At 40.0% G+C, this 110,958-nt stretch overlaps 2 protein-coding genes, 1 long non-coding RNA gene, 1 other non-coding gene and 1 pseudogene across 9 annotated transcripts; 3 read left to right on the forward strand and 2 right to left on the reverse strand.

Moving 5' to 3' along the window:
• Nucleotides 1–494: 494 nt before the first annotated feature.
• On the reverse strand, nucleotides 495–19,238 carry LOC118890013. Its single transcript, XR_005018661.1, has 4 exons — nucleotides 19,099–19,238; nucleotides 17,532–17,612; nucleotides 10,495–10,561; nucleotides 495–8,222 (listed from the first exon to the last, which is right to left on the reverse strand). It is a non-coding gene; the product is annotated as an uncharacterized LOC118890013 (long non-coding RNA).
• On the forward strand, nucleotides 11,518–11,625 carry LOC118891369. Its single transcript, XR_005018953.1, has one exon. It is a non-coding gene; the product is annotated as a U6 spliceosomal RNA (small nuclear RNA).
• A 5,175-nt stretch (nucleotides 19,239–24,413) lies between the features above and the next one.
• Nucleotides 24,414–25,670, forward strand: LOC118890424 (annotated as a pseudogene).
• Nucleotides 25,671–31,320: 5,650 nt separating this feature from the next.
• CHP1 (calcineurin like EF-hand protein 1) lies at nucleotides 31,321–69,378 on the reverse strand. Its single transcript, XM_036842758.1, has 7 exons — nucleotides 69,022–69,378; nucleotides 61,612–61,684; nucleotides 50,850–50,930; nucleotides 47,104–47,231; nucleotides 38,306–38,367; nucleotides 33,441–33,563; nucleotides 31,321–33,295 (listed from the first exon to the last, which is right to left on the reverse strand). The coding sequence occupies exons 1-7, from the start codon at nucleotides 69,086–69,088 to the stop codon at nucleotides 33,242–33,244; spliced, it is 588 nt and encodes a 195-aa protein (XP_036698653.1). The 5' UTR covers nucleotides 69,089–69,378; the 3' UTR covers nucleotides 31,321–33,241.
• Nucleotides 69,379–69,749: 371 nt separating this feature from the next.
• Nucleotides 69,750–108,302, forward strand: EXD1 (exonuclease 3'-5' domain containing 1). 6 transcript variants are annotated; one of them, XM_036842982.1, is made up of 13 exons: nucleotides 69,750–70,510; nucleotides 71,717–71,767; nucleotides 72,199–72,380; nucleotides 75,497–75,565; nucleotides 78,057–78,114; nucleotides 78,385–78,512; nucleotides 81,962–82,020; nucleotides 85,839–85,925; nucleotides 99,195–99,299; nucleotides 99,382–99,462; nucleotides 101,399–101,542; nucleotides 102,599–102,790; nucleotides 107,195–108,302. In XM_036842982.1, exons 3-13 carry the CDS (start codon nucleotides 72,248–72,250, stop codon nucleotides 107,852–107,854), a joined length of 1,716 nt encoding a protein of 571 aa, XP_036698877.1. In that variant the 5' UTR covers nucleotides 69,750–70,510; nucleotides 71,717–71,767; nucleotides 72,199–72,247; the 3' UTR covers nucleotides 107,855–108,302. The 6 variants fall into 6 exon arrangements, with proteins under 6 accessions (XP_036698877.1, XP_036698876.1, XP_036698875.1 ...); XM_036842981.1 differs by lacking the exon at nucleotides 71,717–71,767 and having other exon boundaries at nucleotides 69,750–70,015; nucleotides 70,409–70,510; XM_036842980.1 differs by lacking the exon at nucleotides 71,717–71,767.
• The last annotated feature ends 2,656 nt before the right edge of the window (nucleotides 108,303–110,958 follow it).

The raw sequence follows: 110,958 nt of genomic DNA on the forward strand, positions 1-110,958 counted from the left end.
GCAGATTCTCAACCACTGCGCCACCAGGGAAGCCCTGTAACAGCTTTCTTAAAACTGAAAAAACTCCTTTCCTTTCCCCTGAATCTAGGAGGATCTCTTCTTAATTAGTGTTAAAATGTCTTTAGTTAACTTTTTAAAATTAAATATAAAAGCTTCTTAATTATCGGCAATAATTGTATCATTATTTCCTTACCAGAAACTAAACATTTGCTCCTAGACCTAGCATAAGGTTGGCCCTAAAGGTAAAACGGGATGGCATAAGGGCATAGTTTAAATAAGGTGCCTCTTTATTCATATGGTTGCCTGTTTTTCCCTTGAACTACAACAGAAACTGCCACAACTTGGCATCAAGAAACCCAGGTCTTTTGTCTTCTTTATTTGACATCTGGCACCTACCTAAGCACAGGTCTGTGGATAGGCTCCTTCTTCCATCTCCATAATTTACTGCATTATTAGAATTACCCATTCCAAGTAACAACACAGTGAAATTTCAGTGCATTCTCAGCCCATGCTGCTTTATTGCCAAAATATATATGTACACAGGCGCAGAGTTTCCAACTTTTACAGCAGTTCCTTTTTACAGCAAAGAATATTTCTTCTAAAATCCCAAAGATGCATAGATTAGAAAGCAAGCTGCCTTTTGTAAAACTTCAAACATTCAATGAAATTCTTTTAACATTATCTTATATACCAATGAGGCAATGAAGATCTGAACAGCAAGTAAAAACAAAAGCTACTGAAATAAAACTCTATGCAAAGGTTATTCTAACATAAATCTTTTAAATTACCAGTGATTGATAGGTGGTTTTAAGGTAAGCGCCAAGACTATTACTGTTGCTTACGGACTGATGATAATGTATTGCCAGAATATTTATCCCTGGGAGAAAATTATATTTTAATCTATGGCATGGCATACCATCACCAAGGGAGACAAAATCTTTTGAAAATTCTAACCTTAAGATATCTAAGGTTCTTGTTAGGAGTATGGGTTCCTGGAGAAATCTGTGATGCCTGGGATTCTAATATTAACATTTTAATATGGTCTAGTGGAAATAACAGGAACAGAGATTAGAGAAACACTGTCCTTAAATCTTTACTGGTTTCATTGTTTGGCAGACATGTTACTGATAAGTACCAAGCAGAAACTTTACATATGGGATATGACATTTCACTTCCTGAAATGGGTAAAAGGACTATAAGTTATTCAATTAGGAACTACTGGAAAGTTACCATTCCACTTAAACATTCCTAAAGGTATTCAGAGTGAAATCCCACAGCGAAGATTAAAATGAGGTTGAAATAATTTTGGAAAAATTATTTTTCAGTCATAGAACATGAAACCTGGAAGGGGCCTAGTGAAAATCATCCAGTCTAATCTTGAATTCTCTTCTACTTAGGTCTCTTTCAGATATAATGAATCACATTCGTACATTATTTGTCATGATCACATGTACTTACATGGGTTATTTCAAAGTCAGGAATCATCTCAAAAAATTTTAAGCTATTACAATGAATTGATCTATTTTCTGCATCAAGTAAGAAAATAAACAGCAAGGTTCTTCTTTTTTTCAAAACGGGAAAACTTGCTCCCATCTACCTGGCATCAAAAGCTTTAGGCCAACAAATTATCAAGTCTAACCAAAACATCAAGGATAAAACTCCGGCTATAAAAAAAATTTTTTAAAAACTTAAATACAGTAACAACAGAAAAACCAAACCACAGATGTGTCTATATTTTAAGGACTATTTGCATAAAATGGAATGGGCTCCTTTGCTGGAAGGATCTTTTATGGCTGCGTAATACCAGTACCATCCAAAAAGTCACCTAGTTACCTGAAAATCCTGGAACATCTGAAATATGTCCATGTTGCCTCTATTCACTTCCAAGATTCTAGTCTTAAGAGATCCAAACTTAAGCCACATAAAACTGTTATCAGACAAACCCCATCCCTAGTTACTCTACATCTTCCACACTGGTTGGTATTCCATACTCCTGAAACTCTGCACCTTTCTGATTATTATAGCCATAGCAGCTTCTTTATTTATTTGAACATGCTTAGTTTGTGCCTTTTGTTTTTAAACATGCTTGGGGACTAATGGAACCAGGCAAGAGGTCAGAGGGTGAGCAATGTTTTGCTCTATTCCTGACAGTTTGAATGTCTTATGGTTGCCCCTGTTTATCTTCTAGCTTCCATTTTCAATGGAAGTAAGATAATCTTAGAAAATGAAAACTAATAATCCAAACAATAAATTCAAGCTAGTGGTTTAAGTCTATATTGCTTCATTGTTGATAAATGCATATATCTAATTACTAGTAGCCACATAACACTGGACATTTTCAACCATGCATTAGAATATTATACTCTAAAATAAGAGTTATGGGCCTGCCACTATTGCTTGCACTTCCATCCAGACCCACTTTTAATAAACATGCAGAGTAAACCCCTTGACTCAGAGGAAGTAGGGGAAATTACAAGGATACATGCAAAGTTTCAACTGAAAATGTGGGTTAATAAAGTGATTGCTTAGAAATGCAGGCAGGTGCTCCACATCTATCGCAATGCTGCTTCAGAACAGAGGTACAAAAGTCACACACAAAAAGGTTAAAATTAGGACCACTATTCAGTTATAAAAGGATTAATTGCAAATTCTGGTCCTTTTGGGTAGAGAATGATGTAAAAATTTGGGGAAATAGAGTACTGAGAGATGTCCTCTGGAGCAGTGAGTTTTCTTGGCCATTTACTGACAGTGACGGCATAGAAGAGCATAGGTGGTATAGAGATGATGAAGATGCTCTTAGGCAGAATAGTTTGATTCACATTAATGAGCATTACCTGCACAGCTCCCTGGGGAAAAGGAGTTCATGAACAGCAGAGCTAATACAATGTAAACTCAAAAATCAATGCCCTGAAGTTTAGCATAGCCCTCTGCTTTTGAAAACTACTGGCCAAGGAATCCTTCCAAACATGGTATAATTAACAGCCAAGCAATGTTCTGAATAAACCAGAAGCAATTTGCTTGCACCAGCAGCACCATGAGAATGTAAACTCCTGGAGGCCAAGGGTCTCTTCATATTTTGCATATCACAGGTACACAAAGAGTAAACATGAGACCAAAACAACATTGAAAAGTATCAACCATACTTTGAGACTACAAAAACTTGTAGCACATTTGAGCATTTAAAACTATGAATGTGGCTATTAAGGGTAATCTTTAATTGTTCTAAGTAATTAAACTGTTACTGACATCACTGTAATATGCAGTGGTGTCCTCATGATCGTGCAGATGTTTGAATATTGCTTGGTTATTCCAATGTCTCTAACACAAAACTGAAGACATAGGACATTTAAAGAGGAGCTATAATCAATTTAATATAGCCTTCTCTCTATCCTTTGGAGTTGCCATTTAAGAATTTAATATTCAAGAGGCACTATTTTCTTAGATCCACTCATCTTTCAGTTTTTCCCCCTGGGAAAACAAAGGAACACAGACACAATCTTTTCAGGGATCTTCAAGGTGCTAAATGGCCAAGATGAACATGAGGTAAAAGGGAGTAAGAAGTCACCCTTGTTCCACTATTACATCCTGATGTGAGAGCTGTGTGATTCTTCAGATCAAGAAACTAGTTTGCTGGGTTCTTGTTAAAATAAGCAGTCACAGGCCTTGGCACATCTACATTAGACAGTGTACTGTCTTTGGCCATTCCCTTCAATCCTTTTGCTTCATACCTTTAAATCCTAACGCCCCTACACTACCAGGCATGAGGAAAAGCCAGCTATCCAAGTTCTTGGTCTGTTTTTTTAAACTCTAAATATACACACACAACAAACTTTTCTCTCTCTTTAAAAAATGTACCCAGGAAACTAATGGAGAAAGATGAGGTGACAAAGCAAAAAGGATGCCATTTTATAAATGCCTGTTGTTAAAAGAAACATCATAAGCAAAATCCCCACACGATGAGCTTCAGTGGGGTTACTCAGTAGGAGTACGTTTGTTTCCAGGTTAAGCATTAGAAAAGCTTAAATAAATGGCTCTAACCCTCTGCTCTAGCAAACAAGTAGGGTCTTTAACCTTTAACTTGCACAAAAGTTGCTATTTCTCACATAATGATATATTCATATACATTCATAGTTTTTTTTTTTTAAAAAGTACCTTTTATATACTCTTTACCTACAACATCTTTTTCCTTTCATGGAATTCTGTTATCACAGAGCCTCAAACTCAAGTAGTATTCTACTGTACAACCCTGCTAACGCAACTTAGTATACATGCAAAACTGTTATTGCTACTGAAATTCTACCTCTTGAAAATTATGTTTGTTTTATGGCTTTTTTTTTTTTTGCAATAGGAAATATTCTTTCCTATATACTGTGCTATTTTGCATTCATTACCTTTTCAGAGGTATTTTTTTAAATGTTTAAATGCTTTTCAGAAGTGGATTCTCCCAGGCGCTAAACTACTTGAACCAAGAGTACAACTACTTTAAGTACACTATAAGAATCTAAACCTGGGTCCCTCGAGATTTGCTGCCCAAGAGTCAATTTCTTTAAGCCTGCTTCTGCACACGAGACACACCACATTAAAAAAGTTTTGCATTTCCTATCATACTAACTATAGAATCTGTGGCAATAAATCCTGGACTCTCCTAATACTGAGATTTAAAAATCACCCCAGAAAACTGCCATTTCCAAGTTCTCAAGAAAGCTTTTAGAGGTAGGAATTTCTTTTCTACAGAAAGCTATGCTTTCAGAACAAAACAACTTTTATTTCTACAAGGAAAAGAGAAAAGAGTGAAAGCTGTCTGAGGCAATTTACTATAACCAAGCAGGGGTTAATATTAATACATGGCAACCTAGGTAGCCTCCATTTAGCTACATTGCCAATTCTCATGAAAAGGTCTGGAATCTCATCAATACACAATTCAGCAAATTTGGAAACAGGAAAAGCCCATGAGAAATTAATCTAGGACACTCTGAACTACTGACCAGTGCTCTTCTGTTAACATGTAGCATACTGCAGATAGGAAACATAAATGGTCTTCAGATTAGAAAAGCACTCACTTGAGCAATTAACAAAGCATCTCAGTAAGACATGCAAAATGTAAAATAATCTGATGCAAAAAGAGTGGGAAAACAATAAACCTACAAGACATACAATGTGAAAACAGTGTAAGAACAGTCTCACCTCAAAGAGAGCAAAGCAGAATCATGAAATGGGGCCTCATTTTGATATAAGGTTTCATAACACACAAAGGCAACTGGTTTCCTACCTCATGGAAAACTTAAAAATCCTCAAAGACAGTATCTCACCTTGTGACCCCATATTTCTATTCATAAATGAGTCTTTTTGGCCTTAATCTCTTTTCCCCAGGGAGAATATCACAGATTCAGATATTTATGAGAAAAGAAAAGGTATAGATTTTCCACTCTTTTTACACTATTAGTTATTATCAATAATTCATCCTGAAGTTTAAATTATTACTAGGCTCATGCACTAACCCCTAACATGGCACTACAATATGCTACCAAGCACTAATGCTTACAAAACTATACACATCTCAAAATGGAAGACATTGGTGATTTTGTTGTTCTTAAACAACTTGTAACATTTGTCCACAAGTATTAAAATATACATATATATATTTCTATTGCACATATCCCATTTTTGTTCAACTTTTTAAAAGAAAAACTGCCAGCTAACATGGATGAGCAAAGGAAGCAGGCACAGCTACAGACTGAGGCATAGTCCTGCCTAAAATTATAGCTTTTGCCATCATGAAGTGGACCAAAATAGACCAGGAAAAACAACGTAGATGTATTAAGTAAACACTGGGCAAATACAACTGGAATATACCCATTTTGTTAAATGCCATCTGGTGAAAATCATGGAAGATGCAGAAACAACTTGAAAGCATTAAACAGTGGTTCTCTTAGCTTTGAAATGAAAATATGTAAAGCAATTGGAGAAGATGAGTCTGATACACACATAATTATTCAAACAAGTGGGCCAGAGATGGTTTCACTGGTGCTGACAGTAGAGGGTCTCTATCCCCTGTCAAACAATCCTACCCAAAAAGTTGCCCCAAAAAACATGGGGAGGATCGGTAACAGACAACTGAAGATACAAATTCTCCATGATATGATATTCCCAACATACCAATGGGACTCATGTATGTAGGTTCCATTCTGTCTTTATCAATTCCAAAATACTGATAGAAAACATCAGGAAGTGGCTGAGAAGTTACTTAGAGAAAAATTTAAGTTACCTTTATCCAAGTTACTTACACTATGCTTTACCACTCAGTAATTGCCCCCAATTAAAGGAAATTATATTTTATCTATATTATGTAATTATTTTACTAAAACGCTTCCGTATGCCAATTCAAACTGGTTGACCAATTTAACTAATCATTAAGAGTGCTCAATATTTCCAATTTTTGCCTATTTCTATCACTCTCAAATTCTGGTAAATCTGCCCCAAGATTTCAACAGCACAACATGTATGGCCCTGGGCAAACATTCCCTGTATCACAGAGATGATCTAAGATGATTCGTTCTTAATTTCATCTAACCAGCTTTAAATTCTTTCTCTACTCACAAAAACTTATAAAGGTTTCATTCTTCTTATGTAAACACCTGGCAATTCATACAATGGTCCTCTGTTGATTTGGAAGCAAGGACGGCTTTACCCTGTAGTCTGTTCATCAGATAGTTGTTAAGTTTTAACAGAAAGAAAGGAAATTCATTATTTCTTACTGGAACTATTTTTCTTGTTTGAGTTTTTTCAGACCCTGGATTTCTTCTAAATCTACATTGACCCAACCACAGTCTGGGAACATTTCTTCTGAGGCCCATTCTCTGATGAGAAAGTTCGGTTCCAACTGGGGAAAGTTACCTCAGTCCCAGCCTTTTCAGCCGAACATACACCTATTGCCTAGAAAAATAAATCAAATACCCAAGAACCCATCTTGGATCAAAGGAAAAAAAGTTACTTAACCTTTTACAAAAAACAGAGCTATAGAATGTGAAACGCCATAAAGTCAGATGGAGCTGCATAAAGCATTTTCCTTCTTTTTCTTAGGAGAAAGGAGTAATATGGAAACTTTCCACATTTTTTTCTCCACTCCTGTATGTCCAAAGGTGAAGGCAGGTCATACTGCAGGGTCCATCCCTAGATCTTCTGAACAGAAAAACCACTTTTGCCACTTTTCTTCCAGCCTTAGCAGCATGTAAAACCAAGTCTCAAGTGCTATATAAATAAGACTGCACGAAAAAGAATGAACTAATTTGTAATACAGTAGCTTCTCATCCTAGGGTGGTGAAGAGGGTTCCATCCCTGGACTCAAAACTGTTTAGTTTCCTTTTACCAAAGCATTCACTAAACCCAAGCATGCATTCATAGGGTTAGCATCTGCACAATGTGGTTATTCCTTAGAAGAATGAAAAAACATAAAAAAATACCATATATCCAAAGACTTCTGAGAAAGAAGTCCACCACAGCTTCCTTCTCCAGGAGAAATATCCCTCTTATCATCCAAAAATGTGTACTTACACATGTAAAAATGTGTATTTATAGAGTTGTGATGATGTACTCACATATGCAACTAACCTTGTGATATCCTGTCTTTATGCTTCTTTATCACATCAAAGGTTTTATTGCAAAACTGGACCTTTGTTCTTATCCAGTAAATCTATGCCAAAGGATGAGTCAGGTATTAGATATATATGTAATTTTTTAAGCATCTCTTTCACTTCAAATTAGAACACATATTTGGAATTTACTGCTGCAAGTCTCAACTGTGCTTATCACAACAGTGGCTAAAACTGGAAGACGTTAAAAAAAAACACCCTGATGTCACGCATGCTTGCTATTTCGTCTTCTTGTCTGGAACAAAAGGTAAAGAATTCACAAATATCGCCATCTAAGCACCTGTTTCAAATGATATCAGCTTTCAGCTTGTAAAATTATTTGTGATTAAGCAAATTGCAGCAGAAGATGCATGTCAGTTGCTTCTTTCTTCCTAGAGAAGTTAGCAGGATGACTGCATCCCAGGGGCTTCTCTTCTTTGAATCTGAGAGGTGGAACAAAAAGAAAAGCAGCCTTTTCCAGTCCAAATCATGGAGGTAAAGTGTAGAGAAGACATATCCACATTTCAAGAATAGGGAAGGTGGCCCGATAAAAGCAGCAGGACAACCCCACTCCAGGAGACAACATAGAAATACCTGGAAATACAAAATAAATTGAAAACAGGAAGATTAAGATAGGTACTTCTATATGAGCTTACTTTTTAAAAATAGTATTTAAAACACACAGAGATAATTTTTTTGGATTACATATTGTTTAAAAGAAAATGTCCAACCACACCACCAAATTCAGTATTATCACTGGAAAAGCAGAAGCAGGGGAGCTTCCCGGGTGGCGCAGTGGTTAAGAATCCGCCTGCCAATGCAAGGGACACAGGTTCAAGACCTGGTCCGGGAAGACCCCACATGCCGTGGAGCAACTAAGCCTGTGCGCCACAACTACTGAGCCTGAGCTCTAGAGCCCGCAAGCCACAACTACTGAACCTAGAGCCCATGCTCCACAAGAGAAGCCACCGCAATGAGAAGCCCGTGCACTGCAACGAAGAGTAGCCCCTGCTCACCGCAACTAGAGAAAGCCCGTGCGCAGCAACGAAGACCCAACACAGCCAAAAATAAAAAAAAAAAAAGATTTATTAAAAAAAAAAAAAAAAAAAAGAAAGAAAGAAAGAAAGAAAAAAAGAAGCAGGGACTTCCCCAGTGGTCCAGTGGTTAAGATTCCACCTTTCAATGCAGGGGGCATGGGTTCGATCCCTAGTCGGGGAACTAAGATCCCACACGCATAAGTGTGCAGCCAAAAAAATAAATAAATAAAAAATAAGAACAAACTAACAAATAAATAAATAAAAAGAAAGAAAGAAAAGCAGAAGCAGTAGCCAGGAAACTTATGTAAGTATGATACAAAAAGCTAGAATTATATAAAATGAGATACACATGTTAATTTCCTCTTATGCAAATAGAGTCATACAGTCCATGAAATGATTCTATATAAAACATTTATGTTGGGACTTCCCTGGTGGCACAGTGGTTAAGAATCTGCCTGCCAATGCAGAGGATATGGGTTCGAGCCCTGGTACAGGAAGATCCCACATGCCGTGGAGCAACTAAGCCCGCGAGCCACAACTACTGAGCCCACGTGCCACAACTACTGAAGCCCATGCCCCTAGAGCCTGTGCTCCGCAACAAAAGAAGCCACCGCAATGAGAAGCCCATGCACTGCAACAAAGAGTAGCCCCTGCTCACCACAACTAGAGAAAGCCCACATGCAGCAACAAAGACCCAACACAGTCAAAAATAAATAAATATTTAAAAATTTAAAAATTAAAAAAAATAAAACATTTGTGTTTAAAAGCAGTATTGCAGGACTTCCCTGGTGGTGCAGTGGTTAAGAATCCACCTGCCAATGCAGGGGACACAGGTTCGAGCCCTCATCCGGGAAGATCCCACGTGCCATTGAGCAACTAAGCCCATGCACCACAACTACTGAGCCTGTGCTCTAGAGCCCATGAGCCACAACTACTGAGCCCATGTGCCACAGCTACTGAAGCCCGCATGCTTAGAGCCCATGCTCCACAACAAGAGAAGCCACTGCAGTGAGAAGCCCGCGCACCACAACTAAGAGTAGCCCCCGCTCGCCACACCTAGAGAAAGCCAGCGTGCAGCAATGAAGACCCAACACAGCCATAAATAAATAAATAAATAAATTTATAAATAAATTTATAGAGTAAATAAATAAATAAAACCAGTACTGTACTCCAAAGTTGATGCTTAAATACTTAATACTCAAAACCATATGTGTCATCTTACTCGGAATTATCTTCAACTACCTAATACCAAGAGTGAACAATAAAAATTTTGTGAACTATAAACACAGGTAAAACAATATGTACTGTAGCATGATCACCAAATGCAAGCATGTAAAAACATTAGCAGTTCACTGCTGTTAAACACCACACTTGTTAAATTGCAAATATCTGCAAAAGTAAATCAGACAAAAAAAGGACAAATATTGTGTAAGTCCTCTTACATGAGGTAACTAGACTAGGCAAATTCACAGAGAAAGAAAGTGGAATAGAGGTAACTAGGAACTGGGGCAGGGGGTGGGGGGGCGGTGCGGGGCAGGGAAGTGCAGAGTTACTGCTTAATGGGTATTGAGTTTGTTTGGGATGATGAATAAGTTCTGGAAATAGCGGTAATGGTTGCAGAACAATGTGAATATACTTAATGCCACTAAACTATACATTTAAATATAGTTAAAATGATAAATTTTATGTATGATAATAAATAAATAAATCACAGGTACATACCAAAAGCTTAAATAAATTATTTAAGCTTACAAAAATGGCCAATGGTGACTGGCTAACTAGTCTTCCTAGCCCTCCATTTTTAGTACGTCACAGAGATTCAAAAATACCTCTCAACTCCAAACTGAGCTTGAATAACCTCTTCTGGTTGAAGACGAGACAGTTCTGATTCAAAGCCTACAAAAGGAAAATGTAAATTAATTCAGAAGGTAAAGAACTACAGAATTTGCATTTGTTATAAAAGCAGCAGAGGAAGTGAGAGAAAAAACTGAGAATATCCACATACAGGCCTTTAGAACCCTATGGAGAACAGAGCTGTTTCATTATATAAGCTTACTCAGGCTAGTTCAAAGCTTGCACCAGCCACTAGACTGTTCTGTAGCTCAATTCTAATGGCCAGATAACTGGCAGTAATGTTGAGGGGGAAAGAAGATACAAGCTAGTTCTTTCCACAAATAAATATGCTGAAAGAATTCTATATAAACCAAATAAGTACCAAAGAAGTCTTTTAAAAATGCACCTTTTTGGGACTTCCCTGGAGGTCCAGTGGTTAAGACTCCGTGCTCCCAGCGCAGGAGGCACAGGTTCGATCCCTGATCAGAGAGCTAAGATCCCGCATGCCATGCGGCTTGGCCCAAAAAAAAGAAAGAAAAAGAAAAAAAGCACCTTTTCCTTAATGTCATTTGCTGCAACATGAATGGATGTAGAAATTATCATATTAAGTGAAGTTAAGTCAGAGACAGAAGGACAAATACCATATGATATCATTTATATGTGGAACCTAAAAAAAAATGATACAAATGAACTTATTTACAAAACAGAAACAGACTCACAGACATAAAAAACTTATGGTTACCAAAGGGGATGGCGGCTAAATTAGGAGTCTGGGATTAACATATACACACTACTATGTATATAATAGGCAAACAAAGACCTACCATATAGCACAGGGAACTATACTCAATATCTTGGAATAACCTATAATGGAAAAGAATCTGAAAAAGAATACATATGTATGTGTGTATGTATATATATACACACATATATATATAAAACTGAATCACTCTGCTGTACACCTGAAACACAACATTGTAAATTAACTATACTTCAATTTTAAAAATGCACCTTTTCTTGTGCTTGCTTCAGCAGCACATATACTAAAATTGGGAATGATACAGAGAAGATTAGCATGGTCCCTGCACAAGGATGACACATAAATTCGTGAAGCGTTCCATATTTTAAATTTATTTATTTATTCATTCATTCCTTCATTTATGGCTGCGTTGGGTATTCACTGCTGTGCACAGGCTTTCTCTAGCTGCGGCGAGCGGGGGCTACTCTTCGTTGTGGTGCGCGGGCTTCTCATTGCAGTGGCCTCTCTTGTTGTGGAGCACGGGCTCTAGGCGCGTGGGCTTCAGTAGTTGTGGCTCGTGGGCTCTAGAGCGCAGGCTCAGTAGTTGTGGCGCTCGGGCTTAGTTGCTCCGCAGCATGTGGGATCTTCCTGGACCAGGGCTCGACTGTGTCCCCTGCATTGGCAGGCAGATTCTCAACCACTGCGCCACCAGGGAAGTCCCAAAAACACACCTTTTCTTAATAGGGAAACTGTCTAGACTCTTTTAAAGACAAATTCCTTTAGCAATATCAACTAATAAAAATGCATACATTCATCATATATAAACCTTATCCCCCAATCTACATCTTAATATTAGGCAATAATGATAGAATATCATAAGCTTGTATTCTCTTCATAATACCCAGTTTCACATCTCAAACATGACTATTCAACTCTAAACTCACGTGTTTGAATCACAAACTGTAGGTCCCATTTGAAAACTGAATGAATAGTAGCTTAGTATAAAAGCCAAAGTTTTGACCATTACCCAAAATTCCGCATAAGATCCCCACTGTATCTCTTTTGATGCCAATTCTATCTCCCCCTTCATCATGGGCTCCAACCATACTGGACTCTGCTCTTCCTGGAATGTCAGACACGCTACATTATAGCCTGTGTACTGGCTGTTCTCTTTGTGAGAAGACTCTTTCACCAGGTACCCACAGAGCTAATCCCCTCACCTTGAAGTTTTTATTCAACTGTCATTTTCTCAAAGAGGCCTACTCTGAGCCCTGATTTAAGATTACATTGTTCCCCCCATCCTATCCACAGATGTATCCCCACCATTCCCCTTTACGTTTTTCTACTTTTCCTTTTAATCCATGCATGAAACACTACATAAGGTACTTATATAAGGTACAATACTTATTATGTTTCTCATGTGTCCTGTCTAAAATGTAACCTCCACCAGGAAGGAACCTGTTTTGTGCACTGGTGAATCCCAGGCACCTAGCATAGCATGTGACCCATAATAAGCACTTAATAAAAATTTGTTGAATAACTGAATAGCAGGGCTCTTAAATATACTTAGCCAACATGAGCTAAAATTTAAATAGACAGGTTCTAGAGTTAGGTGAAGAAAGTACAACTATACACTCTGATCTACAAAACTTACAAATACATTCCTGTAAAGCTGGTGCCTTACTATGCATTTCTGGGTCTCTGAACTCACTTGTTTAGTGCTGTTGATTATACAAAAAATGTAACTTTATATTAGAAAATCTGACTTATTGAGAGGATGAAAAGGGAAAATAGGAATTTTCAATGAAGCTCTTGGGCTAGCCAGATATGAGTCAAATGACTTTATGTAGTAGTCAGCTTCTATGGTGGTCCCCCCTTACTGCTGCCTCCTGGTATTCACACCCTTTAATAATCCCTTCTAAAAATGAATCAGGGTTCATCTATGTGACTACTGTATAATAAAAAATTTGACTGGCCTTTGTCCCTAGAGGGAGACTACAAATCGTTGGAATTTACAGTAAATGAACCAGTGGAAATTAAACAACACACTCCTAAACAACCAATGGGTCAAAGAAGAAATCACAAGGGAAATTTGAAAATATCTTGAGACAAATGAAAACAAAAACACAGCATACCAAAACTCACAGGATGCAGCAAAAGCAGTGCTAAGAGTAATATACAGCTGTAAATGCTTAAATTAAAAATGAAGAAGAATATCCAATCAACAACCTAACTTTATACCTTAAGGAACTAGAAAAAGAATAAACTAAACCCAAAGCAGCCAGAAGGAAGGAAAAAATAAATAAATATGAAACCAAAGATTGGTTCAGACAGGGTCATGGGAACCCTTGAATCTGCAGTCAGTTGGTCAGAAGTGCAGGTGGCCTGGGGATCCTCCAAAGTGCTGCTGGCATCTAAAGAGAGGGCAGTCTTCTTGGGGGATCATGCCCTTTTGACTTGTGGGGTCTGCATTAATTCCAGATGGTTAGTGTCAGAATTGTATTGCAGTATGCTAGTTGGTGTCTAAACAACGACCAACAGAATGAGGAAGAAGTGACAGTGAGTGACTTTTGAGGCAAGGTCATAGATGGGATTGTGGCTTCTGCCTTGCTCTCCTGAATTGCCTGTTCTGGTAAAAGCCAGCTGCTGTATCATGACACTCAAGCAGCCCTGGAAGAGGCTGACAGTGGTAGGAATGAGGCTTTCCACAACCAGCATGAATTTGCTAGCCATGTGAATGAGCCACCATGGAATCAGATGACTGCCACCCCAGCTAGTATCTTGACTGTAACCCCGTAAGAGACTCCAAACCAGAAACCCTAACTCCTGACCCACACAAACTGTGCAAGATAATAAATGTTTACTGTTGTTTTAATCCACTAAATTTTAGGTAATTTGTTACACATCAATAAATAGCTCAAACATTTCACTTCCTTTAAGGACAGGAAGAATGATATACCATGGGAGTTAAATACTTTCTTACTTTGCTATGTAAATTCAGAACACATTTCATAAAACACAATGGACAGCACTGTCATTCAAATTAAATTTTATAGTGTCTTATTAAAAACAGGGCTTCCCTGGTGGCGCAGTGGTCGGGAATCTGCCTGCCAATGCAGGGGACACGGGTTCGAGCCCTGGTCTGGGAAGATCCCACATGCCGCGGAGCGACTAGGCCCATGAGCCACAATTGCTGAGCCTGCGCGCCTGGAGCCTGTGCTCCGCAACAAGACAGGCCGCGATAGTGAGAGGCCCGTGCACCGTGATGAAGAGTGGCCCCCGCTTGCCGCAACTAGAGAAGGCCCTCGCACAGAAACGAAGACCCAACACAGCCAAAAATAAATAAATAAATAAAATTTAAAAAAAAAAACACAAAACAAACAAATGCTGGGGGCTTCCCTGGTGGCGCAGTGGTTGGGAATCCGCCTGCCAATGCAGGGGACACGGGTTCGAGCCCTGGTCTGGGAAGATCCCACATGCCGCGGAGCAACTAAGCCCGTGCGCCATAACTACTGAACCTGCACTCTAGAGCCCGTGAGCCACAGCTACTGAAGCCCACACGCCTAGAGCCCGTGCTCCACAAGAGAAGCCACCACAATGAGAAGCCCGCGCACCACAACGAAGAGTAGCCCCCGCTCGCCGCAACTAGAGAAAGCCCACGTGCAGCAACAAAGACCCAACTCAGCCAAAAATAAAAAATAAATTAATTTTTTAAAAAATTATAAAAAAACAACAACAAACAAACAAATGCTGGGACTTCCCTGGCGGTCCTGTGGTTAAGACTCTGTGCTCCCAATGCAGGGGGCATGGGTTCGATCCTTGGTCAGGAAACTAAGATCCCCCATGCCACATGGCCAAAAAAAGAAAAAGAAAAACAAATGCTGGGTTTGTTGGACAGTTTCTGCCCCCAGATGTGGGATAGACTATACTAATATAGATGTGCTTAAGTGGATTTATTTCCTCCCCATAAATGAAAGCACACTATACACCTTGTTCTGCACCTTGCTTTCTTCCCTTTCATGTATATTAGAGATAATTCTGTATCAGAACTTAAAGCTACCTTGTAAGTACAGAAGCAGCTACATTTATTTACATCAGTTCCCTATAGATGGATAGATTGCTAGGAATATTGTGCTATACCAATGTCAAGTTTCTATTACTCAGGCCCAAAATGGAGTCCCTTGTGTTAAACCCACATCACCTAACCAAGACTTAATACCTAACCTAACTGCAGTTCAATCTCCTCCAGAAATGTAACCTTTAACCAGTCAGTCTGGAATTACCTGGTCAGCAGAATCCTTCCATTCCTCTTAGGAGGATGACCTTTCCTGAAATAACGCATTCTTTGCTAATAATTTCCTTTTTCTGCCCCCTTTTCACCTTTCTTTCCTTTTCTACAGCTCAGCAGAGCTCCTTTCTATTTGTTAGATGGGAGGCTACCTGATTGATGAATCATTTAATGAAGGCAATCAGATCTTTAAATTTACTCAATGGATATAATTCAAAAAGACATCTGCACCCCTATGTTCATAGCAGCACTATTCACAATAGCAAGACATGGAAACAACCTAAATGTCCATCAACAGATGAATGGATAAAGAAGATGTGGTACATATATATACAATGGAATACTACTCAGCCATAAAAAAGAACAAAATAATGCCATTTGCAGCAACATGGATGCAACTAGAGATTATCATACTAAGTGAAGTCAGAAAGAGAAAGACAAACACCATATAATATCACTTATATGTATGTGGAATCTAAAATATGACATAAAGGAACCTATCTAAGAAGCAGAAACAGACTCACAGACATAGAGAACAGACTTGTGGTTGCCAAGGGGGCGGGGGGTGGGGGAGGGATGGATGGACCGGGTGTTTGGGTTAGTAGATGCAAACTATTACATACAGAATGGATGGACAACAAGGTCTTACAGTATAGCACAGGGACTCTGTGCTCCCAATGCAGGGGGCATGGGTTCGATCCTTGGTCAGGAAACTAAGATCCCCCATGCCACATGGCCAAAAAAAGAAAAAGAAAAGCAAATTCTGGGTTTGTTGGATAGTTTCTGCCCCCAGATGTGGGATAGACTATACTAATATAGATGTGCTTAAGTGGATTTATTTCCTCCCCATAAATGAAAGCACGCTATACAATATCCTGGGATTCAATGTCCTGGGATAAACCAAAATGGAAAAGAATATAAAAAGAATATAGATATATGTATAACTGAGTCACTTTACTGTACAGCAGAAATTAACACAACATTGTAAATCAACTATACTTCAATTTAAATAAATAAATAAATAAATAAATTTACTCAGTTGAATTTGTGTTATTTAACAGTCTGCCTGGACTTAATTAAGGTTACAATCCAAGCAACAAAGCCTTGGCTCTAAAAGCATATGATAAAGACTCTACCAGCTGAAGGGTATTTATTCCTTTTTCCCTCTTCTTATTCCTTTTCTTAATATTGAAATACATATAGTTGGAGTTTTTCACTCATCTTTCTTCAATTTTTTTTTATTGTAAAATACACAGAACATACAATTTATCATCTTAACCCCTTTTAAGTGTTCAGTTCAGTGGTAAGAAGTACATTCACATTATCGTGCAACCATCACCACCATCCATCTCCAGAACTCTTTTCATATTACAAATCTGAAACTCTGTACCAATTAAATAATAAACCTCCATTTCCCCTCCCTGCAGCCCCTGGCAACCACCATTCTACTGTCTGTCTCTATGATTTTGACTACTCTAAGTCCCTTATACAAGTGGTATACAAGATTTTAATCCTTAAAGCAGTCCAACATTGAATGTTTTTCATATAATACAATCAAGGTATATGACTAAGTAGATATTATGGTTTGAACTGTGTCCTCCCCAAATTCCTATGTTGTCATATGAATACCTCAAAATATGACCTTATTTAGAAACAGAGTCACTGCAGATGTAATTAATTAAGATGAGGTCATACTGGAGCCAAGTGGGCCCCTAATCTGACTGGTGTCCTTATAAAAGGGAGAATTTAGGACATAGACACACACAGGGAGAATGCCTTGTGAAGACTGGAGTTATGCTGCCACAAGCCAAAGAACTACCCAAAGCTAGAAGAAAAGCATGGAACAAATCCTTCCCTAGTGCCTTCAGGGAGAGATTATACCAATAACTTATAGTCACTTTTGACGTTCATCCTCTGTTGAAGCTAATGATTTCTTGTTCTACTTCTATCTAGCTATTTCCAATCTGCTTAAACAGTATTTGAAAGCATTAGCCACTATTACTCACTTGCCAAATCCTGAGTTCAGAATTTTGTTTTCTTTTCGAGATGAATATAAAAGCACCTACAAGTCAAGGAAAATGTTCTTCCTGTGGTAAGGAAAAATAAAAAGAACATTACAGTAAGGATACAGCCCTCACTTTTGCTGTATGTATTTATGTGCAAAATTATTCAAATGAACCAAACTAGTCTTAAAAACATCACTATCAAAAACTATTCAGAAGGAACAATCAAAAAGAATTCACTCTCTACCTGCACTGGCATTAATTTTATAAAGATGTCAAAACTCCTGGAGCAGTGGTTCTCGAGTTTTTAAACACTGTCCCCTTTGAGAATCTGATGATGCTATGGACACTCTTCTCCCTCAAAAGACCTTTGCTTTAGTATAAATGATCACTCCCCTGCTTGTGAGGCAGGAAGGAAGAATGTTCTGTTCCTTTCCTCTGCCCAGTATCTTCTTTCTTCTCCTAGATGAAATGAAAAAACTACTCTGGACAAAAGCAACAGTAAGGTCTTATTTAGAAGTATTTCTTTACCTGGTATTTTCAGCTCTGCTAAATCCAGGGCCAGCAAAAAGCATACCAGACACATTCATTTGTATTAGGACATGTCATTCGAACTGGGCCTAACTAATGTGCCAGTTTTAAACAGGCTTCACCAACTCAGAAACCTTTCCCACAATTTAAGTGAAAGACCGAATGAGGGGTCATAACAACCCAAATTACAAAAAAAGATACCCCATAAAATTACACAAGAACCGAATACAAATGCCTGACAGTAGTATACTTTGTAACCCCACCCCATTACACAAATTACTTTATAATAATAATTCCCCAAACTCTTTCTCATTCTCTCTATAAATATATATATAAATAAAAATTGTACACTGATTCCTTTAGTTCTGGAAAACTACGGTTAATTCTACCTAGAGTCAGCAGAGATTAATGCGCCATTAGGCAACTATCAGGTCATACAAGGACAAAGCTGCTTTCGCAGATCTTAAAAAAGTTTGAGAGATGGGAGTGGGAACGAATGCTTATAATAAAGGTAAGCAAGAAAACGTACACGATACACAGCCTCAAATTAAATCCCAGGAAGTGGGGGAAACCTGTTACACCAAATCTCAAGGTCAACAGGACAGGGACACAAAATACTCAGAGCCGCAACAGGCCTCGATTGAGACCCGAGCCTCAGGCAAAACAGTGGACACGAAGTTCGTGAGGCGAGGAGCATAAATAAATCAATAAAACAAAGATATTCTTCAAAGATAAACCGATGGGCGACGCAGAGAATGCCACATATACAGAAGCGTGGATGCAATCATCGGGCAACAAGCCGAAAGCACAAAGGCAGCCAAAGGCAAGGCACTGAGAAGGTCAGTGGCAGGTCGGGTCTGAGTAGTGGTGCAACACACGCGCAAAAGTCGGGGCTGCCGCCCTGGGGCCGCTCGGAAGGAAACCCGCGCCTGGCCAAGGCCCGTGCCAGCTGCTGGCAGGCTCCGCGCACTCCGTTCTTCGGACGGCTTGGGCCGCGCCACCTCCTGCTAGTTCCCCTGTCTTGGCCTTCTCGGCTTACCTCGCACGAGCCAGCAGAAGCACTCGAGCGCCCGGGGGCCAGCCCTCCCCCTGGCCCAAAGGCCAGGTGGCCTCGACGCACCTCACTCCGCCATCTTTGCTCCTTCTCAAGTCCGCCAACCCTGCGGCGGCCGTTTCCACAGCCCCCGCCTCTTCCGCTAACACTAGTACGGATTGGATAACGTCTTGCGCAGGCGCGCTCTTCTTCCGTTGTAGGTTGGTTGGAATGTACGTCAATCAATAGCGCCAGCATCACTTTTTCGGTCCGTTTTTGCGTCTGATTGGATCTCACGGTTGAGGTAATAGGGAAAAATGTTCTCGTAATTCATTTCTTAGGGGTGTAAAATTATTTCCGCGTAGAAGCAGTGGTTAGGTAGTCTGGCTAGGCCGCATGGCAGTTTTAAGCCATCGTTAGATTAAGCTATAGATTATTCCTTTATTTTTTTTATTTTTATTTATTTATTTATTTATTTATGACTGTGTTGGATCTTAGTTGCTGTGCGAGGGCTTTCTCTAGTTGCGGCAAGTGGGGGCCACTCTTCATCGCGGTGCGCGGGCCTCTCACTATCGCGGCCTCTCTTGTTGCGGAGCACAGGCTCCAGATGCGCAGGCTCAGTAGTTGTGGCTCACGGGCCTAGTTGCTCCGCGGCATGTGGGATCTTCCCAGACCAGGGCTCGAACCCGTGTCCCCTGCATTGGCAGGCAGATTCTCAACCACTGCGCCACCAGGGAAGCCCTAAGCTATAGATTAAACTAATAATTTCATTCTCAAGGCCTAGGAGCTTTTAATACTGGGCATAACACGACACCTAGGCAACAAATTTAATAGCTCAAGTTTGCCTCTTGAGTTTGACCCATTTCCACTCCTAAAGAGCCCAAACGCCAGACTGCTGTTTATAGTTCTGGTCAATGCGCGAGAGCAGATTCGTCACTTTTCTTTGAGGGCCATTCTGCAGAATGTCAAACTGTTATAACTGACAGTCTTGTTGCTTACCACACCCAACTGTAGGAGTATTGAGATTCTTTCTTCAGTGATTCTTCCAGGAAAGGCAGGGAGTGTAATTGGGAGCTCCACTAACGGCGCGCGACAAGCGATGGGCAGTATAGGTCCTCAAACACCATCAAGGCTGTCATCTGAGCTGCTTCCTAGAAGTACAGATTCCCTATGGCTGCAGCTCTCCGAGATACACTTCCCTAAGTCTAAAGATGAGGCCAAGGAATCTTATTTTTACAGAAGCTTATGATAAAGGACATCTAAACCTACAGCTAATATCACATTTAATAGTGAGACAATACTTTGCCTTTAAGATCAGAAACAAGGTAAGGACGCAGTCTCCCACCACCTCTACTCTACATTGTACTGGAGGTTGTAGCCAGTGTGAAAAGGCAAATAAACAAAAGGCATCCAGATTGGAAGAAATAAAACTGCTTTCCTTGGCAGATGACATGATCCTTTGTAGAAAGTCATAAGGAAAACACAGACGCACACAGACACAGCAAAAACAAAAACAAAACAAACTACTAGAACTTACATGTTTAGCAAGGTTGTAAGATACAAGATCAGTATACAAAAAATCAACTTTATACTCTATACTAATAACAAAAATGAAATTAAGAAAACAACTGTGTTGGGGGACTTCCCTGGTGGTGCAGTGGATGGGACTCCACGCTCCCAATGCAGGGGGCCTGGGTTCGATCCCTGGACAGGGAACTAGATCCCACATGCACGCCGCAACTAAGAGTTTGAATACCGCAACTAAGGAGCCCGCCTGCCGCAACTAAGACCCAGCGCAACCAAATAAATAAATATTAAAAAAGAAAACAAGAAAAAAAACCTGCATTCATGATAGCATCAAAAACGATAAAATTCTTAGGAAAAATTTAATAAGTCCTTTGTAGATATTTAAGTCCTTTGCAGATATTCTTATGTGTATTCCTAAAAACAAAAACAAATACAAAGGGGCTTCCCTGGTGGTGCAGCAGTTAAGAATCTGCCTGCCAATGCAGGGGACACGGGTTCGATGCCTGATCCGGGAAGATCCCACATGCCGCAGAGCAACTAAGCCCGTGCACCACAGCTACTGAGCCTGTGCTCTAGAGCCCACGAGCCACAACTACTGAGCCCGCGTGCCACAACTACTGAAGCCCGCAAGCCTAGAGCCCATGCTCTGCAACAAGAGAAGCCACTGCAATAAGCCTGCGTGCCGCAACGAAGAGTAGCCCCTGCTCGCCGCAACTGGAGAAAGCCCGTGCACAACAACAAAGACCCAATGCAGCCAAAAATAAATAAATAAATAAATAAATTTATTTAACAAATACAAAACATTTTTTGTAAAATACTGTTATAGCTACTTAGAGAACCTAGTAATCATATTATGAATTAACACGCAGGAATTCTAGATCATCTAGGTAAACCTGTATTGTAATTTAGGGATTCTGCAAGATTGCTGACAGAAGTGTTCATTCAAGATTTTGCTTAAGCAATTATAGCAACTAAGGGCTAGGGAATGCACTAGTTTGAGGAACATCCTGTTCCTCATTTGAACAGTTATAATTATTAGGAAATTCTTCCTTAGAATAAGCTGGAATCTATCAACCTATCACTTCCACTCGTTAATAAAACTGATATAATGCTTAGCATGTGTCAGGCACTCATTTAATCCTCACAGCAACCTATGATGTTGGTAGTGTTATCATTATCATCATAATCCCCATTTTACAGTTAAGGAAGAAGACACAGAAGAATTACCCAAGTTCGTGTGCCTGGTTAAGTGGTAATACCAGGATCTGAACCCATCCAATCTGTTTCCAAAGTCCATGCTTTCAAATTCTACATTAAACCACCTAATTCTGTCCTCTGGAAAAAACAAAATAGAGCCTTTCAAGGACAGGTCCTTAGCTATATGAATAATATAGATACTAAATATTTTAATATAACTACTTTCTTTTCTTTTCTCTAGATTAAAGCCTTAATTCCTATACTTGCCCAAGGTAGTAAGTTGCCCTGAACCCTTCACCATTTTGCTTCTTGGGGATACATCATTTTGACAATGTCCTTAAAAGGTGATGGTCTTCAAATTTTTGATATCTTAAAATACACAGGTGTCTCTTGCTTGCCATTTCTTCTTTTTAGTCTAAATACAGGAATTTACATCTATCTTTGTTAAAAATAAAGGTTGTTGGAGAGTGAAATGATTAAGAGCATGGACTGTGCAGAGTTCCTGGGCTTGAATCCAGGCTCTACCACTAACTAGCTGTGTGACTTTGATCTTGGGAGAAAAAGTCATTTAGCCTCTCTGGGGCTGAATACCCTCACCTGTAAAATGGTGATAATAACTGTACCTGCCTCCTAAGGTTGCTGTGAGGATTAGAATTAATATCTGTCAAGCACACAAAACAGTGCCTTGCATATAGTAAATGCCACATAAATGTTAGCTATTATTGGGCTTCCCTGGTGACACAATGGTTAAGAGTCTGCCTGCCAATGCAAGGGACACGGGTTCAAGCCCTGGCCTGGGAAGATCCCACATGCCTCAGAGCAGCTAAGCCTGTGCACCACAACTACTGAGCCTGAGCTCTAGAGCTCGCAAGCCACAACTACTAAGCCCACGTGCCACAACTACGGAAGCCTGTGTGCCTACAGCCCGAGCTCCGCAACAAGAGAAGCCATGACAATGAGAAGCCCGCGCACCGCAACGAAGAGTAGCCCCCACTCACCGCAACTAAAGAAAGCCCGTGCACAGCAATGAAGACCCAACACAGCCAAAAATAAATAAATAAATAAAATTATTTTATTTTAAATGTTAGCTATTATTGATTGAACGCAAACTATTAAGATAATTTAGCCTTTATTCTCCCATGGAGGGACTGTATTAACTACTTTTATGGCATTATGTTACTTTAAAAAATTAATAAACACTACTTTTATGCTTTGTCTTTGGATGTTGAAAAGGACTAAATACTGACAGTAAATCCCATGGCATGGCATGGAAGGTTTTCCTTAAGTCTGACACTGGTCTTTTATTTTTTTAATTTTAATTTATTTTTATTTTTTATTTTTTGGCCACACTGCACACCTGGCAGGATCTTAGTTCCCCCGACCAGGGATTGAACCCACACCCTCAGCAGTGAAAGTGTGGAGTCCTAACCACTGGACCGCCAGGGGATTCCCACTGATCTTTTATTTAAAGTTATATTGAGGGACTTCCCTGGTGGTCCAGTGGTTAAGAATCTGCCTTCCCATGCAGGGCACTCAGGTTCAATCCCTGGTGGGGGACCTAAGATCCCAACGTGCTGCGGGGCAATTAAGCCCTTGGGCCACACACAACTAGAGAGCCTGCGTTCTGCAGCTACAGAGCCCACACGCTCTGGAGCCGGCTGCCACAACTAGAGAGAAGCCAGCGCTCCGCAACGAAGAGCCCATGCGCCGCAACAAAAAAAGATCCCGCATGCCACAGCTAAGACCTGACCCAGCGAAAGATTTAAATAAATAAATAAATAAATAAATAAATAGTTATACTGAGGTATAATTCAAATGTCATATATAATTCCTCCATTTGATATGTACCATTCAATGGCTTTTAGTATAGTCACAAATTTATATATCCATCAACACGATTTTAGAACATTTCATTAATACAAAAAAAGAAACCTCACACCTCTTAGCTATCACTCCCTAATCTCCCATTCCTCCAGGCCCTGGAATCATACAGTATTTGTCCTTTTGTGATTGGCTTTTTTTTTTTTTTTTTTTTTTTTTTTTATGGCTGTGTTGGGTCTTCGTTTCTGTGCGAGGGCTTTCTCTAGTTGCGGCGAGCCGGGGCCACTCTTCATCGCGGTGCGCGGGCCTCTCACTGTCGAGGCCTCTTGTTGCGGAGCACAGGCTCCAGAGGCGCAGGCTCAGTAATTGTAGCTCACGGGCCTAGTTGCTCCGCGGCATGTGGGATCCTCCCAGACACGGGCTCGAACCCGTGTCCCCTGCATTGGCAGGCAGATTCTCAACCACTGCGCCACCAGGGAAGCCTGTGATTGGCTTCTTTTACTTAGCGTAATATCTTTAGGGTTCATCCATGTTGTAGCATGTGTCAAAATTTCCTTCCATCTTAAGGCTGAATGATATATCACTGTATGTATATACCACATTTTGGTTTTCCATTCATGTGTCAGTGGACGTTTAGGTTGCTTCCACCTTTGGCTATTGTGAACAGTGCTGCTATGAACATAGGTATACAAATACCTCTTTAAGACCCTACTCTCCCAGACCAGCTGAGGCAGCAGCCAGAGCACGCCCCTCCTCCCCCTCCTCCTCCTCCTCCTCCTCCTCCTCCCCCCCCCCTCCGGAGGTGCCCCCTTGCCTTCCCGCCAGCCCCTATTGTTCCGCCCCGGCCTCCCGCCCTTCCCCTTCCCGCCGGCTCCTTTTTTCCCCTCAGTCGTCTCTCGCCTGCAGTTTTTGGCTTTCACCCCCACCAGTGACCAAAGACTTGACCACTTAGAGTCCAGCTCCTCAGAACACTGCTCGACATGGACACCGGTGTGAATGAAGGTGAATTAAATGTCACTCTCACCATCCGACTACTTATGCATGGAAAGGAAGTTGGCAGTATCATCGGGAAAGAAAGAAGAATCAGTTAGGAAGATGCACGAGGAGAGTGGTGCACGTATCAACAACTCAGGAGGGAATTGTCCTGAGAGGATTATCACTTTGGCTGGACCCACTAATGCCATCTTCAAAGCCTTTGTTATGATCATTGACAAACTGGAAGAGGACATCAGCAGCTCTATGACCAATAGCACAGCTGCCAGTAGACCCCCAGTCACCCTGAGGCTGGTGGTCCCTGCTGGTCAGTGTAGCTCTCATTGGGAAAGGTGGTTGCAAGATCAAGGAAATAGGAGAGAGTACAGGGGTTCAGGTCCAGGTGGCAGGGGAAATGCTCCCCAGCTCGACTGAGCAGGCCATCACTCTTGCTGGCATTCCACAATCCATCACTGAGGGTGTAAAACAGATCTGCGTGGTCATGTTGGAGACTCTCTCCCAGCCCCGCCCCCCCCCCCCCCCCGCAAAGGTTGTGACCATCCCATACTGGCCCAAGCCTCCAGTTCTCCAGTGCGAGCTCCCCACACCATCCCGTTCATGTGCCTCAACGCAGACCTAGAGGGACCGCCTCTAGAGGCCTATACCATTCAAGGACAATATGCCATTCCACAGCCAGATGTGACCAAGCTCCACCAGTTGGCAATGCAACAGTCTCATTTTCCCATGATGCATGCAACACCGGATTCAGTGGTTTGGATGCATCTGCTCACACTACTTTTCATGAACTCACAGTTCCCAACGATTTGATTAGCTGCATAATCGGGCATCAAGGCGCCAAAATCAATGAGATCTGTCAGATATCTGGGGTGCAGATCAAAATTGGGAACCCAGTGGAAGGATCTACTGATAAGCAGGTTACCATCACTGGATCTGCTGCTAGCATTAGCCTGGCTCAATATCTAATAAATGTCAGGCTTTCCTTGGAGACAGATGGCATGGGGAGCATCTAGAACAAAGCAGATTCATCCATAATCCCTTTCTGCTGTGCACCACTACCCATGATCCATCTGAGTAGTTTCTGAACAGTCAGCAATTCCAGGTTTTAAATAGTTTGTAAATTTTCAGTTTCTATACACTTTATCATCCACTTGTGATTTTTTAATTAAAGCATTTTAATTCCTTTCTCTGTTCAGCTGCTAATGCTGAGATCCATATTTAGTTTTATAAGCTTCTCCTTGTTTTTTGTTTTTTGTGTTTTTTTGGCTCATGAACTTTTTGTTTGTCACGAAAATGTGAGTGGAATATTAATACATTTCAGTTTAGTTCTGTAATGACAGGAATTTTTCAAAAAAAGTTAAAAGATGGACTGGAGCTTTTTCTTTGTGAATAGAAACTGGACGCTACAGTGATTAAAAAAAAAAAAAAAGACCCTGCTTTCAATTCTTTTGGGTGTATACTCAAAAGTGGAATTTCTGGATCATATGGTAATTCTATTTTTAATTTTTTGAGGAACAGCCGTACTGTTTTCCACAGTGGCTCTACCATCTTACATTCCCAGCAACAGTGCCCAAGCGTTGCATAATTGGGTTGTCTTTTTATTGTTGAGATGTAATTTATAAAATGTAGGTACAAGTCCCTTATCAGGATATGATTTGCAAGTATTTTCTCCCACTCTATAGATTATCTTTTCACTTTCTTGAACAACAAAAGTTAAAAAAATTTTTTTCATGCCACGTGGCACGTGGGATCTTTGTTCTCTGACCATGGATCGAACCCATGCCCCCTGCAGTGGAAGTGCAGAGTCTTAACCACTGGACCACCAGGGAAGTCCCAAAAGTTTTAAATTTTGATGATGTCCAGTTTACCTATTTTTTATTTTGTTGATTGTGCTTTTGGTATCATATTTAAGAAACGACTGCCTAACCCAAGGTCATGAAGATTTATGCCTATGTTTTCTTCTATAAGTTTTGTAACTTTAGCTCTTACATTTAAGTCCTTCATACATTTTTTAAAGTCGTTTGATGTTTGTTGTTGTTGTTGTTTGCATATGGTGTGAGGTAGGGGTCCAACTTCATTCATTTGCATAAGGATATCCAATTGTCCCAGTTGTATCAAAAGACTACTGTTTTCCCCCACCAGTTTGCTTTGGCATCCTTGTCAAAGTTCAGCTGACCATAATTGTGAGGATTTATTTCTAGACTCATGATTCTAGTCCATTGCTCTATGGACTAGAGCATGAGGCGGTCTATCCTCATGCCTTGATTACTGTAGCTTTGTAGTAAGTAAATTTTGAAATTGGGAAGTGTGATTCCAATTCTGTCCCTCTTTTTCAAGACTGCTGATACTGATCTTTTAGCTTTTTGGTGTATGGTTATTCAACTACCATCCTCAAACACATCAACTGTAATCCAACCCAATTTTCTCCATCTTAACCGTATGAATACTATGAGAGACCCAGTCATATGTTTTGCTGAAAACAACACTCTAGGGAACTTCCCTGGTGGTGCAGTGGTTAAGAATCTGCCTGCCAATGCAGGGGACACGGGTTCAAGCCCTGGTCCAGGAAGATCCCACCTGCCGCGGAGCAACTAAGCCCGTGTGCCACAACTACTGAGCCTGTGCTCTAGAGCCCGTGCGCCACAACTACTGAAGCCCACGTGCTTAGAGCCCATGCTCTGCAACAAGAGAAGCCACCGCAATGAGAAGCCCGCGCACTGCAATGAAGAGTAGCCCCCGCTCGCCACAACTAGAGAAAGATTGTGCACAGCAAGAGAGACCCAACACAGCCAAAAATAAATAAATAAATTTATTTTTAAAAAAAAGCTGGACTTCCCTGGTGGTGCAGTGGTTAAGAATCCGCCTGCCAGTGCAGGGGACATGGGTTCAAGGCCTGGTCCAGGAAGATCCCATATGCCGCGGAACAAATAAGCCTGTGCACCACAACTACTGAGCCCGTGTGCCACAACTACTGAAGCCCGTGTGCCTAGAGCCTGTGCTCTGCAACAAGAGAAGCCACTGCAATGAGAAGCCCGTGCACCGCAAGGAAGAGTAGCCCCCACTCGCTGCAACTAGAGAAAGCCCGCGCTCAGCAACAGAGACCCAATGCAGCCAAAAATAAGTAAATGAATAAATAAATTTTTAAAAAAGCAACACTCAACACTCTGCCTATTTCATTGATCTGACACACAAATTTAATAAAACTTTGAAATAAGTGAGAGGAATTTTGCGTACTTAACTCTTTGCCAAAAACATCAGCATCCTGGTGATCATCAAATTCTTTTCCATGTCTTCACAACCATGTAATGACTCATTCTAAGATTCTGCTGGGGAATAATGTCAAACAAATGAGTGGATCATTTCTGAAATCTGCCCTTTTCCCCTTTTGCAAACTTTGCTAGTATCTGCCTCTTTCTGTTCTCTAACCATCTCGCAATATCTATGATGTCTCTGTGATTACGAAGCTACCAGAATTGCCCCTAATTTCATGGGCACAGAGGAGGAGCTCACAGAATGCAGAGTCATGTTTTACAAACACGGATTGTATGCTATCCCAGGTTTGTGATTCGGCTCCACATCTGCCAGGAGGTAGGAGGCAGCACAAAATCATTTAAAGTACAGCATGTGCATTCTGCTAAAGTTGAAAGTTTTTATACAGAGATTGAGTCTGTTCTGAGAAAATGTTTCATCAAATAATGAGGGTCTCCATGGCAGCCTTCTCCCCAGAGATATCCTGCAGAGGATAATTTAATAACAGCTAGAAATCTGCTATTCCCAAGTTGACAGAGAAAAGATAACACCTACCCCCAAGAAATATAGTGTCATAGAGAATAATGCTTTTTCTCTCCACAGCCCATAAGGTTGTTTGCAGATATGTCTCTAAGCCATGCCACCACTTGAAGTCACTATCAACCATTTCTTTTTACAAAATGACAAGGAAAAAGATGTGGAAAAGGAAAAGGAAAAACCAGGCAGGAATTACTGAGATCGACCAGGACAAATAGTATTGAGTTACACAGATCTAGGTGCAGCCTGAATTACATGTAATAACATTTAATTTTTTAGTATTATCAGGGATGTTTCACTTAACTAAACTTCTATTTTATTGAAGCTTAAACTTATAAGCACCAGCACATTTTAGACCTTTTCTTGATGACTTGAGGTCTTTTCTATAAACACATGTTGTTGAAATGCCATCAGGTTTAATGAACTGCTTAGGATTATCTGGTCTACACTAGAATGCCTACTGAGTTACTTGGTTTTTCATATTGTCTCCTCCTTTGTCAGCTGCCCTTCTTGGTTATCAGCATACCAGTTTCTAGTAGTGCCTGTTAATTTAACTACTTCCAATTTGTTATGGGCTGGATGACCATATCACCAGGTTTATTAGAATTTATCAGATTTGTTTCTAAAGAATATCTGTGTGTGTGTGTGTGTTTTAGGGAATACGAGATTTTCTTGTGAATAAAACACAAACTCTGGTTAATGGTGCTTGATATCTACTGTGGTAGCCCAGAGACCTTCTTTGATCAATTCTTATTTCTCCAGCCACATTCAGGTACTAGATATAACAATTCACCTACCTGCTTCAGTTCTTGAATAGACTGCAAAGTGTGGTGGGAAGTGTCAGGACCATGCCTCCAAACAAACAGCCTTCCTAGTTCTGATGAGAGATCAGAACCTAGTGCTTAGAGACTTAAGAGCTTAGAGAAGAAAACTGAGTCTTGGCATCTCAAGACAATGTCCTTGATCAGCTTATACCTTAGGTAAAGATGTCAGGCCAGTTACTTACTCCAACAGCACTGAGTCCTAACCACTGGACTGCCAGGGAATTCCCTACTTACTCCATCTTAAAAGACACGAGACTCTTCATTGCTATCTGCTCCCTCTCAGACCTGTGAGGAAACAGCCTGCAGTACCTCACAAACTTACCGGGTAAATCTCTCATCACTGCTTGGCATAGAGGAAAAGAAAATGAAAATCTCTAAACTGGAGTTTCTATTAAACTAGATGTTAAATGGTCTGTACTGGCAAATACCAGCCATCTTCAGTTTGAATCACTTGTTGACTCAAAGCTCAGCCAAAGGAATGTGAATTTAGGGAATTTCAGTCCGGTAATGATGACTTCCTTCCAAGCAATTCTGCTTTCAGTGTTTGGGGAACAGGATAAATACCTGGCTTGTAGCATAAGAAATCCAGTATGTAAAGACAGTCCTCCATGAGGTGTCTCTACAGTAAATACCTGCTCTAAATCCCAATCAAGACAACCTATTCTAATAGTGTTTTAAATACAAAATTTGACAAGATTCTATAATCAATTTGAAAAAATAGGTGACCATGAAGAACATTCTAAAAAGAATACTGAAGGTAAAAGAGAGTAATTTGATTGCTTCCGGCATTCTCTTGAAGCCTATCAAAAGCTGTGAGTAAATGCCTAAAGTTTGCTCTAGTAATCCCACTCCCACAAAATTTTTTCAAAGAAAAAAGTTATATGCAAAAAGGCATTCATTGTACCATTATTTTATAACATAAAATTGGAAACAATAAGCAAATAAGGTAATGGGACTTCCCTGGTGGTCCAGTGGTTAAGACTCTGTGCTTCCACCGCAGGGGGACGTGGGTTTGATCTCTGGTCGGGGAAGATCCCGCATGCCACATAAGGTAATGGTTAAGTAAATATTACATCAAGTTGGTAAAATATTATGTAACCGTTGATACAAACAAGGAAGAACAGTTAACATGGGGAAATATTACAATATGTTCATTTCTAAAAGCTGTTATCATCTCATGTTATGTTTCATTTACTTTAGAAATATGTAATGCATGGGTAGACCAGAAGGGAGCAAGGGAAATAAAATTAGTTAAGGGGATTCTCTTCAAACTGCAGGTAATGTTGTAATGTTCTTAAAATTTTTTTTTTACAGTATCAATGAATGTCTTATTTTAGTCACAGACTGGTATACCTATGGCCATGGTCAGTAACATTAAGCTTTCTCCAAAACTGACAGCATGGTCACTCCATCTATTTGTCACTTTCTCCAAATCCTAAAATTACGCTCAAAATGAAGCAAAGCTGAAACAGTGCAAGTCATTTTGAATGGACTTCTGAGGCAGAGGGACTGGAAAAGAAGAGGGTATTGTGTTAGAATTTATAGGATGACTCTAGCTATTACTCTTTTGAGTCTTGTGGCGTGACACTAAACCTTAAAATAAGAAGAGATATTCATACCCTACATAGCAGACTGAAACTTGAAGATGTGAAAAGCCATGTAACAATAGCTGGGTACAATATGTCACTGAGACTGTACGTACATGAGGGGGTAGACAACTTATTAACAAGCAATAGACAGATACCCTATTTTAGACCTCTTCTACATTTAAGGAGTCAGAGTCAAGAACAGAAATGGAATCCTACCTGGAGCAAGTGGGCAGTGGCTAAGGCTGTCAAAGCCATGCCCAGAGCCAAATAGTGCTGGCCCCTAGATGAACGCTCCCACCTCTTATGTCCAGGCAGCAGCAGATATAAAAGCCGATAGAAGCTCATGTCATGTTCCAATTACGTTCAAATAAAGGCATTTGATAGCACAGACATAAACCCGAGTAAGGGAGACACACTGTGATTTCAAACTTGAAGAAGGGGACTGAGTTATGTAAAATTCTTGTAAAACACAGGGACAAAAATCACCCAAGTTATTTTGTTTTAACCACAAGTATTTATCGATGGATCAAAGAATACAATTTTAATGGAACAATAAGGCACAACTGTGGATTAAAACAGTTTGCTATACAGCCAAAAGGAGCAAAAAGCCATAATCTTAGGAACTTTAAATATGCAGGTCAAGGAGCCTCTGAAGTACCTCTCTAACAGACTAGTGTCAGACAATTCTTCCCTTTTATACAATTCCTATATTACATCACTTGATCACAAAGTCAGACTGATACTTCACCAAGAATTCCTCAGTCATTTATACTTGAGTCATCCAGCCTGGCCACTCTTCTCTTTCTTCTCCACTCTTCCTAATCCCTTTGCAGTGTTTTTTTTTTTTTTTTTTTTTTAAAGTAATTCCCTTCCTAAAGTATTGTGTATACATCTTGGATAGCCTTCCAAAGCAAGGAAACAGCAAGCAAGCAATGAGTCAGAGAAAATCAGCCAAGGACAGATGTATGGATGAAGAGACTCATAAAGACAGATGTTAGGATAATAACAGCCTGATTCAATGAGGTCTATACTAAGCTGACTTAGGCAGAGAAGTTGCTCTGGTTCATGCAAAGGCCTATAATGCCACCTCAGGTCGTGCCACCAGTGCCAGAGCCCTTGTTCCTAAGGGATTAGCAGTGGTCTAAGAGAGGAGCTAGGATGTCATTGTAACCAGGCAGCTAATGATACGATACATTCAATGCTTTGGACCTGTAGTAGGAGCTGACTATGGCTTCCAGCAGTAACATGTGCCAGGTGTAAAATTCATAGAGAATTTTGTGCAAAACCTCAAGACACTGAGGACAATCTTTAAATCTTGTGGACTGGGATAAGTTAGGCACTTATCTTTCTACTTGGAAATGTGAAGTGAAAAACATTCCAGGGCACACAGCACTGAGGCATAAACCATGCTGCAGAGGTGGGAATACTTTTAGGGTGCCCAGTCTCCTTGTTCAAGCAGCCATGAGAAAACACCGCTGACAAGCATATTGTCAGAGCGGCTATTCTGGTGGTGACAGCATCCTCAAACTAAGCAAGCCTGCAGGCATATGGCTAATTTGTGGAGAGTCAACACTGTACTGACAGGAGCAGCCACGTAGGTATGTATGTTGAGAATCGGAGGCCAGAGGTAGAGCGACCTGGGCAAGCCACCCAGAAGACTTGTCTCTATAACCCTTATCTTTCAAGAACATCTCCAACAAACAGCCCTTTGGTGACAGAGCAGAGGGGACCAAGAGACGGTCAAGACATTCTTCTGAGAGAAGTATTGACTGAAAAGCTCCTGAAGAGGCAACACCCCAAAGACCCATTTAAGAGTAAAAGTAGATTAAAAACTGCCAGACCACTGAACTATACTGCCAAGTCAGAAATACATTTAACAGGCATAGCTTGGGGTGCCAAGTAGAACAGAGGGGACTGAAGCTTAATAAAAAGCAGGGACCCTGAAAGATTAAGTGAATGGTAGATTGGGTGAAAGAGAAGTAGGAAGCAAAGGACGTATAAAAAAAGGATGAAGGAGCATGCCAGAGCCAAGCTGGGGGGAAGGCAGCATGGCTACGGTCCACATCCAGTCAGAGAGCTTTGCTGGCTGGTTCTTGGCATGAATCCCTCTCACTTCTCAGACTGGATGGACACGTGGCATTCAGCAGCAGAACAGGGGGAGATGATATTTAGAAATGGAGATATCCAGCGAATGATACTGAACAGAATTAGACGGGGTGTACCATTCTGTAATGCCCTGTTTATACACCAAAGGCAGGTTTGTGTTGATGGAACATATTTGGGGTTGTCATGCAACAGCAGTAGTACTTTGGGAGAAGGGGAATGATGGGATGGAGGTGGGGCTGGTGGACAGGAGGACTTTCAAGTTCCAGTTCTTAAATACTAGAAAGCAAGGAACAGTTTGGTCTCAGTCCTTTAGTGAAGAAATCGGATGCTCATTTTTTGTTCTACGTCCACCTTCTCCAAAACCTGTTAAAAAAAAACAAAACCCAACGACAGTTATGAAGGTCACAACAGGAGATACTGTCTCAAGCTCTTATGTGAATAATGTTTTTCTCCCTCCCTCCTGTGTAGTAGGATTTAACTTTTTCAAACCAAGAGGTAAGTGACTGACCTTAACAAATTCTGTGAAAGATATGGCGCTGTCCCCATCCTGATCAGCCTCCTGGATGGTCCTGTCTGCGATGCTGCCCAGCTGCTCATCTGAGATATTCACTCCGACCATCATGCGTAGCACCTGCAGGACCAAGAGCCAGGAATTACTGGAGACTTGGGGGTGAGGAGGGCTCTTTTACTAAAATTAAAGATAAGAGCCACCCCCACCCTCTTTTCCTTTGATGTCCTAAAATATAACAGCCAAAAAGCTGAAACCCTTATCTTCTCATCTAGGCCATTCTAGACAATGATGTGAACAGAACTCTCTGGCAAGGTCACTGAATAGGAAGGCAAAGCCTCACTTCAGGGAGAGTCCTTTGCATTTTGGTCCTCTCCATTCTTCCTGCCCAGAATGTAGATATGATGCTTAGTGGTACAGCAGCCATCCTGGGACCGTGAGGTGAAAGTCAAATGTGCTACGGATGCCAGAGCAAGAAGAAGCCTGGCTCCTGGAAATCATTTAGGTACTGTACCAACCTGGACAATCTATCCTCAGGCTTCTTGTTGCATGAGGCAAACTAGTCCCTTATAGGTTTAAGTCAGTTTGGTAGGGCTTTCTGGAATCTCACTCGAATGCAGTCCTCTTTGAGGCAGTGCATTAGCCCAGCTATTCCTAAAGTATGGTCAAGAAACATAAAGATCCTTGAAGAGTTAAATACTAAATCCCCCCTTTTAGAAAAATGACAAGCACATTTAAAGGGTTGCGAGAACTGTGGAAAAAAAGAGAATTAAACACTGTTTCTCCAAATTTGTTCTCAGACGTAACAAAGAGATTGCCTGCTCCCCACTTATTCTGCTAACATCTTTAGGGTGTGAATATACATTGAAAACTGCTACCTTAAGCAAAACAAGCAACTCTAATGACATGGCTCTTAGACAATATGAAATGGGGAACAGGGTGCTTTTATGATGCCTTGCGTTGCCCTAGTCAACCAGCTCTGTCTTCAACAGGTTAAGAGCTGAGCTTTACCCCAGGAAAGCAAGGCCTTCTAGCCCAGCTGTTCACAGGACTCCCTTTCCCCTATTCCTTTACATCCTTCCCCACTCTCTTGAAATAGATTTTTCAAAGTATATTATAGGATTTTCTGAAAAGAAAAAAAGAGCTGAAATATTGATTTGTATCAAGATTGTTCCCTCCACCCCCGACCCACAAATCAATTCTTGAAAATCAGAAGTTGTACATTTGGGTAGAAATGTATACAAATTGAAGGATAAATAAAAAGTGGCAATGCTAACAAAAATATTAAACGGCCAAGTCATTTGCCATCTTCCCTGACTGTGTGTGGCCAACTAGACGAATCCGTCCTCAAACAGCAGCTTCTTCAGGTCCCAGTCTAATTATTCTCTGAAGTGTTTTATTTTTAGAATTATAGAACTGAATTGTGCGTGTGTGCTGTGTGTATACAGTGGGGTGGAGACAGGAGTGGTGGTGTCTTAAAAATCACTCATCCAGTCTGTCAATGAGGACATAAAGGTCCAAAAGTGCCTGGACACAGGTCCCAAAAGCCAGTGGCCTGAGCCCCCTGCCCAGGCCTCCACACCCTGCCAATGCTCTTTCCACCTCTCCATGGTGTCACTTTTGGTTCCAGTCAGAAGTTTATTAGCAAATGGAACTTTTATTATTACTATTTTTTTAATGTGTGGTGAGGTTTTTTTGTATATACCCTTTATCAGTTTAAGAAAGCTCCCGTCTCTATTTTTCTAAGACTTTTAAAAAAAATCATGAATCGGTGGGGGTGATAAATTGGGAGATTGGGATTGACATATACACACTACTATATATAAAATAGATAACTAATAAGGACCTACTGTACAGCACAGGGAACTCTAGTCAATACTCCATAATGACCTATACGGGAAAAGAGTCTAAAAAAGAGTGGGCCTATGTGTATGTATAACTGATTCACTTTGCTGTACAGCAGAAACTAACACAACATTGCAAATCAACTGTACTCCAATAAAAATTTAAAAATTAAAAAAAAAAGTCAACATTGCTACCTTAAAAAAAATCATGAATGGATGATGAATTTTATTAAAATTCTATGGAAAAGATCATTCAACTTTTCTTCTTTAATCTGTTAACGTGGAGAAATACTACTGATTGGTTTTCTAATTTGAATTCTTTGAATTCCTGGTATAAAGCCACCTTGGCTATAATATAGTATCCTTTTTATATATTGCTGGATTCAACGTATTGATATTTTGTTTTGGATTTTTACATCTATGTGAGTGAAAGAGACTGCGCTGTAATTTTCTTACTACAGTCCTTACAAGGTTTTCACGTCCAAGTTATGCTAGCCTCATAAAATGAGTATAGCAACTATCTTTATTGAAGTATAATTGATATACAGTAAAATGTACGCATTTAAAATGTACAATCTGATAAGTTCTGACATATGTTCACACTTGTAAAACCATCACCCCAATCAAGATAATAAACATATCCATCACCCCCAAAAGTTCAACCAGAAATTTTATTTTCTTATCTTATCCTATCTTATCTTATCTTATGCTGTGCCTCGAAGCGTGTGGGAGGGATCTTAGTTCCCCGACCAGGGATTGAACCCAGGCCCTCAGCAATGACAGCTTGGAGTCCTAACCACTGGACCGCCAGGGAATTCCCCAACCAAAACTTTTTATAAAAATCATAATAGGGAAATATGACCACTCAGCCTTTCCTTATGACAAACTTAGCACAAACTTTTTTTTTGCTGCACAGAGCGGCATGCGGGATCTTAGTTCCCTGACCAGGGATTGAACCTGAGCCCCCTACAGTGGAAGTGCAGAATCTTAACCACTGGACCGCCAGGGAAGTCCCAAGAACAAACTTTTTAATATCCACTGAATAATTAAGAACTACATATTACCAAATGTTTTAGAAATGCCAGTGTCTAGAAAAGTAAACTTTGGTAAAATGTTCAAATCCTCTTCTTGGTAGGATAAAATTAGTTCTCTGACACCTCAACAATCCTTGAGCACATTTGTCCTAAAGTCATTTCAGGCCTGAGGAACACTCTAGTCACTGACTGGCACTCTGGCCACATGATCTCCTCCTCACTCCCTGCCGCAGGCTTTTTTATCCTAATAATAGAAAACAAATCAACCTTCCACTCCAAAAAATATCTTTCTGGCAGCTAGATTTGGGCCAGAGGATAAAAACATGCAACTATAGAGCGATTGCCTCTATTTTTTCTCTTCAGAACTCAGAAGCCCAGATGTAGCAATTTTAAATAAATTAAATTCTTCTTGCTGAAGAAAGATGTCCCCGGGGCTTCCCTGGTGGCACAGTGGTTAAGAATCCGCCTGCCAATGCAGAGGACACGGGTTCCAGCCCTGGTCTGGGAAGATCCCACATGCCACGGAGCAGCTGAGCCCGTGCGCCACAACTACTGAAGCCCGCGCACCTAGAGAAGCCATCGCAGTGAGGAGCCCACGCACCACAACAAAGAGTAGCCCCCGCTCGCTGCAACTAGAGAAAACCCACGCACAGCAACAAAGACCCAACACAGCCAAAAATAAATAAATAAATTTATAAAAAAAAAAAAAAGAAAGATGTCCCCAGTTCAAAACCAAAGGACACTATCATTGACCTGCAGACTGTTTTGGTTTTTACTCAGACACAGAAATGTAGGAGTACCCTGGGTTGGTCCTTAACCTCAACTTAGAAGACTTCTCAAGGCAATGAGTTGAGACTTACTTCAGGGTGAGTAGAAACCACTTTACTTTTTAGTTTTATCTTGAAATAGAGAAATCTCCCCATGGAAATTCCTGAATGTGTTAGTCCCCTAGGGTCCTCAAGATTCATAAATATTTTTTAAAATACCTTTAATTAATTAATTAGTTAACTTATTTATTTATTTCCGCACCGCGCAGCATGCAGGATCTTAGTTCCCTGATGAGGGATTGAACCTGTGTCCCTGCAGTGGAAGTGTGGATTCATTCATTCATTCATTCATTCATTCATTTATTTATTGCTGGCTGTGTTGGGTCTTCGTTTCTGTGCGAGGGCTTTCTCTAGTTGTGGCAAGTGGGGGCCACTCTTCATCACGGTGCGCGGGCCTCTCACTATTGCGGCCTCTCTTGTTGCGGAGCACAGGCTCCAGACGTGCAGGCTCAGCAATTGTGGCTCACGGGCCTAGTCGCTCCGCGGCATGTGGGATCTTCTCCGACCAGGGCTCGAACCTGTGTCCCCTGCATTGGCAGGCAGATTCTCAACCACTGTGCCACCAGGGAAGCCCTGGAAGTGTGGATTCTTAACCACTGGACCACCAGAAGTCCCTAAAGATTCATAAATATTAAAAAAAGAAAAGAAAAAAGGAGAATTTTCTCCCCACCTAAACTTGTATTTAGGGAAGGGGGAGCGGGGAGAAAGAGAACGGCAATGCTAATAGGATGAAATGCCAGTCACTGCTATTAGAACAGGGAATTATCTACGGGGAGCAACAAAGGCGAGTGAGTAGTGGCTCAGCTACATTGTCCCAGCAGCAGTTCCTTGACTCTTACATCAGGCCTAAGGACATACGAAACAGCAGCATTTACCTTCGTGTCATCAGAATTACCAATAAGCTGACAATAAATGAACTATCTGATCTAAACCATCTCACATAGTTTAGTGCCAGTCTGCACTTAGTTAGCTTTAGAATAGTGGAGACATCTGTGAGAACTCAAGGAGCCATTTCAAGTTTCCTCAGGTCATCCGCTCTGCTTTATATCTAGGACAGGACTCTGCATACAGCAGGTGTTAAATAAATGCTTACTCAAGGAAAGAACAATTCCTGCCCACGAGAATAAGTTATCCGTGTGCATGGGAGCTCTCCCACATACCTGTAACAGTTCATCACGGGATATCTTGTCATCTTTATCCAAGTCATACAGTCGAAAAGCAACTGGTAGGAAAAAACAAAAATTTAGTGGAAATTCAATAGTGTTTTGCCCCTTCTCAAGGAACTAAAATATATAAGGGACACCTGACAGAAAACTGACAATGAATTAATAGTTTTTCCAAGAGCAACTGCAATTACCTGTAGAGCTTTTAAAGACATTGTAACATTTAAGAAACTGGGATGCATCTCATAATTGATGGCATCTTAGCTTGGATGAAGTATGGCCCTTCATTGCACAAATCAAAAACTTAATAAGTCTAATGTCCTTTTTCTTAACTTAGAATGTTTAAAAAAAAAAAATCCAAAACCCGTAAGTGGCTCTGTCAGTTAGGCCGTCTCACACAGCCCAAGTCTACCGTGCCCCGCACTCAGGGGGAGCCAACAATAGGAGCCACAGAGGCAACCAAACGGCTGACTACACAAAGTATTACTCTGGAAAAATGACCACTTCGGCAAATTCATGTCAGATTTCAAATAATCCTCAACTACTTGGGAATCCTGAAGGTAAAGAACTTCAGTGTCAAATAGAAATGCCAAGAATTTGATGGTGTCCTGGCCTTCTCATGCTTCTCCCTCTTTAACAATAGATAAGTCTTTTAGAAACTAGGATATCTGACAGAGAGAATTCAGAAGAGCAAAAATCATTCAGAGAGTGCCATTTTCCTGAAGGGCCACCAAGTGAAAAGTGTGGTAACACTGGATGATTTTATAGGCACTGTGACAAATCACACTGAGGAAGTGACTACCTTATAATTATAGCTGAATATACTGTAGTTTTGAGGCTTTGAATCACTTCAAGTATGCCACTAAGATTTTTGGTTTTTAGTAGGTACTGCCAATATTAAAAGGCCCAAATCCAGCTTTAGAGTTATTAAGATATACAGATTTGGATCTGGTCCTTGGAACCCACAGCCTAGTAGAGGAAAGCAACACACACTATGCACTTTAATACAGTCCAAGTGCTATCATACATATGAAATACCAGGGAACAAAGCATATAGCAGATGTGCCTTTCTGGTTCAAGTAACATTTGAACAAGGTCTTGAAAGACAAACAGAAATCTGATGAAGGGTGGCATTCCAGGCAGAGCTAATTCTAGGTACAAGGGCAAGAGAACATGGATGAATATCTAAAAGTTTAAACATCACTCCTTGCCTCCACCGAAAGAAAAAAAAAGGAGGGGGGGGACGTGCTGAGTCCACTAAAAGTCTAAGTAAAACTTTTAGAAAAATCGAATTTACTTTTTGTAAGGCACAATATTAAAATTCTGGAAGGGGGAGTAACTAGGAGAGACTTGCTCTGATGTTTGTCTGTTTTCTTTAATTTGGTTAGTTGAGTAACTAACTTTATCAAATTTGAGACTTTATATGCTTAGGAGGTTTGGATTCCAAGGGGAAGGAGACAAGGATCATAAGTGTTCCTAAAGGAATGTGTGTTTAATATATTCCCAATTTGAAAAAGAATAGGTATATGTATATGTATAACTGAATCACTTTGCTGTACACCTGTACACTAACACAACATTGTAAATCAGCTATAGTCCAATATAAAATAAAAACAGATGAATGAAAAAATATATATATATTCCCCAAATTAAACACACATACACACATACACACACTCTTCTGCATATGCTGTCATCTTTCTAAAATACCATAAAATGTGTTATTTACTAAAGATTTTGCGATGGAAATCTGTTTGCTATATAACCCATAAATATCTGTTTCTGAATTTCTTAATTGGGGGGTAACTGTAATAAACACTTACATCCCTTTCTGCCAAAGTATTTACAAAAAGCTGAAAAGCTAATTTTTGAAACCTAACTGCCATGAACTGAATGTTTGTGTCTCCCCCAGAATTCCTATGTTGGAACCATAACTTATCCACAATGTGCTATTAGGAGGTGGAATCTTTGGGAAGTAATTAGGGTTAGATTAGGTCATGAGGGCAAGGCCCTCATGATAGGATTAATGCCCTTATAAAAAGAGGAGACAGGAGATCTCTTTATCCTTCTCTCTTTCCATTTCCACCTCCCTCCCCATGTGAGAATACAGCAAGAAGACTGTGAACCAGAAGGGGGGCCCCCACCAAGAACCCGACCATGTTGGCACCCTGATCTCAGAGTCCAGTCTCCGGAACTGTGAGAAATGTCTGCTTAAGTCACCCAGTCTATGGTATTCTGTTATAGCAGCCTGAGCAGACTAAGACACCAGCAGAGGGGTAACTAGAGCGATCACACGATAGGATCTTTTAGAAAAAACTACAGCAACAGTAGTTATTTCTTAACTGACTTGGATTCCTGTCACTCAGCTCTGGTCCTGAACCAGCAGAACCAGCATTTTCCCCGAGATAATGAATGGTCAGATGCCAAATGACTGAGCCATTCTGTTAGCTTCTCTCTCTTTCCTCTCCTCCTCTCCCTTTCCCCCCCGTGCTTAATCCAGGAGACTTGGACTCTCCTGTCTCCAGAGCTGTCATCTCTCATCTCCAGTCCCAGGGCTTTAAATGCCATCTAATGTTGATAACTCCCAAATGTGCATCTCAAGCTTGGACCCCTCATCTGAGCTCCTGATGTTGACGGCAGAGCAATACAGTACAGTGGTTAAGACTCTAACTCTAGTGAAGTAAGTCAGAAAGAGAAAAACAAATACCGTATGCTAACACATATATATGGAATCTAAGAAAAAAAAAAGAAGGTCATGAAGAACCTAGGGGTAAGATGGGAATAAAGACACAGACCTACTAGAGAATGGACTTGAGGATATGGGGAGGGGGAAGGGTAAGCTGAGAGGAAGTGAGAGAGTGGCATGGACATATATACACTACCAAACGTAAAATAGATAGCTAGTGGGAAGCAGCCGCATAGCACAGGGAGATCAGCTCGGTGCTTTGTGACCACCTAGAAGGGTGGGATAGGGAGGGCGGGAGGGAGGGAGATGCAAGAGGGAAGAGATATGGGAACATATGTATATGTGTAACTGATTCACTTTGTTATAAAGCAGAAACTAACACACCATTGTAAAGCAATTATACTCCAATAAAGATGTTAAAATAAATAAATAAAGACTCTAACTCTGCCGAGTCCTGCCTGACAGCTTACTAGCTATGTCTACGTGAGCAAGCTGCTTAATCTCTCTGTGCCTCAGTTGCCCAAGAGGTGCAAAATGAGAGTAACAGAATCCACCTCATAGGGTTGTGAGGACTGAATGAGTTAGTACACAAAAGGCACTTTAAACAGTGCCTGGCACACAGGAAGAGCTCAATCAGTGTCATCTACCTGCCGTCACCTCTCTGCCATCCTCTCCTACCACTCACTCCTTTCTTGATAATGCTTCTTTGTTCTCTGAACACCAAGCACTCATTTCTATCCAAGGACCTTTACACCAGTTGTCCCCTCTGCCTAGAGCGCTCTTCTGCTATTCTTGGCATGGTTGGCTCATTAGGTTTCAACTCCTCAGAGAGGCTTCCCTGACCACTCATTCTAAAGCCGTGACACCCTCCCCCATCACTTTCTCATCTTACCTTATTCATTTCCTTCACAGAACTTGCCACGATCATAAATCCTGTTTATTCACTTGTCTTTTTCCATGTAGTCTATCTCCCTTATTACATTGTAAGATCTCTGAAAGCAAAGACCTTATCTGGTTTATGCACCATTGTATCCTGGGCCTAAAATAGTGCCTGGCATACAGGAGTTGCTCAAACATTTGCTTAATGAAAGACCAAATGAATGATCTCAGTCAAACCTTTACATTTTAATCACGGTTACTTCTTTAAAAAAAAACAAAAAAACACTACAGTAAAATAAACATAAAATTTAAGTGTACAGTTGAGTACTTTCACACTGCTGTGTAACCATCACCACCATCCATCTCCAGAACTTCTTCATCTTCCCCAGTTGAAATTTTGACCCATTGATAACTCCCCATTTCCCCCTGCCTCTAGGCCCTGGCAACTTTCTATGAATTTGACTACTCTAGGAACCTCATAGAGGAGGAATCAAATAATATTCACCCTTTTGTGTCTGGCTCATTGTTATTTAGCATAAGTAAATTTTTCTATGTTGTAGCATGTGACAGAATTTCCTTTTTTAAGGCCGAATAATATTTCATTGTATGTATATACCACATTTTGTTTATCCATTCATGTTGACGGGCACTTGGGTTGCTCCCACCTTTTGGCTGTTGTGAATAATGCTGCTCAGTTTTTTCTTGGCTACTCTCCCAAACTCCACTTCAACAATATTCCTCATCGTCCAGATAAAATATCTTCATGCAGACTCCTTTCCCACATTACTCATTATGTGTTATAAAAAACTTAAACTATTTAAGAGGACAATTAGAACATCAAAAAGGAAGCTTACCATGCCCTGGAGCATTCTAAGATGGGTTGTACCTTCCACATCAGACTTTATAACCTCACTGACCTGAAGAGGAGAACAATAAGGGAACCATTCCTGGGAGACAAACAGAGCAGTAGTACTATGTGTGCTTGGGCCTGTGCCTACATAGGTACAGTTCAGCCTTGCTGATTGTCCTTGACATTCTTCCACTGCGGCATAAAAAAGAAATAGGACAAAGCATGTTCTCAGAGTCCTCGAAGAGACTATTCTCTGAGGAAGATGGACTATAAACAAATTTGCCTTAGCAGCAAATGTGTTGCTAGGTGTACGATGTTCAGTTGCTCTCAGTCTACAACAAGAAGCGCCGTCTTGCTGCTTCCACAGCTCTGTGGGAAATTCAGAGAAAACCAAAAACAGACAGAGAAGAAGACATCCAGGACTCCTCTGTAGCTCTGGTTTCACTGGTCTACTTACATGAATGTGATCCTAACATATAGGATGCAACAGAATTCTAATTCATGTTCAGCTTCCTATAAAAGTTGATCTGAAAGCCAAGACTAAAGTAATGGTAAAAACCATGCATAACTTGCACAGCACTTACTATTCTATCTCACCCTAAAGTCTGCCATTTCGGTGGCATTCAGGCCTTCTTCCTTCCTAAAAGAAGCTCATCCATGGCTTCAGGGGGCATTCTGTCTCTCTGTCTCTGTCTTTCTTTCCCCACTGTCAGATATGAATAGGGAAGCACATAGCCCAGCTGCCACTGAAAGCCACCATGTGACCATGAGGAGCCATGCCTTTGGATGAAACAGACCCGAAGGATGGCAGAGCAGAGCAATAGGAAAAACCTGGGTCCTTGACATCACAATCAACCCTGATGCTTGCCCCACCTCACTCGTAAAGTGAGATAATACATCTCCTTACTGTTGAAGTCAGCTGAGTCAGCTAAAGGCATCCTCACTGATACACTAAGTAACTACCAAATCCCCTAATGCTACCTGGAATATTTTCTTTAGGGTCAATGTGAATTAATGAATTTGCTTATCCATTCACTCATTGATGAACACTTGGGTTACTTTCTTGTTTTAGCTATTGTGAATAATGCCACCACGAATGTGGGTGTACAAATATCTCAAGACTTTGCATATACCCTTCACCCCAGCCTCTCCTTATGGTAGCATCTTGCATAACTATAACACACCATCAAAACCAGGAAACTGACAGTGGTACAATCCACAGAGTTTATTTGGATTTCACCATGTGTGTATGTGCATGTGTGTGTAGTTCTATGCAATTTTATCACCTATGTAGTTTCATGTAACCACCACCACATTCAAGATACAGAGCTGCTCCATAGCCACAGGGCTCCAATGTCACATCCTGTTATTTAGTGTATAATAAAGAAACACCTTTATTACTGTATCACAAAGTTGTTTTAACATTTTGTTAATTGTATTTCAATATAATTGGTTTCCTTTATAATCCTATGTATTTCATTTTATGCATTCACAAACATTGCGAGATGGGGTCGACAGGATTCACCAGACTGCCAAGGGAATTCGTGACTTGAAAAAAGTAGAGCCCAGGCTGTAGAGGGAATTCAGGTAACAGGTCTGTGTTACACCTGATAACCTTTAAAGCCTCCTCTAATCCTGGATTAGAAAAGCAAGCATAGTTTTGTAGAGCACAGAATGTTGTTTTTTTAATAAATTTATTTATTTATTTTTGGCCGCGTTGGGTCTTCGTTGCTGCACACAGGCTTTCTCTAGTTGTGGCGAGAGGGGGCTACTCTTCGTTGCGGTGTGCGGGCTCTAGGCACGCGGGCTCAGTAGTTGTGGCGCACGGGCTTAGTTGCTCTGCGGCATGTGGGATTTTCCCGGACCAGGGATCGAACCCATGTCCTGTGCATTAGCAGGCGGATTCTTAACCACTGCGCCACCAGGGAAGTCCCTAGCACAGAATGTTTCTTAAATGTCTTCTTAACCAACTCACTGGATTCACAGATGCTCCCCCTCCCCTCTGCAAATCGGTCCAGCTGATATGGCAGCACACTGCATAGTTGTAGCCAATGGGCGACTCTGGAGTGTCTACTCCACCTGCTGAGTTGGATGCTTACCGAGAGTCAGTTGTGTCAACTGTGCTAGAACTGTGCTATTTGTATTTTTCATAAAACTATATAATTTTATAAGAAATGAAATGTGTGAAAAGAAAGTTATTTTTTAAATGAATATTAGATTGACTGCTTTTGAAAGACTCAATATTAAGGCACTGAAGAAAAAGAACCCCACCAAACTGTTGCTAAAGTATGTGTGGAAGGACAACTGCAAAAGATCAAGGAAAAAAATGTAAACAGCAGGATGATTCTATTCTCAGAATGCTTTATAAGTACCTTTAAGTTCTCTTTCCACTGAAAAGAAACTGCAACCAGAAACCTTAGAGTATACATTATAGATGTGTTCTACACAAAAACGTCACACACCTCCCATCAGCAGAACTTTACCAAAACAAAACAAAACAAAACAAAACAACTCTTGGTCCTACATCTAAAGACTGGCCAGTGAATGTGTTTTTAAATAATTTAAGGTAAATTAAAATGTTAAACCATGTATTCTTTTCTATGATTCTATGCTTTAGCTGACTTTTTCAATTACTGATCAACTCCTGATCTGACAACATTTTAAATAAGAAAATTTCTACTATACTAATGCCAGCATCAGGCAAACATGTAATAAATATATACTAAAACTCATAAAACATTAAGACACAAGGCTTTGTCTCAAACAGTATTTAGTCTTGAAAGAAGAAAGTGAAATTCACTAATAAACATAAAGTATCCAATAAATTTGAGAACAATTCATTAGAATTCTATTTTCTTTTATATTTAGTTTTCTTTGTACTTAAGTTTTCCACTCTTCATTAAGGTATATGACACTGTGGTAAAGAAAAGCAGTGTTTTATTATTTTGGTTCAAAAATCTTCCCTGTCTTATACAACAAAAGTTATTTCAGTACTTCTCAAACTCTTTACCTGAAATACTAACAGAGGAGTGAACTCACACTCCTATAAGCAAGGGAGATCTGGGGATACGGCCCAAGCGCTACAAATTAAAAGTTTAAGTTTCATGTACTATCTTTCAAATGTATGTAATGTATTATCTATATTTCAAATGTATGTAATGTATTATCTATATTTGTTTCAGTATTAAAAAGCCTTTTCATTTTTCTTTAAATTGTTCAGTAAAAACTTGATGGGCCCCATTTACTCTGTGGCTTCATAGACTTCACTGTGCACCCAAGCAAGAGAAGCTCGGGCTCAATCAATTCAATACAATTTTTTTTTTGGCTGCGCCACGCGGAATACAGAATCTTAGTTCCCTGACCAGGGATCGAACCCATGCCCCCTGCAGTGGAAATGCAGAGGGAGTCTTAACCACTGGACCACCAGGGAATTCCCCAGTTCAATACAATTTCAGTTTCAACTTGTGTTGAATGAAAAGAGAAATTTAATTTTAATTTCTTGGAGAAGTATTGTAAGGGATTAGGGAATATCATACATGAATCAACAAAGGGCAGAGGGAAATCTAACAAGTATCCAAGGAAAGGTGACAAGAGGCATGGGGACAAAAATTAAGTCTTGCACTAACCTAGCTGTCCACCCCTACTTAAGTCACATCCCAGTATCTATCAAATTCTAGGGTGGGATGGGTCTTTCTCACTGTTGTCACTCTAGCACTTATCACAGTGCCTGGCACACAGGATATATTAGCAGCTAACTCTTATTGCCAGGCACTGTTTGAAGTACTTGACATTTAAGTCATTAAATCTTCACAACCTTCCTGTTTGAAACCCCTTAATATCTCATTTTACAGAAAAGGAAACTGAGGCCCAAAGATTTTAAGTAACTTGCCCAAAGACACAGGGCCAAAAAGTGGCAGAGCTGGGATTCAAATCCAGCCAGTTGGGACTTCCCTGGTGGCGCAGTGGTTAAGAATCCACCTGCCAATGCAGAGAACATGGGTTCGGTCCCTGGTCCGGGAAGATCCCACACGCTGTGGAGCAACTAAGCCCGTGCGTCACAGCTACTGAGCCTGCGCACCTAGAGCCCGTGCTCCACAACAAGAGAAGCCACGGCAACGAGAAGCCCATGCACTGCAACGAAGAGTAGCCCCTGCTCGCCGCAACTAGAGAAAGCCTGTGAATGGCAATGAAGACCCAACGCAGCCAAAAATACATAGATAAATTAATTAATTAAAACAAATCCAGCCAGTTTAGCTCCAGGGTCTGAGCTCTTAACCACTATGTTTGAATAAATGCTTGTTCAGTGAATGAATGAGTAAATAAATGATTTGGGAGAAATGAAAAGCAAATATTTTAAGCCAGAAGACTTTATCTCCTTACAGTGCAGTTTGTTGCTTCGGCTGTTGAGTGGTTCTGGTCCATTCACATCTTTGCTCTTTTCATTATCCTCAATGGGTCGGAAATGAGCCAAGGTCCTCATGAATCCTCGGAAGTTTACCTGGTCCTCTCTGATCAGGAAAGATAACAAAAAGAACACCTTGTCAGTCAAGGCAAGGTGATTATTTCTTATGAATTCAATACATTAACAGGTTTAGCTAGAGTGGCCTGAAAGTCCATTTAATGAGGTCTCTTTCCATACGCATGGTACTTTAGGGCTCATAAAATATCTGCAGTTAAGTCTTGCCACAAGCTTGTGAGGTTTTATTCTTACTTTACAAATTATTAACCAGACTTAGAGAGGTAACAGGACTTACCAGAGTCAGTTACCTATTGAATTTACTTCTCTTTTCCCAGAGAGGATTTTAAGTAGCAGCAGGGCTGTGCTATCAGACAAGTCAGAACTTGAACTCACTGGCTTCAGACTCTGCAGCAAACAGCAAGTTAAGTCATTTCAACCCAGTGTCTCCCTAACCACCTCTCATGTCTCCCCTGCAGTCACATGTACCTAGTGATATTTTAACGTTAAGGCATATTATGTAAAAGCTGCTTTTGAAGTAAAGTTTATTTAGTTATAGAAGCAATAAATACATTTTTGGAAATTTGATAAAAAGTAAAAAGAAAAATACCACTTCTAGTTCTACCAATCAATCACAATCATTGTTAATATATCTCCCAGTAATTTTTCTATGTTTTTTGGATAATTGTGAACATACTGCATAATTTTGTAGCTTGCTTTTTTTAAACTTTTAGGCATGTCTACAATCAGTATAAACACTTTGAAACATTTTAACCATCTGCATAATAATTGTGTGGCTGTATCATGATTTTATTATTCCCTCATAATTGGATAGATATTTTCCTCATAATGTTTTGAAAGACCTCTTTGTGTATAAAGCTTTTTGGGTACTTAAGATTAGAGAAAATCTTTTTATCACGCCACAGGCTAATCAGTAACCCTATAAGAAATAATTCTAAAACTTGAATGAATAAAGAATGTTTTTAACATTAAAAAGGAATGTCCCATGTGACATAGTTATTTATCTAAGACAGTCATGGAAAGAACAGGTTGCCTGGTTCCTGTGGCTACCTAAAAATACATCTGAGTCTTTGCCCCCATTGAACAGATGTGGTATGTTGGGTCTCCTAAGTGCCAGCAAACACAGAGATTAGAGACCTTCTAAAGGTAGAGTTCAAAGGCTAGCTTGTGAGCCGCTTGAACTCAAACGAATGACCTTTCATTCTTTAAGGTAGCTATACTTCTAATGGAGCGTTATCTCTAAAAAATGTGAGTAAGAGCTGAGGAATCAAGGAATGTGTAATAAGATCTGAGTCACATGCCAGAACAAACAGATAAATGAGTACATATATCACTGGCATGTCTCTCAGTAAAAGGGAACTAAATACCAATGTCCTACTTTCAAATCTCATTCTTTAAAAACAAATTGAACCTAAATATGACCAGAGAAAAACAAAAAACCCAGAAGCCAAATATCTGTATCTGATTAGAGCAAGAAGCAGAGGTGCAGCGTGCTAAGAGCCGAGCAGTGTAGCCCAGCGCCATGCTCAGCCTCCTCATATGTACCTCAAGTACATCAGCACACATTGTGCCCTTAGCAAGAAAGAGATCAGTGAAAAGGATGACAGGCAACACTATAGTCACAACAAAGGTGGTCTGGCCTTTATAAAACAGCTTTCCACAAGCTGCTTCTTCAAATAATCAATGGTGACTAGGGAACACTAAAAAAAAAAGCTGGCAAAATGACTCTACGGGGTTTACTTTTCAATGCAAAAGGTTTGGATACAAAACAGCAGTGAAAGTTATCTCTGGACAGTTCTCTGAAAGGGCTAAAAAAAGGAAGTGAAAAAAGGCAAGAATTCAGCACTAAAACCACACCTGGAACAAACAGGGCATTTCAGGGAGAGAAAAAAAAAATCAGAAAATGAGGAAGTGTAGATGATTACTCATGGTCAATATGAATCTGAAAAGGGCAGGGTCTACGGCCATACCACCCTGAACAGGGCAGGTCTCAGTCTGATTGAGTCCTGTCTTCACATGAACTGGCTGCTAGTCTTCCCCTTTGACTGTCACTCAAATTTACTGAGTGACCATCTTCTCAACTTGCAAATTCCTTTGCTCTCAATTCAGAGTTCTAAAATTTCCTCTCCACGTATTTTATCTGATGGTGTACTCACTGACACTTAGTCTCATTATTAAGAACTGGCAACCATATAACATTTTAAAGTCCTCTGGGTCATATAAACAAGTCACAAGGAACCAGGAAGACATTGTTAAAGAGATTACTTAAAACAAGATTATATGATAAGCTTTATTCAGGAAAAGGTACCTAATTGAATCAGTAAATATTGACTCAGCACTTTGAAGGCAGTGTATTAGGTTAGTGAAGCATATCAAAAGCCTAGTTTTACATTACACAAACCTAAATCTGTTTGAGAAAGCGTGTGTGTGGTAGGGGAACTATATCCATAGTCGATGTCATAAAAGAAAAGTAAAGTAATGTTCTGGATTAAAGGAGGCTAAAGAGATATGAAAACTGAGCCAGACTGGGATCCTATACTGGAGGAAGGGAACATGCTAAAAAGATTGTTGGATAAACTGATAAAATTGGAATATCAGTAATATATTAGAATACAATAGGTAATGAGGGAAATAGATGAAGGTGGTCAAAGGGTACAAACCTCTAGTTATAAGATGAATACCTTCTGGGGATGAAATGTACAGCAAAGTGACTATAGTTAACAACACTGAATTGTATCTTTGAAAGTTGCTAAGAGAGGTAAAAGTTCTCATCACAAGAAAAAAGTAACTAAAAAATAAAAAAGAGAAAAAAAAGAAAAAAGTAACTATGTGAGGTGATGAATGTGTTAATTAATATTATTGTGGCTATCATTTTTCAATATATACATATATAAAATCACTATGTTGTACAGCTTAAACTTATACAGTGTTATATGTCAGTCACATCTCAATAAAGCTGGAAAAAAAGAATACATAATATTTTATATTAATATTATTACAGCACTTGATAGGTGTGGTAAGTATAAATTACATACTAGATTTCAAAGACTTAATATGAAAAAGAATATACAATGTAATAATAATTTTAAAATATTGATAACATTGAATAATATTTTGGATATATCAGGTTAAATAAAATATATATCGCCAAAGTTAATTTAACTTGTTTATCCAAAATTAATTTAACGTGTTTATTTTTACTTTTTAAATGTGACTACTAGAAAATTTGTAGTGATTATGTATGTGGCCTGAATGATGTTTTTATTAGCTAGGACTGAGACAGAGAGCATACACAAATGAGGCAAAATGTTAACAATACAACAGATGCTTCTGGGTAAAAGACATACAGGTGTTCCTCAGACTGTTTGCAAATTTTGCAACTTTTCTGTAAATATGAAATTATTTCCAAATAAAAGTTTTAAAAATGTTTAGTTTTACATCAAAGATAAACAGAAATTAAAGACAACTTTGAAGATGGGCTAATGACCTCTCTGAAGTTTAAAACAAGGATGAGTGTAGAGATATTTTAGATATGATTGAGTTAGAGAGGCCTAATATAATCAGGAGGATCATGGTCTGAGATGACCCAACCGATAGCAACATTCCAGATTAGCCTCAGAAAGGAAGCCCAATAAATGCAGGGACTCACCCCTCTGGAAAGAAGGCATTGATGATCCGGTCCCCCAGTGGGTTGATGGCAAGTTCTGGAATCCGCTGAAAGTCTTCCCGGCTGCCAAGAGAATCACCTTGGGTTAGAGACCATTGGCCCTTAGCATGAACTCCTTCAGTCATGCTAGAGTACAACCTAGCAAGGATATTACCTCCTGGAATTTACTTCTGTGGCAAATTATACCAAATAACTGCAAAGAATAGCACTTTAATAGCTGCCAAGTGTTTCTTGCACCAACTCTGGAGTGGAAGAAGCCAGGTTTGACTATGCCACATTCTAGTGAATTCAGCACACAGGTTATGTCAGTAAACCAACTGACAAACAAATACTAAGCTGTCCCTGTAAATGATTCCTTGAACATTACTATTTTGTACTTAGTAAGTTTGGAGGATGAAGAGCAACTGCAAAGTATCAAACACTGTAGAGCTTGAATATGGGAGGAAAAATTCAGAGGGGCTTCCGTACCCTTGATAAGAAGATATACAGCACTTACGAAATGCAAGGAATTCTTAGGTGATATTTACATCTAAGTAGAGAATAAAACATGACAGGGACTTCCCTGGTGATCCAGTGGTTGAGATTCCATGCTCCCAATGCAGGGGGCCTGGGTTCAATCTCTGGTCAGGGAACTAGATCCTGTATGCCGCAACTAAAAGATCCCACATGCCGCAACTAAAGATCCCATGTGCCACAACTAAGGTCCAGTGCAGCTAAAAAAAAAAAAAAAAAAGAAAAGAAAAGAATAAAATGTGACAACTAACTGACTGGCCTTTTCTCCATTGCCTTCTACAGACTAGAAGTATTTAACAATGGAATATGGCAAGAGCAGTCATCCTCTCAGAACTTGAAGTCTGTTGAAGTGAATATTGTTAGTTACCATTCACTGTATATACATTATGTGCCATTCTAACTCTGTTTATATGCTTCATCGCATTTCTTTATGTCACCACTTTATCTGTACCCTTTTAGAGCTGAGGAAATTGATTTTTTTTTTTTTTGGCCGTGCCATGTGGCATGCGAGATCTTAGTTCCCTGACCAGGGATAGAACCCATGCCCCCTGCAATGGGAGCATGGTGTCTTAACCACTGGACTGCCAGGGAAGACCCAGAGCTGAGGAAGTCGAGAGTCAGTGAGATAAAGTAACTCGTCCAGCGCTGCAGAGGTAAAAAGTGGCAGAACTGCAATTTAAATCTAAGTCTGTAAGTCAAAGCACATGTTCTTTTTCCTAAAAAACCACACTTCTTTCCCATAGTACATAAACTTTTTGAAAGAAAGGTGCTCTCCCAAAAAACGTTCAGTAACTGTTTTTTTAAAAATTCTTTGGTTGATATTCTGTGCCAAAAATATAAAGCTACCTACAACATAGACAACATATGTACAAAATATCAATGTCATAAAGGACAGAGAAAGGCAGAGGGTTGTTCTAGATCAAAGAGGACTTAAGAGACATACAGCTGAACTCAACGCATGATCCTAGACTAGGAAAAAAAACTGTTATGAAGGACAATACTGAGCCAATAGGTAAAAATGGAATATGGACCATATAGAATATGGAATATTATATAATAGTACTGTATCAAAATGCTAAATTTCTTGATTTTGATATGAGAATGTCCTTGTTATAGGGAATACACACTGAAGTAGGTGGCAAAATGTTAACAAGTGGTAAATGTGGGTATCGAGTATATGAAGTTCTTTGCATTATTCTTGCAACTTTTCTGTAAGTTTGAAATTATTTCCAGATAAAAAGGGGGAGAAAAGGAATACAAACTCAAAAGGTGATTCCTGCCTTCAAGACGTTTACTAACAGAAGAGATAAAACTTATTCCTTCACCTTCTTTGCACTAGAAGCTAATGAAATGTTCGTATTTTACCCAGGAGCCTTCAACTCTCTGGTCCTCTTGTGGTTTAACATTTACAGGTTGCTTAATTAATTCAACAAGCTCGTCTCCACCACATCTGGTGGTGACACAGGTAGAAAATGACCCAGGGGACTAAGCACAAAGTTCTGGTACAATAACTCCCGATTCTAATCTTCTTTCATCATTTAGGGTAATAATTTTTATATCAGTTAATGAATTAGAAGAAGCCATTCATAAGATAACTAGGTTGCTTAAAATGATGAAAGAAAGAAAATTACTGAGGTCCTGATTATTTAATTCTACAAACATGTACTAAGCTCTTATTATATAATGTGTTCTATGATACAAAGTCTACATTATCAACACAATGTAGCTCCTCTTGTTTGACAGAGGTTAAGAAACAATAATTACTCCCTTTTAAATGAAGATTAAAGCTGATTTGAATTGCAAGGCCACATACCTCAGTTTAATGTCTAAGGAGCTTAAGTAATTTTAGCTGCAAAAAGATACAGTTTAAATACCAGACCTAGTACCAGGTGCTGAGTCCACAACCTAGCCTAACCCCTTCGGTCTCAATGAAGAATCTAGTCGTGGACTTCCAATGTCAATAAGGACCTAAACCTTGTCTTATGACACTTTTAAACTTTACTCTTAGAATTTAGATTGTATATAAAATGGGGTCTATAAGATCAAGGGGAATACAGTTGAAAATATAAATATAAAAATGAAAGAGTATAAAAAATAGTTTATAAACTGTTAAACAATATACAGTTTATTATTGTTGGTTGTTCTATAGTGGAATGGAGATCATCTGGACAGTATCTCTAAAACTCAGCTTCTCAAATTTGTCTGCCAACACAAATCTAATGGAGAAAAAGAAATACTCCAAGCAGCTCACATACCACAAGTGTTATAATTCATTCAAAATGCAAATTTTTGTGTGCTCATTAAAAAACATACCAATATTATATTCTATCTCATAGTATACCTAGGAAAATCTTCCTTGAGGATTAAGACATTATTACTGGTAGTAGGCAAATCCAAGAGCAGAACCATGTCTAATGGCATTTTTTATGGCCAAAAAATTCACAATGAAGAATTGTTTTCCAGATATGCACAAGCACAGAGATGCTCTGGGAAACCAGTTTTAGAGACCTCAGTAACCAGAAATGCCATCCCTCTACACTGATCTTCACTGTTCAAGTTCTTTCTCTTACACAGAGATGTAGCCTCACAGTTAACTTCTTATATTTTAAGGACCCAGGGTAGATGCTTAGATAACTTATACATAATGAGGACATTAAAGTCTGCTAGTTGGACATACCTGTGGAAACACACGTTCAATTAAGAAAACAGTTTTGGGGCTTCCCTGGTGGCGCAGTGGTTGAGAGTCTGCCTGACAATGCAGGGGACACGGGTTCGAGCCCTGGTCTGGGAGGATCCCACATGCCACGGAGCAACTAGGCCCGTGAGCCACAATTACTGAGCCTGCGCGTCTGGAGCCTGTGCTCCGCAACAAGAGAGGCCGCGATAGCGAGAGGCCCGCGCACCGCGATGAAGAGTGGCCCCCGCTTGCCACAACTGGAGAAAGCCCTCGCACAGAAACGAAGACCCAACACAGCCATAAATAAATAAATAAATAAATAAATAAAATTAAACTTTAAAAAAAAAAAAAAGAAAACAGTTTTCTGGGGACTTCCCTGGTGGCGCAGTGGATAAGACTCCACGCTCCCAATGCAGGGGGCCCGGGTTCGATCCCTGGTCAGGGAACTAGATCCTACACGCATGCTGCAACTAAGAGTTTGCATGCCACAACTAAGGAGGCCGCCTGCTGCAACTAAGGAGGCCTGGAGCCGCAACTGGGACCTGGCGCAACCAAATAAATAAAATAATTAATTAATTTTTTAAAAAAAGAAGTTTTCCACATTTTAGTATAATAGAGATAAATCATTTACTATTTATATTTATTATGTAATTATTTGTATTTATTAACATTGAAATGACAATAATTTCCGTTATCTAAAACATTTAATATTTTAAATAAAATTGATAAAAATGATTTTTTTTGTCTTGGTAATACAATTTTTTTTCAGATTTGCCAGGTGAGGGAAGTAGCAGTTAGAAAAACTAATTAAAGGAACTCTTAAAGAATGGGTCGGCTGCCCACTGTTGCCAGGACCCATCCCAAGAATAGAAAACCATTTGTCCCCAGGATAAAAATGGAGAACTGCTATGGAAAGAAACTGAAAGATCCACCTGGGCAGGGTTTCGGCCAAGTGTGGGAGGCTGGCTCCCCAGGAACACAGTCCTTTTATTTGGGGAAGAGAGTTGCAAATTTTTCCCCTTGCTCCCTGACCGTATGCCCTAAAGTGAGGTCTAGCAACTTACTGGCCCTGCTCAGAGTATAGAGGGCTTGAAGTCAGTCCTTCCATCCAGGCAAAGACCTGTGGAGAAAGCAACCACAAACAAGCCCATGCCAGTTTTCTACAGTAATCTATCCACACTTTTTCATAAATATGAATGGACAACCAACACTTACCGGCATTTTGGGAAAATCAATAACATAAAAAAGTAGGATCAAGATGAACAGAGGTAATCATAATTCAGGGAACAAAAAGGAGTTCTGAAAGATTCTAGTAAGTAACGCAATAGATATTTGATAAGTTCTTGCATCTGTAAAACAAAAATAAGCTACTATGATAGAGCAGAGGTCAGAGAACAAGATAGTTTCTTGGAAATTAAAAATGTGATTGTGGACAAGTTCATCAGAAGGTCTACAAAATAAATTTAAGGACATCTTTCAGAAAGCAATGGAAAAAAATCAGAAAATATGAGAGAAAATTGAGTCATGGTGGTCCAATAGCCAACCAACAGAAATGCCATAAAAATCAATAAAGAAATAAGAGGGGGAGGAAATAAAGAAATAGCAGAAGAAAACTTTCCAGCTAAAGGACATTTCTTAACTTTTTTTTTGGCCGTGCTGCATAGCATGTGGGATCTTAGTTCCCCAACCAGGGATTGAACCCTCACCCCCTGCATTGGAAGCGTGGAGTCTTAACCACTGGACTGCCAGGGACATCCCTCAAGGATGTATTTTTAGATTGAGAAGGTTCACCTGATACTGAGCAATGAATAATGAAAAATAACCCACAAAAAGGTACAACTTTGTGAAATTTCAGAACATCAGGAGGAGATATTTGAAGGTTTCAGAGAGGAAAAAAAAAGATTATCTACCAAAAGAATGAGAATTAGACTGGCATCGTGGTTCTGTGAAACTCCATTCTGGAATGACTGATACCATTGTGTACAAAGCAAGTGCTTATCCAGGATATTGTAATCATCTGCCCTCTTGGATAAAGTCAAAGAAGAAAATGAGTCTCAAAAGCACTTAGTTCTTAAGCAGATAAATGGCTACCATGCAGGACACAATCTCTTAGAATTTATAGGTAATCTTATTTATTTATTTGTTTGTTTATTTATTTATTATTAATTTTTTTTTGGCTGCACCTTGCGGCTTTTGGGATCTTAGTTCCCCAACCAGGGAGTGAACCTGGGCCCCTGGCAGTGAAAGCGCCGAGTCCTAACCACTGGACTGCCAGGGAATTCCCTAGAGGTAATCTTTTTTAAAGTGATATATAACAACACAGCCAACTAGTAATTTCAGTAATAACTTTCTCGCAGAGTTTAACTGGTCTGTACTGTCCCCTGTAGTCAATTTAATCTGCATGGATTTACCATCCAGGAATATTTTTCATCATGGTATTATTTGAGAAAAAGTATCTGACAAAAATCCAATATTAAAATTGCTCAAAAAAATTGCTCAATGCACAGGATATTTTTAAAGTAAACTTTTAATGAAGTATAACATACATACAGGGAAGAGCAGAAATCACAAGCATTCAGTATGATGAATTTTCACCAAGTGAAGATTATAACCAGCACCCAAATCAAAAAATCGATTACTATCAGTACCCAGATACCTCCTTCATGTTCCCTTTGTCTCTATCTGCTCCCCTCCCCAAAGGGTAGTCATTATCCTGACATCTAACACAGTAGATTAGATCAGCACCAAGGATATTTAAACAAAAGAAACCTTTGTATTCAGATAATGACCAGGCTCTCACCCTGATCTGTCCTACAAAGGACCATTTCAGGCCACCTTATAGGACCCAGCTGGCTTTTCAAAGACCAATTTCAATGGCAGTGGTAGAAATATTTCACCCAAAATAATGGCACCTGAAGAAAGTAAGATTTGTGAGGTTATAGTATATATTTATATTCTGTGAAATACCGATCTAAAGATTACCAATCATTTTAACTCAACACCTATTGGTAGGCCAAGGAATTAGTGTTCTATAAAACATACTTTGGGGGTGAATCTCTGAAAGCATTTTGCAGAAGCTCCATTTCTAACCAAAGCCTTCCATAGTTTCTGCTTCATGTTCCCACTGAGACTGACACTTTTAAAAAAGGAGTACAGGGGCTTCCCTGGTGGTGCAGTGGTTAAGAATCCACGTGCCAATGCAGGGGACACGGGTTCGAGCCCTGGTCCAGGAAGATCCCACATGCCGCGGAGCAACAAACCCCGTGTGCCACAACTACTGAGCCTACGCTCTAGAGCCCGTGTGCCACAACTACTGAAGCCCGCGCGCCTAGAGCCCGTGCTCCGCAACAAAAGAAGCCACTACAATGAGAAGCCCGCGCACCACAACGAAGAGTAGCCCCCACTCGCTGCAACTAGAGAAAAGCCTGCGCACAGCAACGAAGACCCAACACAGGCAAAATAAATAAATTAAATAAATAAATAAAGTTAAAAAAAAAAAAAAGGAGTACAGAATACCTTGGACGGTACACTATAGTCTCTCACTCTGCAGAATTTGGCTTCAAGCCGCAGACATAGAGCATCTTGGGAGAGGAGAGTGAAGAAAATGTGGAAGGAAAAATATTTCTCCTACTAACTTTCTTAGGGAAGTGGGGCCTGCTAAAGGTAACAAAAGACTGGAGGTAACTTATATTCGGCTGAGCACCCTAATGGGTTCTAGAAAGGTCAAGACAGGCCTTGAGCTGAGTTTGGCAGTAAAGGCTGGAGAGAGCTAAATCACTCTATTACTATAAAAGAATTCTGAGTTTACCAGGTTATCTCTACGGCTGGAGGGAGTAGAAAAGATGGGGTTGGGGGAGAGGGGACGACAATCTATAACAAGATGGCCATTGTCGGAGGCATAGCCAGTGTGAAATCCCTGATATTGGGAGGGTCCAACAAAATGATTTATATATACACAGTTGACCCTTGAACAACATGGGTTTGAACTGTGTGGGTCCATCCACGCATGGATTTTTTTCAGTAGTGAATACTTCAGTACTACAGGATCCATCATTAGTTGAATCTGCAGATGTGGAACCACGTACACCGAGGGCAGACTATAAGTTATCCTTGGATTTGAATGTGCAGAGGGCCACCACCTCTAACCCTTGCATTGTTCAAGGGTCAACTGTAACATGCTAGTTGTTTACTATGTAGTACAATGGGGTAATTTCTTCTTGCACTCAAGGTGGCTTGGGGGTTTTGCCGTATTTTAATCCACACCATGATGGAGATCAAAGAACAGATTTCAGATCAAGTGCTTTGTAAAGCTGAATACAAAAAAATCAGCTAGACTCAGGTAACCATGAAATCAAAAATTATCCTATCACTTCCTACCACCTCTTCCCCTACCAAGAATTTGTAGAAACCAGAACAGAAAGCAGTGCCTAGTGCATCATAGGTATTCAATAAATACCTATCAAATGAGTGAGTTAGTTCACTGGCTTTCCATAGAGTGTGAAATTATGTTTTAGGGGCAGAGCAAATCTTGCCTAGATTTTAAGGAGCAGGTAACACTAACTGACACATGGAAAGTTTTCACCTTTTCTGAGGAGAAACAGCTCATTTTACAAAAGATTTTCCATTGTTTTCCAGCAAACAATGAAAGTGATTAAAGCACACATTTACAAATCACCCACTTTCTAGAAAGAAGAAAAGGACTCAAAACTAATGTGAATTCTATATCTTCACTTAGTGGTTAAATCTGAATTTATGAGGAAGACGTAATCCCAAACTCAAGTAAATTATTCAAGTATTTGGGCTGAAGGAAAAATAGAAATTTCTAGTCTGGTTAATTTTTCTAATACAAATTTATATAGTCTCCTCAACAAATGGTGCTGGAACAGCTAGATATCCACAGGCCAAAAAATAAAGTTTGACCCTTACATTTCTATCTATCGCTACACACACACACATTTTGTTTTGTTTTGTTTTGTTTTGGCTGCACTGCACGGCATGTAGGATCTTAGTTCCCAGACCAGGGATGGAACCCGCGCCCCCTGCAGTGGGTTAAGTGCATAGTCTTAACCACTGGACCACCAGGGAAGCCCCTTCTTTTTTTTCATTTTGTATAAATACACCAAAAAATACATATATATTGTGTGTGTGTGTACACATATACATACAAAAAACTCAAAATGACAAACATCCAGTTAAAAAATAGGCAAAGGACTTGAATAGGCATTTCTCCAAAGAAGACATACAAATGGTCAACCAGCACATAGAAAAGATGCTCAACATCATTAGCCACTAGGGAACTGCAAATCAAAACCACAGTGATCTACCACTCACATCCACTAGAATAGCTAAAATCAAGAGAGATAATAAGTGCTGATGAGGATATGGAGAAATTTGAACCCTCATTACATTGCTGGTGGGAATGTAAAACAGTACAGAGCTGTGCAAGAGTTTGGTGGGTCTTCAATAAATTAAGCATAAAATTACCATGTGACCTACAATTCTACTCCTAGGTATACACCCAAGAGAATTAAAACATAAGTCCACACAAAAATGTTCATAGTAGCCAAAAGGTGTTAACAACTCAAATCTCCACCATCTGATGAACGGATGAACAAAATGTGGTCTATGCATACAACGGAATATTATTCAGCCATAAAAAGGAAAGAAGTACTGATACACACTATAACATGGAAGCATCTTGAACATGTTAGGGGACTTCCCTGGTGGCAGAGTGGTTAAGAATCCGCCTGCCAATGCAGGGGACACAGGTTCAAGCCCTGGTCCGGGAAGATCCCACATGCCGTGGAGCAACCAAGCCCGTGTGCCACAACTACTGAGCCTGTGCTCTAGAGCTCGCGAACCACAACTACTGAAGCCCGCGCGCCTACAGCCCATGCTCCGCAACAAGAGAAGCCACCGCAATGAGAAGCCCACACACTGCAACGAAGAGTAGCCCCCGCTCACTGCAACTAGAGAAAGCCTGCCCACGGCAACGAAGACCCAAGGCAGACAAAAATAAAATAAATAAAATAAATAAATTAAAAAAAAAGAAAACATCATGTTAAATGAAAGAGTCAGTCACAAAAGGCCACATACTGCGTGATTCCATTTATATGAAATGTCCATAGAGAGAAGAATGGGAAGTGACTGCTCAGTGGGTATGAGGTTTCCATCTGAGCTGATGAAAATGTTCTGCAACTAGACTGTGGTAATATATAAACGTATTATACAGTGTTGTGAATGTACTTAATGCCACTAAAATGTACACTTTGAAATGGTAAATATTATGTTATGTGTATTTTGCTTCAATTAAAAACAGACAAAGAGGGGACTTCTCTGGCGGTCCAGTGGTTAAGACTCTACGCTTCCACTGCAGGGGGCTCGGGTTCAATCACTGGCTGGGGAACTAAGATCCTGCATGCTGAGCAGTGCGGTAAAAAAAAAGAAAAAGAAAAAGTACTTAGTGTGGTCTTTGCACGTGATAGGTATTCCGTAGTCATTGACTTTAATGACTGGGCAGCATGGTTTTGGTCAATTCCAGCTTTCAGTGAAGCCAGATTTTGCCCTAAACAAACATGGCCCTATGGATTTATCAGCACTTTCTAGCTCTTCTGCCAGAGGATTATGCACAAAGGCTTAGCAACTATATTCCTCCCCCCGTTATGCTACACCCCACACCTATGCTACAAGGCTTCTAAAGAAGTCCTCCATTGTTTCTTGACAGCCGCCAGAAAGGCAAACAGCTTCATTCTATATCAGTCAATCAAAGCTGAGGAACAATAGTAACAAAATGCTGCTACTGAGAGTTAGGTTGGGAGGTGGTGGTAAGGAGATATTTCATTTGACTATAAGACAATTACAAATATGAAATGATACAGCATTACATTACTCTGAAATCATATACTTACTCAAGACCAGTTTCTCAACTGTGGCACTACTGACATTTAGAGGGGATTGTCCTGTGCATTTTAGGATGTTCAGCAGCATTCCTGGCCTCTACCCACTAGACATCAGTAGCATTCCCCAGATGTGACAATCAAAAATGTCTCCAGATATTTGGCCACCCAAGGGAAAATAGCCCTCAGTTGAGAACCACTGCTCTAGACGAAAATACTGAACATCTTATCTAACATTAATACATATAAACTGATGTACCCTAGGAATATGGGTTGGCTTGGGAAATGAGAGGGGAAAGGACAAACAACCTACACCATCTTGGATTGCTATGGGTCAGCCTCCTGAAAGCTAACATGTTTGGGAAAGAGCTGTGGGAAAACTCAAGCAGAGAGAGCCGAAATTCCCAAAGGTACATTCATAGGACCAGAGCAATGGCCACCCAAACCAAGAGAAGCCGGAGTAAAGCAGCAAGCACCTAGTGATAAATGTAAATTCATTGTTCTGCTTAGTATTTAAGTCCCTTGTGGATCAATGATACTCAAAGATGAGTGAAGAAATGGTCCCTGTTCTCTGCATGCCAGATGCCTATTGTGTCTGCTCTCTGGATAAAGGCAGCTATTCAGACGTTGTCAGAAAATAAAGAAAGGAACTGCCTACCTGAGAGTCCCATTCTCTCCTTTGTCCAGGCTGGTGAACCGGCTGTAGAGGCGGGTGATCTGACTGTGGGAAACTAAAGAACACAAAATTAGTCCCAGTTGGAGAAGTTGCCCTCCACTCGAACTGAACCTGAATGTGGCCCTTCAGAAGCCAGCTGCCCTTCTGGTCCCGGGCCACCATTAAACGCTTCAAAGTCAGTAAAGTGGGCCGAAATCTCAACTCCAACTCACCTCTAGAGTGTCAAGGCAGAAAGGATGAAAGGAGTTAGAAAATAAACTAAATCAAGAGTAAACAAAATTGACTCTCAGGAATGAAGTCTAGGCTTAATTAAGACTGTGTTAAATGTCAGGTAGTTAAGATTTAACAAAACAAGGCCAAATTTAGTTTAAAAGGAAATTGTGAAATTTTCACCTTTCAGTACCCTGACTTAGAGGCTATGAAAATGCACGCTTTGATTAAGAACACATCTCTATTAATCAGTTTGATGTTTCAGGCTGGCACAGCTGGGTAGGTAACTTGTGTTGAATTAAAGATCGGGGCTTGTGAAACAGCTTGTATTTTAAAAATCTGATTTACTCCTACCCCAAGCATCAGTGGCTTTATCTTTTCCCTCAGGACTGATCTTCGGGTAAAAGATCACCACAGCCTTGGGTCAGCCTCTTCTCTGTGATGGCATGACCTCCACTGAGTTCCCAGTAAAGGAAAGGGCTCCAAGAAAGGAAATTAGGTAATTTGTAAAATGGTCATGTTATCATCAGATGACATCTACAAGGAAGCTGTTTTGCTCCTCATTTTGGACTAACTCAGGCACAAGCTGACAATTATGAGGTAATAACTACAGGTAGACAATGAAACTTTGGAAATGCAAAAAGGAATTTCTGGGAAATAGTTTAGTCTCGTGGCAGATTGGATGTAGGAGGAAAAAAAAAGTTATCAAAGGAGAAAAGACAACAGCCAAAAAGGGTGTGGCAAGTGTGGACTTTGTCCTAGGCTGTACCTTCACGGGTAAAGGGGTGGCCGAGGGAGTTCTGATAGTTGTCTTCCTCCCCCAGCTCAAGGAACAAAAATCCACCTGCGGTTTTAGGAACAATGGGATAAAATAAACAGGGGCACGGGCAGGAGAAACAGGAAGTTAGTGGCCCAGAGCTAGGATGAGAGGACACACTGGGCAAAGCTGTGAATTCTTCAGCGTCAGGTTTCAGCGCAGGCTGGGCTCCGTTCTGTACTACTGGCTCTCTAAGGAGAGCAGAGAGCAGAGGAGAAGGCAGAACCATTCCCAGCCAGGGCACAGCCAGCAGGGGTCCAGACACTGAAGCAGTTGTGGACCTTTCTGCTAGTCAGGTAGGTGTCAGTAGCTTGGTGTACACTCTTGTGAGTCAGGTTGACAGGTTCTGATTCCAATCACGGCACCACAGCTTACCAGTGAGGGGTGAGTGAGTGGGGTTGTGGAGTGAACTAACAGAATCCAGGAGAGGAAAGTGCTTGGCAAAGGTCTGGCACTTGGTAAGCACTCCAGGTTAGCTATTATCATCATTATCCTTACATTGTGAGCCTGCAGGTACAGTTTTACTGCTGTACTAATTAATCTCCAGCTTTCTCCTGATTCTGCCAGTCACAACCGTTTTCTTCAGGAACCTGACGAGGCTTTGGCCTCGGGCCTCAAAGGCTGCTCTAGAACTAAAGTTCCCTTTAGTTTTCACAAAATAAGTCAGTTAAAGAATGACTAACTTTCCCAAAAGATTTTTTGAAAAAACAAAATTCGTTCACAATCTCAACACCACTGCTTTCATTTCTTCATATATCATCTAATGTGTCACTGTGTACTTTACATAAACATAATAGCTTATTTTTCATTTATTAATTCATAATTTTTCTATATTGGAGTCCTCTTTAATAACTGCATAATGTTTAGTCCACTGAGTATTATATATTTCAGGTTACTTTTCTTTAACAAGGAACACATTCAAATTGCAGTTCTTTTTATACTAGTTTTTTTTTTTTTATTTGAGAAAACAATCTATCCACATGGTAAAAATGGTACAAAAGTGATCATAATGAAAAGTCACCCTAACAACCGCGTTCCTCAGTCTCCCTTGCCAGAGTCAAACACTATCACCAGTTTACTGTGAATCCTTCTAGAAATTCCGTATGTATGTATATATAAGTATGTACAGCAAGTTATAAAATTTTTAAGTTGGAAGAAATGTTGTCACCTTGTCCAACTTCTTCAACTAACAAGTGAGCCATCAGACATCTTTCTAATCTAGAACACCATCCAAAAGAAAGGGACACTGAAACCTTATAGTATGATTTTTAAAATTCCCTTAGTGAGTAATGGTATGACATTACATCCCATATTTCAGAAAAAGAGATCAGTTTATGGCTGCTTGAGTTCGTAATTTACCAATATGTTAAAAATAAATGTGTAAATAAGTATCCAAACAACCATAAAACTGCTATCTTCCAGGACAAACTGGGCTATGTGGAAATCAGTGGAGAAATGTACAACCAAATGCCAACTTTTAACACAACTCAATATGGTTACATCTCAATCTACCTCCTAAATTTCGGAACTAATGGTACAATCATATTGTTACAAAGAGCTCTGTTAGAACAGAAGAAGAAGGAGGAGAAAGAGACGAAGGAGAAGCAGCAGCAGCAAGTAAGCAGGCTTTAATTCAGGTGCTAAACTCACTATGACAAAGAATATAAAGCAAACTCCAAGGTGTATACCTCAGAGTAACGTCAAGGAGCAAAAAGGTATTGGAACTGCCACAAATGAAGGCAGGACAAGTTTCCAGTAAACTATTCTTACCAGAAGGCACTAGGCTAGCAGGACAAGTGCCCAAAACCTGCATCATTCTTGGAAACCCAAAGGAAGTCTCAGGAGTTGACAATTACTCTCAGAAAAGGTTGTGAATGTGGGCATATCTTGAATGAAGCTATATTTTTCTCCACTGATGGGCAAATAATTAGTTTCTATTGTTGAAAGGTTACTTAAAAGACACTGCTAATCTTCCTGACTAAATGCCTTTCTATCATCACTGTGCTCAGAGAAAGAAGGCATTTGAGAGAAACGCCAAGCCCTAAGGAGGAAAAGCAAAGTGAAGAGTAAAAATGAAAAGGGAATAAGAAAAAAAGTCATTTTGCCCTTGCCTTTATCCTAAATCTTAACGCAGAAGAACAGATTAATAACCTAGGTAAAGCATATACGTGCAACCGAAGGTAACTCTCAAAAGATTGAGAGGCTGAAACCTGCACCCCTAACCATTCCTCCTGAACACTCCACACCCCAATATTTCGCATTTCCCCTGGCAAGAGGACTTCAAGAGCTGGCCGACTCTCTCAGGAAACCTATAGATTAAGAGACTTAAAAGAGATTAAAAACAAAAACTTTATTATAACTGGGGAAGATTGAATATGGACTGAATGATAGATAATATTTATAGAATTATTGTCAACTTTCTTAGGTGTGATAATAGTATTCTGGTTATGTAGGGAAAAAAATCCCTATTCTCAGGAGATACATGCAGAAGGCTTAAGGGGTGAAGAGTTCTAATATCTGCAGCTTTAAAATGGTTCATCAAAAAAATATATATAGGGCTTCCCCGCTGGCGCAGTGGCTAAGAACCCGCCTGCCAATGCAGGGGACACGGGTTCAAGCCCTGGTCCGGGAAGATCCCACATGCTGCGGAGCAACTAAGCCCGTGCGCCACAACTACTGAGCCTGCACTCTAGAGCCCACGAGCCACATCTACTGAGCCTACGTGCCACAACTACTGAAGCCCACGTGCCTACAGCCCGTTCTCCGCAACAAGAGAAGCCACCGCAATGAGAAGCCCGTGCACCGCAACGAAGAGTAGCCCCCGCTTGCTGCAACTAGAGAAAGCATGCCCGCAGCAACGAAGACCCAACGCAGCCAAAAATAAAAAAATAGGAACTGGAAGACAGCAGCAGGGTCTTCTGTAGTGACAGAACCTTCAGGCACTATGGCAAGGCAGATGAGGGCCATGAAGGGGTCCTGCATTTTGAGGCAGGAGCAGCCTGAAGTTGAACTTCCACTAACATTCTAGCCCAGAAAATTATTCTCAAGCAATTGCCTTTGCCTGTCTTGTGCTCTTTGTTGCAACTACAGAGAAACCCACACTAGTTCTATCATCACTACACCCTTTCAAACAAACAAAACCTCACTGGCCTGTAAAACTTACTTCCCAAACCTGTTCAATATCTTTGCCACGTCACATGACACACACCAGAAGGTAGAGGCTAAAAATAAATCAATCGGCATTTATTACTACTCAGCTGGCATGAGTTGTTTCTCACAGATTATGTGGCTATTTTTTTTTAAAGGTTTTAAGTAATTCACAGCCAGGTTATTGCCACACAGTTAAGTGAACTAAAGGTGGAGAATACAGAAACTCCCAAGATACTTATGACCTTTCCCTTAATGACAACTTTTATTGAAATGATTTTAATTTATGGAAATGCTGACGAGTGAAAGAAGGTGACAGAACTAAGACAATATAGCAAATGTTTTACGCCAACACAAAGTGTTTTTAGACAGTGTTTTTTAAACTGTTAGAAACAACAGGATTTCTACTCCTTTCAAAGTTTTATTTCCTTAGAATTGGGAAAACCTGATTCCTAATCCAATATCCCCTGAAAATAGGAAAAGTGTAAAATGCTGTCACCTCTCCAGTTATATAGCTCAAGACATAGTTTTTATAACTAGCATATGCTAATGGTATTTTCCCAATAAGATGATTGTTATCTATGGTTCAAAAGGTAATAGCTAACACCTGGTGCTCATTACATATCCAGACACTATTCTAAGTAGTTTACATTTTTCTCATTTTATTCTCACCAGGAATCCTATAAAGTAGGTACTATTATTATTCCCATTTACAGATGGCAAAGTTGAGGCTTACAAGGAATTCTTACTTAGAATTACTTTTCCAAACACTTAGAGATTAAATTTCAAATACCGGATAACCTAGTCATACATGAATTCTAATCAATTTAGACTTATGAATGCAAAGCTTTCACACTGAATATAAAGTCAGTTTTACTCAATTATGCTACATTTTCTTACTGACAAAGCGAGTAGTGAAATGTCTTATACTTGTTCTTAACTTGAAGTGTTTCTGATTGATAGCTCCCCAAACTCTTAACAGAACAAGAAGCAGAGGAAAATAGGACTAATTCCACCTCTCTACCCCACCCTCAGGTATCCATTGTTTTTATTCTTCTAAACCTTTTGCATCATGCTAAAATTAATGCTTTAAAAATCAACTCTGCTGATCGGCACTAACTGGATAAACTGATGGCTCAACTCCCAGAGCAGAAGAATGACAGGTAGCATGCTGGGGGAGAAAGCACCTGGAAGCCACCCAAAATGCCCTAGGTTAATTTATCCAAATCTAATCAATTCATGCATGTATCAAGGCCCAATTCCTGTCCTCCTCAAGGCCAGTGCACAAGGACTCTTCCCTGAGTTCTGAAAGAGGTTCCACACAATTTCAGGTACCGTATGTCCTGATGCTAATCCTAACTCCTGTGGGCTTATCTCCATGACAAGTTTGTGAGCATCTTTTGTCACCATCTGCTTTGAGTACCCAGTATCGTACTGAATATAGACATTGCAAAAATTCAATAAGTACTTGTTTCATTAGGCTTTCTGGCTCAATACATACATTTGTACTGGTTGTGGCTGAGTGCCTCAGGCTTGATTCACTTTTCGGCAACTAGGAAAATAGCTCTGCAGGAGTACTCAGTTCTCACAAGGTCACAGAGTAAAATATAACCCAGAGTCCTAAGGCAATCAAGGCCACTTTCATTTGGTCAAATGTAATAAAACCAGAATGGGATTATTGCTCCCTTCCTCTTGAGGCAAAAATAGCTTTTTCCCACCCTCACTCTGGTTTACAGTCCCTCATTATGTGACTTTTTATTTTAAGCATGAATGCTTTAACTCTGCTGTCACCTTAGACCTACAGTAGTTCTTATGTTCTCACAAGTGTGGCCAGAGGTCATAACCACAAAATGTAATAAAACGTTTGCTGAGTCCAAACTGCCTACATTTCTACTCTTGGAGTCAGGGTAAGTCATAAAATGACCATAAGGTCAAGTGCCCAAATAAGTACTGCACATTATAAACAGCTAACTACTTTCTGTCATTCATTCAAAATCATCAAAAGGACTACATTGGTAGGCGGTGAGGTCCTTAAAGTCTTTATGGAGAGGCTTAATGAAGGTAAGTTAGGAGATGCTGAAAGCAGTAAACCAATCTGACAAGGGAGGAGGCTAGATAACACCCCTTCCAACTTGAAGATTCTAGAAAGTTGAACTTGTCAGAAAGCATGGGACAGCATTTAATTTATCTCAGGCCACCAATGCCTGAATAATTCTGAGGTTCCCCCAGCACTCAATATTATCTGCGAATGGACCACTGAGTTATTTACTGGCCATCTCATTATCAAAGACAGGTATCATGAAGACTCAGAGCACGGATGTTTACATAACTCATGCAAAATACAAGAGTCATAATGAATTACTGAGAATAGAAAATAATGTATGCATTATCAAGGGCTACACAAATGTATGATGGTGTTTTACCGGGCTTCTGAATTCCCAAAACTCTGTTGCCCCTTTCAAGTTAATGAGGAAGAGACTGGACTGTAAAAAATCAGTTCCTTGTACAAATTCACACTGAGGTTTTTGGAGCACATCCAATTTCCACGGCGACTGCATGAAGTACACCAGCATAGTAGAAATCAATAGATCTGAAATTAGGACAGCAAGCATCCTCACTGTAAATAAAAAACTGGTAGCCACAGTATCTGTGCTTTCTCTCCACAAGCTCAGAATGAAAGAAGGCTCATACTCAGACCCCTGATTCTTTAAGGTGTCCCGTCCCGTCTTCCAAAGCCTTACTGTACGATCTCAGTTTCTGGATTTATTTTTCCGGTTGTGGCAAGAATTTGTTTGATTTCCCACAGTTGTCAGTGGTTTTAAGTCCTTGCCCAGAAACGTCACAGGAACGGACAGAATGTTTTCTACAGAATCCATCCACAGTTCCTGAATTTGAGGTTGGTGCGAGGAAAGATAAAGGAAGAGTTCGGGGGCTTTCAAGAGCAGGGGGACGAGAAAAGAGCGGGATCAGTGATCTACGGGTGATCATGACTCCCGCCTTTGATGGGAAGGACAGCCCCACAAGAGGCACTGCCCCGCTCCAGGTAGCTGTAGCTTAAGAACAGGTCCTCCATCATCCCCGAAGCTCCAGCGCTGGAGGCTGCCCAGGACCCCCCCAACCTCCCGGCACCTCATCTCCAGACCTCAGCGACAGTCGCCCTTGGTCCTGAGGCCAGCCTGAGGCGCTCGGCCGCGTTCCCACCCCCTACCCGAACTCACAGCCAGTTTCCTTCTTGATCTCCTCGAGCTCTTCGTCCCGCAGTAACGTGGAGGCCCGGGACCCCATCACCGAGCCAGGAGCTCCTCCGGGAGCAGCGGCGCCAGAAGCGACAGCGGCAGCGGTAGGGAGGGAAGAAGGGGAGGAAGGGCCAGGGGTCAAGAAGGGAGAGGGCAGTGGCTCTATTGCGGACTGAGAAGGGAACCCAGGGGTGGCGCGCGGAGGAGGGCGGCCCGGAGGCCCAGCCAATTGGGAGTGAGGCTGAGCCCAGCGCCGGAGCCGACGTCGACGTTCCTAGCTCCAGCCCCCGAATGAATCAGCCCAGCGCCCGGCCGGGTCTAGCTAAAGACGGACCACGCCCCCGGAAACATGATGCCACCGGTCTTAAAGGGGCAATTCTGGCCCTAGCGCCCGCAATTAAAAGGGCAACGCCACTGACCCACTGTTTTACAACACAATAACGTGTGGCAGGCAGTGTAGCCAACCTGTTTCTCACAGAACTCTAACGCTAGAAATCCCACCCTACGGTTGGCATGGATTGCGGAGAGAAACAATAAAAACAGACAAAACGTCGCTTGGGTGAACGCTAGGGTGTGTCTCCTGGGAACTGCATGCTGGGAGTTGCACCTCCTGATTCTTCCTGGGGGCCCTCTCTCCTCCCGGCCGCAAGGGGCGCTCGGGAGCCAGCCTCGGGACCGCGCGCCGATTGGCTCCGCGGGAAACAGACGGGACCGCTGGTTCAGGCCGGCTGGCGTCCGACCTGTAGTGTGGGTTCCCAGCGCTGCGTACTTTAGTTTGTTTTCGGGACTGTTCTTTGATAACTGCCACAGCGGCCTTGAAACTCCCCGAGAGTTCTTCCTTAACAGAAGTCCCTCTTTTTTCACTTCAAGACTGAAGCTCGAGGAACTCACCATTTGGCTGAAATAGACACAAGATTTCCCAAACTTTCGTCGGAGGAAAAAGAAAAACCTAACGGCGGAGGAGAGAATTTCTAGCGTATGGCCCGCCGTTTATTTGAAGTTTCTTATTTTGCCTTAAAAACGAGGAAATTTGCATTTTGTTCCTGTGGCATATTTTTGTTTGTTTTCTTGAAAACATTTAAAGCCCCCCTTCTAATTAGTACACCCTTTCAGGTGAACCAGTTCTTTTCCTGTGGCTTCAGTGCCTTTACACCCCTTACCCGTCCCTCGAGTGTTACTTTGTACAGAACTGGTTTGAGTTATGGAAAAACCAAATTCTGACCGCTTTCACTTAGTACTTAAGCACTAGAACACTGTATTAGCGAGCTGGTCAAGTCAATTTAGGTTACTAGTTTTAAGCTTTACCTAAGGCTTTGACGGCTTAGCAGGAGACTGAGGTTCTAGTCTTACTGAATTGTTTTCACGATAGACTTCCTATTGTCTGACCTAATGATGTCTGCCTGAATAAGCAGAGTGTGAAATGTTGGATATGCCCATCTAGGCCACAGGACCTTCTTTTTATCCTGAGAGCGTAAGTATGGTAGAAAAACCTGTGATGTCACCGACGTGAATGTCTATTTTCTGAGTCTGTCTTGAAGCCCATCTCTAGGTCCTGACCTTACTCGCTCCTTCCTAATCTTGAATCTTAACCTTTTGCAGCCATCCTCAGTCGAGGTTTCTTTGCTTTGTGTTAATGTTTTTCTGATTTACTTTAACATTTCTTAAATTTCTTTATTATCCAGGCATTTCACAAGCTTATTTCTTATGTATCTTTTAAAAATATAAATTAATTTTTACCTCTATTAAGGGCCGGTTTTTCCAGTTTTATGTTCTCTTTTATTTCTGTAAAAATTCCCCTTTTACCAGTTGGATTGACTTGAACAAAGAAGAATGATTTTTCCAGGCACTCTGGTGACTTGTTTTATGTTCTCTCTGGATGCATAACACTTTGTCTTGCACTAGACTGCACACATCCTCCACTAGGGACCTGGTTTTAGTTCAGGTTCCATTACCTTCTAGCTGTGTAACTTTGGGCAGGTGTCTTAAATCTTTAAGCCTCAGTTTCTACATCTGTAAATTAAGTAGTTGTTGTAGGCAACAAATAATAGTTGTGAAAGCACTTGCTAGACCTTAAAATATTAAAGTGTAATTTATTTACCTGGTTAAAAATGCTGTGTAACTTCTCACCTCTTCCTAGTCAAATTGGGCCTTAGTTATTTGGTCAGTGTTTTATAGTTAAACTAAATTGCAAAATTCACTGGTTGACTATTCCAAGTGGGGCAAAGGCAAGCCACTTTTAAATTTAAGCACTGTGGAGGAACACTTAGCTGAGGTTCTAAATACAAAGACATCCGAATAACAGGATTGTTCTAAAAGATACTTTTTAAAGAAAAGATTTATCTTTTAATTTACAGTATTACACTAAGGATTATAAGAGTGTCTACTATGAATGATAGCTATTTCTGCAAGATAAAGTTTTTTCTTTGTACATTTCTGCATTGTTATCCTTTTTATGAGCATGCATCATTTTTACAAAAACAGTTGAATTTTACAAAACCAGTGTGTGGCATGTGTCTGTTCATCTGTCAGGCTGCACATGACTGGTGACATTACAGCAGCCCAGTCCCTGAGCTGTGGCCAGGGTGGGGTGGAATGGCCCTCGCAGTGACATGGCAACTGGATTGGTAATGCATAAATTGTGATAGTTCTAAGTCACTTATTCTTTGGTTGGTTACAGTGTGAAACTCTGGAAATGTGATTCATCTAGAAGAGGCTTCATCTAGAAGAGGTTAGATCCCAGACGTTTCTGGGTAAACAATTCATTGCAATGTGTTGGCAGGTGTTTGCCAATATCAATTTTTTTCATTTGTTCTTTTAGTTTTTTTGGTTGCTGTTAAAATGATGTATGCATGTGCTATTAAAAAGCCTCTAAATGTTCTTCTTATTCCATTTAGCTAAGGAAGGAAAAGTGATATTAGGCCATTTTATAGACAAAGACGTCAAACCCACCTTGCCTGAAGTCTTATACTTTTCAGTTTCCCATGTATAAATTAGAGTTGGTGCTTGCAATGATATTTTTCTCATTATCATTCTAAAAAGATGAACAGAATTGAATTACTCTAATATTTTTATTTTTCTTATCCCAGGTATGGGGAAAGGAAAAATAACCCCATTTTCCCCAAAATATTTAAAAAATCATAGATCTCTTTTATTTTCAAGGGTTTGGTTACTTAAAGAAGATTATTTGAAGACTCCTTTTGGAATCAGCATGGATCCTAGCAGTGACTACCATTTCCTCAACCAGATTTTGTGGAGAAGAGTGAAACTCACATTGGTTTGTGGCATCTTTGAGGGAGTGCTCCAGCATGTGGACCCTAACAAGATTGTTGTCCTGAAGAAAGGTCTCATTTTATTTCTCATAATCTCCTGCCTTTTAGGAGACTAATAACTCAGTTTGGGTGATGGTTCTGCGCTCCCTTAGCAACTGGGAGAGTGGCATTATTCCTATTTTAGGGAAAAGGTGGGAGGAGGATTAGAATGCTGTTTTCCCTAACAGAGCAACATGGCTGCATATGCTGGCTTGTCCCCACTTCTATACTTTTCTTGACATGATAGTGGAAGTTTTCAATGTATAGAGCTTTTTTTAACTGGGTACTTCTTTTAATTTCTCTCCATATGTACCTTGAAATTAAAAATAACCACTGTATTAGATAGAATTGCTTTTGGCTTCAACAGACAAATTCACAAAGACAGTAAGGCGTTAATTTTTCTCATGCAAAAAGAAGCGCAGAGACAGACTACTGAGGAATGGTGCAGTGGCTGAAAGATGCCAGGAGGGATCAGGTGTCTTGTGCTCCTGCTCTGCCACCTCAGCGACCATGTGTTATCCTCCTGGTCACAAGGTAGCCTTTACACCTCCCAGTTTCAATTCCAATTCATTTTTAAAGGATAAAATTCAGGAACAGCCAGATGGAAGAGATTTATAGGGCAAGGTATGTGGGAAGGGGCTCAGAGTTTCTACCCTCTCTAGGCATGCCACCGTCTTAGCCTCCTCCATGTGCTCACCTTGAAGCCCCAATATATAGTTTTTATTCAGCTAGAATATTGACTTGTTAAGAGTAGTTGATTTCCTGGCACAATAAATTTCAAGTTCACAGTTGAAACGTGTAAATGACATTTGAGAGATTAGTGTTATTGTTAAGCCATATTATGAGTTAAAATAGACTTTTGTAGGCTAGAATGGGACTATACCAGGCTTTTGCAATATTAATTCATTTGGTAATCATTAACTGAGTTTTATATCCCAGGCAGTGTGCTGGGTACCAGGGATATGGATAAGAAAAACATGGTCTCTGTCCTCAAAAAACTTTGTCTAGTAAGGAGACAGGTAAACAAGTAGAAAGATGTAATGCAGTGTGATACCCTCTGTGATAGAGGGACGCACAAGATGCTATGGAAACACAAAATTTCAGCTAATTTAGATCTGAGAATGGTAGGGTTAGGACAGTGGGGAAGGCTTCCCAAAGGAGGAATTGATGGTGGAACTGTTACACCTGTTTACTAATTTATGTATCATTTGGACAAAGCAGGGAGTGACATCACTATGACAGCAGCATGAAGGAAGGTTTGAAGTAGCAATAAACTAGAGACAAGGAGAATAGACAAGGAACTATTCAGACAATCAAGGGACCCAATAAAGAGGAAATGATGGGAGTCAGAGCTAAGGTTTGGCAAGGAATGGAGAAGAGAAGACAGATTCTAGAAATGCTTAGGAGTGAGGATAAGTAACCTAGTAATCAATTAGATCAGGGGTCCCCAATCCCCAGACCACAGACCAGTACTGGTCCATGGCCTGTCAGGAACCGGGCTGCACAGCAGGAGGTGAATGGCAGGCGAGCGAGCAAAGCTTCATCTGTATTTACAGCCGCTCCCCATCACTCAGCACTGCCTGAGCTCCACCTCCTGTCAGCATTACAGTGAGTGGTGTAATTATTTCATTATATATTACAATGTAATAATAATAGAAATAAAGTGCACAATAAATGTAACGTGCTTGAATGATTCCGAAACCATCCCCCCACCCCAGGCCATGGAAAAATTGTCTTCCACGAAACCGGTCCCTGGTGCCAAAAAGGTTGGGGACTGCTGAATTAGATAGTCAAAGAGCCTCCTACATTTATAACTCAGATTATGTGTATAGTACTGTTATTAATTGATAGAAATGGGAAGAGGAACAGGTTTGTTGGTTAGTGGGAGAAGATAATGATCAATTTGAAAAATATTGCAGTAAGTCTGCTATTAGTTGAAAATGAGAGTGGAGCTCAGAGAAATAATCCGTACTGGAGAAATAATGTATGTCAGGACAACTAGGAAGTTGATGTGATCATTCAAGGAGAAGGAAGAAGCATGAGGAATATCACCCTAGGGATTATCAGTGTGTAAGGGGCAAGCGGTGGTGGTAGAGACAGCTAAGGAGCCTGGAAGGAGCAAATCAGGGAGACAGTGGAACACTGGTTACAAGATGCTTATTAAAATCAATGAGGCCTGGTTTTGAACCCTGACTCTTTTTTTTTTACTAGTAGTGTGACGTTGAGCAGGTTATTCAACCTTTCTGAGCCTCAAATTCCTCCATAATGGAGATAGTGAAATGCCTATCTCACTATGTTACTGGATAGTCAAACACAGGCAAATAATTAGCAAGATGCCTGGTTTGGAGTGGGTGCTCAGTGTGGTGGCTTTAGATAATTAGTAGGAAAAGAAGTAAACACTAAGAGTGTCCTGTAAGCCAAAGAAGAAAGGAGAGAACAATATTGTCAGTGGATGCATGGGAACCAAGTATAAGATTGTAAACTTTTTTTAGGATTTGACAAATAGGCAGTTGGTGATCTTTGACCTATGTAAGAATATATTCAGTGGACTAGTGAAGGTAAAACTCATTTGTTTTGGATTGCTGAGAAATGTGGAAATATACAGCTGCTGTGAGCACTGCCATCTAGAAAAAAATGACACTGTATTGTAAACATGACAAATAAACTTCTCCCAACTCCCTTACCTACTCATAGAAGAGCCTGTAATTGGGCCACGAGTTGGATTGTTGTCTCTGACAATTAATAGTTCAAGCATGTAGCATGACATGAAACAGGGTGTGGACTCTAGAAGTAGTCAGATGACTTAAGTTTTTTTCTGGAGTTAGGTGGAGTAAAAATCAGTAGAAATATAATAAGTAGATAATCCTTAGCCCCAAAGGCCTTAGAATATTTTTGGAAGAAGTTTAAATTCAGTGTACTACTACTGCCCTTTTAGTGTATATTGGACCATTCTGGGGTTCCCTCTGTTCTTTATACTACTTGTTTCAAGGTTATAGCTTTGTAATTTATTATTGACTTTTTATTCCTTGGGGAAGATAATTTGGGGATTTTTATAAAACTCAGATTTGGGCACTTTTGTGAGACATATTTTCTTATAGTTTTAGGGAATATTACTTTTTATCAACCAAATGAATTGTTTTCTATAACAGTGAAGAATGTGGAGACTGATCGAAGTGTCCCAGGAGTGAAGATGTTTTTTGGACACGAGATTGTGAATGGTGAGAACTTCATGTTCCCTAAATGTTGGTATCGGGATTTGCAGTAGCAATAAACTCATTGCTCTGCCTCATTTCAGTGTTTGGGGGTGGGAGGGAAAACTAAGATGTTATCTTGCATTTATGAACTCTTAAAGCTGGTATTTGGGAATTGTCCCTTATCTTACTGTTTCAGTAGGTGCTATGAGCAGAACAGTCGTAGAGAATTTTAATCATGTTGGTTTTACAATGTGAGGACATCTGGTACTCAGTACTAGAGACTCAGCTCGCAGGCAGAGTTAGGAATCTGAACAGAAAGGAACTGTCTTGCTCAGCAAGCGAATTTAACACCAGACATTCACAGTACATTCACAGTCCCTTATTTGAAACCTTGGGGCCAAATGTTTCAGATCTCAGGCTAGTTCTGGATTTTTCAAAAAGCTAACAAAGGGTATATACTGGTCATATTACATAACACCTCAAGTGGGTCTGGTTAGCACTCTGTAATAAAACACATTTCTACAGAGAAACGGATGGATAATCATATTAAGTGGAATAAAATAGGACTATAAATAGTATGTCAGTTCAGGTTTTGCTGCCAAAAGAGTTAAAAAAATTTTTGGTTTTTAGACCTTTTGGGATTTTGGAATTGTGGGAAGTAGCCCTGTTCTTTATTTCTGCCAGATAAAACAATTTAGCAAGAATAGATACAATTGTTTGCCTAAAGGAAGAGCTATAGAAGCTCATCTGGTCAGTGTGCTTCAGACAAGCCAAATGGGGTAAGAGAAAAGGGTTAGGAACAAGAACTATTCTTTCTTTCAAGAACTCAAAAGCAAAAAGCCTTCCAAGGAGGAGTGAATATCAGTGTGGGGTGGAGGGGGGTGGCGGAATGGGTGAGCTGGGACTTCATAGAACTGTGCATTTCTTACCGTTGGGGCAGATATGAGGAAAGGAAAGGACTCCTGCCAATCAAGACCTACTTTAAAGCAGACAAGTCCAGCCAGCTTATTTTTTTTTTTTTAGTATTTCTTTCTTTCTTTCTATGGCTACGTCAGGTCTTAGTTGTGGCATGCGTGATCTTTAGTTGCGGCCTGCATGATCTTTAGTTGCAGCATGTGGGATCTTTAGTTGCGGCATGTGGGATCTAGTTCCATGACCAGGGATCGAACCCAGGCCCCTCTGCACTGGGAATGTGGAGTCTTAGCCACTGGGCCCCAGCCAGCTTATATAACTGTCATTTCTTACTGAGTACGCTACTGTAAACACTCTTTGTCCCTTGAGCGCCTTTTTAAAATGGCAGTGATGGTGGTGGAAGTACAGGGATTGTTAATTGTGTGTTAACTGTTAGACTTTGCAGTAGAACAGAGCTCTGGACTGGAACAAAGCTAGGCTGTGGATGAGTTTGTAAAGAAAAATGAAGGAATCACTACTACTATCTCCTAACTCAGGAGAAGGCTGACCACTGACCAGCTTTGTGATCTGTACACATGGATTCATTTCTTCCTAAATTCATTCTCAGAACTTGGCCTTTGTTTATAATTTCTAAGCTCAAAGGATGGCCTCCTTCTTTCTTTGCCCTGTGGCTCAATCAGCCATAGAGGGTTCTCCCTGAAAAGCACCTTGAATAAGAATTATCAAGATAAAGGCTAATAATTGATTAATCCAAGTTTTTAGTGAATTTTACTTTCTCTGACCCAGACTCAACACTTCTAGACAGTGTAGGAGAAAGAGACATTTGAAACATAGTGGCCCCTGAGAAACTTTTTCCATGAAAAGTACCTAAGTGTACTTAATTGAATCTTAGATGCCATTAATGACAAGGTGCATTATTTCTTTTCCCACCCTAAGAAAGAAAAAGAAGCTGCCAATTAAACTATCATGTGCATTTACTGTAAATCATATCCAATTTCAGAGTTGTTTAAAATGTGCATCTTAGAATCAATGATATACAATATTTCCCTGTATTCCGTGAACTGTTAGGTTAAAAATAAATGGTTTCAGAGTCTCTGTGGAATGTGTCTCTCATATATCTTTTGTGATTTCCAGTCTAGCTTTTATTACCTTTCACGTCGCTGAACTGTTAATGCACCAGCCTGAGAAAGTGGAAGGGACAGTATGAATGATTTAAGAGAAAACCCCCAAACAGTACATAGTGTGAGGGAAAATGCATTAGGATGGGAATAAATAGGAAAGAAAAGATATCTCTAGAACCAATCTGCATAACCACAAAGGTGTCCTGGAACGAAAAGGGTAAAGTGGATATGTAGAGAGGTTCCTAATCCTGCTAAATGACCAAGGAAGCTATGTAGGGATGTAAGATTAGGGGTCTTCAGTACTTTGGATAGTCTTTTCTCCTCTATTTATTTCTGGCCGATGAAGGCCTCTATGGACTAACATTTCATTCCCAATTACTGTCTGTGTTACATAATCAAACTGTGGGTGTGGAGGGGACAGAGGGATAGTTAACTGCTTTCAGATTGGAAGCCCTGTTGGAAGCCATTTGGTTATTTTACAGTGGAACTACTGGATGAAGAAGAACAAGGTGCAGTAAGAGAAAAGGCATCTTCTGTTAGGTATGATGGAATGATTTTCTTAATTATGATGTTACCCAGATGTACACATTAGGGTAGAAAGCCTTAACTGTAATTCACTAGCTGTGTAATTCCTAAAATGAGAAGAAATAGGTGGATGTTTCCTTCCATCTTTAGATGGTATCTTCAAATCAATGTAAACAGTGGATGAATGGGTTCTCTATGAAAGATCCAGAGTCCTAACAACTGATGTGTTTATGGCATTAACAACAAAGAACAAGTTCACCTAAGTGTTGTTTTTTGTAAGCATAGTCTAAATACAGAAAGAAACAGGATGGATACAATAAAAGATGAAGACCTAAATGTATATAAGCCTGCTTCTCCTGCCCCTGAGGCACCAACCACCTCTCTGCTAAATGACCTCAAGTACAGCCCATCAGGTGAGTACCAGGGCTCTGAATTTTCTAGGCTCTCTTGTGGTTCAGAACTCTTCAGAGTTGGTATAACCCTGAGTCAAGGTTCTATGTGGAATTCTCATCTAGGCTGTTGTTTCTAGGGTACGAATTAAGATAAAATATCATGATTCATTTGTTTATTTAATATTTGAGTGCACACTATATGCCAGACATTGGGGATACCAAAGTTTGGTATCTCTACCTTCATTGAGTTATGGTGCAGGAAACACACTAAATAAGATAAATTAGTATACTATATAGTATGCTGGTACCACATGTTAAGTAGAAAAAAACAGAAGAAAAAGAAGAAATGTGTGGAGAGGGTGGTTTTACAATTTTTGAGTGTCCAGGACAGGTCTCACTGAAATAGTGACATTTGAAGTAAAGGCTTGAAGGAAGTGAGGGACCAAGATGTATGAATATCTGGGGGGAATGGTTTTTAGGCATAAAAAATTAGCAGATGCAAAGGCCTGAGAGAGGAACATGCCATGATCTTGAAGGGACAGCAAGGAGATGAGTGTAGCTGGAGCAAGGAGAGCAGTAGGGGATGAAGTGGGGTGAGTGGATCATGGAAGACTTTGTATATCATTGAAAGGACTTGGCTTTTACTCTGCAGTGAGAAGAGAAGCCATTGGAGGTTGGTTGGTTTTTTTTTTCATTTCCCTAATGACTAAGGACGTTGAGGATTTTTTAATGTGCTTTTTTGACATCTGAATATCTTTGGTGAATGTCTATCCATATCTTTTGTTCATTTCTTACTGGATTGTTCTCTTATTATTCAGTGTTGGGAGTTCTTTATATATTCCGGATACAAGTCTTTTCTAAAATAAATGCTTTGCAAATATTATCTCCAAGTCTGTGGTTTGTCTTTTCATTCTCTTAAAGCATCTCTTGAAGAGTAGACATTTTAAATTTCGATGAAGTACCGTTTATCCATTTTCTTTCTTTTATGGATTGTGCTTTTGATGTCATATCTAAGTAATCTTTCCTAGCTCAGAGTCGCAAAGATTTTCTCCTTTGTTTTCTTCTAGACATTTTAGGTTTTACATTTAGGTCTATGATCCATTTTTTTTTTAATGTTTATATATACTTTTTTTAACATCTTTATTGGAGTATAATTGCTTTAAAATGGTGTGTTAGTTTCTGCTTTATAACAAAGTGAATTAGCTATACATATACATATATCCCCATATCTCCTCCCTCTTGCGTCTCCCTCCCATCTTTCCTATCCCACCCCTCTAGGTGGTCACAAAGCACTGAGCTGATTTCCCCGTGCTATACGGATGCTTTGCACTAGCTATCTGTTTTACATTTGGTAGTATATATAAGTCACTGTCTCACTTCGTCCCAGCTTACCCTTCCCCTTCCCCATGTCCTCAAGTCCATTCTCTACATCTGCGTCTTTATTCCTGTATGATCCATTTTTAATTTTTGTATATGATGTGATATGGACAAGGTTTTTTTTTTCCATATGGACATCCAATTATTCCAGCACCGTTTATTGAAAAGTCTGTATTTTCTCCCTTCAGTTACCTTTGCACCTTTGTCAAAAATCAGTTTTCCGTATGTATATAGGTTTATTTATTTATGGACACTCTATTCTATTACACTGATCTAATTTTTCTATCTTTACACCAATACTAGACTGTTTTGTTTATTGTTGATTTATGATAGATCTTGAAAACAGGTAGTATTAGTTCTCCAACTTTGTTCTTTTTCAGAGTTGTTTCAGCTGTTCTTTGTTCTTTGCATTTCCCTATGAATTTTAGAATCAGCTTGTTAATTTCTACCAAAAAAGAAAAAACTCTGCTGGAATCCTTTTTGGGATTACAATGAACTGATAGATCAGTTTGGGGAATATTGACATCTTAACAGTATTGAGTATTCCATTCCATTAACCCAGTATACCTCTACATTTATTTAGATCTTTAATTTCTCAGCAGTGTTTTGTAGTTCTCATTGTATGTCTTACACATCTTTTGCCATATTTATCCCTAAGTATTTCTATTTTTATACTATTATAGAAGGTATTTTTTAAAACTTCTATTTTCCATTGGAGAGTTTTGAGCAGAAGAGTAACGTGATCTGACTTCTGTTTTTACAAAATCACTCTGGATGCTGTATAGATACTGAGAGGAGGGCCTGTGTAAGAGCATGAATACCAGTTAGGAGGCTACTGAAATAATTCTGTCTAGTGGGTACGGTGGTTTGGACCCTCATTGTGACAGTATGGTTGGTAGGAAGTGGTGGAATTCTGCATGTAAACTGAGGTGGAGCCAACACAATGTACTGACAGATTAGATGTGGTTGTGAGAGAAAAAGAGGAAACAAGGATGACTTCAGGGGTTTGGGCTTCAGCAGCCTGAAGTATGGGAAGGATTCTGGGTGGGAAAGGTTTTGGGGAGATGGTTAGGAGTTTAGTTTTGGTCAACCTAAGTTTGAGAGTAAGCTGAGAGATGAAGAGAAGGATCTGAGGTGGAGATATAAATTCAAGATCTAGCCTATAAATGATATTTAAAGCCTTGAGACTAGATGAGATCACCAAGAGAGTAAGTATGGATAGAAAAAAGGAAGCGGTTTATGGACTATGTCCTGAGCCACTCCAGAGTTTTAAAGTTTGGGAGATGAAGAAGAATTATATGTTATACTATACCTCTAATCTTTTAAATTACATAATTAGAAAAATAATTAATTTTCAGGATCCAGAGAATTCCAAACGTGTGGACATTTGTCCATCTCCAGGACTAATTTATTTTAAACTATTATTTTTTATTATGAATGTGCTTTTAGAAAACGCATGTCTTAAATACTGTATGATATCACTTATATGTGGAATCTAAAAAATACAACAAACTAGTGACTATAACAGAAAAGAAGCGGAGTCACAGATACAGAGAACAGACTAGTGGTTCCTAGTGTTGGGGGAGATATAGGGGTGGGGCAGTGGGAGTTACAAACTATTGGATATAAGATAGGCTACAAGGATTTATTGTACAACCCCGGGGAATATAGCCAATATTTTCTAATAACTGTAAATGGAGTGTAACCTTTAAAAATTGTATAAAATTTTTTTTTAAAGTACATGTCTTAAAAACAAAAAAAGTACATGTCTTGAAGTATTCAAGACATAAACTTATATGATGAAGGAAACATTACTGGATTATCAAAGGAAATGAGTAAATATTTTATTTTATAAGATATCATCAGTGGGGCTTTTGTTTATTCTCAGCTGACAAATAGGATGCTAATAGTGTTCACTATGGGATGGACTGACGCAGGTGATAATGAAATAGTTCTCAGTATTCTAGGCTTAGTCTCAGTAGTTCTAGACATTTGAGTTGCAATAGAGTAGGACTTAAGGATTATGGCAAAAATTAGTGGGAGGGCTATTCTATTGCCAAGGAAGACATATATATAATAACATTCTCCTGTAGAGGAAGAGGAGGTGACATACACAGTCGTTGATCAGTTCCAGCAGAAGTTTGGTGCTGCGGTAAGTATTGCCCTCAATCATTCTCCGTATTATCTGCAAATGGGTATCATGTCTATGTCTCATAAATTTCTCTCTTATTATAAGATCATTAATGTTTTTCCTAATGAGTTAACAAAACATCTGAAAGCCGGCTATTTGCCAGGCATTGTTCTGAGGTCTGGGTTAAAATAATAATCAAGACAAAGTTCTAGCCCTGAAGGAGCTTATTTTAATGCAAGAAAATAAACACATAATTGTATATCAACTGGTGATAAGTGCTATGAAGAAAAAGTGTAGTATGGTGAATAGAATGACGGGGAGTTCCTATTTTATTTAGGGTAGACAGAGAAAACCTCTGTGAAGAGGTGACATTGGAACAGAGATCTAAAAGAAGTAAGGGAGCTAACCATTTGGATATCTAGTAAAAAATTTAAAGAAGGCATAATTACAAGTGCAGAGACCCTGAGGCTGAAGCGCACTTGACTTGTGTGGAGGAACAGCAGGGAGGTCATTGTGGCAAGACCACAGTGAAAAAGAGTGTTAGGGAATGGAAGGGGGCAGGAGGCAGGTCAGGTAGACATAAGGATTTTGAGTTTGACTTGAGTAAGATGGAGAGCCATCGGCAGTTTTAGAGGAGAGGCAGAAATTTTTTTACTTATATTTTTAAAAGACCAGTCTAGATGCTCTATTTAGGTAATTTCTCTATAATCTTTTATTAATTTGAGATATGGCAGTAACTAATTATTCAGCCTAGGGTATGGTTCACAGTTAGACTTTAGGGAAATCGTTAAGTTTTTTGTTTAGAAGCAAGCTTATGCTCGTGTATGCACAGGTGTATTTTTTTTAAATTAATTAATTATTTTATTTTATTTTTTTTAAAGGATATTTATTTTACTTTTTTTTCTTTAAAGGAATTCCTTTTATTTTTATTTTTTATTTATTTATTTAGTTAGTTAGTTTTGGCTGTGTTGGGTCTTCGTTTCTGTGCGAGGGCTTTCTCTAGTTGCGGCAAGCGGGGGCCACTCATCATTGCGGTGCGCGGGCCTGTGACTGTCGCGGCCTCTCCCGTTACGGAGCACAGGCTCCAGACGCGCAGGCTCAGTAGTTGTGGCTCACGGGCCTAGTTGCTCCGCGGCATGTGGGATCTTCCCAGACCAGGGCTCGAACCCGTGTCCCCTGCATTGGCAGGCAGATGCTCAACCACTGCGCCACCGGGGAAGCCCTATTTTATTTTTGACTGTGTTCGGTCTTCGTTTCTGTGCGAGGGCTTTCTCCAGTTGCAGCAAGCGGGGTCCACTCTTCATCGCGGTGCGCGGGCCTGTCACTGTCGCGGCCTCTCCCGTTGCGGAGCACAGGCTCCAGATGCGCAGGCTCAGTAATTGTGGCTCACGGGCCCAGCCGCTCCGCGGCATGTGGGAACCTCCCAGACCAGGGCTCAAACCCGTCTCACCTGCATTGGCAGGCAGACTCTCAACCCCTGTGCCACCAGGGAAACCCCTGCACAGGTGTATTTTTTAAGAGAGGGTTAGCTTTCAGCAGATTCTTTGTTTTTTAAACAGCGTTATTGAGATATAATTCACATGCCATAACATTTACCAATTTAAAATGTACAGTTCACTGGATTTTAGCATATTCACAGAATTGTACATCCATCACCACAATGAATTTTAGAACATTTTTAATACCCCAAAAGGAAACCCCATATTCCTTACCCAACACCTCTAATCCCTTCTGAGTACCCCCAGCCCCTGGCAACCGCTAATCTATTTTCTGCCTCTATGAATGTGCCTGTTTAGGACATTTCATATAAATGGGATCATACGATGTGTGGTCATTTGTGATTGGCTTGGCTTCTTTTGCGTAGCATAATATTTTCAAGGTTTATCTATGTTATAGCGTGTATCAGTATTTCACTTATTTTTGTTGCCAAATAATATTCCTTTGTATGGATATACCACATTTCATTTATCCTTTCACCATTTGATGGACATTTGGATTGTTTCTACTTTTTGGCTATTATGAATAGTGCTGCTGTGAACATACATATACAAGTTCTTGTGTGGACACGTTTGCATTTCTCTTGGATAGATACTTACAAGTGGAATTGCTGGCTCATGTAATAACTCTGTGTTTAACTTTTTGAGGATTGGCCATACTGTTTTGCAAAGCTGCTGCACCACTTTACTTTCCCACCAGCAGGGCGTGAGGGTTCCAATTTCTCCACATTCTTACTGACACTATTATCTGTCATTTTAATTATAGCCATCCTAGTGGTGTGATCTACACCACTATAGATCTCATAGATCTATAGTATCTCATTGTGGTTTTGATTTGCATTTCCCTGAAGGCTAATAGTGTTAAGCATATTTTCATGTGTTTATTGGCTATTTTTTTCTTTTTTTTTAAAGAGATGCTTCCCATTTAGTTTTTTTTTTTTAACTTATTTATTTTTGGCTGTGTTGGGTCTTCGTTTCTGTGCGAGGGCTTTCTCCAATTGTGGCAAGCGGGGGCCACTCTTCATCGCGGTGCGCGGGCCTCTCACTATCGCGGCCTCTCTTGTTGTGGAGCACAGGCTCCAGACGCGCAGGCTCAGTAGTTGTGGCTCACGGGCCTAGTTGCTCCACGGCATGTGGGATCTTCCCAGACCAGGGCTCGAACCCGTGTCCCCTGCATTAGCAGGCAGATGCTCAACCACTGCGCCACCAGGGAAGCCCTTTCTTTTTTTTTTAATTTTTGTTGGAGTATAGTTGATTTACAATGTTGTGTTAGTTTCAGGTGTACAGCAAAGTGAATCAGTTATACCTATACATGTATCCACTCTTTTTTAGATTCTTTTCCCATATAGGCTTATTGGCTATTTGTATATCTTCTTTAGAGAAATATCTATTCATTTGCCATTTTAATTGAGCTACAAGAATTCTTTATATATCAACAGATGCTTTAAAGGGTCCATGGCAACAACAACAAATAATAGGATAAGAACTTTTGCTCTGGAAATTTAAAGAGTTAGTTGGAAATTCTTATCAGTAGGGAAATACAGCTTTTGTTCCTAGTTTTGCAGCCTTCTTGTTGATTGAGAATGGAACTGAAGTTGAGTCCCCTTTTTTTATCATTGATGAAAGATACTCAGAATATAGAACACTTTATGCTCTGTAAAGGAAGATATTGTGCTAGTGTAAGTTACTTTGCCTTTCTATTCTTGAGTAATTTATCTACCTGTAAAATGGGGAGAATCTTGTGCCACGCAGATATTTTCATGGATTATGCAGTAAAGATTTTAGAATTGTATAATGTTTTAAAATATAAGAATATAGATAATAAGAGGACCAGCATGTGTTTCCAGGATACCCCTATTTCAGTTTTGAATAATTTAATGAATCCAAGACTTTAAAGGACCTGTTGAGTCTATGTTTTTCTCATTCTGAACAGTAGATACTATGAGACTCAGCCACTGTGTGAGTTCCCTTTAGGTATAGTAAATTGCTGTTCTTTGCATGAGGAATCTTGCCATAAAGACTAGAAACCTTTCGCTGTAACATCAGTGGTAACAAAAGGTATCTGAGTTTTCAACACTTATTAGCATTTGCAATATGAATGATTTATTTTCCAGTTGTGGAATAACTTTGTGAACACTGAAAAGAGGATCAGAAGCATTCAGTGTGATTTGTGTGTGTGTGTGTGTGTGTGTGTGTGTGAAGTAGACGTGTTTTGGATTTTGTAAGTTTAAAAAAATATGATCCACTTTGTTTATTTCTAGCCATTTTACTTGTGCCATTCATGATGTTATAATTGCAACATTTATCTTCTGGAGATTTTTATTTTCTTCCTTTTCTTACCAGATGCTGCACATCAAGAAGCAAAGTGTCCTGAGTGTGGCAGCAGAAGGAGCTAATGTGTGTCGTCATGGGAAACTGTGTTGGCTTCAGGTAAAAGATTTCTTAAAACTTTTTATTTTGAAATAATTGTAGATTCACTGGTAAATTTATTTTAATTGTCTTTTTTATGTCACCCCAGTGTCACTGTCCTATAGCTTGTTTGGAATGTCTTTCAATTTTCTTGTACTCAGTTTATTATTTTCAAAGGAGAGAGCTTTAGGGACTTCCCTGGTGGTCCAGTGGTTAAGACTCCTTGCTTCTGGGGCTTCCCCAGTGGAGCAGTGGTTAAGAATCTGCCTGCCAATGCAGGGGACATGGGTTAGAGCCCTGGTCGGGGAAGATCCCACATGCTGCGGAGCAACTAAGCCCATGTGCCACAACTACTAAGCCTGTGCTCTAGAGCGCAAGCCACAACTAGTGAGCCCACATGCTACATCTACTGAAGCCCATGCGCCTAGAGCCCATGCTCCGCAAGAGAAGCCACCGCAATGAGAAGCCGGCGCTTGTCGCAACTAGAGAAAGCCTACGCGTAGCAACAAAGACCCAACACAGCCAAAAATAAATTAAAAAAAAAAAAAGACTCCGTGCTTCTACTGCACAGGTTTGATCCCTGGTCGAGGAACTAAGATCCTGCATTCTGTGTGGTGCAGCCAAAAAAAAAAAAAGGAAAGAGCTTTATAATCATCGTTGCTGTCTCTGCTGTCTCAGAGGCTCTACCTGAGGTCTTCTTTCCCAGCTCTGTTCTCTTGCCTTAGACATATGGAGAATTTCTTTTTTTTTTTTAAGATTTATTATTTATTTATTTATTGTATTTATTTTTCACTGTGTTGGGTCTTAGTTGTGGCACCCGGGACCTTCGTTGAGGCATGCAGGATCTTTCATTGCAATGCACGGGCTCCAGGCTGCGTGGGCTCTGTAGTTTGCAGCATGCGGGTTCTCTAGTTGAGGTGCGTGAGCTCAGTAACTGGTGCACGGGCTTAGTTGCCCCGCAGCATGTGGGATCTTAGTTCTCTGACCAGGGATTGAACCTGCGTCCCCTGCATTGTAAGGCAGCTTCTTTACCACTGTACCACCAGGGAAGTCCCGAAATATGGAGAATTTCTTATCTTTCCTCTGGTTGGTAGATTTCCACAGTAGATTTCTGCCACATCATTCTCATTTTCCTGGATCAAGGAGATGTAGGTGAGGATATACATTATATCCAAAGAACTTTGTAGTGAGCATTGGATAGCTAGAGGATGGGTAACCACCTTTGGATCAAACTCAGCATCATCAGTATTTAAGGGGGAGTGGGCCAAGAAAGCCAGCTGAGTTCCCAATCAACGTCCTCCATCCTTTGACTGAAGACCTACATCAGCCTACTGAGAGAATATTTTTATTAGGATTGGCAGTCTGCCTTCTTGAACTCTTTCCTCTGGAATGTTTACTTTCTCAAAGGGAAAGGAATGGAGGTATCAAGCCCAGTTTTGCTCAGGAATTAAATTGCCTCCCTCTTGTTCCATGCACTTTCTAGGTAAACCTTAGCTTTTAGATGACTAGGTTAGAGTTAGCAGCACAAATGAAAATTATTTAAAACAAACCTCCACAAACAACAAAAGCAAAAATAAACAATTTGGATACCATCAAATTAAAAAGCTCGAGATTGGTTCAAGATGGCAGAGTAGAAGGACATGCTCTCACTCCCTCTTTCGAGAACACCGGAATCACAACTAACTGCTGAACAGTCATCGACAGGAAGACACTGGAACTCACCAAAAAAGATACCCCACATCCAAAGATGAAGGAGAAGCCGCAGTGAGACGATAAGAGGGGCGCTATCACAATAAAATCAAATCCCATAACTGCTGGGTGGGTGACTCACAAACTGGAGAACACTTATACCACAGAAGTCCACCCACTGGAGTGAAGGTTCTGAGCCACACGTCAGGCTTCCCAACCTGAGGGTCTGGCAATGGGAGGAGGAATTCCTAGAGAATCAGAGTTTGAAGGCTAGCGGGATTTGGTTGCAGGACTTTGGCAGGACTGGGGGAAACAGAGACTCCACTCTTGGAGGGCACACACAAAGTACTGTGCACATCGGGACCCAGGGGAAGGAGCAGTGACCCCAGAGGAGACTGAACCAGACCTACCTGCTAGTGTCGGAGGGTCTCCTGCAGAGGCAGGGGGTGGCTGTGGCTCACCAAGGGGCAAGGACACTGGCAGCAGAAGTTCTGGGAAGTATTCCTTGGCGTGAGCCCTCCCAGAGTCTGCCATCAACCCCACCAAAGAGCCAGGTAGGGTCCAGAGTTGGGTCACCTCAGGCCAAACAACCAACAGGGAGGGAACCCAGCCCCACCCATCAGCAGACAAGCAGATTAAAGTTTTACTGAGCTCTGCCCAACAGAGCAACAGCCAGCTCTACCCACCACCAGTCCCTCCCATCAGGAAACTTGCACAAGCCTCTTAGATAGCCTCATCCACCAGAGGGCAGACAGCAGAAGCAAGAACTACAATCCTGCCGCCTGTGGAACAAAAACCACATTCACAGAAAGATAGACAAGATGAAAAGGCAGAGGGCTATGTACCAGATGAAGGAACAAGATAAAACCCCAGAAAAACAACTAAATGAAGTGGAGATAGGCAACCTTCCGGAAAAAGAATTCAGAATAATGATAGCGAAGATGATCCAGGACCTCGGAAAAAGAATGGAGGCAGGGCTTCCCTGGTGGTGCAGTGGTTGTGAATCTGCCTGCCAATGCAGGGGACACGGGTTCGAGCCCTGGTCTGGGAAGATCCCACATACCGCGGAGCAACTAGGCCCGTGAGCCACAATTACTGAGCCTGCGCGTCTGGAGCCTGTGCTCCGCAACAGGAGAGGCCGCGATAGTGAGAGGCCCGCGCACCGCGATGAAAAGTGGCCCCCACTTGCCGCAACTAGAGAAAGCCCTTGCACAGAAACGAAGACCCAACACAGCCATAAATAAAAATAAATAAATAAATAAATAAATAATAAAATTAAAAAAAAAAAAAGAATGGAGGCAAAGATTGAGAAGATGCAAGAAATGTTTAACAAAGATCTAGAAGAATTAAAGAACAAACAGAGATGAACAATACAGTAACTGAAGTGAAAACTACACTAGAAGGAATCAATAGCAGAATAACTGAGGCAGAAGAACGGATAAGTGACCTGGAAGACAGAATGGTGGAATACACTGCTGCAGAACAGAATAAAGAAAAAAGAATGGAAAGAAATGAAGACAGCCTAAGAGACCTCTGGGACAACATTAAACGCAACAACATTCGCATTATAGGGGTCCCAGAAGGAGAAGAGAGAGAGAAAGGACCCGAGAAAGTATTTGAAGAGATTATAGTCGAAAACTTCCCTAACATGGGAAAGGAAATAGCCACCCAAGTCCAGGAGGTGCAGCGAGTCCCTTACAGGATAAACCCAACAAGAAACACGCCGAGACACATAGAAATCAAATTGACAAAAATTAAAGAAGAAAAATTATTGAAAGCAGCAAGGGAAAAATGACAAATAACATACAAGGGAACTCCCATAAGGTTAATAGCTGATTTCTCAGCAGAAACTCTACAAGCCAGAAGGGAGTGGCATGATATACTTAAAGTGATGAAAGGGAAGAACCTACAACCAAGATTACTCTACCCAGCAAGGATCTCATTCAGATTCGATGGAGAAATCAAAAGCTTTACAGACAAACAAAAGCTAAGAGAATTCACCACCACCAAACCAGCTCTACAACAAATGCTAAAGAAACTTCTGTAAGTGGGAAACACAAGAGAAGAAAAGGACCTACAAAAACAAACCCAAAACAATTAAGAAAATGGTAATAATAATTACCTTAAACATGAACGGATTAAATGCTCCAACCAAAAGACACAGGCTTGCTGAATGGATACAAAAAGAAGACCCATATATATGCTGTCTACAAGAGACCCACTTCAGACCTAGGGAAGCATACAGACTGAAAGTGAGGGGATGGAAAAAGATATTCCATGCAAATGGAAATCAAAAGAAAGCTAGAGTAGCAATACTCATATCAGATAAAATAGACTTTAAAATAAAGAATGTTACAAGAGACAAGGAAGGACACTACATAATGATCAAGGGATCAATCCAAGAAGAAGATATAACAATTATAAATATATATGCACCCAACATAGGAGCACCTCAATACATAAGGCAACTGCTAACAGCTCTAAAAGAGGAAATCGACAGTAACACAATAATAGTGGGGGACTTTAACACCTCACTTACACCAATGGACAGATCATCCAAACAGAAAATTAATAAGGAAACACAAGCTTTAAATGACACAATAGACCAGATAGATTTAATTGATATTTATAGGACATTCCATCCAAAAACAGCAGGTTACACTTTCTTCTTAAGTGCGCATGGAACATTCTCCAGGATAGATCACATCTTGGATCACAAATCAAGCCTCAGTAAATTTAAGAAAATTGAAATCATATCAAGCATCTTTTCTGACCACAACGCTATGAGATTAGAAATCAATTACAGGGAAAAAAACGTAAAAAACACGAACACATGGAGGCTAAACAATACATTACTAAATAACCCAGAGATCACTGAAGAAATCAAAGAGGAAATCAAAAAATACCTAGAGACAAATGACAATGAAAACACAACTATCCAAAACCTATGGGATGCACCAAAAGCAGTTCTAAGAGGGAAGTTTATAGCTATACAAGTCTACCTGAAGAAACAAGATAAATCTCAAATAAACAATCTAACGTTACACCTAAAGGAACTAGAGAAAGAAGAACAAACAAAACCCAAAGTTAGCAGAAGGAAAGAAATCATAAAGATCAGAGCAGAAATAAATGAAATAGAAACAAAGAAAACAACAGCAAAGATCAATAAAACTAAAAGCTGGTTCTTTGAGAAGATAAACAAAATTGATAAACCATTAGCCAGACTCATCAAGAAAAAGAGGGAGAGGACTCAAATCAATAAAATCAGAAACGAAAAAGGAGAAGTTACAACAGACACAGCAGAAATACAAAGCATCCTAAGAGACTACTCCAAGCAACTCTATGCCAATAAAATGGACAACCTGGAAGAAATGGACAAATTCTTAGAAAGGTATAACCTTCCAAGACTGAACCAGGAAGAAATAGAAAATATGAACAGACCAATCACAAGTAATGAAATTGAAACTGTGATTAAAAATCTTCCAACAAACAAAAGTCCAGGACCAGATGGCTTCACAGGTGAATTCTATCAAACATTTAGAGAAGAGCTAACACCCCTCCTTCTCAAACTCTTCCAAAAAATTGCAGAGGAAGGAAAACTCCCAAACTCATTCTATGAGGCCACCATCACCATGATACCAAAACCAGACAAAGATACTACAAAAAAAATTACAGACCAATATCACTGATGAATATAGATGCAAAAATCCTCAACAAAATACTAGCAAACAGAATCCAACAACACATTAAAAGGATCATACACCATGATCAAGTGGGATTTATCCCAGAGATGCAAGGATTCTCCAGTATACGCAAATCAATCAATGTCATACACCATATTAACAAATTGAAGTATAAAAACCATATGATCATCTCAATAGATGCAGAAAAAGCTTTTGACAAAATTCAACACCAATTTATGATAAAAACTCTCCAGAAAGTGGGCATAGAGGGAACCCTCTTGCACTGTTGGTGGGAATGTAAATTGATACAGCCACTATGGTGAACAGTATGGAGGTTCCTTAAAGAACTAAAAATAGAATTACCATATGACCCAGCCATCCCACTACTGGGCATATACCCAGAGGAAACCATAATTCAAAAAGACACATGCACCCCAATGTTCACTGCAGCACTATTTACAATAGCCAGGTCATGGAAGCAACCTAAGTGCCCATCGACAGACGAATGGATAAAGAAGATGTGGCACATATATACAATGGAATATTACTCAGCCATAAAAAGGAACGAAATTGGGTCATTTGTAGAGACATGGATGCATCTAGAGACTGTCATACAGAGTGAAGTAAGTCAGAAAGAGAAAAACAAAGATCGTACATTAATGCATATATGTGGAACCGAGAAAATGGTACAGATGAACCAGTTTGCAGAGCAGAAATTGAGACACAGATGTAGAGAGAAAACATATGGACACCAAGGGGGGAAAGCAGCAGGGGGTGGTGGTGGTGTGATGAATTGGGAGATTGGGATTGACATGTATACACTGATGTGTATAAAATGGATGACTAATAAGAAAAAATAAATAAAAAATAAACATTAAAACAAAACAAAAATTTAAAAGCTCTGCACATTAAAAGAAAGGATCAACAAAATGAAAAGGTAATCTATGGAATGGGAGAAAATATTTGCAAACCATATAGCTATTAAGGGGTTAATATCCAAAATATATAAGGAACTCATAACAACTCAATAGCAAAAAACAAATAATCTAATTTAAAAATGGGCAGGGGGGCTTCCCTGGTGGCACAGTGGTTAAGAATCCGCCTGGCAATGCAGGGGACATGGGTTCAAGCCCTGGCCCGGGAAGATCCCACATGCCACAGAGCACCTAAGCCCATGCGCCACAACTGCTGAGCCTGCGCTCTAGAGCTCACGTGCCACAACTGCTGAGCCCTTGTGCCACAACTACTGAAGCCCACGCACCTAGAGCCCATGCTCCACAACAAGAGAAGCCACTGCAATGAGAAGCCTGCACACTGCAATGAAGAGTAGCCCCCGCTCGCCACAACCAGTGAAAGCCCATGCACAACAACGAAGACCCAATGTAGCCAAAAATAATAAATTAATTAAATTAAAAAAAAAAATGGGCAGGGACTTCCTTCGTGGTCCAGTGGTTGAGAATTTGCGCTTCCACTGCAGGGAGCACGGGTTCATTCCCTGGTCAGGGAATTAAGATCCCGCATGCTGTGCGGTGTGGCCAGTAAATAAATAAATCAATAAATAAAAATTAAAACAGGCAAAGGGGGGCTTCCCTGGTGGCGCAGTGGGTGAGAATCTGCCTGCCAATGCAGGGAACACAGGTTCGAGCCCTGGTCTGGGAAGATCCCACATGCCACGGAGCAACTGGGCCCGTGAGCCACAATTACTGAGCCTGCGCGTCTGGAGCCTGGGCTCCGCAACAAGAAAGGCCACGATAGTGAGAGGCCCGCGCACCGTGATGAAGAGTGGCCCCCGCTCACCGCAACTAGAGAAAGCCCTCGCACGGAAACGAAGACCCAACACAGCCAAAAAAAAACCAAACAAAAAAAAACAAAAACAAAAAAAAAACAGGCAAAGGATTGGGATAGACAATTTTCCAAAGAAGATATACAAAATGCCAACAGGTACATGAAAAGGTTCTCAACATCACTAATCTTTAGGGAAATACAAATCAAAACTACAATGAGAGGGATTTCCCTGGTGGTCCAGTGGTTAAGAATTCGCTTTCCAACGCAAGAGACGCGGGTTCAATCCCTGGTTGGGGAACGAAGATCCCACATGCCACAGGGCAACTAAGCCCGCGTGCCGCAACTACTGAGCCCGCGAGCTCTGGAGCCCGCGCACCACAACTAGAGAGAAGCCTGCGCGCTACAACGAAAGATCATGCATGCTGCGACGAAGATCCCGTGTGCTACAATGAAGATCCTGTGTGCTGCAACTAAGACCCACAGCAGCCAAAAAATAAATAAATAAAATGAATAAAATATTTTAAAATATAGCTATCGTTATTTCAAAAAAAAACTACAATGAGATATCACCGCACACAGGACAGCTGTTATCAAAATGACAAGAGATAAGTGCTGATGAATACATGGGGAAAAGGGAACCTTTGTGCACTGTTGGTGGGAGTGTAAATTGGTGGAGCCACTATGGAAACAGTATGGAGGCTTTTCAAAAAAATTAAAAATAAAACTACCATATGGTCCAGCAATCCCAATTCTGGGTATATATCCAAAGGAAATGAAAACAGGATCTGAAAGAGATAACTGTATTCCCATGTTCATATTGCAGCATTATTTACAATAACCAATACATGGAAACAACCAAGTGTCCATAGATGGATGAATAGATAAAGAAAATGTGATATATATGTACAATGGAATATTATTCTGCCATAAAAAAGAAGGAAATCCTGCCATTTGTGATGACATGGATGAACCTGGAGGGATTCAGCTAAGTAAAATAAGTTAGAGAAAGACAAATACCGTATGCTCTCACTTATATGCAGAATCTAAAAAAACCAAACTCATAGAAACAGAGAGTAGAGTAGTGGTGCCAGGAGTGGGGGAATGGGGGAAATGGATGAAGGTAGTCGAAAGGTACAACTTCCAGTTATAAGATAAATAGGTTATGGGAATGTAATGCACAGCACGGTAATTATAGTTAATAATACTGTATTGTATACTTAAAAGCTGCTAAGAGAGTAGATCTTAAAAGTTCTCACCACACACAGATAACCATGTGAGGTAACAGATATGTTAACTACCCTCATCATAGTAATCCTTTTGCAGTATATACTTACATCAAATTATCATGTTATATACCTTAAACTTACACAATGTTATATGCTAATTTTATCTCAATAAAGCTGGGGAGGGAGGAAGAAACCAAACCAAAACCTCTCTCTACCAAAACAAAAGGGTGGACTTCCTGGTAATGCAGGCCTGGGCACCTCTAGGTTATTTCCTAATTTGTCCCCTTTTGTTGTCTAGATACCAGAGGGGACATCCAGTTGGTTACAAATATCGTCTTTTGTGACTGGGAGCAAATCAGTGGGCACGTTTTCTCCCACCAGGTCCTTGGACTTGTATGTTTAATTTTTTAAATCAAAGTATCACATGCCCTATGTATTAAAAGCAAAAAAAAAAATGCTAAAAGGCTTATGAGGACAGAAAAATCCTCACTCCATTTCTCTCTTCAGAGGTGGTGCTTTTTTTTTTTTTAAGAATCCAGTAACAAGGTTGTTAAAGTACACGTGTACAGCACTTTACAGTTGACAAAGTACTTTGACAAACATTATTTCATTTACATTTTTCATTTCATTCTCCTTATAGGAGACCTATGATGCAAATGTTAGTCCATGTGATGCTGTTCCATAAGACCTTAAGCTGTCTTTACTTTTTTCGTTGTTTTTTCTTTTTGCTGCTCTGAGTGGGTGAGTTCCACTGCCTTGTCTTTGAGTTGACTGATCCTTTCTTCTGCTTTATCTAGTCTGCTATTGAACCCATCTAGTGTATTTTTCAGTTCAATTATTATATTCTTTAGGTCTGTGACTTCTATTTGGTACTTTCTTACATTTTCCATCTCTTTGTTGAAGTGCTCAGTGTGTTCATCCATTCTTCTCCCCAGTTTGGTGAACATCTTTATGACCATTATTTGAACTCTTTATCAGGTAAATTATTTATCTCCATTTCATTAAGTTTTTTTTCCTGAGGTTGACTCTCTGTGTTGGTTTCTATATAGTAGATGAAACAACCACTCCTCCCAGTGTTTAAGGAGTGGCCTCATGTAGGAGATGAACCTTGTCATTCAACCCTGCCTCAGCTCCTGGTTGTCTTTCAAACCTCTTTGCCTTGTCCAAGCAGCCTATTATATTTTTAATAGCTCCCAGTAGTTGAGGATGTCCCAAGACCTGTCAGTGTCCTAAAGGGGAGGATCTCAGCACATAGACTCAGGGTGACTGGAAGTGAGACCTTCAGGCATCAGTTTTTTAAGTATGCAAATATGTACATTCCTGTGGGACCACAAGCATAAACCTTGCTGGCCACCAGAGCCAGGCAATCTGGAGGTGTCCCCTGAGCAGCAGTTGCAGAAATCAGGGCTCCAGATGAGTGTCAAAGCTCTTTTCTGGGTGATATAGGTGAGCTGGAGCAAGGGAGAGCGTCAAGATGGAGTCCACAGCTTATGTTCCTTGAGAGCAGCTCCATAGGCCACTAATGTGTACCAATCCTGAAGCCTGCCCCTCAGGCTGAAGCTCCAGGATGAGCAAAGAGCCCTCCTTCACAGAAAGACTGGAGAGTGTGCCCCAGTCCACTGTCTGTGCAGTGCCCTAGGGGTGGTAGCCTGCCAAGAACTGTCCCTCCGATTGCCACAGTCCCACGAGACCCAGGAATACAAGCCACCCTGGCCACCAGAGCCATGCCATCAAGGGGTGTCCTCTGGTAGCAGCCTCAAAAACCAGGGAACCAGACACAAAAAAGTACAGAGGCAACTACTTTTAACATGTTGAAATGTGTCTATTTTCCTTTTTTGATAATATGCTTATTGCTCTCTCTTTATTCATCAGTTTTACAAATTATTAACTTTTATTATGCTAAACAAAGATTTTGCTCACTTATAGCACCCACACCTCCCTAGAGCCTCCCAATTTAGTTATATCCCAATTTTAAAAGATTTTATTTTTATACAATTTTTAAAGGTTACTTTCCACTTACCGTTATCACAAAATTGTTGGCTGTATTCCCCATGTTGTACAATACATCCTTGAGCCTATATTACATCCAATAGTTTGTACCTCCCACTGCCTCACCCCTATATTCCCCCCACCACTGGTAACCACTAGTTTGTTCTCTATATCTGTGAGTCGGCTTCTTTTTTGTTATATTCACTCATTTGTTGTATTTTTTAGATTCCACATATAAGTGATATCCTACAGTATTTCTCTTTCTCTGTCTGACTTATTTCACTTAGCATAATGTCCTCCAAGTCCATCCATGTTGCTGCAAATGGCAAAACTTCATTCTTTTTTATGGATGAGTAGTATTCCATTGTATATATACACCACATCTTCTTTATCCCTTCATCTGCTGATGAACACTTAGGTTGTTTCCATGTCTTGGCTATTGTAAATAATGCCACTATGAACATTGGGGTGCATGTATGTTTTCAAATTAGTGTTTTTGGTTTTTTTGGGGGGGAAGTTATATCCCAATTTTTGGTTAAGACAGGATTCAGGCTATATGTGATTATGGCTATGTAACCATTGCTCCTTGTTGGGCCAGTAAGATTGTTTCTTTTCTTGCCCAACTTTTTGTTTTTCATAGAATTGATAATTGCCTCATCTTACTAGCTTTGTTTTCCTTTCATTTGTGACGAAGCCTTCCCACATTTTTCCCTCAATGTAGTTTTTCACATGCTCACATCTATCCTGATAATCTGTGCTGCATCTTTGTCCTGAAGCCATCTTCCTTGGAGCCCTCTATCCTCCTGTTCCAATACAGGCTGGTGGTATCAAGCTGGAAGCTACAAGGGAAAAGCTCTGGAGGCTCACAATTGTGTGCAGACTCATTTTTCAGTCCATTACCAAACCTCTGCCCTCTTCTATATCTTATATTCCCAACCCTAGAGCCTCTCTTGTTGGATTTATCCAGAGAATATATCTTCTGTCCTCCGTGGGAGTGGGAAGGGATAACTTGGAGGCTTACTTCGTCACATACAGACCTCCAGCCTATCCCTCTATTTCCAGCTCCTCACTTTCCTCAGTATCTAGCACCTTTAATTCCTAAACCTTTATTTTCATTTTGTGTTTCTTTCTTTGTTCTGTTTTTTCTAATCTGCTTTCTTTCTGTCAGTATTTCCCACTGCTTTTCTTTTTTTTTTGGCTGCATTGGGTCTTCATTGCTGCACACGGGCTTTCTCTAGTTGCGGCGAGCTGGGGCTACTCTCTTCATTGCGGTGCGCAAGCTTCTCATTTGCGGCGGCTTCTCTTGTTGCAGAGCACAGGCTCTAGGCACGTGGGCTTCAGTAGTTGTGGTGCATGGGCACAGTAGTTGTGGCTCACGGGCTCTAGAGCACAGGCTCAGTAGTTCTGGCACACGGGGTTAGTTGCTCTGTGGCATGTGGGATCTTCCCGGACCAGGGATTGAACCCGTGTCCCCCACACTGGCAGGTGGATTCTTAACCACTGCACCACCAGGGAAGTCCCTCCCACTGCTTTTCTTTAACTTTAAATTATTTAAATGTTTAACCTTCATCTGTGGTCAGATATTTTCAGGTATAATATTATGTCTTAAGGTAGCAAATAATTTTTAAGAGTCTTAAAGGTTTTTTTGTCCTTTGGCCTACTTCTCAGGGCTGTTTCTGGGAATCTATCCTAAATAGTTCAAAACATGAAGAAAAATTTCCATGAGAACCTATTCATTTTGGCATCATTTATAGTGGTGAAAAATCAGAAGCCACTTAGTTAACAGTAGCAGACATTACAGTACATTTGATAGATCTTATGTGACTGTCAAAATCGATGACAAATGCAGCATAGAAAAATGTTTGAAAGTTTATGAAAAGAAGAAGTGGGATATAGATTTGAATGCATATTATTAGAGTGTTATACATCTTTTATATGAAAAAACGGAAGGGGGTGTTGTGTGGCATGACGCAGTGATTCACTGAAGAGATGGATGACAGCCGTCCACGTGCCTGGCTCTGTTCTAGTGGTTGCTTCAGCTACGAGTGGTGAATCTGACATAACCTCTTCTCTCACAGAGTTTACAGTCTAGCGGAGAATTATTTTCCAAACTTCTACAATGTGTCCATTCAATTTTTACAGTTAAAGAGGTAGATTGGGATTGACTATTTCAGGTGTCAAATTTTGGCAAACAACGTGAAAGATCTGAGAATGGGTGCCTGGTAGGCCTGGTAATTGTAGCTGTATCAATAGTTAGCTCCTGAAATGACAAAGATGGCATCTGACTGTCCTGTGGCTGGCTGTCTAGACCTATTTGGATCTGTTCTTGCCTTCATTCTTTGATTCAGTAGATTATCCAGCTGTACGGCCTCCGTGACTTTTATGATCAGAAACAACCTAGAATACTTATAATTGTATAAAATTGATCAAAATGACAGTATTTCACATCCTACCATTTGTGCCAGTGTATTTGTTGCCTGTTTTAAACTGCTAGAGGACAGGGATCTTCCCTTATGAGTAATTTTATGTAACACCCAAGACAATCATGCGTATTATGGAACTCAGAGAAATAGCGTTTTGTGTTATCGAGAGTGAAATATTGTTCATTTCCCTTAAACCTATAATCCCTGGATTTTAGAATGCCACAGGTGAGACATAAAACATTAAAGAAAAAAAAAAGCTAAAGGTTAAACTACTAGCTTGTCCTTTTCTTTCCTTTTGAAAATCACAGTGATAGTGTTTTTGTGTTTTGGTTTTTTTTACTTAAGGTAAATTTAAACCTGTTTTCCCTAAGAATCAATGAGTGCCTATTGTTTACTTTAAAGATGAGGCTGTTACATATTTTTCACATGCCTTTCTTGATCCTCAGACCCCCTTCCCTAGTTCTTTCTTATGTGTGTCTGGATGGTCTGTTGTAGGTGGCCACAAATAGCCGAGTTTACTTATTTGACATTTTCCTTCTGGGAAGTCGTGCTTTCAGCAATGGACTTCGGATGGTATTAGAAGACAAGAGAATTTTGAAGGTGAGTGTGTAAGTTGATTCGTCTGCTGGTAAGAATAACAGCCAGGTTCTAATAACTCTGTCTCTGTCTTCTGATTCCTTAGGTTATCCATGATTGTCGTTGGCTTTCTGATTGCCTCCTTCATCAGTATGGAATTTTGCTGAATAATGTCTTTGACACCCAGGTACATGCATGCAGGGAAACACTGGAATCAATGCAGTGTATATAGCTCCTGTAGAAAATAGGCCTTGTCTGATGAATGATTGAAAGTCTTCTTGTGTGTGCCTCATTCCTGCCCACTTCTCATGTAAGATGTTTGTACAATATGTGAGAACATTTGGTGCACTGAAGAAGTACTGGAGAAAAGTTACTTATAATTATTTAGGGTTTTTTCCCTTCACTTTGCTCCAGAAATTTTCAGATAAGAAGCAAGCTCCATACTCTGTAGCATTCAGAAACTCAAACAATTTTGGGGTCATTTGGAAATCTGACATGGATTCTTACTGTGAGGTGGACAGTCATGTCTATGCCTTTACCACATATGTATCAGTTAAGGCTAATGGCTAATTGGCATCTAGCTCAGGGATGCAGGTTGCCCTAGATGTTCCCCCAAAGCCTATTCTGGCCCCAGATAGCCTGAAGATAAGAGGTTTTTCTCTGATCTAAAGGACCTAGAGAAATGAAAAATTCCTAGATTATACTAGATCTGGGTTTCTGGTTTGGCTGTGAGAGCCATAAACCCACTAGTTTTCATTATGTATTCTTTAAGTTCTTCTAGTCTTCTAGGTTAATGCCATGAAAGGGAGATCTTGAATATATAAACCTAGAGCCTTTGGAGAGGGGTTAAAATAATGAGTTAGCCAATTATTTTTTAACAGAAATTCCTAAAAGTTCAACTTTATGTTATTGTATGTGGTTTTAGTTTGCTCTTTATGTATCTGCTTATAATGAACTTTGTGCCACTTCTCTTGTTTACATGTTCCTTTGGGTCTTCTTTCAAGAGCATTCACTATATAGAGATTGCTTCTATGCTTACTCCAAAATGTAAGAAAATTGCTCATTGTTCCCTTGAGGCCATCAGGCTTCTTGATTAGACCTCGTATGTATTGTCTAATGAAGACATTGGCATATCTTTCCATATTTTTCTTTTCAGATTTTCATAGTACAAGAAGCAGGAATTCAGAATTATTTCAATTTGTCTTCGTTTAACACAGTGTATTAGTTTCCTATTGCTGTTGTAACTAATCACCACAAATTTTGTGGCTTAAAACATAAATTTACTCTCTTACAGTTCTGGAGGTCAGACGTCTGAAATCATTTTCACTGGGTGGAAGTCAAGGTGTCAGCAGGGCTGGTTTCTTCTGGAGGCTCTGAGAGGACAGTCTGTTACCTTGCCTTTTCATCTTTCACCTGTGTTCTTTGGCTTGTGGCTCCTTCCATCTTCACAGTGCACCAGTCTCTGCTTTCATCATCACATCACCTTCTCTTCTGACTGTAGTAAAATCTCCCTCTGCCTCATCTTATAAGAATACTTGTGATTACATTTAGAGCCCATCTGAATAATTCAAGTTAATCTCCCTATCTCAATATCCTTAACTAATCACAGCAGCAAAGTCCATTTTGCCATTTAAGATAACATTCACAGGTCCAGGAATTAGCATGTGGATATATTTGGGGGCCGTTATTTAGCCTACCACACACAGACAAATAATGATTTCAGTTCTTAATTTTATTAGCTTTCCTTACCAAAACTTTACCAGAGTTGCTAATAAGTAGAAGTAATTCTTTAATTTTATCTTCCTTTCCCCATTCCTTGAAGGCACCAAAGAGCAATAAATAACCATAAGGCAGGCAAATAAAAGAAGTGGAAAAGAAAATAGACAGGGACACATTAAAGTTGGGTGATCCTTTTTCTTTTTCTTTTTTTTTTTTTCGAATTTTTCAGAATAAGATAACCTAACAACTTTAAATTTTCTAATGGCATTGTCTATCATGTGGGTCCTTGGGAAAAATGGTATTTAAAGATGTTTCTCTAAATGTATTTCTGCTATTTCTGTCATGAGATAACTCTCTGTATATATCCTACAGACTGGTCTGTTTGTCTTTTTTTAATGCCACAGGTAGCAGATGTCCTTCAATTTTCCATGGAAACAGGCGGTTTTCTTCCAAACTGCATTAGTACTTTACAGGAGAGTTTAATCAAACACCTTAAAATAGCCCCTAAACATCTCTCCTTTCTGGAAGAGAGACAAAAACGGATTTGGGTGAGTATTAACCTATGCCCCATATAACATTAATATTTTCAAGTGTCTTGTGAGTGGGATTATCAGCATATTATATAGAGAAATGACAGCTGCTGTGTAAGCGTATGAACATTGCCAAAATCTTAGTTGTTCCAAATGGGAACAGTTTGTTTGTGGTCTCAAGTGGAAAAAAGCCAGCATCCAGATTTGTTGGTTATCAATTAAAAAGTACTCTGAAATAAATTTTCAAGTTGGACAAGTGGGGATTTTATTGGGAATTTGGATTAAGGCAGTGGAACAAAAATCATGCCAGTTATTTCTCCCAAAGTAAGATAGATTTTCTTCAGCTTCTAATAGCCTTGCATGCAAACTTAGGTCATGACTGTATTGGCTGCAATTTTGGCCATATAATCTAATCAGTCCTGCTGCCTCCAGTTTTTTTTTAAACATCAAGTCATGTTTTTTTAATGATTTTTTTTCCTCCATATTTTAAATTTATTTATTTATTTATTTATGTTTGGTTGTGTTGTGTCTTCGTTTCTGTGAGGGCTTTCTCTAGTTGTGGCAAGCGGGGGCCACTCTTCATCATGGTGCGTGGGCCTCTCACTATCGTGGCCTCTCTTGTTGCGGAGCACAGGCTCCAGACACGCAGGCTCAGTAGTTGTGGCTCACGGGCCTAGTTGCTCCGCGGCATGTGGGATCTTCCCAGACCAGGGCTCGAACCCCTGTCCCCTGCATTAGCAGGCAGACTCTCAACCACTGCACCACCAGGGAAGCCCCTGCCTCCAGTTTTGAATGAGAAGCCCTAATCTCTCTCTCTTTCTCTCTTCTTCCCTCCCTCCCTCCCTCCCCACATCTTTCCCCCATCACATACACACACTCACTGTATACACACAATAAGTGTGTGTATGTACATGTGTGTATATTCTCAGAAGGCTAGCCATAGTGTGAAAGTAGAAGGTAATAACTGAAGAAAATGACAGTAATGGTGATTTAAGTTAAGCAGCACTTAGATAAACCATTATTTTCTTTAAAGATTTGCTTACTATTCAGAGAAAATTGTTTTGGTGTCTCTAGGAAAACCCAGAACTATGGTTCACACGACCTCTTTCACCCTCTTTGCTAAAAATTTTGGCCCTGGAAGCTACCTACCTGCTCCCCCTTCGCTTGGTACTCCTAGATGAAATGATGTCTGATCTAACTACCCTGGTGGACGGGTACCTAAACACCTACCGAGAAGGGTCTGCAGACTGGCTGGGAGGCATGGAGGTAGGTGCCACTCTCTGTGGCTGTGTTTTCAGGACCTCTGCGTCCTCGTGGGGGCCACAGTGATACCCACTCTTCACAGCTGCACCAAATTTCTTTCAACAGACTTGATGATAAATATTCTTGAAGCGGCTATAGCTTGGGCTTAATTCAGCTCCTTAAGCACTTTTTTACAATATATATATATTTTTTATGATCACTGACATTTATTTCGTATGATGCAACTGGTGATGTGCATTTCAATAAAACTAAAAGTTGATGTGCTAGAAGTCCTAACTCTTTTCTTAAATATTGTACCAATTTTCTCACAATACTCTTATGTTTCCAGTAAATATATCTTTCAAAGAAAGGATAAATTTCATTAGTTATTTTTATGAAGCCAGCACAATATAAGAAAACTTACATTGTTGGCAAACTATTGCATCAGGCCAAATCTGGCCCATGGCCTATTTTTGTAAAGCTCACAAGCTAAAAATGATTTTTACAGTCTTAAAGGATTGTTAAAATATGCAAAAGCCATGTTTGTGGCTTACAAAGCCTAAAATATTTACTATTTGACTCCTTACATTAAAAGTTCATAGGCTACTGCTGTAAACAATTCTCATTTAGGAATACTGATGCAAAATCCTAAATAAAATAATAGCATTTTTGGTACAAACTCCACTTAGATGTGTTATACTTTTCTATTAATGTGTCTCTGGATTCTAGTTACAAGCATGGTTTAATATTATATTAATACTTATTAATATTTAATATTATATTAAATTCTGTATTTTATTAGGGCCAAGAAAGTCTTATGATTATCTCATAAATGCTGAAAAAGTTATTTTGTAACTTTTTAATATTTTGCTCTCACTGTTTAACAAGAAAAGAGCAATGTAAAAATCCTTTCATAGTTTGTTTGATTGGAGAATTTTAATGTTTTTCATTTATCACTGTAAAGCCAAGGACAATTTTTTAACTTTTTAATATTTTGCTCTCACTGTTTATTGCTGAAAAAAATTTGATAATATTCTATATACATTATTGATTAAAGTTGGAATAGGTACTTTAACATGATAAAACATATATCTCAGGCAAGAAGACTACCTAATATTTGATTGGGAACATCAATATCAAGAAATATACAGAAATGGTGACTATCACCACTACTTTAGTAGTTTCTGAAGCTATTAGCCAGTGAGGTTAGAAAAAAAAGATGAACTATAAAAATTGAACAGGAGGAATAGGAATGATGACTTGCCTGTGATATACCTGAATACTGAAGAGAATCAATTAAAAAAGACTGCCACAAACAAAAAGGCAGTTTAGTAAAATGGGTACAAATATAACATAAAACTTAATAGCTTTCCTATATCCCTATACACAACTACAGAATATAATGGGGGGAAAATTCATTTATAATTGTAACAAAAAATAGATTATCTAGAAATAAACCTAACAAGAAATGTGAAATATAGAGATGAAAAAAATGTTAAAGTATTACTGAACGGCGTAAAAGAGGACTTAAATGAATGGAGACACTAAGTATTTTTGGCAATCAGTTATTCCTAAATTAACTTTTAAAAAAAAATTAATTTATTTATTTATTATTTATTTTTTTGGTTGCATTGGGTCTTTGTTGCTGTGCGCGGGCTTTCTCTAGTTGCAGTGAGCAGGGGCTACGCTTCGTTGCGGTGCGCGGGCTTCTCATTGCGGTGGCTTCTCTTGTTGTGGAGCACAGGCTCTAGGTGTGCGGGCTTCAGTAGTTGTGGCTCGTGGGCTCTGGAGCGCAGGCTCAGTAGTTGTGGCGCACGGGCTTAATTGCTCTGCGGCATGTGGGATCTTCCCGGGTCAGGGCTCGAACCCGTGTCCCCTGCATTGGCAGGCGGGTTCTTAATCACTGCGCCACCAGGGAAGCCCCCTAAATTAACTTTTAAATTTAACTTTCTTCTAAGAAAAATGCTAAAGCCATAATTACTTTGGCAAACTGCGATTATAGTGTTTATAGAGATAAATAAGCATAAATAAGAATAGTCCTGTCAGATATTAAAATATATTATATGTCTGCACTAAATATGAGTGGTACATGTATAGGCAGATCGATGGAATAGAGAACCCAGAAATAGATCTCATATATATCAGTAATGGTTGGGATAAAGGTAAGATTTCCAATCAATGAGAAAAAGATAAGTATTTAGTAAATGGCCTCAGGCAATTGACTAACCATTGTTGGGGAGGAGAATCAGAGTTGGATTGTTATCTCTTTCCGATACACCAAAATAAATCCCATGGATCAAGTATTTATGTAAGAACTAGAATTATAAAAGTATTGGAAAGAAAGTATTGGGACTTCCCTGGTGGTCCAGTGGCTAAGACTCCGCACTCCCAAAGCAGGGGGCCTGGGTTCCATCCCTGGTCAGGGAACTAGATCCCACATGCGGCAATGAAGATCCCATGTGCTGCAACTAAGACCCAGCGCAGCTAAATACATAAGTAAATAAATAAATATTTTTTTAAAGTATTAAAAGAAAATTATGTCACATTAGGGAATGTGTCCCCTCCCCCAACTTTACTGAGGAATAGTTGACAAAATTAATTGTGTATATTTAAAGTGTACATCGTGATGATTTGATATACATTGTGGAATGATAATCAAGATCAAGATAACTAACATCCATCACCTCATAGCTAACTTTTTTTTATGTAGTGAGAATGCTTAAGATCTACTCTCAGAAACTTTCAGGTATACAATACTGAACTATTAACTACAGTAACCATGCTGTGCATTAGATCCTCAGAACTTATTCTTCTTATAACTGAAAGTTTGTACCCTCTGACCTACATGTCCCCATTTTCCTCTCCCTCAGCCCCTGGTGAACCACCATTCTATTCTCTGTTTTTATGAAATCAGATTTTTGTTTTTGTTTTTGTTTTTTAAGATTTCATATATAAGTGATACTGTGCAGTATTTGTCTTTGTCTGGCTTATTTCACTTAGCATAATACCCTCCAGGTTCAAACATACTGTTGCAGATGGCAGGACTGCCTTCTTTTTTATGGCTGAAAAATATTCTGTTGTACAGAATATTGTATTGTATAGTGTATATACACCACATCTTTATCCATTTATCTGTTGATAAACACAGGTTGTTTACATATTGTGACTATTGTGAATTATGATGCAGTGAACAAGGGAATGTACGTATCTCTTTGTGATCCTGTTTTCATATGCTTCAGATATGTACCCAGACGTGGGATTGCTGGACCATATAATAGTTCTATTTTTAATTTTTTGAGGAACATCCACATTGTTTTCCACTGTTTTACATGGGAATGTAAATTGCATCAATTTATATTCCCATCAACAGCATATAAGTGTTCCCTTTTCTCCACATTCTCACCAACACTTGTTATCTGTCTTTTTGATAATAGCCATCTTAACAGGTGTTAGTAACACCTCATTGTGGTTTTGATTTGCATTTCCCTGATAACTAGTGACTTCGAGCACCTTTTCATGTACCTGTTGGCCATCTAAATATCTTTGGAAAATTATCTATTCAGGTCCTTTGCTCACTTTTAAATTAAGAGTATTTGCTTTTTTGCTATTGAGTTGTATGAGGGAATGCTTTTCTATGCAACACAGAAATACTCAGAACTCATAAAAGATGAATAAATATGACTTTAAAAATTTTGTATGGCGAAAATACTGTGAACAAAGTCAAAGGGCAAGCAACCTAGGAAAAATTATTTGCCTCATGTAACAAAGAGGAATTTTCTTAATATATTCTTTATTGTAGCATTTATGTAATGACAAAATACTGAAGACAACCCAAATATCCATCCCCAAGGGTTTGGTTAAACAAACTATGGTATATCCATACAGCCATTAAAATTGCCAATATGGAAAAATCTCCAAGACAGATTTTTTAGTTGGAAAAATCAAGAAGAAGAAGACTATATGATATTATGTAACCATTTGTATAAAATAATTTTAGAAAGAGTTATCAAAGTAAAAAGTTGGGGGAAAATAAAAATTGAAAAATGTAATACAATGAATAGATAAATATTTAGTAAGGGATCATATATGCAAAGACTGTCTCTGGAGGCTACAGAAGAAGCTGCTTTTTAGAGGATGCACCTGCTAAGGCAGTTGGGGCGAGGTTGGAATGGACCCTTATTTTTCATTGTATAATCTTTATACATACACACATGCACAACATACACACAAAATTGGATTCAAAATATTTAAATTACTTGAAAAATAGTACTACTATAGTTGAAGACACTAGAGGGTGCTATAAGAACACATTTGAATAGACCCTTGCTTGCCAAATACTAAGTGTAGTAGAAGTGATTTTAAAGTGATTTTAAGGACCATATTCAGAAGTTTAGTTATAGTAAACCTGTGTTCATTTTCTTTTCTTAGCGTACATGTATGGAGCTCCCAGAGGAACTGCTTCAACTCAAGGACTTCCAGAGACAGCGCAGAGAGAGAGCTGCAAAAGAATATAGAGTAAATGCGCAGGGACTCCTAATAAGGACAGTACTACATCCAAAGAAATCTATGACAGAGACAGCAGGGAAAGAGGGAAAAGTAAGAGGTTTCTTACTCTGTAAAAATTCTAGGCTAGATAAAGCTCCAAATTTTACATCTCACAAGGATGTAAGTTTGCTAAAAGAAGAATCTAAGAGTAAGCAAACCACAGCGGAACCTCAACATCTACCTCCCATAAAGGAAGAAGTCAGTGAAGATTCCAGTAACAAACAAATTTGCCCTGAGTCAGAGGGGTTTAAGGACCAGAGAATAACTCAAAAAGCATACCTCAAGATACCTAAACAAGAGTTTCAGACAAATTTATCTTTGAAAGAGGAGATAGAACAGTTACTGATGGTGGAAAACAAGGAAGATCTAAAATGTACAAAACAAGATGTTTTAATGTCTCCTTCCCTTCCTCAGGAAACCAGAGTGTCTCCAAGTGACATTTTTCATCCTTTTAGAAAAGCTGTGCTTCCCACACTTCCTCCCTGCCCAGCTTTGGAGAAGACTGATTCCTGGATAAATCCAGATTCTCCCAATCTGCCTTAGAGATCTGCAGTTTGTTCTTGAGGCCAATAAAGGTGGCTTATTTCCTCTGCCATCAAGGCCTTCCTCAGTGCTTAAGTTTCTTGTGTTGTAAATTAGTCACAGGCTTTGGGGGAAATTATATCCTTTTGCTTACTCCTATATTCTTGGAATTTGATTAGGATGGGAATGAATAAGTTAAATAATGGAAGAAGTAAATGTTCTGATTATGTCACTGTGTAGAAATGTTCCCTGTGGCCAGACTGAATTATTTCTCATAATTTGGGTTTAAAGGATTTGAAGAAGGGAAAAATTTTGGATTTAGTGTCTGGAAGAATCTATACTTTAAATTTTTTGTTGTTTTTTCTGGTTTGAAGGGTGTTGGTAAAACTCTTAGCCATAAGTTTAAAAATATTAGTACCTGACAAATTTACCTGTACTTTTTCCCTTTTTAGAATATTAACTTTGTCAATTATACCTCAATAAAGATGAAAAATATTAACTTTATTTTTGAATTTTAAATGTTTGGTCTGTCTTATGTCATAGACAAATAATAGTTTATGTTATTACAGGAATCAATATCCCAGTTTTAATTTCTTTTCATTCCATTTACTTTTAGAGAGTTTTGTCCATTTCCCTAACAAAGCAGGGCCTTCTTTAGAGTATGTCTATTATGTAAACTTGAAGTTTGATTCCACTCTGTTTGCCTGGAGTTGGTATGCCTTCTTAGGGTGAAAGGAAGGTAGCCTGTACTGAGCTCTTTTTATGTTGAATACTTGCAAGTTGCTCATTCTTTTGTGTATAATAACCAGTAAACCTGTTTGGTATTAGGTTATCTCTCACTTTTCTTCATTGGGTCAGGGTAGGAATAAATTGGAATGTGTCTGGATTTCTAGGTCTAGAATCCAGTGAGAAATCTGTAACTTTTTTTTTTTTTTTTTTTTTTTGCGGCGCTGCACGGCCTGTGGGATCCTAGTTCCCTGACCAGGGATGGAACCTGGGCCACATCAGTGAAAGCACCGAGCCTCTCACTATCGTGGCCTCTCCTGTTGCGGAGCACAGGCTCCAGACGCGCAGGCTCAGTAGTTGTGGCTCACGGGCCTAGTTGCTACGCGGCATGTGGGATCTTCCCAGACCAGGGCTCGAACCCGTGTCCCCTGCATTAGCAGGCAGATTCTCAACCACTGCGCCACCAGGGAAGCCCATGAACAGCATTTCTTAAACAATGGAATAGAATAGAGAATATCAGAGTGCGATATACATAGTAAAGGAAAGTATCACTTTGTGAAACTTTTTTTCTCTGTTGTATGCCAGAGTATGTGTACTTTTACTATTGGTTGCGGTAAAAAGCAGCTCAAGATAAGCATAGAAGGAAACTTGTATCTTTAAATACTTAAACAATAAAACAAGAAAGATCTAAAACCAGTGATCTCAGCTTCCATCTTAAGCTAGAAAAGGAAGAATAAATTAAACTTGGGCTAAGTAGGATGAAACAAATAATGATAAGAATAGAAATCAATAAAATTAAAAGTGGAGAGAGAAAATCAATAAAACCAAAACCTGTAAGATCAGTAAAATTGTTAAACTTTTACCCATACTGACCAAGATTTTTTTTAAAAAGGCACAAATTACCAATATCAGAAATGAAAGATTATTAGTACAGATCCTGTATATATATATTAAAAGAATAGGGACTTCCCTGGGGGCACAGTGAATAAGAATTCGCCTGCCAATGCAAGGGACACGGGTTCGAGCCCTGGTCTAGGAAGATCCCACATGCCATGGAGCAGCTAAGCCCGTGCACCACAACTACTGAGCCTGTGCTCTAGAGCCTGTGAGCCACAGCTACTGAGCCCTCGTGCCACAACTACTGAACCTGGCGCACCTAGAGCCTGTGCTCCACAACAAGAGAAGCCACCACAATGAGAAGCCTGCGCCCTGCAAAGAAGAGTAGCCCCCGCCTGCCGCAACTAGAGAAAGCCCACGTGCAGCAACGAAGACCCAACACAGCCAAAAAAAAGAAGGATAACAAGGGGCTACTGTGAACAATTCTATGCCCACAAACTGAAAAACTTAGTTGTAGTGGACAAATTCATTGAAAAACACAAAATACCAAATTCATAATTTAAAACCTTCCCTAAAGCAAACTTTGTTCCCAGGTAGCTTTTCTGGTGAATTTCTATCTAAGGAAGCAATAATACTAATCCTTCCAGGAAAAAAAAAAGGAAGGATCACTTCCCAACTCATTTTATGAGGCCAGCATTACCATATACCAAAAGCAGACAACAACATTGCAAGAAAAGAAAACTACAGACAAATATTTCTTATAAACATAGACACTAAAGTTGCAACATTAACAAAATGTTGGCAATAGAATCCAGAAATACATAAAAAGAATAATACATCATGACCAAATGGAGTTTATCCCAGGAATGCAAGTGTGATTTAACATGAAAATGTAATACATCGAATTAACAGAATAAAGGAGAAAGACCATGTGATTATCTCAGTAGGTACTGAAAAAAATTTTTTGACAAAACTGTACATCCATTCATGGTAAAAAACAAAAACAAAAAAACTGTCAGCAAACTAGGATTAGCAGGGGACTTACTCTACTTAATAAAGTTCTTTTTTAAAAAACCTACTACTGACACCAAAGTCATGGGCAAAAAAAGAAAAAATAGACAAACTGGATTTTGTGAAAATTGTAAAAATTTGTGCACGAAAAGACAATATTAAAAGAGTAAAGGGGGGCTTTCCTGGTGACGCAGTGGTTGAGAATCCACCTGCCAGTGCAGGGGACACGGGCTCGAGCCCTGGTCCGGGAAGATCCCACATGCCACAGAGCAACTAGGCCCGTGCGCCACAACTACTGAGCCCACGAGCCACAACTACTGAAGCCCGCATGCATAGATCCCATGCTCTGCAACATGAGAAGCCACCGCAATGAGAAGCCTGTGCACCGCAATGAAGAGTAGCCCCTGCTCGCCACAACTAGAGAAAGCCCGCGAGCAGCAACAAAGACCCAACGCAGCCAAAAATTAAATAAATTAAAAAAAAAAAAAAGAGTAAAGGGAATTCCCTGGTGGTCCAGTGGTTAGGACTCCACACTTCCACTACAGGACTGC

The sequence above is a fragment of the Balaenoptera musculus genome, chromosome 2 (genome assembly GCF_009873245.2).
Source record: "Balaenoptera musculus isolate JJ_BM4_2016_0621 chromosome 2, mBalMus1.pri.v3, whole genome shotgun sequence".
Lineage (NCBI taxonomy): Eukaryota > Metazoa > Chordata > Mammalia > Artiodactyla > Balaenopteridae > Balaenoptera > Balaenoptera musculus.

Coding starts and splice junctions, on each gene's coding strand:
- CHP1 (XM_036842758.1), bottom strand. CDS start 69,088: ATGGGGTCCCGGGCCTCCACGTTACTGCGGGACGAAGAGCTCGAGGAG. Junction 61,685..69,021: donor GATCAAGAAGGAAACTGGCT/GTGAGTTCGGGT, acceptor TGTGTTCTTTAG/TTTCCCACAGTCAGATCACC. Junction 33,296..33,440: donor CTTTCACAGAATTTGTTAAG/GTCAGTCACTTA, acceptor TTTTTTTAACAG/GTTTTGGAGAAGGTGGACGT.
- EXD1 (XM_036842982.1), top strand. CDS start 72,248: ATGGATCCTAGCAGTGACTACCATTTCCTCAACCAGATTTTGTGGAGA. Junction 78,513..81,961: donor CCTCAAGTACAGCCCATCAG/GTGAGTACCAGG, acceptor ATTCTCCTGTAG/AGGAAGAGGAGGTGACATAC. Junction 99,463..101,398: donor ATAATGTCTTTGACACCCAG/GTACATGCATGC, acceptor TTAATGCCACAG/GTAGCAGATGTCCTTCAATT.